The 135,132-nt window shown below is 43.9% G+C and overlaps 1 protein-coding gene across 1 annotated transcript; it reads left to right on the top strand.

The window, feature by feature from the left end:
* The first annotated feature begins 15,121 nt into the window (after positions 1 to 15,121).
* LOC143940744 (V-type proton ATPase subunit S1-like protein) lies at positions 15,122 to 112,363 on the top strand. Its single transcript, XM_077462448.1, has 7 exons — positions 15,122 to 15,306; positions 70,060 to 70,106; positions 82,420 to 82,481; positions 82,677 to 82,918; positions 86,333 to 86,383; positions 99,562 to 99,805; positions 111,754 to 112,363. The coding sequence occupies exons 1-7, from the start codon at positions 15,215 to 15,217 to the stop codon at positions 112,078 to 112,080; spliced, it is 1,065 nt and encodes a 354-aa protein (XP_077318574.1). The 5' UTR covers positions 15,122 to 15,214; the 3' UTR covers positions 112,081 to 112,363.
* Positions 112,364 to 135,132: the final 22,769 nt, after the last annotated feature.

Genomic DNA, 135,132 nt, shown 5'->3' with positions numbered 1-135,132 from the left:
GTTGCCAGGGCGGAAGCGGTGTGCGGGCGCAAGGGGGGTAAAAAACGCCCCCTCCCCCCACTGTCTTCTGGGGAAATCTCTGATTCAGACTCAGGTCCCGCTGTGGCAGGCGGCCCCTGTTCTGACGTTTCAGAGGATGTGCGCCAGGACCGTTCAGACAGTGAGGATGACTCCATGTCCGGGTCAGTGCAGGAAAAAGCTCTAGTAGGATCACTTATCACAGTGGTGCGGGATACCCTAAAGATAGAGGATATGGCGGGGGCATCTGCAGAGGTGTCGGTCCCCTTTGGGTCCCACAAGCCGGCCCGCACTGCTAAGGTGTTTCCCTACCTAACTTATTTTGATACGTTTATTTACAAGGAGTGGGGAAGCCCGCAGTGGGCCTTTTCAGTCCCCAGACGGATGGCGGTGCGTTACCCCTTTGAGGAGAGTTTCCTGAAAAAATGGACATCTCCTCCGGTCATTAACCCCCCGGTATCCAGGTTAAATAAGGTAACTACGATTCCGGTGGAAGGGACTCCTGCTTTCAAGGACCCTGCCCACAGAAGGGTCAAGGCGGTTGCCTGATCCATGTTTACGGTGGTGGGGTCAGCATTGCAGCCAGCGTTAGCCACGGCCCTGGTGTCACAGACGCCTACAGAATGGGTTAAGTTGTTGCACCGCGAGTTGGAGAAGCAACACGTTTCCCCGGTCTGCATGAAACTGGCAGGCCAGTTGGTGCAGAGCCTGAAGTATGTCTGTAATGCGGCTCCCTTACTTTCTAGAGCCTCAGTATGAGCTGTGGTGCTACGTCGCCTGATTTGGCTTAAATGCTGGTCTATGGACCAGGCTTCAAAGAAAGTACAGGCGGATTTGCCCTTCCAGGGGGAGAGGCTATTTGGAGCCTCGCTGGATGACATTATTAAGAATGTTACTGAGGGGAAGAGTACTTTGCTCCCACAGTCCAGAAAGGGTAAGGAGCCACGTCGTTGGCAGGGGCCCTCCTTTTTCGTCCGCCCGGGTCGGCAGGTAAGCGTTCCCAGTTCGACAAGGTGCCTACTGAGGGACAAAAGTGTCCCTGGTTTCGCAAGACTGCAAGAAAAACTGTTGCAGCATGAAGGTTTGCCCCTGCCTGACTCTTGGGTGGGGGGTCGCCTTCGGGAGTTTACAGCCTGGTGGACCTCCCTCCTTTCCGACCAGTGGGTCTGCAAACTGGTTTCATCAGGCTACAAGATAGAGTTTATTTTTTGCCTGCCAAACAGATTTTTTTCCCTCTAACCTTCATCTTCCGGCTTGTCGGGAGACCCTGTTCGGGGCAGTACAGGACCTGCTGCTGCGCGGGGTGATAGTACCTGTGCCGGAAAGGTTTCAGGGATTCTACACCAATCTGTTTGTAGTCCCAAAGAAGGAAGGGGTCTGTCTGGTCCTGGATCTCAAGGCCCTCAACGGTTTTGTGAAAGTACAAAGGTTCAGGATGGAATCAGTTCACTCTGTGGTTGAGGCACTCCATCAGGGGGATTTCTTGGCATCCTTGGAGATCAAGGACGCATACTTGCATGTCCCCATATGCGTCAGGCATCAGAGGTTTCTACGATTTGCGGTCGAGGAGGAGCACTATCAATTATCAACTATCACAATCACTATCTTCTCTCCCCACAATGCACCTTCCAGGTACTTCCCACACCTCCCTCTCTTTCCCCCTGCTTTTTCAAAAGGCACTGCATTCGTCTTTTCTTTTCAGTTTGTCTGAGGGTCGCAGTTATTTATTGACCTCCTGGACCAGTGTCACGCTTTCTGGATGACTTTTCTGCATGGCTACCCTATTTTCTCTCATCTGAAGTGCCTGCCATCATCCTAGGTGACTTTAACATTCCAGTCAATGTTAATACTGCTACCACTTCTAAACTACTAAACCTAACCTCCTCTTTTAGCCTAACACAATGGACACAAACCACCACTCACTCCAACGGTAACACTCTCGACCTCGTATTCTCCCATCGCTACATTCCCTGCAATCTCTCGAACACACCCTTTCCTCTCTCTGATCACAACCTTACCAGTTTCACTCTCCTTGTCTCCTACATCCCATGCTGCCAATCCACAAACCATTACACGCAGAAACCTTCGCAACCTCAACCCTTCCCTTCTTCACTCTGCTACAGATGGCCTTTATGAGAAAATCGCACCCCTATCCTGCCCAGACCTAACCACTTCCATCTACAACAACACGTTTTCATCCTCCCTAGACGTACTTTCTCCTCTTTCTACACGCAGAACCAGGCCCCATCTGCCACAACCCTGGCAAACAGACGACACCAGAAGTCTCATGAGACACAGCCATGCTCTTGAGCGAGCGTGGCATAAATCTAAGTCCCTGCAAGATTTACCCTCTACAAATCTGCCCTTCTCAAATACAACTCCTGCCTCCACACTGCCAAACAAACCTATTACAACACTCTCATCAAAACCCTCTCCAAACCTCGTCAATTCTTTTCTACCCTTAATTCCTTACTTCACCCCCCACTGCCCCCACCCACCAACTTGCTTACCGCTCAACAGATTGCCAACCATTTCAAATCGACACAATTCGCAAGGAGATATCCAGTATATCATTTCCTCCCCTACCCAACATAACAGGTCCAACACCACACTCAATACTCTCCTCTTTTTGCCCAGTTACCACAGATGTTAATAAACTCCTCTCCATGGCCCACCTCCCTACCAGTTCCCTGGACCCTGTCCCCTCACAAATACTGCGACCACCTTCCCACTCTATCCTCAACTTTCTAACCCACATCTTCAACCTCTCCCTCTCCTCTGGCACCTTTCCTTCCCCGCTCAAACATGCACTGGTTACCCCATACTCAAAAAACCCTCACTAGACCCCACCTGTTTGAACAATTTAAGACCCATCTCCCTGCTCAAGCTCATCGAACGCCTTGTCCATGACCAAATGAGTTGCTACCTCCTGGACAACAACCTTCTCGACCCCCTACAGTCTGGCTTCTGCCCACAGCATTCTACTGAAACTGCCCTACTAAAACTCACCAATGGCCCGCTAAAACTAACGGCCACTACTCCATACTGATACTTTTAGACCTCTCTGCTGCCTTTGACACAGTTGACCACCTGCTCCTCCTCAGCAAATTACACTCCCTTGGCCTCCACTATTCTGCTTTATCCTGGTTCTCCTTCTACCTATCTCAGTGCACTTTCAGTGTCACTTACAACTCCATCTCCTCCGCTCCCCTTTCTCTTTCTGTTGGGGTACCCCAAGGTTCTGTCCTTGGGCCCCTCTTATTCTCGCTCTATACCTATTCCCTGGGCCAGTTGATAACCTCCCATGGTTTCCAATACCACCTCTATGCCACTCCTCAACTCACCCCCTCGACCTCCTCACAGATCTCACACTTACTGAATGACATTTCAATATGTCACACCACTTCCTCCAACTCAATCTTTCTAAAACTGAGCTTGTTATATGTCCTCCTTCACGATTCCCCCCCCCCCCCCCCGTGACTTCACCATTAATATCAACAAAACAACCAACAACCATTGGTCCCTCCACACATGTCAGGGTCCTGGGTGTAATCCTTGACTCTGACCTCTCCTTCAGCCCCCATATCCAATCACTGGCTAAATCCTGCCACCTTTACCTCCACAATATCTCCAGAATTCGACCCTTCCTGACTAATGACACCACGAAGCAACTCGTTCACTCCTTGATTATTTCCCGCCTTGACTACTGCAACTCTCTCCTTAATGGCCTACCTTTAAGCAGGCTATCCCCCCTTCAGTCTATTATGAATGCTGCTGCTAGACTAATATACCTCATTAATCGATCCGTGACTGCCGCCCCTCTCTGCCAATCCCTTCAATGGCTTCCCCTACCCCACCGTGTAAAATTCATCTACATCACCAAACTTATCTGCAGATATCGCCCAAATCGTCCCCTCCGCTCCTCCCAGGACCTCCTGCTCTCTAGCTCCCTTGTTACCTCCTCTCATGCTCGCCTTCAAGACTTCTCTAGAGCCTCTCCCATCCTCTGGAACTCCCTGCCCCAGTCTGTCCGATCAGCACCTACCCTGTCCACCTTTAGGAAATCCCTGAAAACTCATTTATTCAGGGAAGCCTATCCCACACCCACCTAACAACTGTCCCCGAGCCACCCCCACATCAAATCATTCTCTGCAGCTATTACCTTTTGTACCACCACCCCCTCCCTTTAGATAGTAAGCTCTATGAGCAGGGCCATCCTGTACCTTTTGTATTGAACTGGACTGTAATTGTGTTGTCCCCTCCCTATACATTGTAAAGCACTGCTTAAACTGTTGGCGCTATATAAATCATGTATAATAATAATAATCAATTTGTAGCTCTACCTTTTGGCCTAGCGACAGCGCCAATGGTCTTCACCAAGGTGCTAGCCCCAATTCTGGCATTGCTAAGACAACGAGGGATCAAAATCATGGGTTACCTGGACGACCTTCTCCTGAGAGCAGCTTCCACCTCAGAATTAAGGGAGGATGTAGAGATCACCATACAGACTCTCCGGGAGTTTGTTTGGGTGTTGAACCTCCAGAATTCGGTGTTGGTGCCGACTCAGCGCCTGGAGTACCTGGGATTGATTCTGGACTCCTCAGAGTCGAGAGTCTTTCTCCCTTCACACAAGCTGTAGACTCTTCAAGCTGTGGTGAATTATTGGTGTCCCGCAGGTGGTCGTCGATGCGCTTTTGCATATGAGTTCTGGGTCTCATGGTAACCAAGTTTGAGGTGGTACCCTATGCTCAATTCCACACTCGAGTCTTGTAGAAAGAGATCCTGTCCAAATGGGACAAATTTCCGACATCCCTGGATTGTCAAATTCGGGTGAGCCAGCTAGTCAAGGATTCCCTTTTCTGGTGGCTAAGGTCTGCGGCCCTTCGGTCCGGGAAGTTGTTCCTTCCTCTTCATTGGACAGTGATCCCAACGGACACCAGCCTGACCGGATGGGGGGGTTTGGGGCGTAGAGTTGGCCCAGGGTCGATGGACGCAAGAAGAATCCCGCCTGCTGATCAATGTGCTGGAGCTTCGGGTGATCAGGCGGTGCCTCTCCACATGGTCACAGAGGCTGCAGGGGCATCCGGTCAGGATCCAGTCGGAGAACGCCACAGCGGTGGGTATGTCAACCATCAAGGAGGGACAAGGAGCTTGGCTGCAGCACTGGAGGTCGCTCACATCCTGCAGTGGGCAGAGTGGCACGTGCCAGCTCTGTCGGCCGTATACATTCTGGGCATAGAAAACTGGCAGGTGGACTACCTAAGTCATCAGCTGCTGGACCAGGGGGAAGGGTCGCTGAATCCGGATGTATTTCAGCTCATTTGCCTAAGGTGGGGCACACCAGATGTGGATCTCTTGGCCTCTTGACTCAAATCGGAAGGTACAGAGGTTTGTGGCCAGGTCAAGAGACCTCTGGGCGGATGCGTCAGCCCCCTTGGTGGCTCCATGGGGGCATTATCGGCTGATTTATGCCTTCCCCCGCTCAGGCTCCTACCCCCTACCCCGCAGAGTGGAGGCCCAGGGGATTCCGGTGATTCTGATTACATCAGATTGACCTCGATGTCCTTGGTACGCCGACATAGAATGGTGGTGGATGTTCCTTGGCGGCTGCGGGAAGACCTTCTGTCGCAAGGTCCAATACTTCATCCTGCTTTACCGTTGGTTTTAACGGCATGGCTGTTGAAAGCCAGATCCTAAGGGACCGAGGACTGTCGGATTCGTTAATCTCCACTATGCTGAGTGCATGGAAGTCCTCTTCTCGGGAAGATTTATGATTGTACGTGGAAGGCCTACATCTCCATGTGTGAGGAGATGGGTTGGCGTCCGCATACATATTCAGTTTCCAGGATCCTGCTGTTCTTGCAGCGAGGAGTGGATCAGAAACTTGCATTAAGTACCATTAAGGGGCAGTTATCAGCTTTGGCTGTCTTTTTTTCAGTGACCTTTGGCGACTCATTCATTGGTGAGTACGTTTGTTCAGGGGGTTCGACATGTGGCCCCTCCAGTTTGACCACCGATGCCTCCGTGGGATTTGAATCTGGTGCTCTCGGTGCTTCAGAAACCGCCGTTTGAGAACAGGGAGATTCCCTTATTGACACTCACTCAGAAAGTAGTCTTTCTAGTGGCTATTACAACTGCAAAACAGGTTTCTGAGTTGGCGGCCTTGTCAGGCAAGTATCCCTACTTGGTCCTCCACAAGGATAAGGCGGTGCTCCGCCTGTAGCCTTCGTTTCTTCCATAGGTTGTTTTCGGCTTTTCATCTAAATGAGGACATTGTGCTTCCGTCCTTATGTACTCGGCCGTCACATCCCAAAGAGGTTGCTTTGCATTCTTTGTATGTGGTCCGGGCTCTGGGGGTGTATCTGTCTGCTACAGCTCCTTTTCTATGCATGAAGGTAAAAATCTTCTGGGTGCAGCAGCCCTGAGCTCCATCTTGATCCAGCGATGTGCATGAGAGCATCAACTCTCCAGGGACCCTTCCTCGTCCTTGGCTGAAACCATTGGCTCCCGCTACTGTCAATCACAGCCAGTAAGCCAATAAGGAGAAAGAGGGGGTGGGGCCGAGCTGCAGCTCCATGTCTGAATGGACACTCAGAGCAGCGGTTTGGGAGTGAGCCTGCTTGGGTGCCCCTATTGCAAACCACTTGCTGGGGGGGGGGGGGGGGGGGGGCACTTGACAGGAGGGAGGAGCCAGAGTGCCGTCTGGGGACAGAGAAGAGGAGGATCTGGGCTGCTCTGTGCAAAACCACTACACAAAGCAGGTAAGTATAACATGTTTGTTATTTTTTTTTATAAATTTTGCCTTTATACTGGAGCTCTACACAAATGGGGAAGCTCTGCTTGTCTGAATTCCTCCTCCACTGCCACATTTGGCACTGGTTTTGACAGGTATCCACTCCCAAGCGCAGTGTGATTCGTACATGCACAGTAGGAAACCGGCTGTGAAGCCACAAGGCCTTAGAAAAGATGGAGGTGACAGTACCCGGAGAGGTGATTCAAGAATCAGCTTGGGTTACACCGCAGGATCCCTAGACAGGCGTATTTATTAAGCAGTGAACTACTCATTCACCAGAAATTAACTGCATGTATTTTAAATGACAGTGATTGATTCACTACTTGTAAATGTTTGGTGAAAGTCATATTTCATGTCTGCTCCCTCTCTGACCGTCACCTGTAGCATGTCTGCACCCTCTCTGACCATCACCTGTAGCATGTCCGCACCCTCTCTGACCGTCGCCTGTAGCATGTCCACACCCTATATGACTCACTTGTAGAATGTCCGCACCCTCTCTGACTGTCACCTGTAGCATGTCCGCAGCCTCTCTGACTGTCTACTGTATAATTTCTGCACCCTCTCTGATTGTCTCCTGTAGCATGTCTGCACCCTCTCTGACTGTCACCTGTAGCATGTCCGCACCCTCTCTGACCGTCACCTGTAGCATTTCCGCACACTCTCTGACCGTCACCTGTAGCATGTCTGCACCCTCTATGACCGTCACCTGTAGCATGTCTGCGCCCTCTCTGACCGTCACCTGTAGCATGTCTGCACCCTCTCTGACTGTCACCTGTAGCATGTCCGCACACTCTCTGATTGTCACCTGTAGCATGTCTGCACCCTCTCTGACTGTAACCTGTAGCACGTCTGCACCCTCTCTGACTATCTCCTGTATCATGTGCACCCTCTCTGACATCACCTGTAGCATGTCTGCACCCTCTCTGACCGTCACCTGTAGCATGTATGCACCCTCTCTGACTGTCACCTGTAGCATGTCCGCACACTCTCTGACTGTCTCCTGTACCACGTCCTCACACTCTCTGACCGTCTCTTGTATCTGTTTAATGGGATCTGCCTGGGGGGATTGTGCTTGGAGTATCTTTATGTGCTGATTGTTAAAGTTTCTGGAATACAGATATTGCTATTGTGGTGTAGGATCTGGGCCTGCTGTCCCTCTATCCCTCTTTCTTTCCTTCCTTCTTCTCCCAATCTTTTCTTTCTTTCTTTCTTTCTTTCTTTCTTTCTTTCTTTCTTTCTTTCTTTCTTTCTTTCTTTCTTTCTTTCTTTCTTTCTTTCTTTCTTTCTTTCTTTCTTTCTTTCTCTCTTTCTTTCTTTCTTTCTCTCTCCCTTTCTTTCTCTCTCTCTCCCTTTCTTTCTCTCTCTCTCCCTTTCTTTCTCTCTCTCTCCCTTTCTTTCTCTCTCTCTCCCTTTCTTTCTCCCTCCATCCTTCTCTTCTTTCTCCCTCCATCCCTCTTTTTGGGCTGGAGCAGTAGCTGGCACTTCTACAAATTACTGCTATTTTCTAACGTTTGGCTATGTATTCAAGTCATGCTGAGTAGAACATATTACCTGACAATAAAATGTAGCACCCTCTACATAGGTAGGTGCTAGACTAGGTTTTTTGATGAGTGTAGGAAAATGTAGGCAGGCCTGGCTAGCAGCCAGACCTGTTTGTTTTGGTCTGTGTGGGCTGGGAGTGGCTCAGTGTTAGCAGCTGGTGACTCATAGGCAGGGTCACTGAGACCTCTCTCTATCTTCCAGAGGATTCTAGAAGGAGAGGAGGTGGGGTGGGGGGTGTGGGAGTGGTGACCCAGATGCAGGACGAAACCCTTCAGAAAAGCCTGAAGTTTCTGGACAGAAGGAGCAAGAGAGGACAGCAGGAGTTAGTACTGCTGGGCAAGTCTTCAGGAGGGAACGATTGGTTGCAGCCAGGAGAGCTGGTGAGTGACATGTGCAGACAGGAGGACTGGGGAGAAAATCCTGAGAGTACTGGAAGCATGCAGTCAGAGATGGGTGCAGAGCCAGTAGTGAGGACTGCAATTTCATGGGCAGTGGAGTCACGAAGCTGCAGCCAGGAGGGCTGGCAGGGCCTGAAGAGGGGTGACTTGGAACAGTAGTCCATTAGTAGGACAGCTAGCACTAAAGACTTTTCACTCCTTGCTACACCATAGGGGCCTGAGGTCCCTTCCTGCAAAAAGGCCTAAATTTAAATGTGCTAGTTGCTCCTGAGCTTCGAGTTCGAGTCGAACTCATGTTCGACTCGAACATTGCCTGTTCGCCTGTTCAGCGAACAGTGAACAATTTGGGCTGTTTGCGGCAAATTCGAAAAGCCGGAACACCCTATACAAGTCTATGGGAGAAATCTAAAGTGCTAATTTTAAAGGGTAATATGCAGCTTACTGTCCTAAAAAGTGTTTGGGGACCCGGGTCCTGCCCCAGGGGACATGGATCAATGCAAAAAAAAAGTTTTAAAAACAGCCGTTTTTTCAGGAGCAGTGATTTTAATAATGATTAAAGTGAAACAATAAAAGTGTAATATTCCTTTAAATTTCGTAGCTGGGCCCCTTAACAATCCCTGTGTGCTTATTGGGGTTGGTGGAGGAGGTAGTCCCGTCCAGGGCTATGCGCACAATGCTAAATGTGTTATTATTCTATGGCAGGAAAGCCATACTGCTGCACTGGAAGAAAGTCAGGGCTCCTGAGGTTTCCTTCTGGAAGGGTTTGATCAACTCGATGCTGCCCTATTACAAGGCCACCTATGAAGCTAGGGGGTGCATGAAGAAATTTGACAAAGTATGGCACACGTGGTTCAACTCTGAATCAACAGTGGGATGAGAGGGCCTGGACTCACATGGTGGCTCGGGCGCTGGGCGTGTTACTGTTGAAGTAGCCGGGTGGTGCTTTCGTGACTTCTGTATCACATCTAAGTGAGTATGACAACTGAGGTTATGATACTGGGGGTACCTTGCTAGGGTGATATCAGACAACGGATAAATCCGTCAGACGATCGAGCTGTGACCAGGGGGGGAGGGGGGGGTGGGGGGGTTTTGGGGGGATAGCTAGTTGTGTGATGTTAGTTAACGGCGGCCGGCCGGATGGATGCCTCCAGTTGAGGTGTTCACTGTTTATATTGTACTGTTTTATGACAAAATAATAAACAGAATTTTATAAAAAAAAAAATCGTAGCTGGGGGGTATCTATAGTATGCCTGTGAAGGGGCGCATGTTTCTGGTGCTTAGAACTGTCCCTGCACAAAGTGTCATTTGTGCAGGAAAAAAAGTCTTTTAAAATCACTTGCGGCTATATTGTCGGCTCCCCGTAATACAGAGAACACTCAATGAGTGTTCTCTGTATTAGCCGACAATTCATTCATTCATTGATAAAAAAAAAAGCGTGGGGGTTCCCCTAAATTCAATTACTAGGCCCTTCAGGTCTGACATGGATATTAAGGGGAACCCTGCATCAAATAAAAAAAAAAATTGACGTGGGGGTCCCCCTAAAAACCCATACCAGACCCTTTATCCGAGCACGCAACCTGGCATGCCGCAGGAAAAGAGGGGGGGACGAGAGAGCGGCCCCCCCTCCCTCCTGAACCGTACCAGGCCACATACCCTCAACATTGGGAGGATGCTTTGGGGGTCTGTGACCCCTCAAAGCACCTTGTCCCCATGTTGATGAGGACAAGGGCCTCATCCTCACAACCCTGGCCGGTGGTTGTGAGGGTCTGCGGGCTGGGGGCTTATCAGAATCTGGAAGCCCCCTTTAACAAGGGGACCCCCAGATCCCGCCCCCCCTGTTTGAAATGATAAGGGGGTACAAAAGTACCCCTACCATTTCACGAAGAAAGTGTAAAAATGGTTAAATAAGACAAACACACTTTTGAAAAATTCCTTTATTAAAAATAAAAAAAAGATTCCAGCAGTGCTAATCCACTCTTGCTATCCACCGACGGATCTCCGGGGTCCAGCGATGGATGATCATATCCAGCGATGGGGATCTCTCAGTCCAGCGCTGTCCATACATCCGTCTTCTGTCTCCACTGCGGAGACACTGCGGAGATCCCAGCGCTGACGTTTCTTATATTAGGAGGGCGGGGCCACCCGTCACCTGACCCCGCCCCTCTGACGCTGGTGAGGGAAGCCAGGGGTTCCCCAGTGACGTATGGGTGACCCCGCCCCCTCTGATGTAACGGAAACCTGCCTTACATCAGAGGGGCGGGGTCACCCATACGTCACTGGGGAACCCCTGGCTTCCCTCACCAGCGTCAGAGGGGCGGGTTCAGGTGACGGGTGGCCCCGCCCTCCTAATATAAGAAACGCCAGCGCTGGAATCTCCGCAGTGTCTCCGCAGTGGAGACAGAAGACGGGTGTATGGACAGCGCTGGACTGAGAGATCCCCGTCGCTGGATATGATCATCCATCGATGGACCCCGGAGATTCGTCGCTGGATAGCAAGAGTGGATTAGCACTGCTGGAATCTTTTTTTTATTTTTTTTATTTTTAATAAAGGAATTTTTCAAAAGTGTGTTTGTCTTATTTAACCATTTTTACACTTTCTTTGTGAAATGGTAGGGGTACTTTTGTACCCCCTTACCATTTCAAACAGGGGGGGGCCGGGATCTGGGGGTCCCCTTGTTAAAGGGGGCTTCCAGATTCTGATAAGCCCCCCGCCCGCAGACCCTCACAACCACCGGCCAGGGTTGTGAGGATGAGGCCCTTGTCCTCATCAACATGGGGACAAGGTGCTTTGAGGGGTCACAGACCCCCAAAGCATCCTCCCAATGTTGAGGGTATGTGGCCTGGTACGGTTCAGGAGGGAGGGGGGGCGCTCTCTCGTCCCCCTCTTTTCCTGCGGCCTGCCAGGTTGCGTGCTCGGATAAAGGGTCTGGTATGGGTTTTTAGGGGGACCCCCACGTCAATTTTTTTTTTTATTTGACACGGGGTTTCCCTTAATATCCATGTCAGACCTGAAGGGCCTAGTAATTGAATTTAGGGGAACCCCCACGCTTTTTTTTTTATCAATGAATGAATGAATTTTCGGCTAATACAGAGAACACTCATTGAGTGTTCTCTGTATTATGGGGAGCCGACAATATAGCCGCAAGTGATTTTAAAAGACTTTTTTTCCTGCACAAATGACACTTTGTGCAGGGACAGTTCTAAGCACGGGAAACAGGCATACTATAGATACCCCCCCAGGTACCACATTTAAAGGAATATTACACTTTTATTGTTTCACTTCAATCATTATTAAAATCACTGCTCCTGAAGAAACATCCGTTTTTAAAACTTTTTTTTGCATTGATCCATGTCCCCTGGGGCAGGACCCAGGTCCCCAAACACTTTTTAGGGCAGTAACTTGCATATTACCCTTTAAAATGAGCACTTTAGATTGTGAACGTTCGAGTCCCATAGACTTTAATAGGGTTCTAAAGTTCACACGAAGTTTAGGTCTGTTCGCAGGTTCTGGTGCGAACCGAACAGGGGGGTGTTCGGCTCATCCCTACTCCTGGGCATTAAGAATTGTGCAGAAGGAAGGAAGAAGAATAGTCTGCAAGCAAGGAAAGTGCTGGAGGAGACTAAAGTTGTAACGTGTACATAGTTGTCCCAATTGATTGATATACAATCAACCGATTGATTGATATACAATTTATCGGGCATATTATAAGTAAGGTAGTTGCATGCTACTATACTAAAAAGACTAACATAGGGTTGCTGCTGCTGTCACCTCTGTGCTCCCACAAAGAACAAGATATAAAGTATACACATGAGACAGTGCTGCATAAATAATAAAACATTGTGTACAATATAAGTAAAACTAACTAAAAAAAGTACAATAATAATTATTTATAAGTTATATTTTTTCCACTGGTATGCAGGAAAATGTGACGTTTTTTTCTTGCTTCAAACAACCTCCATATCCATAGTGCTCCCATCGCCACATGCAATTCTTGTTCACCTCCTTGAAAGACCATGCAAGGGGTCAAAACACGTCTTGCACACAGTGCAACTCTCCCTTCAGGAATAATCCTCACTGGCCCTTAGCAATCTCTGTTGGACTCTCAAAGGATAGGTAGTAATCTATATCAGATGTAGATTCCTTCCACTATGCTGCTTCAAACTTGAATCCACATTGGCTGCCGGTAACTGTAGAAAAGTTTAGTCCAGAGTAGAGGTTTGGCTGAGGGCAATGAAATTCACTGGTATAAGCAATCATAATGTGTGTGGAAAAAAAAAACATAAAGAAAAATCCTGATCACTTCTCCAGAATAGTACAGGGTTACTATGGTAACACTGTATTGCTCTGGTCACAGGGGGTTGAAAGAAAAAACGTAAAAAAGGAAAAAACGTAATAAAAACAAAAATATTAAAGTTTTTTATTTATTTTTTACATGTTGTCACCAGTCAGTGTCCCTGATCGCTGCCACACCAGTTATATGATGATGCTGTAGTTTGCTGGTGACAGTATGTAAAAAAAAAAAAAAAGATTTGTGAAATTCTCTTTTCTTAATTTTGCCAACAAATTGTGGCAAAAACATTACAACTTTAGAAAACTTGTCATGCCTCTTATTAAAGACATTGGACTGTCTACTTTCCAATAAGGGGTCATTTAAGGGATATTTGTACTGTTCTGGCATTTTCAGGCCTCAAGAAATTAGATTGGCGTCATTACATGAGGATTTATGAATTTTCAGATATATATACCACTAATATTCCAGTTTGTGGACCTTATAACTCTCCTATAGACTAAATAATAAACACTGATTTGAGTTTTTCACAAAAAAATAAAATGTAGCGGAATACAGTTTGACCTACATTCATGAAGAAAGATTATTTATTTACAACATTTTATAACAGAAACTAAGAATACCATGTTTAATTTTCAAAATGTTTGGTCTTTTTACATTTATTTAGCAAAAAAATAAAAAAACCTAGTGGTGAATAAAGTGTTTAAGTCTAAAATATTATTCACTGCCAGCCCCTCTATTAGAGGCTGGCATACCACACTATCCAAGTCCTTTGTAAAAACGAGCGCTCTAAATACCTCTTTACCGAGACATTGCAGTGATCTCCCTGTCACATCAGCTGGGGAGATCACATGACTTCCCGCAGAAGCAATGTCTCGGAGCTGTAAAGTGGCAGCGAGTCACGTAACTGGCCTAAAGACAGCTCTAAAGAGGTATTTAGAGCACTCGTTTTTACAAAGGACTTGGATAGAGTGGTAATGCCAGCCTCTAATAGAGGGTCTGGCAGTGACAATTTTAGTTTTTTTTTATATAAATAATAGCGGCGGGGGGGAGACAGAGACACAGAGAAGATGCTGACCTGCAGGAAGGAGGGGGGGAGAGGGATAGAGGAGAGCAGAGAGGACAGCTACATTTGACGGAGGAATGCACTTTGACCACGGTGATCTGAGCTGAGTAGCCCTGGTTATCGTGGTCAGTTTAGAGAGGGGCATACAGGAAGTGGCAGATTCAGGGAGGTTTTTTAGACAGTTTAGAGGGGGGCAGATTGCACAGCACAAGCACTGTGCTGTGTAATCTGCTTTAAGGGACCAGAATCTGATTTTTTTTTTGTGGGGTTAGCAAACACTTTAAATACCACCAAAAGAATGCTCTTTTTGTGTGAAAAAAAAAATGATAAATATGTGTACAGTGTTGCATGACTGTGCAATTGTCAATCAAAGTGCGTTTGCGCCGAAAGCTGAAAATTGGCCTGGGCAGGAAGATGTTGAAAATGCACGGTATTGAGGTGGTTAGAGGTAACTAAGCTGGCCCAGCCTAATTTCATGAATTTTTTTTTCATCCGGAGGTCTGCTTTATGCATGCATGTGTGTCCTTATTTCAACTACAGACCAAAGTCAACTACAGACCAAAGTCTAGACTCAGTAGGTAATTGACTATTTGTCTGGATAAAAAAACAGCTATTGTCGATCTCTCACTAATTTTCTTTGTGTCAATTAATAAATAATGAGCACTTCTGATGCTTGCACTGCATATTTCCATTTTAGTTTTAAAACTCTTATTACCTGATCATTTTAAGTGATGGTTCACTTACAAATCCTGATAAAGCATGGGCAACCTAAGCAAGACATGTAACAGATATAGAATAAAAAAATAAATTGCCACGTTTTCCTCTGTCTGAGAAGAGCAATTAATTCCGTAAAGATAATTAAAGATTAACACAAGGATAATAGCAGAAGAGAAGTGGGACTGAAAAGTGCTAAGTGAATTCAGCATAGCTGGGAGGAAGTATGGGGGTAGCACTAATGAGGATAAGAAGTTCCATGTCATAGTCCTCCTGTCACACACTGCCTCCTATTGGTGTGTATTCTGTCACACGTGATGGGAAGGTCACTTGTTTCATTCTGCGACCACAGATTAACAAATGTACGAGATCTGACAAGATCAGCTCTTCTTCAATGGAAAGGAATAGTCTCTGTTTTATTGTAGCTATTATCGGGATGGGAATTTTCCGCTCCATTGCATGGGTATCCGCAGGCCTGGAGGACAGGTGAGCAACAGAATTCATCTTGTGATCATGTGTCCTGCACTGAGGCGATGGAAGATATTAGATTTTTAATAAGAGAAGAGTGTAAAGACTTGTGAACGTGCCTATGTGAACTGTTTTACTGCAGCTAGCAGAGATATTAGATCTTCGTCAATGCCTGCCAGTAGTTTCATTTAATTAAAATAGAACTGTATGATCTGGGATTAAAGGACAGAGCTGTTCCCGAATCATTGAATATTTTATAAGTTTTGTACAGGTTTGCTTCATTTGTAACAGTTTCTGAATGTAGCACCAACTGATATATGTAATGGTTCTTATTACTGCATTAGCTTAGGTCTCATCCTTTCCTTCTTTGTGCAAGGTTATAGGAATATGTGATCATAGATAAATACACCGCAGAGAGTCAGAGCTCTGCATATAGGGCAGAGTGGACATGTGGTGATTTGTTTAATCTTCTATTAAGACGACTTTGGGTCAATAACGGATAAAAGCTTTAGTATGTTTGCCACTGCATATCCAGCACAGTTTTAATTAGCAGTTGTTTAAACCTTCTTAATAGACATGTGAGAGCAAGAAAGCGTGGAGAGCTTGTGGCATCCATTCAGTTGTTTAATGCTGACATTGGGGTTGATTTACTAAAACCGGAGCACACAGAACCTGGTGCAGCCGCGCATGGTAGCCAATCAGCTTCTAACTTCAGCTTGTTCAGTTAAGCTTTGATAATAAAACCTGGAAGCCGATTGGTTTGTATGCAGAGTTGCACCAGATTTCACACTCTCCAGTTTTAGTAACTCTCCCCCATTGTAGATTTGAATTAAATAGTGCACCAGTAATGTAAACGCAGATACATTATATCCTGGTGTTTCATACATGGTTATCTGTCATCTGTGAAATAGTGATGGTATACAGTGCCTTGAAAAGGTATTTATACCCCTTGAAATGTTCCACATTTTGTCATTTTACAACCAAAAACAAATGTATTTTATTGGGATTTTATGTGATAGACCAACACAAAGTGGCACATAATTGGGAAGTGGAAGGGAAATGATAAATGGTTTTCAATGTTTTTTTACAAATAAATATTTGAAAAGTGTGGCGAGCATTTGTATTCAGCCCCCTTTACTCTGATACCCCTAACTAAAATCTAGTCAGAGAAGCAGCCAAGAGGTCCATGGGAGACCCTGTCCACAGGACCACTTTTAGTCGTGCACTCCACAAATATGGCTTTTATGGAAAAGTAGCAAGAAATTAGCCATTGTAAAAAAAAAACATATTATACTTAGCTCCTCTGTGCAGTTGGTTTTGCACAGAGCAGCCTGGATCCTCCTCTTCTCGGGTGCCTCTTTGATGCTCCTGGCCCCTACCTTTGAGTGTCCTTCAGCCAGCAGCTTGCTACAGGTTGTCACCCAAGCTGGGTCATAGCTCTGTGTATCCATTCTGACACAGAGCTCCAACCTTGCTCTGCCCCCTTTCTCCCCTGATTGGCTAACTGACTTTGACAGCCGCGGGAGCCAATGGCACCGCTGCTCTGTCTCAGCCAATCAGGAGGAGTGTACTGGATGGCTGAGGGGATTGTGGACATTGCTGGAAAGAGAAGGAGCTCAGGTAGGTAATTGGGGGGTGCTGGGGAGGCTGCTACACACATAAGGTTTCTTATCTTAATGCATAGAATGCATTAAGATAAAGAAACGTCTACCTTTACAACTCCTTTAAGAAAAGCCATAAGAAGTCCCATTTGCAGTTTGTGAGAAGCCATGTGGGGGACACAGCAAACATGTGGAAGAAGGTGCTCTGGTCTGATGAGACCAAAATTAAACTCTTTGGCCTAATAACAAAACGCTATGTATGGCGGAAAACTAATACTGCACATCACCCTGAACACACCATCTCCACCATGAAACATGGTGGGGGGAGAGCAGTCCATAGAAACTACACATTTGAACGCCTTAAGCCTCATACACACGATCGGACTTTATACAAACTTTCCCGTGGATTTTTGAACAAAGGGTGTCGGCCGTGAACTTGTATTGCATACACACGGCAGGACTTTTTCAGCCAACTTTCACCAAATCACGTGGTTTTTCTGCTCTTTACCGCCAACTTTGGTCAACTTCTGTATTGTTGTCTGATCTTTTGCATTGGTTCTGAGCATGCTTTTTTGTACTTTGTACAAAAGTCCTATGGTTTTCTGTACACACGATCAGACTTTGCTCTATCGGACTTCTGTTGCCGGAAAGTTTGTCCATTCGCACAGCCAACAAAACTCTGAGGAAAACCAAAAACGTTTGTCTGATGGAGTGTACACACAGTCGGGTGTTGCCTTAAAACCGCTAATTTGCATGTTTGTTGTCAAAAAGTCAGATCGTGTGTATGGGCCTTAATAGCCATTAATTCTATACAATTGCACCTCTTTGACAAACAAAGGTCCATATGGCCTAAAAAGTACTAACAAACAAGGATGTTTTCTTGAATCATATGACTATGCACCCTTCAGCTTATTTTTTTCTGATTAGATTTTACTACGTTACTACAAAACGAGCTCAACGTTGTATTCAAATGTATTTGTTGTATATTGATTGCTTTACACAACCTGTATTACCTTTTCTGTTCTAAATGAAATACTCAATAAAAAATATTGAAACCAAAAAAGAAAAAACATGGTGGTGGCAGCATCATGTTGTGGGGACGCAAACGACTTGACTGGGACAGAGGTTCACCTTCCAAAAGGACAACAACTCTAAACATACAGCCAGAGCTACAATGGAACGGTTTAGATCAAAGCATATTCATGTGTTAGGATGGCCCAGTCAAAGTCCAGACCTAAATCCAATTTAGAATCTGTGGCAAGACTTGAAAATTGCTGTTCACGGACCCTCTCCATCCAATCTGACAGAGCTTGAGCTATTTTACAAAGAAGAATGGGCAAAAATATCACACTCTAGATGTGCAAAGCTGGTAGAGACGTCCCCAAAAAGACTTGCAGCTGTAATTGCAGTGAAAGGAGGTTCTACAAAGTATTGACTCAGGGGGGCTGAATACAAATGCACCCCACACTTTTCACATATTTATTTGCAAACGATTTAGCATTTTTATTCCACCTCACAATTATGTGCCACTTTGTGTTGGTCTATCACATAAAATCCCAATAAAATATATTTACATTTTTCGTGGTAACATGACAAAATGTGCAAAATTTCAAGGGTTATGAATACTTTTTCAAGGCACTGTACTTCTGTAACTTATAGCATCACACTAGTGTTGTGAATACTGTAAAATATAACACTTAAAAAGTGTTCCATGATGGACTTCACATGTAATAAAAGAATATATATATAAGAGGTATATATAATATACCTCTTTGGCATAGGCATCAATACAGAGAGCCAATGATCCTGGTTGCAGATGAATACCTATTTATAGAAAGGAATCCTTCTGTTGTAGGCTAAGCAAATGTTAGAGGTTACGTCTGAATTCCCTGATCACATAGAAGCATGATGCTGGGACTTCTAAGGTGATTATCCTAAAGGAAAGCCTCTTACATGAGTACATCACAGTATAGATCAGTCCAACATCCCCATGTGTACAGTATGTAGCCAAAGTTTTCCGATATCAGCCAGGCACACTGCCATGTTGGATCTCACAACCAATCACATTTCAATAATCCTTTTCTGCCTAGCTGCCCCACTGCTGCTTGGAAGGGGTAGGGCATGTAGATGGTGAGGGATTAAGTATTTGGGGAGTGATGGATGTAGTGCTGGTGGCCAACAATTCTCATTTATTTTATAGGTTAACTTATTTTGTTTATATTATATATACCAACACATGGTAATGGTATCATGTCATAGTAATATCACTCTTGGTTGTGTTTACTTCTTGACTGTTGTGGCGATGATGATCTTCATTTATTAGTGGTTGTTTCCTGGCTGTAGTGGTGGTTTTTCCTTGGCTCTAGAAGTGGTCTAGCGGCAGTGGTCACCCATGCAGTGGTCATTCACGGTAAATAACTTTCCGGTCTCAGGGAACCTCTGCTAAAAATTACTATATCTACAACTCATGATACATTAGTGTGATGGTCAGTGGGAAGAATGCTCCTTACACTTGTGGTCATTGGGAGGGATTTCTCCCTTACAGATTGCTAAAACATCAATGGTATCAGTGGGAAGTTAATTTGCATTCATTGCTCAGGGAAACCCTAGCAACTTTTGGAGGAACCCTAGGGCAGGGAATAAGTAGATTCTGTTCACTTTCTAGTAATGATAGCAAAGATACCAGAAAATGTTTTAGACATGCAAGATACGTGTAGCACTCCCACACCCACAGGCCACACTCCCAGGTGCTCAGGGAGCTAACATTGAAAACCTTGGGGCAGGATCCTTGGCTTATAGTGTGGTAAAAATATTTGGGCACAACTAATTTTATGAAATTTAAAGTGATTCTAAAGGTTACAATTAACCACTTAAGGAGCGGGCCTATTTTACAAACTTGTTGTTTACAAGTTAAAATAATTGTTTTTTGCTAGAAAATTTCTTATAACCTTATAACCCTTATAACATTATATATATTTTTTTCTAGCACCCTAGAGAATAAAATGGCAGTTGTTGCAATACTTTTTGTCACATCGTACAAGCGCACTTTTTTGGGAAAAATACACTTTTTTGAATGAAAAAATAAGACAACAGTAAAGTTAGCCCATTTTATTTTGTGAAAGATGATATTACGCAGTGTAAATTGATACCCAACATGTCACACTTCAAAATTGCGCCCGCTCATGGAATGACAACAAACTTTTACCCTTAAAAATCTCCATAGGCGACATTTAAAAAATTCTACAGGTTGCATGTTTTGCGTTACAGAGGAGGTCTGGGGCTAGGTTTTTTGCTCTCGCTCTAACGATCGTGGTGATGCCTCACATATGTGATTTTAACACAGTTTTCATATGTGGACATAACTCACATATGTGTTCACTTCTGCTTGGCGGGACGGGGCACATTACATTTTTAATTTTTTTCTTATTTATTTGACTTTTTCTTTTTAGACTGTTCTTTAAAAAAAAAAATGGTGTCACTTTTATTCCTATTACAAGAATATAAACATCCCTTGTAATAGGAATAGGAAAAGCAAATAAATGTCCCTTTAAGAGCTATGGACGGAAGTGACGTTTTGATGTTGCTTCCGCCCTGCGATGGTATGAAGCCAGGTGGGGGCCATCTGCCCCTCACTCAGCTCCATACCACAGACCCGATCGCCTCCGCCACTGGCTCCGGTAAGCGGCAGAGGGCACCGGAGTGCTTTGGGAGGGGGCCCCCCCTCGCACCACCGATAAAAGTGATCTTGCGGCGAATCCGCTGCAGAAACCACTGTTATCTGAAAGCGGACTGTCCGCTGAAAAAGAGGATACCAGTTTTATGGCAGTTAGCTTCTGCCATAACTACGATATCCCTCTTCCAAGTGCCATCGTATAATGACGGCGGGTGGTCCATCATGTCGCGTACACAAGATCAGACTATCCAGCGGACTTAGTCCAGTGGACAATCCGCCTGAATTTGCAGCGGAGGCCCGTCGGACTTTCCGAATGAGCGGACTTGCCCACACACGACCGGACTTTTCCGGCGGACAATCCGCCGGACTATGGCGGGGGTCTGCCAGACTTGCCCACACACAGAGTAAAGTCCATTCATTTTGAACGTGGCTCCAGGTAGACGGGACTAGCAAAGGAAGTCAATGTTGTCGCCTCCATCGGCGAGATTGACACCGTCGCCTGGTATGGATTTAAAGGGGATCCCCTACGCCGAAAAAACAGCGTGGGGGGTCCCCCCAAAGTCCATACCAGACCCTTATTCGAGCACGCAGCCCGACCGGTCAGGAAAGAGGGTGGGGACGAGCGAGTGCCCACCTCCTGAGCCGTTCCAGGCCGCGTGCCCTCAACATGGTGGGTGCTTTGGGGAAGTGGGGACCTGGGCCCCCCATCCCAAAGCACCTTGTCCCAATGTTGAGGAGGACAAGGGCCTCTTCTCGATAACCCTGGCCATTGGTTGTTGGGGTCTGCGGGCGGGGGGGCTTATCGGAACCGGGAGCCGCCTTTAATAAGGGAGCCCCCAGATTCCGGCCCCCCAACCTATGTGAATGAGTACGATGTACCCCTACCCATTCACCTGGGGGAAAAAAGTGTTAATAAAAAAACAACACAGGTTTTTAAAGTACCTTATTAGACAGCTCCGGGGGTCTTCTTCCATCTTCGGGGGTCTTCTCGTTGAGCTCCTCCGCTATCTTCTGCTCTTTTGTCGCTCTTTTGCTAGCGGAGGAGCCCGCTTTTTTCTTTGTCATCGTCGCCACCGTCCAGGGGTCTTCTTCCGACTTCGGAGGTCTTTGGTTCTTCTTGCCGGGCCTCCGCTATCTTCTTACAGCTCTTTTACAGCTCTTTTACTAGCATTGGCCTGGTCTTGTCGCTGTCGCCTTCTTCTTCTTCCTTCTCTGCCGGAGCCCACACACGGCGGACCAAGCCCGCCAGATTTTCCGATCGTGCGTACCCCGCATCAGTGATTCAAAAAATACTTACCTGCTCTGTGCAATAGTTTTGCAAAGAGCAGCCCAATCCTCATCTTTTTGGGGCCCCCCATCGGCAGTCCTTTTCCTCCCCCATCAAGCGCCCCCAATAACATGCCTTTTAGGGACCCTCAAGCAGGCTCAATCCAGAGCAGAGCTCTTTTGAATGGACATTGTCCATTCACACACAGAGCTTGGCTCGGCCCCACCCCCTGCTCCCTCTTCATTGGCTCACTGGCTGTGATTGACAGCTGTGTGACACAATGAGGAGAGAGAGACTTAGGAAAGCCCCTGCTCTCATCGTTAGATTGAGAGGTAAGTATAACGGAGGGCTGGGGGGAGCTTCACCCATCAAATGCATTAAGGTAAAAAAAACTTTTGCCTCTAGAACCAGTTTAACACAGTTTAAAGACACAAGATGCTTAAGGGTAAAAGCATAGGATACTTGAAAACAACCCAAAAAAAAATCAAAGTTTCCCAGGATACACTTCAGTAGCAAAGTCTTCACCCCTGTCCAGGCTACTCCAGTCTAGAAATACCTTCCTACACCAAAAAAATGCCTATGTAGGTAAGTGAGGTCTGTAGATAAATACAAACTTGGCAGCTCTGACCAAAGTTAAATAATGCCATTCCTCCCAACATTTTGAGATGGGAATGAGGGACACCTACTAACAAATGTATATAGGCATAGGACGCGCCCCCTGCCACACCCCTTTAAAGGAGAATTAACCCCAAAAAAAAACAGGGACTTTTTTTTACTACTACTATTCCTTTATATTGGCTTTTAAAATGTACAAATGCAGCAATTTTGAATTTGGATGAAAGGTTGAGCACTGGGAAACACTTTTTGAAAGATAAAAAGTGCATTTTATATACACCTATATAGATCAGACCAAAATGAGGGACAAATGAGGTGGAATGAGGGACAGAGGGACATTGCTCCAAATCAGGGACAGTCCTTTCAAATCAGGGACAGTCCTTTCAAATCAGGGACAGTTGGGAGCTATGTAATGCCCTTGCTATAGGTATAGGACATTACATGCCTACTGAAGCTTGACTGAGAACTCCCAGAGATGACATCCTTTTGTCCTGCCTTTTTGCTAGGACATTGCTGAGACACTCCCAGTCATTACAATTCACCTCCACTATCACAGGAGCGAGGCTATCTGCATAGGTAGTTTTTTGATAAAGATGAACTATGCCCTTAAATTAAAATCCAGGCAAACAGCTAAATATACCTCTGAAATAAATCTATAGCAGCTGCTTTCTCTGCAAAAGGGTATGCATTTTTGTCCATCCATTCCTGAGACTTATACAGTTTTGGCATATAGCACATTCCTGCCTGGCCGGAGACCTGATTCTTCACTCCTACCAATTACAGCGCTCCTTCAGTGTTACCTATAACTGTGTCTCCTTCTCTCCACTTCCTCTTTCTGTAGGGATCCCCTAAAGTTCTGTCCTCTGACCCATTCTCTTCTCTATCTACACCTCCTCCCTTGGTCACTTGATAAAATCCCATGGCTTTAAAGAGGAGCTCCAGGCTCCTTCAGAAAAAAATTAAAAGCCTGCAGCTACAAGTACTGGAGCTGCTGACTTTTAATATTAGGACACTTACCTGTCCAGGAATCCAGTGGTGTCCTCACCCGAGCCGATCCAATCGGCTATCAGTTTCTGCCAGCTCATCTCCACTAAGGGAAACTGTCAGTGAAGCCTTGCTGCTTCTCAGCCGGTTCTCTGAGAAGCACCAAGGCTTTACTGAAGCCCACTGGATTCAGTGAATAGGCCGGCTGCAGGGAAGGAGGGGGGGGGGCTGAACTTCCGTCTGAGTCTGCCATAGCAAACTCAGCTGGAAGTGGGAGTGGGTACCTCTCAAAACCAGGTACCTGTTTCCCCCAAAACGTGCCAAATGTGGCAGCGGAGGGGGGGGGGGGTGGAGGCAGACAAGCGGAGCTTTCCCTTTTGGGTGGAGCTCCGCTTTAAGTAGCATCTCTATGCTGATGACACCCAAATCTATCTCTCTACTCCTCACATCACTCCTTCAGTCTCCTTTTGCATTACTAACTGACATATCAGCACAGATGTCACACCACTTCCTCAAACTCAATCTTTCTAAAACTGAGCTCATAATATTCCCTCCTGCCTGTGCTCAATCCCCTGACTTCTCCATCAAAATAAAGCAGTCCCTCCCCTCATACCGGGGTGCTAGGTGTAATCCTGGACTCTGACCTGTCCTTTCACCTCCAAATCTAATCACTGTTCAAATCTTGTAGACTTCACTTCCATAACATCTCCAAAATACACCCCTTTTTAACTGTTGAAACCACTAAACAACTTATTTACTCCCTTGTTATCTCTCACCTTAACTTTTGTAACTCCCTCCTCATAGGCCTACCTCTCCATAGACTATTCCCTCTTCAGTCTATCTTGAATGCTGTTGCCAGACTCATCCACCTTACCAACCATTTAGTGTCCACCACTCCTCTCTGCCAACCCCTCCACTGGCTTCCCATTGCCCAACAAATAAGATTCAAAACACTAACAATAACATACAAAGCCATTTACAACTCTGCCCCAAGCTACATCACCAATCTTATCTCAAAATATCACCCAAAAATGTCCTCCCTGCTCCTCCCAAGACCTCCTGCTCTCTAGCTCCCTTGTCTCCTTCTCCCATGCCCATCTCCAGGATTTTTCTAGAGCTTCTGCCATCCTCTGGAACTGCCTACCCCGATCATTCCAGCTATCTCCTACTCTGTCCACTTTTAGCCGATCCCTGAAGACTCATCTCTTCAGGAAAGCCTATCCTGCCTTCAGTTAATAACCAAATCTTCTATTTCTCCCATCAGTTCATCCCTCACAGTTATTAACTTTTGTTCCACCAGCCCCTCCCTACAAGATTGTAAGCTCCCAAGGGCAGTGCCCTCCTATCCCTCTCTTTTTGTGTCTCTTTTATTGTAAAGCTCTGCGCAAACACTTGGTGCTATATAAATCCTGTATAATAATAATAATAATAGTGCAAAAATAATCCATTAACATCCACCAAGTAAAAGAAATTGTAAACCCTCACCTTGTAAAACAACTCATTCTGTTTAAAATAGAAATGAATGGCAAAACATTTGTGTATACATATAAAAAAACATTATAAATAAACTGTGATCACATTCCCTTTGTTCTCATCTGCATAAGAGCTGGGTGGGAAGCAGCAGAACACTGATTCTCCCAGTGAATGGCTATGCAAGGGGGGGGGGGGGGGGTTGTCAAGACAAGTCTGATCACTGGAGAGCAGCCTGAGTTCCCAGCACAGCTAGAGAACTGACCAACTGAGCACAGTATGTTCTCATGCTTAGTGTGGTCAGTTTTTATTAAACCTTCCAAAAGGTATAAATTAAGCCATAAAGTCAAAAACCTTATGTATAACAAAACAGATGACGATGTCCTCCACCAACATAAATATCAGTTCATTTCATGTATACCTTTGGAAGTAGACTTTTTTCATCTATTTTATTTGTGTGCGTTAAAATTCACTGTATATTGTGTGCATGTAAATATTTGCACTGAAACCATGTTGACCATATTTATGGATATTTATTGCTATTTAAATAGTTATGTTTGTATAGACACTAGCTTTAAATGGGTAGAGCAACACTTTGTATTTATTACTTTTCTTTACTTGCAGGGACTTAAAGTGGAGGGCCACCCTGAAAAACAAAAATACATTACAAATTTGCAAAAAATCAGTAAAAAAAACATACTAGAAAAATGCATAGGTATGAACCAGGCCTTACCTTACCTTACCATTATCATTGGAAGAAAATCACAAATTTTGAGGTATCTACAGAAAAGAAATAGAGGGCAAATCTTCCAATGGGGACACTAGTTTTGGTGACCTGGGGGTCCCCAAAGAATTCCCTTAATTTGCAGGGATTTTTTTTCTCACTTCCTGTTTGGCTATGGGACAGGAAATCTCTGCAATGGGACACAGATGGCAGAAAAAAAAAATCTGAAAGGGGTTATAACCCTCCCTTACTCTATCCAAGTTTAAAAAAAAAAGTTTTGCACTCACAATAAATTTCTCAGGATCTGGCATCCATGGATCACATACAACCAACCTTCCAGATTCAATACTACCCTTCTTTCGATTTAGTGGTCTTCCGGTGCTCCCCCAACACCCCCCCCCCCCCCCATGGGACTCCTTCCCTCCTTTCTCCCTTTTCTTTTCTCTCTTTTTTCTCTCTTATTACTCAGCTTCTGTTCAAACACTTTTCCTTTTCATGTAAGAATGTTTTTACATCACACCTGGCTGCCAGGTATGGGTTTGGTGAAGATGGTTGCAGTGATTGACATTTGGTAGCTTGTATACAGTTCATTCGTGTACATATGAACTACCCCCCCCCTTTTTTTGGTCACTCTGGGCCTTCAGGTTTTAGTCCAACATATGGAACAGTTTGGAGTATTTAGTGCTCCTCATCATGGACTCAAGACATGGGCGTCCGCAGAACTTTATCCAAGGGGGGGCATAATTTTAAGAGGCCACTCATGCTCTGCCCAGTGGCGGCTGGTGAAGTTTTTGGATGGGGGGGCGCCAGACCCCGCCCATCATTTTGGCCCCTCCCACTTCTCATAAAACACACCCCTTATGTAATCTGAAAAAAAAATTGGCGTGGGTTCCCCCCTCCGAGGGCATACCAGGCCCTTAGGTCTGGTATGGATTCCAAGGGGAACCCCCTACGCCGAAAAAACGGCGTGGGGGTCCCCCCAGATCCACACCAGACCCTTATCCGAGCACGCTACCCGGCCGGCCAGGAAAGGGGGTGGGGACGAGCGGGCGCCCCCCCCTCCTGAGCCGTACCAGGCCGCGTGCCCTCAACATGGGGGGGTGCCTTGGGGGAGGGGGGGTGCCTTGGGGGAGGGGGGCGTGCGGCCCCCCCACCCCAAAGCACCTTGTCCCCATGTTGATGAGGACAAGGGCCTCTTCCCGACAACCCTGGCCGTTGGTTGTCGGGGTCTGCGGGCGGGGGGCTTATCGGAATCCGGGAGCCCGGCCCCCCACCCTATGTGAATGAGTATGGGGTACAATGTACCCCTACCCATTCACCTGTGAAAAAAAAGTACAAAAAAACACAACACAGGGTTAAAATATTTTATTGCACAGCTCCGGGGGTCTTCCGTCTTCGGGGGTCTTCTCGCCGGACTCCTCCGCTATCTTCTTGTAGCTCTTTTGCTAGCGGACGAGCCCGGCTTTCTTCCTCGCCGCCGGCCTCTTCTCCCGACTTCGGGGGTCTTGTCCCCCTCTTCGGTTCTTCTGCCGGGCTGTGTTCCATGCCCATATAGCCTAGAGAGTGCAATCTTTTTACATTGCAATACATCTGTTGTGGCCATATTTTGATCTCATACTGTCACTGTATAGGCTGTTTTCATCAAGATAAAAATATGACAACAACAGATGTATTGCAATGTAAAAAGATGTACATTCTCTAGACTATATGGGCATGGTATGCAGCCACCTGAGTAACCTTGTGGATGGCCATGCTTTCAAAAACCAGCCCTGGAAAAAGTTTCATACCAGCCTCACAGCATTATTATACCAGCCCAACAGCATAACATCATTATTTTCTTGTTCATGAAAGGGAAAACCATACATTTTAAAGCATATTTGATGAAGAGAGTATTAGATATAGATATGAAATCACATATATCACATCAAATCACATATATTCAAATTCCAGTTAATAGCGGTAAGTGATCAATCATAAAGGGGGGCCCCAGAAACTCAGAACGTGGGGGGTGGGAAAGGAGGAAAAAAAAAGAAAAAAAAGTTTTACCCATAGTTCTGCTTTAAGAATAACTTGGTTTATTTACTAAATGACACTTACTAATTGGGCAATACAAACATTGCACATTTTGCTAATTTATGGAATCTACGAACTGCAGAATGTGCAGCCATTTCAGACTACATCACTGCTGTGCAGATGCAGGAGATAACGAAAGACAAACCAAATCCGAACATTAGTTTATATTGTGCTTTCATTCGCTGCTTAAAGTGTATATTAAGTTTACGTTTCTATTTACTGTCTTATCCATTAGTATTATAATAATACATGTTAATAAAATAAATCCTCTCTTTCTTAAGGGGTTTCTAGTTCAGGAATAAGATAAGCTACAAAACCAACCTGCTTAATGGATAACACAGCCTATTAAGGAGGACTTGACACTAAATAGCACTAATAAGCCTTCCTAACCAGATTCGGTGTAGCGATTAGGGTGATTTGGATAAGACCCACACTTTTGTTCAGCTGTTGCATATTGTGTTTCTGTTGCACCATCTGCTGGTAGACTAGGTATACAAATATATAAAACACCGTTCTCCTGTGTTTAATTTATTGCTATTTATTACGTGTGGGATAGTGCATAAGCTATTTGCCAGTAAGCAAATACTGTGTCTTGAAAAAGTATTCATACCCCTTGAAATGTTACACATTTTGTCATGTTACAACCAAAAACGTAAATGTATTTTATTGGGATTTTAGGTGATAGATCAACACAAAGTGGCACATAATTATGAAGCGGAGGGAAAATGATAAATGATTTTCAAAATGCTTTATGAATAAATATCTGAAAAGTGTGGCATGCATTTGTATTCAGCACCCCTGAGTCAATACTTTATAGAACCACCTTTTGCTGCAATTACAGCTGCAAGTCGTTTTGGGGATGTCTCTACCAGCTTTGCACATCTAGAGAGTGAAGTTTTCGCCCATTCTTCCTTGCAAAATAGCTCAAGCCCTGTCATATTGGATGGAGAGCATCTGTCAACAGAAATTTTCAAGTCTTACCACAGATTCTCAATTGGATTTAGGTCTGGACTTTGCCTGGGTGATTCTAACACATGAATATGCTCTGATCTAAACTATTCCATTGTAGCTCTGATTGTATGTTTAGGGTCGTTGCCCTGCTGGAAGGTGAACCTCTGCCCCAGTCTGAAGTCTTTTGCAGACTGTAATGCCGCATACAGACGACCGGACTTTCCGTCAAAATAAACTTTAACTTCTTTCCGACGGAGTTCCGACTGAATAGACTTGCCTAAACACGATCACACCAAAGTCTGTTCCCTTAGAATGCGATGACGTACGACGGGACTAGAAAAGGAAGTTCAATAGCCAGTAGCCAATAGATGCCCTTGCGTCTTATTTGGTCCATCAGACTAGCATACAGACAAATGGTTTTCCCGATAGGAATTGATTCCATCGGAAAGATTTAAGACATATTCTATTTGTAGGTCCATCAGACTTTTTGGAAAAAAAAAGTCTGCTGAAGACCACACACGATCGGAATATCAGATGAAATGATTCCGTCTGACCTTTTCTGACGGAAAGTCCAGTCGCGTGTATGCGGCATAACAGGTTTTCTTCTAAGATTGCCCTGTATTTGGCTCCATCGAACTTCCCATCAATTCTGACTAGCTTCTGTGTCCCTGCTGAAGAAAAGCATCCCCACAACATGATGGTGTGTTCATGGTGATGTGCAGTGTTAGTTTTCTGCCACACATAGCGTTGTGCTTTTAGACCAAAAGTAAAATTTTGGTCTCATCTGACCAGAGCACCTTCTTCCACATGTTTGCCCCACATGGCCAGGGCCGATGCTACCACTAGTCAGATTAGGCAACCGCCTAGGGTGCGCTGCCACCTAGGGCACCCGGCCGCTGGCTATTTTACTCTCGCACTGTCCTCTACAGAGCCATGTCAAGCAGCACCCCCGCCCTGGCTCTTCGCTATAATGTGTTTCCAGTCCAGACAGTAATCCCCCCTCTCTGCCCTTCTATCATGATATCAGCCAGTGAGTGTCACATGTCCAGCAACCCCCAGGGCGCTCTCTGCTGTGTGAATTTGGGTAAGTGTGGGTGGCCGGGCATCTATTGCTACATGGCAGTGAACAGCAAGGGGCCGGCTGAGGGCAGATAAGCCAGAGAGCCCAGGACCCAGGAGAAGAGCTCCACCGTGGCACCGCCTCCTCCTCCTTGACCTCACCCCCTGACCCCACCTCTCCAGGAGGCAAGTAGGCACAGCGTACCCCATGCTTCCAGAGCATGGACTGCTCCAAGTTCCTTTCCGTGCTCTGATGTGAGGCCAGATGCTGGAGGACAGGCTCACCGCTCACTGGGGGCACAGAGCTGTCACAGAGGATGGGCAGGAGGCACAGGCTACTGTGGGAGCTGCTGGAATTGGACTGATCGAAGAAGGAGACTGGCATCATGGTATGGAAGGTACTGTCAGTCATCATACACTCCTGCAGACAGAGACTGGGACAGAGGTGGGACTGCAGGAACAGGGCTAGGGGTCTCCCAGCCCCCCACATCTCTCCTCCCCCCAAGCCCCCTTCCCTCCTCTCTCAGCCCTCCCCCTCTCTCCAAGCCCCCTCCCTCCTCTCAGCCCCCCCCCCCAAGCACCCCTACCTCCTCTCAGCCCCCCTCCCTCCTCTCTCAGCCCTCCCCCTCTCTCCAAGGCCCCCTCCCTCCTCTCTCAGCCCTCTCCCATCTCTCCAAGCCTCCCTCCCTCCTCTCAGCCCTCCCCCTCCCCTCCTCTCTCCAAGCCCTCCCTCCTCCCCCTCAGCCCTCCCTCCCCTCTCCAAGCCCCCCTCCCTCCCCCCTCTCAACTCCCCCTCCCTCCAAGCACCCCTCCCTCTCTCAGCCCTCCCCCCTCTCTCCAAGCCCTCCCTCCTCTCTCCAAGCCCCCCCCTCAATCAGCTCTCCCTCAATCCTTAGCCAGCCCTCCCTCAGCCCCCACTCTCAACCCCCCCTCGCAGCCCTCCCTCCTACCCCCCTCTGTCCCCTCTCCCCCCCAATTAGCTGGTCTTGCCTAGGGCATAAAATAGGCTAGCATGTGTATGTGTCAGGTAGGTCAGTGTATATGTCAAGTCCCATGTGTTACGGGGGCAAAGGGGATGGAGTCGGGGCAGAGCCAAAGAGGGGGGGCAGGCAAATAAGGTTTTCGCCTAGGGTGTCAAAAATTCTTGCACCAGCCCTGCACATAGCTTCTTGCAAACTGCAAACAGGACTTTTTATGGCTTTCAACAATGGCTTTCTTCTTTCCACTCTTCCATAAAGGCCAGATTTGTGGAGTGCACAACTAATAGTTATCCTGTGGACAGATTCTCCCACCTGAGCTGTGGATCTCTGTAGCTCCTCCAGAGTTACCATGGACCTCTTGGCTGCTTCTCTGATGAATGCTCTCCTTGCCCAGGCTGTCAGTTTTGGTGGACAGCCATGTCTTGGTAGGTTTGCAGTTGTGACATACTCTTTCCATTTTTGCCTGATGGATTGAACAGTGCTCTGTGAGATGTTCAAAGCTTGGGATATTTTTTCATAACTTAACCCTACTTTAAACTTTTCCACAACTTTATCCCTGACCTGCCTTTGTGATGTTTTTTGTTCCATAAGGTTCTCTACCAAACTTCTGAGGGCTTCACAGAACAGCTGTATTTATACTGAGAATAAATTACACACACGTGAACTCTACTAATTTACTAATTAGATGACTTCTGAAGGCAATTGGTTCCACTAGATTTTAGTTAGGGGTATCAGAGTAAAGGGGGCTGAATACAAATGCACGCCACACTTTTCAGTTATTTATTTGTAAAAACTTTGGAAAACCAATTATCATTTTCCTTCCACCTCCCGATTATGTGACACTTTGTGTTGGTCTATCACAAAAAAAAACACAATAAAATACATTTACGCTTTTGGTTGTAACGTGACAAATGTGGAAAATTTTAAGGGGTATGAATGCTTTTTCAAGGCACTGTATACAGAAATTCAATATGCTACTTACGTGACTGAAAATACAAACTCTCTGGCTGTCAAACTAACCCTCTGGTACATTACTTTTTGAATCACTGACTTAGAACAGACTTCACTTGCTGCCTACTTGATCCAGGTCAGTGACACAGATACGAAAGACAGTCAACAAATAGTCTTTTCTGAACAATGTAAACGTAACAACCTAGGTGTTCCTGTCATGACAGGTTTTCATTATTTTACTCTTTTTACTAAATACATTTTTCTTCTTTTATTAGGTCCATTATCAAGTAAGTGTCTGGAAACCTAATTAGTCAGTTCTGGGTATATACTTTTTTGCATTAACTGGTGGTTCATAAGCGCTAGTTACCCTATGTCCTCATATTTGGCTCAAATTGATGGCAAGTCATGCTAATACTCTTTCGTTGCATTTTTTTCCAAATATGTCTGAATAATCCAGCTGAAAATGGTGATACCACTGATCAGTAAGCTAAATAATATGTGGCATGTTAAGGGATTTTAGGTTGAAGATTTCTCTGCAATCCCAGTTTAGTTTTTCTAAAGCCATCAAGTTATTGCATATACCACCATCAAACCAAAACTGCTAAATCTCAATTTTGTTTGGACATACCCTTAAAAATTTTGAGTTGGCATGGGACAAAGCATCTGCTCTAGCCCTATGTAAGGCACTGGAAATAAGCAATGCCAACCCACTCTAACCAAGGTTTTTTTTAACTGATCCATACACTTTTTCTGGCACCTTATTAGCTCTGTGAACAGCTTTCATTATATGATATACCTCAATCTGTGAAACAGAGTTCTCCACACATCTCGGAGATTGGATTCAACCAATTCAGTTAGTCCACTTTGGCATAATGCAATAATTTTTTTGTCACACAAACTAAAATACATTTTAAAGTCTTCTCTAGATGTAAATGAATATATGATAATATTTGGGTTATTTCAAATCGTTTTTGTCATTGGTCATCTTTTGAGAGACATTTTGTTTAGTTTTCAAGCGTTATTAGGTTATTTTTTACTTTGTTCGATAACCTTGTCACAAGGGTTTACTCCCTGGTTAGGTTCCATTTCTTATAATGTTGAGAAGACGCTTCAAGAATGTCCCCAAAAAGCAGTAGGCTTATACTGCATGCTGTTCCATAATGAAGCTAAAAGTCAACAGACAGGCTAACGTTTCTGCTGGCATTCAGGCAGTTTATTGGCATTCAGCTAATTGCCAACCATCTGAAGAAGCTTTTTATCAGTTGAACTTTCTCCAATCTAAGGAACTCTACCAACATTTTAACAATACATGGGTATTAATCTGCTAATAACAGAATATCAAGTCTCCTAGGTAATCTGCAACTACCCAGAACATTCTGAAAACAAGTTAAACTATAGCCATTAACAAAATGGCCTATTCACGTGTCCATGTGGATGCAGACCAGTAAATCGCTGAGATCCAAGCCAGACCAGGACTTTATGATCTCAAATCTCCAGTTTATTCAAACAAGTTTGTAAAAGACCACCTCTGGGAAGATGTGTGCAATGCTGTCTTCAAGAACTGGGACAGACTGGACAGCGATAATAAAGCTGACAGAAGGTATGTAAACTTTACATTGCTTAGATTCGCTAACCACTGTTTAGCCTTCTGTATCGGGACCTGTAAAGTACAGAATTTCTAGTTACATTTAAAGTAAAAATATAAAAGAACAAAAGAGGATGTTACTGTCACCAGCTCCAAAAACTAGGCAGCTCCAGATGCCTGCATGTCATTCTTTATGGTACTATCAGATTTTTAGTTGCTTGCTATTCCAAATTTTTAAAGACCATATTTAATATATACATTTATAATTTCTCCTTCTCATGGCTATGTGTAGACTGCCCCTCTTTTTACCATGTTTGGGTGGATCGGGCAGCAAGTATGTTGAGAAGCAGACCATTTAGTTTACTGGCTGTCTGACAAGTCTGCTGTAGCCTCACAAAGCAAGACAGTTTCCCACCATTCTGATTAGACCATATATATATATTGTACAATATCTCACAAAAGTGAGTACAACTCTCAAATTTTTGTACATATTTTATTATATCTTTTCATGTGACAACACTGAAGAAATTACACTTTGCTATAATGTAAAGTAGTGAGTGTACAGCTAAGTGTAACTTTGCTGTCCCCTCAAAATAACTCAACACACAACTATTAATGTCTAAACCACTGGCATCAAAAAAAGTGAGTACACCCCTAAGTGAAAATGTCAAAATTGGGCCCAAAGCGTCAATATTTTGTTTGGCCACCATTATTTTTATTATCACTGCCTTAACCCTCTTGGGCATGGAGTTAACAGAGATTCACAGGTTTCCACTGGAGTCCTCTCCCACTCCTCCATGACGACATCATGGAGCTGGTGGATGTTAGAGACCTTGCGCTCCTCCAACTTCCATTTGAGAATGCCTCACAGATGCTCAATAGGGTTTAGGTCTGGAGACATGCTTGACCAGTCAATCACCTTTACCCTCAGCTTCTTTAACAAGTCAGTGGTTGTCTTGGAGGTGTGTTTGGGGCCGTTATCATGTTGGAATACTGCCCTGCGACCCCGTCTCTGCAGGGAGGGGATCATGCTCTGCTTCAGTGTGTCACAGTACATGTTGGCAATCATGGTTCTCTCAATGAACTGTAGCTCCCCAGTGCTAGCAGCACTCATGCAGCCCCAGACCATGACACTCCCACCACCATGCTTGACTATAGGCAAGGCACACTTGTCTTTGTACTCCTCACCTGGTTGCCACCACACATGCTTGACACCATCTGAACCACATAAGTTTATCTTGGTCTCATCAGACCACAGGACATGGTTCCAGTAATCAATGTCCTTAGTTTGCTTGTCTTCAGCAAACTGCAGGCTTTCTTGTGCATCACCTTTAGAAGAGGCCTCCTTCTGGGATGACAGCCATGCAGACCAATTTGATGCAGTGTGCGGCGTATGGTCTGGGCACTGACAGGCTGAGCCCCCCCCCCACCCCTTCAACCTCTGCAGCAATGCTAGCAGCACTCATACATCTATTTCCCATATTCCCTATTTTTATAGCCTAGGCCATCTTTATGTAGAGCAACAGTTCTTTTTTTCAGATCTTCAGAGAGTTCTTTGCCATGAGGTGCCATGTTGAACTTCCTGTGACCAGTATGAGAGCGTGAGAGGGATAACATCAAATTTAACACACTTGCTCCCCATTCACACCTGAGACCTTGTAACACTAACAGGTCACATGACATCGGGGAGGGAAAATGGGCCCGATTTGGACATTTTCACTTAGTGGTGTACTCACTTTTGTTGCCAGCAGTTTAGACATTAATGACTGTGTGTTGAGTTATATTGAGGGGACAGCAAATTTAGACTGTTATACAAGCTGTACACTCACTACTTTACAATGAAGCAAAGTGTAATTTCTTCAGTGTTGTCACATGAAAGGGTATAATAAAATATTTACAAAAATGTGATGGGTGTACTCATTTTTGTGAGATACTCTACATTGCAGAATGACTCCCATCACAGACTGGCCCCATCACAGACTGGCCCCATCACAGACTGACCAACCATCACAGACTGCCCCCCCTATTGCAGACTGATCCCTTATTACAGACTGACCCCCCCCATTGCAGACTGTCCCCCATCTTAGACTGGCCCTTATCACAGACTGACCCCATCACAGACTGGCCCCCATCACAGACTGACCCCCATCACAGACTGACCCCCCCTTCACAGACTGGCCCCATCACAGGAATGACCCCCCATCACAGACTGACCCCCATCACAGATTGGCCCTCCATCACAGACTGACCCCCGCATTGCGGACTGACCCTCCATCACAGGACTGCCCCCCATCACAGACTGGCCCCATCACAGACTGGCCCCCTATCACAGACTGGACCCCATCACAGACTGACCCCCCATCACAGACTTTCCCCCATCACAGGACTGACTCCCCATCACAGACCCCCCTCGATAGTAGACTCCTGTCCTGCACAGCACTCCCCCTTCCCCACAGAGCCATACCTTATTCACACAAACAAAAAGCACAGCAGTCCTAGAGAATGGATGGGACTTTTCACATTAAAGGTGAGTGATTGATTGCTGGGACCACCCCACTGCGAAGCAACCAATTACCCACTTCTTAACTTGAAAAGTCCACCCTTTGTCTAGAGCGGCCGTGCTTCTCATCTTGTGTGAATAAGACAGGCAGTGTGAAGAGAGGGCAGTGCAGCGACCCAATCGAAAGGACAGACCTGTGCGCGGCACGCATGTCATGCTGTGAAAATAGCAGCACAAGGCAGGTGAGCAGGCGGTGGGGAGAGGACACACAGGCAATTTGGTGAGCCTGCTGTCTGGGTAGTATGGCTACTGGGGAATGAACTGGGCCGTGGTCCGCCATGTAGTGATGCCTGATCTATGCAATTAAATGCCCATGTAGACTTTGTTTTGTAGGGGAGGCAACTCAGCAAGTTGAAGCTGTAATAAACTCCACTTCTTATCTAATAAGGCTTACCTGTAGATACAGTGAATATCTCCTAAACCTGCACCGCTTCCAAGATATTTACATGCGCAGCAGCCAGTGATGTCACCGGCTCATGCACACTGCGCTCTCAATGATCTATGATCGTGGCAGTGACATCACCATTTCTCAGTCATTCAAGTGGCCAGAGCCATGAACCTGGAAGGAAGACCAGGTGAAGATGGAATCCATGTCAGTGGTGACAGCACGCCGCTGGAAGGATCTGTTCTTCAGGTAAGTCTGTTATAATGTGGTGCATTTTTAGCACATTATGACATGAGCCAGCATGGGGGCAGTATGTTTTTCTTTTCTTTTTTGGTCACAGTTTACCACCGCTTTAAAAAGAAAATTGCAAGGCACAAATATGCGATTAGGAATAAACGAGTGGAAGAGCCTTTGGCACAGCATTTTGTTGAACTGGGACACTCAGTTAGCTAGCCATATAGTTATTCTGGTTGAAAAAAGACACAAGTCCATCCAGTTCAACCAACATGGAAAAAACACACACACAAATAGAAAACCTCCATATACACTATTCTTTGCCCACAGTTGATCCAGTGTCAGTGTCCCAATTAAAATATACTGTTATTTATTCAGTGCCCAAGCTTAAAAGTGCAGGTGACAGGGAATTGCTTCTTTAAAAAGAAGGAAGTCTTCTGGATTCACTAATTCAATAAATTGCATCCTACAAAGCTCCTATATAACATGAAAGTACAGGCTATGAAAATGGGGGTTAGATCTACGGTATATAATTGCATATCAATTTTTGCATTGGGCTTTAAATTTTGAATTGAATATCCCAAACTAAAAATAAAATCTGCTTTTGACTTTAAGCGATTTAAGCATATCTTTGTGTTTCTTCAACCCCTTTGTGACCGGAGGGTATTGATGTCTGCATACACTGATCAAATTTATCAGCGTCAGTGTGGATTGATTAACTTGACATTAACTCTGACTAATTTGCATACCTAAATATTATACATCTCAATTTTTTTTACAGAAACTCCTGGAATAACTTTCTCTGTGCTTCTCCTGCTGTTAGGATCTGGCGCATGTGCTGAGTTGAGAGTGGGTATTGGTCATATAGAAGTGAGTCCTTGTCATCACATAGGTGCATGGGCATTTTTTTGTGTCAATGTCTTTAGATTGAGGTGTGTGCTGGGCTTTAAAATGGAAGAAACCTGCAATGAATGAGTTAGCACTGTAGAACGCAGGCAGTGGAAAATTACATTTCTTCTGACACAAGTTGGAAGGTCCCTGTTTATTCCAAAATGGTTAACTTTTCCTGACAGTCTCTCTTTGCCCAAACAAAATTAGCTGCAAAAAAAACAAAAAACCCACAAATGAAGATGTTTAACCACTTCAGATCCGCGCTATTGCCAAATGACGGCATTAGCGCGGACCTACATTTTCAGGACTACGTCTATTGACGTCGTCCTGGTTACGAGCGGCCTGCGCGCCCCCTGAGGGGCGCGCGCGGCGCGCTCTGTGATCGGCGAGTCCGTGAGACTCGCCTGATCACCGATCCGTGTAAGGGGTCGATCCCGACCCCTTATCACGTGATCAGCTGTCAGCCAATGACAGCTGATCATGTGATAGAACGGAGCCGGTAATCGGCTATTAAAAAAAAAGCCGATCACCGGCGGCCGTGATCGGGACATCAGTCCCGATCACGGCCATCAATACAAGGGACCACCTGCCACCTGCCTGTGCCCACCTGCCTCCCGCAGTGCCATCCTGAAGTAAAATAAAAGAAAAAGTAAGTGCCCCCCGTCAGTGCCCCCTGTCAGTGCCCATAGTGCCCACAGTGCCACCCACAGTGCCACCCACAGTGCCACCCACAGTGCCACCCCACAGTGCCACCCACAGTGCCACCCAATCTGCCTCAAAGGTGCTGCACCCCAGTGCCGCCCATCAGTGCCCAGCAGTGCCGCCCATCAGTGCCCAGCAGTGCCACCTATCAGAGCCACCTATCAGTGCCACCTATCAGTGCCCATCAGTCCCATCTATCTGTGGTACCTATCAGTGCCCATCCGTGCCACCCATCCGTGCCACTTATCCGTGCCACCCATCCTTGCCATCTTATCTGTGCCCATCTTTGCCCATCAGTGCCGCCTTATCTGTGCCCATCGGTGCCGCCTTATCTGTGCCTATTAGTGCCGCCTTAACTATGCCTATCAGTGCCCACCAGTGCAGCCCATCAGTGCCCACCAATGCAGCCCATCAGTGCCCACCAATGCAGCCCATCAGTGCCCACCAATGCAGCCTATCAGTGCCGCCTAATCAGCGCACTTCAATGAAGGAGAAAAATGACCCGTTTGCAAAATTTTATAACAAACTATTAAAACATGATTTTTTTATTTTTTTTTTGCATCTTTTTTTGTTTGTTTAGCAAAAAATAAAACTCCGAGCTGTAACTAAATACCACCAAAAGAAAGCTCTATTTGTGGGAAAAAAATGATAAAAATTTCATTTGGGTACAGTGTTGTATGCCCGCGCAATTGTCACTCAAAGTGCATCAGCGCTGAAAGCTGAAAATTGGTCTGGGACTGAGGGGGGTTTAAGTGCCCAGTAAGCAAGTGGTTAAAAAAATAAAAACATACTAACCTCGGTGCCAGCTTCTGGGGAGCTACCCCATCACCACTGCCTCCTGGCACTCTTAATCCTTTGAGAATGCACTCCTGCAATGGGCTGGTGTCTCTGGTATCCCCCAGAAGCGCTAGAAATTGGGACCGAATTAAGTATTTTTTTCCTTTGTTTTTTTTTTTAACATTTATATTTTTAAAGATTTTTTTCTCATCTAATTTATATGAATGGTGGAGGGCTAACAGAGAATCAGGCACACAAGCATTTTTCATGAAAGATACACTTTAGAAACCTTAGTAGGATTGTTCATTAAAGCGGTACTAAACTCAACATACGTTTTTTTACATTGTGCCCCTAATGTGCTAGTATGCACCACGTACTAGTACAGTATGACATCCCTCCAGTGCTCCATTGTCACTGGTACTGGTGTTATCATCTTTGCCCAGTCTCCCTTCTGTGTTTTCGCTCTCCAGCTATTTGAATGGCTGGGCCACGGTAATACCTTTCCTGCGCATGCTCCAGCATGGTGCTCTCTGCATTCATAGCACACTTGGTGTGCCCTGAATGCAGAGAACACTGTGCACTTGCAGTGACTTCAGCTAGAGCCTATGTGAATATCTCCTCAATGGCGCAAGTTTCGAAGATATTCATCGTACCTACAGATTAGATTATAAGCTTACCTATAGGTATGAGTTAAAAATTAGAATTTACTAACACTTAAAGGGAAATCAACTTAATATTAAATCGCAGTAAAATGAATTATCACAGGGGAAAATAGAACAATACTGATAAACTGCAATAGAATTGTTTAATAGAGGGCAATAACACATTAATAAGCAGTAATATAACTGTTAATAAAAGGTAAAGTACCTCAATATTATTAAACAATAATAGGATTGTAAATAAAGAGTAATGTGCCTCAAGATTATTTATCAGTAATAGAATTGTTAATAAAGGGGAAGGCTTCTCGATTTTTTTTTTTACAAAGTAATCAGTTTGTTAATAAAGGGGAAAGTAGCTCAATAGTAATAATCTGTAATATGATTGTTAATGAAGAAGAAGGTAACAGAATAGTAATAAACAGGAATATGATTGTTAATAACGGGTAAAGTTGCTGAATAGTAATAAACAGTAATGGGATTTTTAATAAAGAGGGAAGTATTAGATAAATAAATATTTCTGCAGTAACAAGGTGTTTATTGTGCTGTTTATCAATTTTCCAGCAGTAAAATTAGCAAAAGCGCAGAACTCCTGAAATAATAAGAAATGTCCCATCCGAATGAAAGTGGAATTTATCAGGACTGACTTTGAAAATAGGCTGTAGCATAATACCAAGGAAAATGAAAGACCAAACATGCTTAATAATTGGGAAGCAATGAACAAATTAGGAGAATGTTTGTTAAGCATTTAAAATAATAATCATAATCTTTGTCCAATTCCACCAATAGAAAATATCATTTGATACCATTTGAACATTGATGCTTGTTCTCAAGATGACCGCCATTATGAATTATAATTTTGTTTTGGCCAACAAGAATCGCCCGAAAGATAAACTGGTATAATATGCAGCAATCTCTTGATTCTTGCTTAACTAAGTGCTAAAAGTTAATTAATTGATTATAAATATGTGGGGAAGGTTATGCTGATTGAAATACTTTTCCTCTCTGTATCTCAATGTTGGTGCTCACTACATACTTTTGGAATCAAATTAATCAATATGACTTTAAGTAGATGCTACTTTTTAGCATACCCAAACATAAAGAGTAATTGTACACTGGGTTCGGCCCCATCCTCTGTACCAGATTTGTAAATGGTTATGCATGTCACAAAAAGACAGAAATTGCAGTTTACACTGCCCAGCCTTCTATACCACCTAACTTTCTAAGATAATACCTTTTAGCACATGTTATGTAGGCAAAGGACCACTAAGAACTAATATACTGAAAATGTGTGGTTAAACCCATAATGCTCCGTACACACGATCGGACTATCCGGCGGACTTGGTCCGGCAGACCAGAGTCCGCTGGACAATCCGCCCTTGTGTGGGCTCCGGCGGACTTTTTTCCCCAAAAGTCCGGCGGACTTAGAAAGAAGTTTTGACTCAAAATTGTCCGCCGGACTCGGCAGTCCGGCAGACAATCCGCCCATCTGTGCTCTAGTCCATCGGACTTTTGAAATGAACGGACTTGCCCACACACGGAGAAAAGTCAGTTTATTTTGAACATGGCTCCAGGTAGACGAGACTAGCGAAGGAAGTCAATGCCGCTGCCTCCATCGGCGAGATTGACACCTCGCCAGCCCTGTCACCTGGTATGGGCTTAAAGGGGAAGCCCTACACTGAAAAAACGGTGTGGGGGTCCCCCCAAAGTTCATATCAGACCCTTATCTGAGCACGTAGCCTGGCCGGTCAGGAAAGGGGATGGGGACGAGCGAGCGCCCCCCCCCCCTCCTGAGCCGTACCAGGCCGCGTGCCCTCAACATGGGGGGTGCTTTGGGGAAGTAGGGGCCCTCCGGGACTGTGACATCATAAGGGGGTGGGGTCACCATGTGACATCACACGGTGACCCCATCCCTTAAGTTGCTGCATAAAGCGTCCCTGTCATTGCGGCCAGAGAGAGCGTCGAGTCAACATCTCAAGGAAGAAGAGAAGGCGGCGGCGACAGAAGACCGGGCCACTGCTAGTAAAAGAGCTATAAGAAGATAGCGGAGGCCCGGCAAGAAGAACTGAAGAAGGGGATAAGACCCCCCGAAGTCGGAAGAAGAGAAGGTGATGGCGGCGACAGAAGACCAGGCCACCGTTAGTAAAAGAGCTATAAGAAGATAGCGGAGGCCCGGCAAGAGGAACCAAAGAGGGGGACAAGACCCCCGAAGAGGGGGATAAAACCCCCGAAGAACAGAAGAAGGTGGTGGCGAAAGAAGACCGGGACACTGCTAGTAAAAGAGCAATAAGAAAATAGCGGAGGCCCAGCAAGAAGAACCGAAGAGGGGGACAAGACCCCCGAAGTTGGAAAAAGAGAAGAAGGTGGCGGCGACAGAAGACCGGGCCACCGCTAGTAAAAGAGCTATAAGAAGATAGTGGAGGCCCGGCAAGAAGAACCGAAAAGGGGGACAAGACCCCCGAAGAGGGGGACAAGACCCCCAAAGTCGGAAGAAGACCCCCGGACGGCATGTTGTGTTTTTTTATTTACACTTTTTTCCCCAGGTGAATGGGTAGGGGTTCATGGTACCCCATACTCATTCACATAGGGTGGGGGGCTGGTATCTGGGGGCCCCCTTATTAAAGGGCCCCCCTTCCAAAAATCACCCCCCATGTTGAGGGCATGCTGCCTGGTACGGTTCAGGGGGTGCGCTCGCTCATCCCCACCCCCTTTCCTGACCGGCCAGGCTACGTGCTCGGATAAGGGTCTGATATGGACTTGGGGGGGGACCCCCACGCCGTTTTTTCAGCGTAGGGCTTCCCCTTTAAGTACATACCAGGTGACAGGGTTAGCGAGGTGTCAATCTCGCCGATGGAGGCGGCGGCATTGACTTCCTGCGCTAGTCCCGGCTACCTGGAGCTGCGTTCAAAATGAACAGACTTTTCTCCATGTGTGGGCAAGTACGTTCATTTCAAAAGTCTGGCGGTCCTCCGCTGCAAAGTCTGATCGTGTGTATGCGGCATTAGTGTCCCTCTCTACATTACCTTAGAGGGACAGTTCCTCCAATTGAGGTATAGTTAGGAGCTATACAGAACAGTGTTTTTCACCTCTAATTCTCTGTTTCCTATGAATTCCCTTGTATGCTCCAGGCTTGGTAGAGTATCATTATACCTGTCTGGCTCGATGTATGGCCATTTTTCTCTGTAGCAGCAAAGGATGAGAAAAGTGCTGTGCTAGCTTTGGGCAAGCCAGGCATTGTAGTAATTTCTGATTTGCGGTGTGCAAAAGCCTTTTTTAAAGTTTGGTATAAGGATCGGATAGAATTCAGGGTGTGTAAAGCTGCACTTGCATTCATTTACATTTATTTATTTATTTATTTGTTTTTTAATAGAAATCAAAAATGTTCACAATTTTATATACTAGAATACATATTTTTGTACTTTTTTTTCATTAGTATAGTGGCTAAATAGACGTTGGAAGTCTCAGAAGGACTCATTTAGAAAAGAACTGCAAGCACAAAGAGAAGAAGCTAGGAGTGGGGCAGGATCACCAACGAGACGCAGATACATGTACTGGGAGCAGCTCCAATTTCTTCTTCCTATGATGGAAAATCAATATGCAATAAATATTTGAGATTTGCGCCTCCTTGTGTGATTCCCTCCTATATGGCCAATTTGATGCTTACTCACTTATAAATAATCACTCTGTGCTCTCAATGAAAAATCATTACATAAAAAAATGACATCCTAATGAGTCAAAAAAATCCTACATATTGTGAACCATTAAATAACATTAAATCATAGTCCTTGTAATGCAACAATAATTTCAATCAGGTCCCGCTGTCTCAATTCAATTCCCGTGTCTCTTCTGGTGAATACTCCACACGTGTCACCAAAGAAAAACAAACTCGTGCCACCACCACCATAAAGAATGGCCACTGACCAGACTTTACCATATAATGGGCCTTCGGTTCATTCAACGGATAACCAATCCTCAATCATCTCTCCTGTTAGCAATTCCTCAATTTCCGTAAGATCATACAAAGGCAAATGAAACCGACATAGTGTAAAACCGTTTCACTTTTAATTAAGAAAATCTTTTAAAATTTGCACTCACATTTCAGTGTGTCTATATGCCGACACCAAGCTTATCCAGCCATAGAAACAGCATGAAATTGGGAAAGCCAAAGATCTTCCGCAGGTGGTACTCTCCTCCCTTCACTCGGCCAACCTGTTTCTGGCTATTCCTTTCAGGAATAAATGTCTCCCACAGCTTCTACGCGTTTCGCAGTATTACGTTGTCAGGGAGCTTCCTGACGATGCAATACTGAAAAACGCGTAGAAGCTGTGGGAGACATTTATTCCTGAAAGGAATAGCCAGAAACAGGTTGGCCGAGTGAAGGGAGGAGAGTACCACCTGCGGAAGATCTTTGGCTTGCCCAATTTCATGCTGTTTCTATGGCTGGATAAGCTTGGTGTCGGCATATAGACACACTGAAATGTGAGTGCAAATTTTAAAAGATTTTCTTAATTAAAAGTAAAATGGTTTTACACTATGTCGGTTTCATTTGCCTTTGTATGATCTTACGGAAATTGAGGAATTGCTGACAGGAGAGTTGATTGAGGATTGGTTATCCGTTGAATGAACCGAAGGCCCATTATATGGTAAAGTCTGGTGAGTGGCCATTCTTTATGGTGGTGGTGGCACGAGTTTGTTTTTCTTTGGTGACGTGTGGAGTATTCACCAGAAGAGACAAAGGAATTTAATTGAGACAGCGGGACCTGATTGAAATTATCGTTGCATTACAAAGACTATGATTTAATGTTATTTAATGGTTCACAATATGTAGGATTTTTTTGACTCATTAGGATGTCATTTCATGTGGTGATTTTTCATTGAGAGCACAGAGTGATTATTTATAAGTGAGTAAGCATCAAATTGGCCATATAGGAGGGAATCACACAAGGAGGCGCAAACCTCAAATATTTATTGCATATTGATTTCTAGCCCACAGGGTGGGGAGGTTCATCTGGGTTTGCAGCGCACCTAATAAATAAAACAGGGGGTATAAAAGTTAAAAGCGATAAGTCTGAGCGCCATTACAATTGTAGCAAATTATGATGGAAAATCGTCTGTAAGTAGACTTTTGTTCTAATATCTCTCTTGAAACAGGGGAAGATACCTAATTATTCAGAAGCTGGTGTAAGGAACACTCTCCCCAGTCTCAAAATGCTGGTTCAGATTCAGAGATATCTTCTCTACTTTAGGGTCCATGCACATTAGGCTTTAAAAAATAAAATAAAAACTTCTACAGGTGTTTTTTTTTTTCTGTAAAAGCAGCTCAATGTTATCCTATGTGTCCATGCACATTAGGGCATTTAGAGGCATATTTTAAACTCAATGTTTTTAGAACCAGAAGAAAAAATCCTTCTAGTTTGTGTTTTTGAAAGGAGTTTTTTTGGTAGAAAAAACCTCCAAACGCTCCTAAACGCCTGTACTAAAATGCCCTATATAAAGTTTTTTGCTGCCAAAACTGACTTATTTTTTTTTTTATATACCCAGTGTGCATCGACCCTAAACTGTTACTAAACCCAGGACCCTGCATTCACTATATCTGGTTTCCCACAGTACAAAGAACATAGAAATGCAATTATTTTAGTGAAAATAAACTGAAAAATACCCTTTCTCATCAGTAGTTAGAGCAGTCATGTGATTTATATCAGTGTCTGGTTAAAGTTTGTAGAAGGAGATTTCATTCTCCCCTGATTGTCCTAGGAGGCTGCAGGACCCCTGACCCTCTGTCTGGACTCTGCTGATTGGCCCTGTGTTGATCACATGTACTCTCCCAAGAAAGAAAAACATCTCTATAGCAGTACACACCAAACTGCGCACTTGCAGCTTGCCCCCAAGGCTCTGTTCTATCAGCAGATAGATTGGGGACTGTGGGAGAAGGGGAGGATCAGAGAAGACAGGATCAAACAACCTTTCTACACAATGCCCAGGATTAACCACTTAGGTTCCACAGTGAGTATAACAAGCATGCTTTATACCCACTGATTTTACTGTTGTGGGTTTAGTAACACTTTAAAATGTCAGCTTCCTTCTCTTTATATTTGTTATCTAACTCACCACTGTGCATTATGCTCATCTCTGCTTTTTCCATTAGTCATAACAAGCTTATAACTCTGGTTATAACATGCTTAGATATTACTCTAAATCCGAAAACAAAACATTGTTGAGACTAATGTGTGCTCATTCCCCCATTTATGATGCGTTCCTCTAACTTACATATGTCAGAGCACTACTTGTGAGCAAAATTATAAATGCAACACTTTTGTGTTTGCCCCTATTTATCATGAGCACTTCTCTTTTGCCAAGATAATCCACACACCTCACAGGTGTGGCATATCAAGATGCTGATTAGGCAGCATGATTATTGCGCAGGTGTGTCTTAGGCTGGCCACAATAAAGGGCCTCTCTAAAATGTGCAGTTTTATCACACAGCACAATGCCACAGATGTCGCAAGTTATGAGGGAGCATGCAATTGGCATGCTGACTGCAGGAAAGGGATGTCCACCTGAGCTGTTGCCCTTGAATTGATTATTATTTCTCTACCATAAGCCATCTCCAAAGGTGTTTCAGAGAATTTGGCAGTACATCCAACCGGCCTCACAACCGCAGACCACGTGTAACCCCACCAGCCCAGGACTTCCACATCCAGCATCTTCACCTCCAAGATCATCTGAGACCAACCACCCGGAACAGCTACTGCAACAATTGGTTTGCATAACCAAAGAATTTCTGCACAAACTGGCAGAAACTGTCTCAGGGAAGCTCATCTGCATGCTGTTCGTCCTCATCGGGGTCTCGACCTGACTGCAGTTCTTCGTCGTAACCAACTTGAGTGGGCAAATGCTCACATTTGATGGCAACTGGCACTTTGGAGAGGTGTTCTCTTCACGGATGAATCCCGGTTTTCACTGTCAAGGGCAGATGGCAGACAGCGTGTATGGCGTTGTGTGGGTGAGCGGTTTGCTGATGTCAATGCTGTGGATTGAGTGGCCCATGGTGGTGGTGGGGTTATGGTATGGGCAGGCGTATGCTCTGGACAATGAACACAGGTGCATTTTATTTCTGCCATTTTGAATGCACAGAGATTCCGTGACAGGATCCTGAGGCCCATTGTTGTGCCATTCATCCATGACCATCACCTCATGTTGCAGCATGATAATAAACGGCCCCATGTTGCAAGGATTTGTACAAAATTCCTGGAAGCTGAAAACATCCCAGTTCATGCTTGGCCAACATACTCACCGGACATGTTACCCATTGAGCATGTTTGGAATGCTCTGGATCGGCATATACAACAACGTGTTCCAGTTCCTGCCAATATCCAGCAACTTCGCACAGCCATTGAAGAGGAATGGACCAACACTTCACAGACCACAATCAACAACCTGATCAACTCTATGTGAAAGAGATGTGCTGCACTGCATGAGGCAAATTGTGGTCACACTAGATACTGACTGGTTTTCGGAACCCCCCGACCCCTCAACACAGTAAAACTGCACGTTTTAGGCTGCTTTCACACTGGGGCGGGAGCAGCGTCGGCGGTAAAGCGCCGCTAAAACCGTTTACCGTCGTTTTAGCGGCGGTGTGCGGGCGCTAGCGGGGTGGTTTTAACCCCCGATAGCGGCCGAAAAGGGGTTAAACCCGCCCGCAAAGCGCCGCTGCAGCGGCGCTTTGCCGGCGGTATTGCCGCGGTGTCCCTTTGATTTCAATGGGTAGGAGCGGTATAGGAGCGGTGAATACACCGCTCCTTCACCGCTGCAAAGATGCGGCTAGCAGGACTTTTTTCACCGTCCTGCCAGCGCATCGCTCCAGTGTGAAAGCCCTCCGGCTTTCACACTGGAGTTAAAGGGGCCGGTTTTTTCAGGCGTTACACAGGCGCTATTTTTAGCGCTGTAACGCCTGAATACCGCCCCAGTGTGAAAGCAGCCTTAGGCCGCGTACACACGCGGGGACTGTTCGCTCAACTTTGTCTGCTGAACAGTGTTTCGGCGGACAGTCCGCTCGTGTGTGGGCTTTCAGCGGACAGTTTCAGCGCACAGTCTGCTGAACAAAGTTTTTCGGAAATTCCGAAAAACTGTCCGCTGAAACTTTGTTTCAGCGAACAGTCCCCTCGTGTGTAGGCTTGTTCATCAAACTAAGTTCCGCGCATGCTCAGAAAGGATTTACACGCCGAAGTTTGCATTGCAGTGTATAGGACGTCGTATTTTTCGTCCCGTCGTACGTGCCGTTCACGTCATCGCGCACGGTTTCAGCGGACTGTTCGTTCGTCGTGTGTGGGCAAGTCCGTCCATGCTAATTTTGAGCGGACTGTCCGCTGAAACTGTTTGACGGACAAAGTTGAGCGAACAGTCCCCGCGTGTGTACGCGGCCTTAGAGTGGCCTTTTATTGAGGCCAGCCTAAGGCACACCTCTGCAAAAATCATGCTGTCTAATCAGCATCTTGATATGCCACACTTGTGATATGCCACACCTGCAAAGGAGAAGTGCTCACTAGCATAGACTTAGATTTGTGAACAATATTTGAGAGAAATAGGCCTTTTGTGTACGTAGAAAAAGTCATAGATCTTTAAGCTCAGCTCATGATAAATAGGGGCAAACACAAAAGTGTTGCGTTTATAATTTTGCTCAGTGTATAAGGATCACAAAATTTATCAAAGGTAAACTTTATTCCAAAATGCACAAAAAACTAAATGTGAATTTTGGAATAAAGTTTACCTTTGATAAATAGTGTGGTATCTCTGCCATCCTTATATATAACTTTCCTTTGAGTGGTCTTTCCCACAAGTAGTGCTTAGCTAGTACTACAACCTTATTGAAGAGGAGTCACTTTACCTGGAAGGAAAGCAAACTACAGAAACATAAGCCAGAGAGTATTTAACAACTTCAATACAACACTCCCTTCCTGCCCAGGCCAACTTTCAGCGCTGTCACATTTTGAAGGATAATTGTGCGTTTGTTCAGTGCTGTACCCAAATGAATTTTTTTGAGACAGATCAGATAGAGCTTTCTTTTCATGGTATTTAATCACCACTGGGTGAAAATTTTGAAAAAAAAGTATTTTTTAGTTTCTGTTAGACAATTTTGTAAATCAGTGACTGTTCCTCCTTCACCGATATGCGCTGATGAGGCTGCACTGATGGGCACCGATGAGACGGCACTGAACGGCACTGATGAGGTAGCACTGATGAGGAGGCACTAATATGCAGCAATGATGGGCATTGATAGGTGACACTGATATGCAGCACTGATAGACAGCACTGATGGGTACTGATAGATGGCACTGATAGGCGGAACGGATAGGTGGCACTGATGGGCAGTTACTGATGGACACTGAAAGGCAGCACTGAGTGTCATCACTAATGGGTACTGATTGATATCACTGATGGACACTGACTGACATCACTTCTTGGCACTGTTGCGTCTGCACTGATAATCAGTGCCCTGATTATCTGTGCAGATCTCCCCTGTGAGGAAATGCCACTGTTCGGCTCTCCTCTCCTCACATTCTGTCAGTGTGAGCAGAGGAATTCTGATAACAGGCATTTCCTTGTTTACATGTGATCAGCTGTGATTGGACACAGCTGATCACATGGTTAAAGAGCCTTGTCATCGGATCTTTACTGAGATCGGGGGGTGCGGCATGTCCCAGGGAAACAGCACGCAATATGACGACGTCCAAGAATGAGAGAGCCACCCTGCGCCAATCATTTTACTATATGGCAGGTGAAAGGTGGTTAAAAACAGGATTGGGTAGGTAAAGAGTGTTTATCTTGAAAATATTGATGCCATTGTGCTTAACTGATGAGCCTCGTACACACGATCCGATTGTTGGCAGTCTGTCTGTTGACAGACCTTTGTCCTCAAATCAGACCGTTAGTACGCTTCTTCAGACAATTGTTGTCCAACTTTCGGCCAACAAATGTTGGATGGCAGGCTAGTAAATTTTTGGCGGACAACGATCTGTTGTCTGATTTTCGTATCATCTGCACACAAGTCCATCACACAAAAGTCAAAAGTACAAACACACATGATCGGAAGCAAGAAACAAGCCAGAAGTGGTCGTTCTTGTAAACTAGCGTTCATAATAGAGAATTAACATTCGTGACGTGACAAATTATGAAATGTTGAAATGCAGCGCACATTCTCTTCTTTAATGGGATAAAAGAGCTGCTTTGCTGGTGATACTGATAGAGTTATGCCAAACATATTTTAAAAGGCATTTGTTTTCTGGTGATATCAAGAATAATTATTATGCTTGTTGTTTTATTTTTTGGGCAAGTTACCACAACACCATTATCCCTGAGTTTTTAAGATCAAAGATTCAACTATGTTGGTGTCCCTTATTTTACATTGTATTTTTTAAAATGTAACTGCCTACTTCCAAACTGTCATTTTAAGTAAAACACATAGTCAAGTATGGTTCTACACAATTTTTTTATTGTGCATAAATTTAATTAAAAAATGCTATCTGTTATCCAAATACAAAGAAGTTAACCAAAAAGTGCATTCTATGCATACAAAAATATAGAAAATATAACAATAAAATCATTATAACAAAAAAAAAAAGAAAAAATAGGAAATTATTAAGTGGTGAAGAGGTGAAAATCCCCAGTCTAGCAGGCTTGCTGGGGGTCTTGTGGCTGGTATTGCCACTGACCAACATGCTGCTGTGGTGGGTGGGGTGGCTGTGTTGTGTGGGGTGGCTGTGGAGGTGGTGGATGTGGGGCCACAAAATCACACAGGTGTTGGTCTCCCTTAACTTATTGGCCGTCACCACGGCAAATCCCTCAGCCTCATCTGGGTCTGTCCGGAGGGCAGTAGTGGCCTGGCTGAGCAAGGCAGATGTGGCCTGCTCTAGATTCCTGCTCTTCCTGGCCCTTTTAGCAGAAGGGCATAGGGGAGGGATCTGCGACTCCATCTGACTGCTGACCGCTGGCTCCTCCAGACTGACACTTGTCTGTGTATGAAAATGGGACATAATTAGACTATTTTTTAGGGTTTGGTCATCAATCACACATAATTTTGATCTCCTCACTGTTGCAAATTGAATGTGGACAAATATAAAGGCCTATCATTCTGACCCCAGCATTTTTAATTCTTCTTCAAATCATTTTTGGTCTCTACTGTCTATTTAAATGGAAACCACTTTGTTAAGGCAGACATATTTTAACAATAACATCTAGTTATAATCATTGTATTTTTAGATACAAATATGTTCAACAATGCTATACCTGGGTCAAGTTGGGCTCCTCCACATCTTCTTCCTGTGCAGCAGGACCTGGATGGACCTCAGGAGCTGTGGCCTCAGCAGATGTTGAAAGGAGTGTAGACAGTGATGGCCTGGATTCTGTCTGGTCAGTCAAAAACCACAGGCTGTTGTAATACCACAGCCTGGGGACATATATGTAATCTGCTGCTGCTCCAGATCTCTCTGAGTCCATGACCTTGTTGAGCTCCCTTTTAAAAGTACTCCTCAGGTTTGATATTTTTGTCTTGACATAGTTGATGTCTGCCCTGGGGTACACTGGTTTCATCAACTCAAGCAGTTTCTACAAAGCTGCCTTCCTCAATATTTTATTGGAGTAGTAGTCGCTACTCTTGACCTTCCAGAGACAGGTCAGCTCCCGGTACAGGTCAATGAATTGGGGTAGAAAATCAGGCGCAGTAAATTTATCCGTCATGATAAATGATATGATGCCTGCAAGACATAACGCAAGACAAACCATAATGTCTGGCTTAACTCATAAGCTGGTCCCAATATAGGCCTTAATCTAAGAAGTATATGCGGCTAACCACCTATTTCCAAATTTCCAATTGTACCTTTGTTTTATGGCTCCTTTCTTGCGTTAGCGATTGTTCATCCTCCACTCCAAGATCATACCTACGGCTGTTCCATTGACCGTGAGTTCTGGCTTTATATATACTGCGCATGTGTGAAACTCCACTCTCAGTACGTCATGCCGCTGGGGTATGACCATCTCTCTTCCGCATGCGACACACATGGTGGAACAATCAGGAGGTACAACATGGCGGATTTTGCAGATTCATGGCAGCACCACAGTGGTGGAGCTCATAGGAGGCAGCAACCCCCATGAGCAAAGATGAGATGGTGGAGATGGTGCCCATCCTAGAGAAGCACAATTACAACTGCAAGCTGCGCAATTATAAAAGGCCCAACAGCTGAAAGGACATCATTTTGGAGAAGGTCATTGCCGTTTTGTAGAGTGAATTTTTGGTGGAATGATCAAAAGGCCAAAATCCAAAAAAGATGGTCTGATCTCAAACTCCACAAACAAGTCCAGATGCAGTACATACATCCGATCATAAAAAAAAGTAAGCAATATTTGGATCTAACCAATATGTATATGTGTAAATTAGCTGTCTGTATATGTTCTTTCTCCAAGAAGCGCTAGAGATTTCTATATAAGGTTTTCTAAAATCTTTGTATGACTTGGTATTCTAAAGATGAAGGTAAATATAAAGCAGATATGAAGGTTCTTATTTGGTCATGCTTTTGGACATTTCTTTATTTTTGGAACTCATTTTTTTCTCTTCTTTCAACAGGGAGGCACCAAATAAGGAGGCTCCAGCCAAGACACCACAAGGGATGAAGTGAGGCTTCCCTTGCTTGGGCCCCAACAGGGGAGACAACAAGGCCATCTTCCCCCAAAAAACTTAAATGACGACTTTAAACACGCTCATTTAGCCACTGACAGGGGTGTTTCTAGGTGGGCCAAAGGCTATGGGCTTAGGGCAGAACTTAAGGGGTAAAGAACACTTTCTGGTTTCTGCCTGGCTCATCAGTGCCCAATAATGCAGCCTTGCCAGTGTAGACATGGGTAGAGGAGAGGCCCCCGAGGCTCCCAGTCACACAGAGTCATGCCTGCTAGGATGATCATCATAAATCCCCTATCCCATAGGAGACAAGAGGCGTGAGGGGCAACTGCTGGACTTTAAATGTTGGCACTTGTCCAGTGTTTGCCCTCTGTAAAATGACATCACCTTCCCTTTTCTATGCATTTTTCACGGAAAAACAACCAGATTGCAGCATGGTGGACTCCACTAGTCAGGAACAAACATCGACATCAGACCAAGTGCAAGGTTGGTCAACCAATGTAGCAAAATGGATGCTAGAAACAGATGGGACTTGAGGTGACTTAATGAATTGTGTATTGTTAATTTTGAGAGGAAAGTGAGTGTGGTGAGCTCACCCAGGATGTTTGTTTGGAGCCATGGGATCTGACTCCTGGACCCAGCACAGACCTTGCCATTGTGGACATCAAGTCCCCTGACACTAGTCACACTGAGGGCCAAAGCGACCCAGAAGTGGAAGAAAGTATTCAGAAGCCTCTTGTTTGTACAAGTAAGTATTCTTGGAATCTGGCTTCAAATGTGTATACATGTGGAGTGTTTAGATGTTGAAACAAAACACCCACTCCACACATTAGCAAAGTATGTAGTGCATTAAGATTAGCATGGTGAAGAAAGGAGCTGGCAGTGTTGCTAGGTACCCGAGTTTTGGAGACCCAGGCACCAGGGTCAACATTACAGAGTAGTTGCAATGTATACATTCCTAGTAGTGTAGGTGTCTGAAGGGCAAGTAGGTTACAAGCAGATATAGACTGGGTACTGGGTAAGTATTTCCTGAATTTGTCTAGTATCATGACCATAACTCACTATGTAGGGCCTCAGTCACTTGACCATCATTCCCTTAATACTCTTTACTCTTCTTACTAGGTTATGATCTTGCACTATGCACTATTGGCAAAATGAGTGCACATATGTTGCATTGTTTGAAGGATCTGGAGCAAATCAAGGAGGCTGCCACTGCTTTACAGCGAAGAATCAGAGACTTTGTGGGCATGCTTGCCAAATTTTAATTTCCTCTTGCCTGTTCTGAAGTTTTTTGTTCCGCTTGTTGTCTCCTGTTTACCCTTTTGATATTCACCATGTTTTTGGGACTTTGAAATGTGAAAGTTTGGGAACACTCCTCTACCACCAGGTCATGTTTTCTGTATTTTCCTCAGTCTAAAAACGATTGTGCGAATTACTAACAGTGAACATGACAACATCGCCTGTGCCAAATTCTACAAGTATAGAAAACATGACCTGGGTTTGCATTTAAAGAACAAGAGTTGGGAAACACTGCCCTAACTAATGTAAATTGTAATGTTTCTGTGTTTTTAATAATATATTGTACAAATTGTGCCCTAACATTCTTATTTCCCTCATGATCCCATGCCTAAAATGTGTGTATTTCCATACATCTAGTTTGCAAGAAGTCTCAAAACACACAGTGTGTCAACTTGTGCTATCTACCTTCACTGGGCATCAATGTATGTTTTGGGGGTGCAACCCCTTCTTCATAATTAAGTAGCTCAGAGGAAGTGGTTGCACCCCTGAAACACGTCCATTGATATCCTATGATGGGAAATAGAACATGTTAACACACTGTGTGTTTTGTGGGTTTAGAAAAAAAGATGTTGGTAACTACACACATTTGTGGCATGGGATCATAAGGGAAATTGAAATATTATGCTTCTACGGGTATGTGGCTTAAATTTTTGGCTTTTAGAGGAGTGAGATCACCCCATACGAGGAAGGCAACATCCACACAGTCTTGGGATACTAATGTCTCATTTGGCCTTTACTTTACCAAAATCAAACTTTGTAAGTTCCTGAGTTTTGAATGTGTATCTAATGTTTTAGAACATGCCTGTTTAGCCCCAGAAAATGAGAAATAATGCAAAAAATACATGTTATACACCAAGATGTTGGTTTATTTTAAAAACTTAAAATGCACATGTGAATGTGCTTTGAGTAAAATGTTTTTTAATAAAATATGTGTGGCTTATTGCTTCAATGCTCCAGTGTATTTATTAAGTTGTTGTTGTTGTTACAGTGACAATGTGCTCTTAAATGTGCCCAACTCCTGCAATTGTTAGTCCTCAAAAAAATTATAAGAGTTGGAAAGGCATAATGTTTTTGAACTTCATGCATTAGATCCATTAAGAACAAAAACATTGTGTGTATAGCAGATCCACAGCACACCATAATAGTTAGCTGAAGAAGATATTGTTATCTCATGTGGCAAATAAGGTACATTTACACTATTGGAGTAAGTGGAAAAAATAATGCCCATTTGTGAACAAATTAGACAGATAAGAAACACAGACAACAGTAGTTCCAATGAAATATGAGTTTATGATCTCAAAATAATCCTAGGCATGATCAGCTACAATTTGCTGCCAAGCCACTGCCCCTCTACCCACAAAATAATTAAGGTATTTCTGCCATAAATCTCTAGTAGTTTGTGAGGGCAATCCAACAGGGGCATTTTCAATAGGCATAAGCTTGCCCACAGACAGCCGAGCTGCAGCCTCTTCAGCTGGGCCTGCCACTGCAGGGTTCATGTCACTTGGCAGTGAGGCAAGGTAGCTTGTAGCTTTCCTACTTAAAACAATTATGTAAAATACAACAGCACGGGACCACATGGTTGATCTTGTAAGGTGCCAGGTTAATCTGAATCAAAAACAGCCTGAAACCACTCGATATGTAATTGAATATTCTCTTCTCTGGGTTTAGGTTCCTCATAGGAAATGGCTTCATCAGATGTTCCCCTATAGCAAAGGCCTCATCTGCAACAAAAACAAAATTGAGGCCCTCAACATTCTCATCAGCAGGTGGCAAGATTAAGGTGCCATTCTGGAGACACTTGTAGAACTCTGTCTACATAATCACTCCTCCATTACAATTGCGGCTGTTCTTCACAACATCCAGATACAAAAACACATAGTTGGCAGACACTACAGCTAGCATGACTATGCTGCAAAAGCCCTTATAATTAAAATAATATGAGCCAGAGTTGGGTGGTGGGACAATCCGGACATTCTTGCCATCAATAGCACCACCACAGTTGGGAAAATCCCTCTGATGGTGGAACTGGGGATTAAAAAAATAAAAAATAAATGACTACTTCTGCACATAACATTGCAAGCAGATTTGACACAAACATGCTTAGCCAACATAAGGATAAAACTTAAATGAGTGTTTAAAGACAAAAGTGTAAGGTCAACTTATCTGATTCATCACCCCCCTCTGGTGGCCCATTAGCAAAATTTTAGGGTGGGGGAGGGGGGAGGTAATGGGTAGATGTTTTGGACAGGTAACCCTCTCCACTTCCATGAGAACTGTTTGCATAAATAATCTGTGATACTTTGGCCAGCCCCTCCTTACTTACACTATTGGCAGCCCAGTGGACAGGTAAGAAGTGTCATAATCTAAAAACCTGGATACACACTGTCCAAATTGCAGCAAATTTTGACATTCTGAAAAAACCTATCAATGTAATAGGAGTCAAAAACTTTCTATGTTACAATTTGTAGGTAATCAGGCAGGCCCTTGTTTGGTGAATTTATACAGAAATATGAACACAAAAGAGGGATAGTGTGTATGGGTTTTGCAAAATCAGCAGATAGATTATTTGTACCTGTTGACTTAGCATTTTTGGGGGGATGAAGGGTTCCAAATGAGTTTGGGCCCAGAAAAAATGGTCTCTTGCACCCTGCTTGAATTTGTGGACAACAATAACATTTGTACACATTTTAGTTTTTTTTTAGGGTAAGCCCCAAAATGTAGCTGACAAAAAGCATTGTTAAGTTACTAGGCTAGGTGTGTATGGGCCCAGGATAGCATGCTGGGGAGGTTAGTTATGGAAAATATGCATGTAGGCCAAAAAACAGCAGGAAACGCTTACAGCATGCACGAGGACAAAGCGGACATTCACAGCATATTACAATATTGATAAATATGTAATCAACAAATTAATATAATACATTAGCAAAAATTAATATATAGAATGTGATCTTAAAGGTAAATGCTTACCCTAATATAGTTCTTCTGCAGGACTTGAATAATGGCTGAGCAGGTCTCTGGAATAATGAGTCCCAGAGCCTGGGGGAGATCCCAATGGTAAATTTGAGGTCCTGGAGACTTCTCCCCATCTCCAAGTACCGCAAGGTGGCTATGAGCCTTTGCTCTGGAGTGATGGCAAGCCCCATGCATGCATCATGCTTCTTAATATAGGGGGGTCACCAATGCTAAGAGTTGGTGAAAGCAGGGGTCCATCATCCGGAGATGATTCCAAAAATCATCCGGATTATCCTCCTGGAGCTTCCGCAGCAATGGCACATGACATAATTGGTCACGATTAAACAACCAATTTTTAGTCCAAGTACTCCTCCTGTTCCTGGACTGGACTTGGGTCAAAGCAATAACTCCAAGCCCAATAATAGCACATTCTCTTCGATTACGCAACATGGCTGGTTGAGGAACAGCTGTTCAAAAACGAACTGAAAAGTGCGAATCAACATTCACCAAACACCTACTAACACGAAATTAGCAGAAGGAGCCCAAATGGTGGCACTTGAGAAATTAACTTCCTCTTTATAGTATCGTCTAGTACATCACTACGTTCGTGTTTTTTGGTCGACAATTGTGTACCGTTAGTATGCAAGACAAGTTCCTGGCACACGTCCTTTGGACAGAAATCAAACACTCAGTTGGCCAACAATCAGATCGTGTGTACGAGGCTTTAGTGTGAGTTTTGGGTACAGGAACAGTTGGATTGGCATGTTCCAGTTGTGCTGTGTGCATATTTTAGTAAATCAGATAGAAATCTGCCGTGGTCACTATGCTTTAGAATTATTGCTTGTTTTTAGTTTTTTTATGTTTTAAAGCTTGCTTGGTTCTTTTCATCAGGGAAATGTAGGAATATTTTTTTATGTATTGGGTTCATTCCTGTGCACTGAAATGTTTTAATTAGACATTACTATGAAAGAACTAGTGGCTAGTATGTTCTAGTAGATAAGGCACCTCATCCCAGTAGTTGAGTATGATGGAGAGCAAGGGAAAAGGGGATTATTATGGTGCTAACGACAACTAAACCCAATAGATATTTAGAAAAATAGTAAACGTTATTACAAGGAATAAAACCAATAATACAAAATGTTAAACAACAATGTGGAAAAGGAGCACTATACAAATATTCTGTTGACCAAAAGAGATGATGGTAAGTTGTAACAGAAGGTAAATTCTTCCCTACTAGTTTCGCCAAAACATTGGCTTCATCAGGGGAATATAACAGAAAACAAATGTGACTCCTGGCAGCCCCACGGGGCAAGATCAATGCAGTCCAGCGTCAAAGAGCAACAGCCTCAAACCACCAAGTAGTTGGCTGCAGAGGGCCTATAAAGGAAGCCTCATATAAACAAGAACATGAAAATTGAGTATAAAGTAGAAAGGGATGCTGATGATGTCAATTTATGCAGTTAAACCATCTAACGTGGATATATTAATTCGTTGACCGATGATTGGCCAGGAATGAATACACTCCAGGGCATCAATATGCTCTGAACGATGATATGTGTCAGAGAACAGCAGTATTGGAACACAAAGCCACACAAAGAGGCCAAAGATGTCCATGCAATCAATATGCATAGACCTTGCATAAGGCTATGCAGCACAGCAGTGCCCCAATAAGATGTTGACTTAAACCGTTTAGCCAATGTGCATGAGATCCTGGCATTTTTATGGAAGGCACAGGAGCACCATCTAGCCCCACTAGTCAGGTAGCCAGTACAACTCTATAAAAGAAAGTGACATCTGCTGTTGCTGGACGGTGCACTGAGTGGTACTAACATTTGGGGCTGAAAACAAAACAATGGCCTGAGTGCAGACTTCTTGCGTTTCAGGCAGATCACTTCTGAAAATCTGTAATTATATGGTGCAAACCACTACTCTTTAGACAGTTCTCAGACCTGGTGACTTGGCCCCTGTAGTAATATGCATTGCATGGTGGGGGCAGCAGGAGCTGGTATGAATGCTTTATATCTTAAAGTGGAGTTCCAAAAGTGGAAACTCAGCTTATCAGCCCCCCCTCCGGTGCCATATTTGGCACCTTTTGAGGGGAGGGGGGAGTGGGTACCTGTTTTTGACGGGTACCTGTTTTTGACAGGTACCTGTTTCCATTTCCAAGAGACCACACAGTGGCACGATCACTTTGAAGTTTGCCCCCCTCCTTCCACTGGGTCATTCAGAAAGCGCAGCGCTCATGTGCAGTAGGGAACTGGCTGTGAAGCGGAAAGACTTCACTGCCGGGTTTCCTCACTACGAATGGCAGCGGGAGCACCTGAGAGCCGATGGAAACATTGGCTGAGGTGCCGACAGCGCTGGATTCCAGGACAGGTAAGTGTCCTAATATTAAAAGCCAGCAGCTATAGTATGTGTAGCTGCTGACTTAAATTTTTTTGCTGGGGGGCCGGAACTCCCCTTTAAAATAACAGCTTTCATGTGTGACAACAGTGCAAATTGGGACCATAGGAAAGGAGCAATACAATTTTTTAAACTTAATTTATAATGTTAGGTTTGCATTACAGGGAATCTGTCACTAATATGAAGGTGCTTGTGTATGCAAAAATCCACTTATTATATCCAGCAACATAACATTACCTACTGTCAGGCCACAAAAGATTTCCCTCTTGCTGTGAAAATATAAAATATAAAAAGTTAAACTCATTTTCACATTGTTTTAATTACCTCTATAATATTGTGTTATGCATCATATGTGATTAGTTGCTTAAACCGTGTATATTAATTGCACTAACAATAAAAATGTTTATAAAATCAGAATTTAAATGTGAACTAACAAAGCAATCATTTTGTAGGGTCACTTCTTCTGTTGGGGCTAGTTCAGATGAAGATATCATCCTTACACAAGAGAATGAAGCATTAATCATGACAATATCTCAAGTCCAGCAATAGTGGTTAAAAAAGCCAAAGAAAAAGGAAACAGAAGAAAAGGAAAGCGTCCATATAGATTTAAAAGACTTGTTAATCAAAATTTGTGCGAAAAGTCCTCCCCCTATTCAAGATGAAGAACAAATGTTTTTCAATTCCTTACTTCCTAATCTGAAGGCTGTCCGTCTACCCATTCTACAGAAATAAACTGAAGATTGATATTCTTAATTGCTTTGAGAAATATATCAATTTACAACCATTTAGTAATCTTCAATCCTCAAGTCAAACCCCTCCTTGAACACTGGTCTAGGCTTGTGATAGTAATCACATTATGATTACATGTCAGATTCCAAGCTGTAAATTATTCCACAGGCCACAGCTTATACCATTTGTCTTCCCCCGTCTGCCACCCACAGGAACTCCAGCAGTGTCAGCTTATAAATAAACTTTTTTTCAGAAATGTTTTTGGTCTTTATCTTTTCTAATACATGTTAAAAAGAAAAAAAAAAACACATTACCAGTTATCCGATTTAGTATGCTTATTTTAGTAATATTAATGTGATTATTGTCATTGTATAAAAGGCCGTTCTGTTTTGCATTTTTTGGTTCTGAGGTTTAGGAAGAGGTTAGAGAAGCAAGTATTTATGAGTAACTTGTACTGACACACAAATGAGAAACCAGTGTTTTCACTGGAGATCCACTGTAAGGAGACATGGAATACCTTCAATTTAATTTTCAGGGCCTCTGATGTCATGAAGACAAGTGCAGAGCTTATAGACCTACATTGCTGGGTGCCAAGGATCAGTTCAGTACTGGAGTGTAGGGGAGCGAGGTGAGTTCCAGGGAAAAGAAAATTTTCTTCCTGGAGTTGAGCTTCAAAATGAGTATGGGCTTGGCACATGTAGGTGCAAAACAACAGCTTAATTTCAAAGCTCCCTTCCCCAGCATCATGTACTCAACTGCTCTTTACCCCAACCACATTGCTCTACTCAGTTTCCAGAACTGCTAGAAGCAGCGATGTGTGGGCCCGCGTATGCTTTGTGGCTTTCACAGTTGACGCTTACATAGGACTAAGGCTTGCCATACATTATACAATTTTCTTATTCAATTTCCTTTAGATTTACCAAAACCATATAATATGAGGTCAAACCTAAATACTTTCAATTTATATGCAATCAGGCAGGCCCTTGCGTTACATAATTGAAGGTAAATATAAAGGAAATTGAATAAGAAAATTGTATAATGTATGGCTAGCTTTAGGACTCATCCCATACCCACACGTGACAGCATTGGAATACTCAGAGTTCACTATGCAAGCCGTAGCTCACCCATTCATAAAATTCAAGCCATGGTGACTTTGACAGGTCAGGACTTTTTTTTTTCTCAGAACTTTCACTCAGTTCTGTTGTGATACACTTATTTAAGAGATCCAAAGCTGAGAGAAATCAGAGCACATTTGTGAAGGCTCATGTTGAAGGCTATTTTACTGCATTTGAAACGCAAATTTATTTGAGAAGTACTTATGGCAGTTCGGAGGCTGCATTTATCCTGCTTTTTTTGGTGTTTTTTTTGACACGGTGGGGTTGATTTACTAATACTGGAGAGTGCAAAAATTAGTGCAGCTGTGCATAGTAGCCAATCAGCTTCTATATTTGGCTTGTTCAATTAAGCTCTGACAACAAAACTTGGAAGCTGTTTGGTTTCTATGCAAAGCTGCACCAGATTTTGCACTCTCCAGTATTACTAAATCAACCCCACTATGTCCTTTTGAGATGTGTTTGAACTGCAGGCAATACAGGCCAAATGAAGCCTCTGTCAAACACTGACTTTGAAAAGAACACCCATTAACATAAGCCCTAAGGCTCATAACTATGCTTTATAAATGTTCCTGTTTGCAATTTTTTTTCTTACGGAGATTTTTACATGTTATATGCCTGCTGTGCAATACCGATGCATCTCAAAAAATTTGAATGTCATCAAAAAATGTATTTATGTCAGTAACTCAATTCAAAAAGTGAAATTTTGTATAGATTCATTACACACAGAGTGATATATTTCAAGCATTTCTTTCTTTTCATTTTTATGATTATAGCTTACAGCTAGTGAAAACCCCAAATTCTGTATCTCAGAAAATTAGAATGATACATAAGGCCAATAAAAAAAAGGATTTTTAATACATAAATGTTGGCTTACTAAAAAGTATATGTACAGTACATTATGCACTCAATACTCCGTCAGGGCTCCTTTTCCATTAGTTACTGCATCAATGTGGCGTGGCATGGAGGTGATCAGCCGGTGACACTGCTATGGTGTTATGGAAGCCCAGGTTGCTTTAATAGCAGCCTTCAGCTTGTCTGCATTGTTGGGTCTGGTGTCTCTCATCTTCCTCTTGACAATACCCCACAGATTCTCTATGGGTTTATGTCAGGCAAGTTTGCTGACCAATCAAGCACAGTGATACCATGATCATTAAAACAGGTATTGGTACGTGTGGCAGTTTGGGCAGCTGCCAACTCCTGCTGGAAAATGAATGCAACATCTACGTAAAGCTGGTCAGCAGAAGGAAGCATGAAGTGCTGACTGTGCTGACTGTGGAAACTTCACACTGCATCTCATGTAACTTGGATTCTGTGCCTCTGCACTCTTCCTCCAGACTCTGGAAATCCTTGGTTTCCAAATGAAATACAAAATTTACTTTCATCCGAAAGAGGACTTTGGACCACTGAGCAACAGTGCAGTCCTTTTTCTCCTTAGCCCAGGTAAGACGCTTCTGATGTTGTCTCTGGTTCAGGAGTGGCTTGACACAAGGAATGCAACAGTTGTAGCCCATGACCTGGATACATCTGTGTGTGGTGGCTCTTGAAGCACTGACACCAACCGTATTTAATGCCTTGTGAATCTCTACCAAATTTTTGAATGGTCTTTGCTTCACAATCCTCTAAAGGCTGCGGTTATCCTTGTTGCTTGTGAACCTTTTTCTAACACACTTTTTCCTTCCACTCCATTTCCCATTAATATGCTTGGATACGGCACTCTGTGAATAGTCAGTTTCTTTAGCATTAAACTTGTGACTTACCCTCCTTGTGGAGGGTGTCAATGACTACTTAGACACCTGTCTTCTAGACAATGGTCAAGTCAGCAGTCTTCCCAATGATTGTGTAACCTACTGAACCAAACTGAGAGGAAACATTTACAGGTGTTTTAAATTAATTAGCTGATTAGAGTGTGACACCATGAGTCTACAATATTAAACTTTTTCACAATATTCACATTTTCTGACATACTGAATTTTGGGTTTTCACTAGCTGTAAGCCATAATCATCATATTTAAAATAAAGAAATGCTTGAAATATATCACTCCGTGTGTAATGAATCTATATAATATGAGTTTCAATTTTTTAACTGAATTACTGAAGTAAATTAACTTTTTGATGACATTCAAATTTTTTGAGATGCACCTGTATATGTATGATTATTTTATAGACTGATAAGTAAATCCCCCCCCCCCCCCCCCATTATTTGTTGGACCGGATTCTCTCTCTGGCATCTACTTTTATATTGTTGAACGAATGTTAGGAGGAAAGGAGCTATAGCATTAGAATATACAGTATGTAAGCTTATAGAAGATCCATCTTTGTTGTAACACATGCGTATATTTCTAATTTAGCTAATTTAAAAGTAAGCTATTTATTAAATCTGCACTCTGAAGTCATTTCCTGTCATGTGAGCTGCATTTGGTTGTGGAATGCTGCTGTCAAGCTGTTTGAAAACCCTAACAATGGACATTTCCTATTTGATCCCTTTTGGTCTGTGGTATACAATACAGTAAAACCATTTTGTTATATCTGTACATTTTGTGGATGATAACTTCCTCTGCACTCTGCCTCTGCTGTGCTGCACTTGTTTTAGTTAGCATTGTTCTCAGCTATCACCGTGGGCTACAAAATACCTCCCCATTTATCTTATGTAGAAGGAGGAGTTTCTGTAGTCCTGCCCTGGGGTGATAGCTCCTTAGATACATTACAATGAGGGAGCATTTTTACCCTCAACACAGTGTTAGAGGCAGGATCAATCAGACTGTGTGCACAGCTGTCAAGCTGGGTCCAGAGACTTGTGCCCGTGCAGCCACTGGGTCCCAATAGACATGATTGGGACTGCCTGCACGCGGATGCACGGAACACCTTTGCACGGGTGTACAGATAGGTATGCCTATGTGAATGAGGCCATAGAGAAATTATAATGACTCATCTACCTTCCCTCTGAACTTTATATTTTTAATATGAGACAAGTGTATTCTTATTTGAATTTTGGTGTCTTTGTGTATTTCTTCCAGATGTGTGCAGCATTCCAGTCTAAGTCGTTTCCTCTCTGCGGCTACATATTTAATATAATCAGATTATTTTTATATTGAGACTTAAAGGGCAATTGCAACATTGTTTTAAAATTATTATTATTGTAATGAGCTTAGGATACTTATTAAATCATCAATAAAACACTATATTACCAAAAGTATTGGGACACCTGCCTTTACACGCACATGAACTTTAATGGCATCCCAGTCTTAAGCCCCATACACACTATTAGATTTTCTGCAGATTTTTGTCTTCAGATTTACCAAAACCATATAATATGAGGTCAAACCCTAAGGGCACTTTCACACGGAGGCGAGGGGGTGTCGGCGGTAAAGCGCCGCTAGTTTTATCTTTACCGTAGTTTTAGAGATGCTTTTCAGGCGCTAGCAGCTGAATAAAGGGTTAAAAGAGCCCGCAAAGCGCTACTGCCACAGGTGCTTGGGCGGCAGTGCCCATTGATTTCAATGGGCAGGGGTACTTTTGGAGCAGTGTAGATGCACCTCACAGATGCAGCTTGCAGGTCTTTTTTTAACATCCCGCAAGTGCACCACTCCAGTGTGAAAACCATCAGGCTTTCACACTGGAGTGTCAGGAGAGACACTTTACAAGCACTTTGCAGGCACTATTTTTAGCACTATAGAGTCTGTAAAGAGCCTCAGTGTGAAAGTGGCTATAGTGTGTATGGGGATACACACTATTAGTTTTTCTGCAGATTTTGGTCTTCAGATTTACCAAAACCATATAATATCAGGTCAAACCTTACGAGTTTTCAATTTGTATGCAATCAAACAGACTCTTGCACTACAAGGGTTTGGTAAATCTGAAGACAAAAATCTGAAGAAAATCTAATAGTGTGTATGGGGTCTTAGTCCATAGGGTTCAATATTGAGTTGGCCCACCCTTTGCCGCTATAACAGCTTCAACTCTTCTGGGAAGGCTTTCCACAAGGTTTAGGATTGTGTGTATTGGGATGTTTGACCATTCTTCCAGAAGTGAGGTCAGGCACTGATGTTGGACGAGAAGGCCTGGCTTGCAGTCTCTGCTCTAATTCATCCCAAAGGTGTATCGGGTTGAGGTCTGGCCAGTCAAGTTCCTTCACCCAAAACTCGCTCATCCATGTCCTCCACAAAGTTGTACTGAAGTTGATCAACAGAGAGAGAAACATTCTAAAAGTGGCACATCATGCGCCAAATCGAAGTACAATTTCTGGACAGGTATATGAATTTGGTGCATGCTTCGCCACTTTTAGAATGCCTGAGATACACTTTGGCAAAAATCTGTCTGTGCCCGTCTTGATAAACTGCAGGGAATGTGTTTGTTGTTTCAGCAGTTTGCTTTAGGAGGGAAAATAGATTTATGTTGAAGAGATGTCATATTTGTAAGGCTGAGTAATACATTTTGCATGTTTTCTCAGTTTATGTTACTGCTGGTGTTTTATAAATTTTTTCAACTGCGAAAAGTCCACTAAAGCGGAGATCCACCCTAAAGTGGACCTTCCGCTCATCGGAACCCTCCCCCCCTCAGGTGCCACAATCGGCACCTTTCGGGGGGAGGGGGGTGCAGTTACCTGGATAATCCAGGTAACTGCACCCACTTCCGGGACAGCTCTCTGCGGAAAGGGGCTTAACTTACGCCCCTTTCCGCAAGTGCCCGCCCCTTCCCGCAAGTGCCCCGCTGCCTGCTGGGAAACACACAGCTCCCAGAGGCAGCGGGGAGCGTCCTTATTGCGCAGCGCAATTCGCGCATGCGCAGTAGGGAACCGGGAAATGAAGCCGAAAGGCTCCATTTCCTGATTCCCATACCCAAGATGGCGGCGGCAGGACCCGACAGACGACCTAGCGATCGGCTTCGGGTGCCGACATCGCGGGCGCGCTGGACAGGTAAGTGTCACTATTTAAAAGTCAGCAGCTGCAGTATTTGTAGCTGCTGGCTTTTAAAAAAAAAATAAAACGCGGAGTCCCGGTGGAATCCCGCTTAAGAACAACACATTCTCGTGTCATAACAATGTTGCAATTAAAGATGTAATACGGGGGGGGGGGATTTACTAAAACTGACAGAATCAGGTGCAGCTGTCCATAGTAACCAATCAGCTTCTAACCTCAACTTGTTCAATTAAGCTTTGACAATAAGCCTTGGTTCATATTGATGCAATTTTACATGTCAAATCGCATGCCAAACCGGCAATTGCCTGCAATGACAGCATCCGTAATCAAAGCTGTATTTGCAGTGCAACATCGATTCCCAAAAGTAGTTTCTGTACTACTTTTGCCGATTTTGGGGTGCTATTTCCATTGCCATCTGTGCAGATGTCTTTGAAATCGCAGGACTGACACGCGGGTATGAAATTATGCAAGCTTGCGCAATTTAATTTCCACAGTCATTGTGAACCTAGGCTCAGGCGCCTTTCATACAGGCTTTCCAATCAGGTCCGCCTGTCTGTTTTTCAGGCGGACCTGATCGGATGCTCTATTTAATCCTATGGTGCGGTGACATATCCGCTGACACCTGCTGCTATCCGATCCTGTTCGTGAAATCCAGATATGGAGACCATATTTTCCATCCATCTGGCAGATTGAATGGGATCGGATGAAAACGGGCAGGCGGTCCATTTTCAATCAATCTCCCCATAGAGGAGAGCGAGGCTCTGACAGGTCTGTTTAAGTGCAGTGAACGGAGACGGACCTGTCATCTGTCTGCTCAGCAGGGATCAGTGCAACGATCCCCCACTGAGCAAAGCAGAGGCCACCGGGCAAACTGCCGTGTGAAAGGACCCTAAAACCTGGAAGCTGATTGGTTACTATGCACAGCTGCACCAGATTCTGTGTGCCCCAGTTTTAGTAAGGCTACTTTCACAATGGAAGAGCCCAGCGTCACACCACTAGTCTTAGTGGCACCTTACCGTCATTTTATCAGCGTTTTCGACTGCTAGCAGGGTACTTTTAACCCCCACTAGCGGCCACAGAAAGGGTTAAAAGTGCCCATGTTGCAAGGGTAGGGGCAGTTTAGGAGTGCTGTGTACATCGCTCCCAAACTGCCCCAAAGATGCTGCTTGCAGGACTTTTTCTAAAGTCCCGCAAGTTCACCGCCCCAGTGTGAAAGCACTCAGCTTTCACACTGGGGAAGCATGGGGGGCGTTTTTCAGGCACTATTTTGAGTGCTAAAACGCCTGAAAAAGCACTTCAGTGTGAAAGTAACCTCCCCTCATGTGTTGAAAATGGCCCATCCTTTCTGTTCAGAATACTATTTCATAGTCTGTCTGTTTTTTTAAGAACTATACATTTACAATCCTGTTACTAGTCCAGAATTTAGAAACTTTACCAAATTTACAAAGCTTGTTCACAGTTGGTGTCTGCTTCCATGCTAGTTGTTGAGAATATTGGTGTCAGTACTGGGCTCATCTCAGACAGTGGGGTCGATTTACTAAAAGTTGCAGAGTGCACAATCTGGTACAGCTGTGCATGGTAGCCAATCAGTTTCTAACTTCAGCTTGTATAATTAAGATTTGATTAAAAAAAAAAAAAAACTGGAAGCTGATTGCTCTCTATGCAGAGCTGCACCAGATTTTGCACTCGCAACTTTTAGTAAAGCAACCCCAATGCCCTTACTTTAGGAGGTTTTCAGCATCATCAAGTAATCAATTAAAGGAGTGCTATCCCAATTAAAGGTAAATAAGCACACAAGTAAAAAAATCTATGGTACACCACAATGGTGTGCTACAGCCAAAAGCGCTATTTGTCAGAAAAAAAAGAAAGGTGCACAACTGGTGGCCCGCAGAGCCCCCCAATGTGGCTCGTGACCCCCTGCTCTGGGATCGCTAACCCCCATCCCAGAGCACCAGAGTGAATGGAGCTGGTAGCGGGGGAAGCCAGCGGCTGTGGAGGGAGCAGGAGGGATAAGCCAATGCTTCCTCTATCACTCTGAGCCTGGGACGTTGTTAGCAGAAGCTGAAAGATAAAAGGTCAGTATATTAAACATCACAGTTTAACAATGGGCATATATATGTATTAAACATCAAAGTTTTGCAATGGGCAAATATTAGTATAGCATGAGGTACGTGTAAACAGTATCAGTATGAAAGCAGCCTTATAGGGGGTTCAGGACAGTTAGGGCTTACTTATATTTGCGGTTTGGAGGGAGGTAAAACCCCATAGTTGAGATGTGTTTTTCCCACCCCACCCCTCCAACCACTGGCATAGTGCCAGAGGTCACAATGGTGACCCGCCCCATGCTCCAGTTTTACACTTCGACAGGAGGGCGGTGGAGGCTGATCCTTTCCATTTTCCGCTTGCAACAGCTAAAATCCGACTTCTCTCCCTCTCTCTCCTGCTGGCATACAGCAGCTGCAGGAGCAAAATGTTTATTATGCTATACAAAATTTAAAATTCCGAACCATTTTAATTCATTATGGCCTGTGACTGATTACCAAATTACTTAAGTGGCCTTCTCTCTTCAAAAGGTTGAGCACTCCTGGTGTACACATCGTTAGCCGATTCCAAAAGGTTTGGTAAACCATTAGGTGATATGTAGGTGTGATAGAGTTAATGTTGAGCTGATGCTGCTCCCTTTACCTAAATATTGCAAGATTTTACATATGTTTCTTTGGGGATGACAACTCTTTCCAGACCTCATTGTAAGTCTCAGCTTTCTACGGGCCTTTATCATAGGTGTGCGAAGCTTATTTGATTAGGGTGTGCACCCCAAAGCGTAAACACATATGCGTGTGTGTGTGTGTGTGTGTGTGTGTGTATATATATATATATATATATATATATATATATATATATATATATATATATATATATATATATATATATATATACACACACAGACGCACACACTATTATAAATAAATGGAAACGTATTAAAACATGGATGGTGTCAGTAGACCAGTGGAGATGTCAGTAGAGCAGAGGTTGGTGTTAGTGGGGCCGTGGATGGTGTCAGTCAGTAGGGCAGAGGACGGGTTTAGAAGTGCAGTGGATGGTGTCAGTAGGGCAGTGTACAGTGTCAGCAGTTTTTTATTTTATCATTTTTTTTTTTACAATTTTAGTTCTTAATTATTTTTCACAATATTATTTTACAATTGTTTTAGGAACCCCGCTGGGGGGCTTTGGTGAAATAACAGGGGTCTAAATAGATCCCTGATGTCTCACTTTTGAGACAGAGAAAGGGACTAAGGACAGAGATTCCCCAGTCCCATTCTCTTCAGCCTCAACTGCACCAGCTCCTTCCTGAAACATCCCCCGCAGCAGCTGGCAGAAGAGGAGGGATGCCGACATTGCTGTGGCACAGGGGGGACGGGAGACTGAGGGGGGGCAGGTATCAGGGGGAATCTGCACCACGCAGTATAATTAGGATGTGCCCAGGCCCACCCAGCACACCCTATGTGCATGCCTATGGCCAGGGCCGTCTTTAATATTGATTGGACCCTGGGCAAAACTTTTCTTGGGGGCCCCTTCCCCATGCAGTTTCGCTCTCAACCTGCTCTGAGACATACAATAAATAGCAGCTAGACTCAAAATCAGTTTACTGAATCAGATCAGGCAGCTATTGCGATTGGTTGCCAGAGGTTTCAGTGTATCATTACAGATCACTGACTGGTTGCTAGAGGTTACAGAACACATTACAGCTCACTGGTTAGTTGCTAGACGTTACAGCACATGATTTCTGATTGTTGATTGGTTGCTAGAGATTACTGTGGATATGACCTCAGGGGAGCATGATATACATATCAATGCTGCCGGCCACCTCTATTTACCTATGAATGCCAGTAATTTACATGTAAACACAGGGTCTCCAGGTGAGTCATCTGGGACACAGCACAGGACTAAAACCTCAAGGGACGAGGAAATTTAAACTAGCATAGTTGGCAAGTATGAAGCAGCTGCTTTGGGCCCCACAACAATGACAGGGCCCAGGGCAGCTGCCCCTTTTGCCCTGCCTTAAAAACGGCCCTGCCTATGGCCTTTATATATGTGAGCTGGCTGATGCTCAGAGCTCTTCCTCTCACTCTCAGCTGTTGGTGCCTGCTGCTATGTAAAAAGGCTGAGTACTGACAGAACACAGAAAAGCCACATGTGCTGCCTATTTGTTAGTTGCTGGCTTATATAAGCATATGTCATGTTTGTTTTATGCTATGGACTTGGTATGCAAATCCCACTTTCATTAAAATGGTATTTCCTGTAAAAGTAAAAAAGCATGGTTTACAGCTACCAATACCGGTTCAGCCAGTCCCCATTACATTTGTAAGAATGTGTGTTTTAAACAATAGTGTCTTTGAAATCAGGGTTTATTAGAACAAAGTAAAAAAAAAACACGTGGAGGGGGCTGAAGATCAGAAGCTGAAGCTTCTGCATACCCTGATTACTCATTAGGTAGCACATAATATATGCCATATATTTGTGATTGTATTCTTCTATGTTTTTTTGACAGGTATAATTTACAGTCAACTTCAGGTAACGAATTATCTTGGAGTTATGGTAAGTGTAATATGTAGAGATATCCAATAAATTCAGACTAGCCTAGTGTTTTGTTTGTAAACTATTTTGGCAAATGCTTCATAATATGAGTGTATGTAGCCTACCCTAAAGTGTAATTCATTTTATTGAGGAAAAAACTATCCCCACCATATGAACTTCATACATTGCAAGGATTTTAGCAAACCTTCATTATCACTAGTGAGGATCTATAGCGTGTTCAGACTAGGATCAAAAACCTTGTGTGCTTGCCCATCAGGTAGCTGTGATTTGTGCAGGCCAATCATCTGTGGCCAGGACATTCCCCATCCAGTACCTGCACTTATACAACAGGCGTGCCTACTTTTGGCTGCAGAGCTGGGAATTCCTTGGCTTCTTATGATTGGTCCAGTACAGTGACAGCTTCCTGGCGGGCTCTCTCAGGTGGGTGTGGACTAGGATCTGACCATGCCTGAGCTCATCTCTAATTATAAAAATAATAAAAAAACTGCAGTGCCTTCAATCTTTAAATAAGAACGTTTCCCACCAACCTTCTAATTCAGGGGTGCCTTTAAGGTAACGTTTGGTTCATGTTGATGGACAATCTAGTCAAATGGTGCATATACCTTTTAGAATGCATGCAGCTGTTTTCAAATGGAAAATATAACCCTTGATAAGAATTGCTATATTTGGCCTGCTTTGCCTCTATTTCAGGCACACCTTAACCACTTGCTTACTGGGCACTTAAACACCCTTCCTGACCAGACCAATTTTCAGCTTTTGGTGCTCTCACACTTTGAATGACAATTACTCAGTCATGCAACACTGTACCCAAATGAATTTTTGTCCTTTTTTTTCCCCACAAATAGAGCTTTCTTTTGGTGGTATTCTGGGGTTTTTATTTTTTGCGCTATAAATGAAAAAAGACCGAAAATTTTGAAAAAAAACGCATATTTCTTTGTTTCTGTGATAAAATTTTGCAAATTATAATTTTTTTTTCATAAATTTTGGCCACAATTTATACGGCTACATGTAAATTTAAGCCAAAATGTTTTCTGCTACATGTTTTTGGTAAAAAAAATTCCGTTAAGTGTATAATAATTGGTTTGTGTGATCACGAACATATGTACGCAAATGATCATGTACAGATGTGTGCAGGTGATCACGGACATATGTGTGCAGATAATCATCGGGACATGTGATTTTAGTGGGACATATGTGGGGGACATGTGTTTTTATTATTTGGGGACATGTGTGTTTTGGGGACATGTGTGGGGACATGTGTGTTTTACACTAGACTGGTGATCAGTGAGTAAAAAGCTGTGCTTGTTTTTGTCACCGCTCCTGCTGCTGAATTTCCACACAGCTGCTCTATGGACCCCAGTATATTAAGTTCCATCTTGGTCCTTTTAGCGCCATACTTTTTTTGTAAAGCTAATAAAGGGACTAGACTGGATCTCAGCTATGGGAAAAGACTCTAAGCATTGAACCGATTCCCTCTGGAGAGAAGATGCTTGAGAGGGGATATGATAGCGATACACAAATACCTTGCTGGTGACCCTACCAAGGGGGAGAGTTTAAAAAAGGCACACGACCATTCACTGAAATTGTAAGAGAAGCAGTTTAACCCTAAAGTAGAAGGATCTTTACTATTAGAGCTGTAAGGATGTGGAATTCTCTTCCACCAGCAGTGGTATCAGCAGGGAGCGTCAATAGTTTAAAAAAAAAGATTACATGGTCACCTTAACGATCTCAACATACAGAAAAATGCGATTTACTATTGACATACACACACGCATACACACCAAAGGTTAGACTGGATGGACTGGTGTCTTTATTCAACATTACCGACTAAGTACGGTAACTTTTTTTTTACTGAAAGTGGAACTTAAATATGTTTTATAATGAATAACATATTGCTGCTTCCTTATAAAAAAACTATTATAAAAAATGCACATGTATAATGTTTACAGTATGTATTATCTGAACAGTATAAAACAAAGAGTAGGGGTCAACACAGCCAGCAGGAGATGAACATGCTGGGTGCTGCAAGTGACAGATTGCTGTGAGGGAGGGGTGTCTATTTTTTCATTTATAGGAGTGATAGAGCATCAACAAGTCACTTCTATGGTTTCCCAAACAAGAAAGACAGATTGTTGCAGCTGAGAGATTGCCTTAACCCCCATGAGAACCAGCTTCAAATGATAGAGCTTTAAGGACGCAGCCATTTGCATAATTCCTTTTTTAACCAGTTGCCGACCGCCGCACGCCGATGTACGTCGGTAGAATGGCACGGGCAGGCATAAGGACTTACATGTACGTCCCTTGCCTCCCGCGGGTCGGTGCCTGCGGCGGTCGGTTTTCGTCCGGGAGCGATCCGGGACGAGGGGGCGGCCATTCATTCATGGCCACCCCCTCGCGATCGCTCCCGACGAATAGAAATCCCCGGTGACATCACTTCCTCTCCTGTAATGTAAACACAGGAGAGGAAGTGATGTATTCTCTCCTCCGTGTCGGTATTTTTCGTTCCGACACGGAGGAGAGCGGATCGGTGAGTTGCACCAACACTCTACACACACAGTAGAACATGCCAGGCACACTCACACCCCCCCTTTACCCCCCGATCACCCCCCCAATTACCCCTGCCCCCCAGTCACAGTGACACCAATGTCCTTTTTTTATATTTTTTTTGCATTGGTGTCATTTGTGACTGTAATAACTGTTAGGGCAGTTAGAGTTAGCCCCCTTTAGTTCTAATGTACCCCCCTAACCCCCCCAATAAAGGTTTAACCCCGTGATCACCCCCCGTCGCCAGTGTCACTAAGGCTGGGTTCACATTGCAGCGGTTTATGAGAACGAATGTGATTCGCACCGCACTGCAGTGCAAATCACATCCGATCTCTGTGTGATTCGAGTTCAGCCATTCGCCGCACCCGCCGCACCCGCCACACCCGCCGCACCCGCCGCTAATTCGCACGGGACCCTTTTTTTGGCCCGCAGCAGAATCGGATCGCATGGGTGTTCACACGCACTGCGATATGCGAACTGATCTGGGGGTGTCAGTAACATTTCACTGACACTCCCAGCAGTTCGCATAGGGCAGTGTGAACTGCCGCCGGGAGGCATGCGATGCGGGAACCCGCCGCGGATTTGCGGCGTTTCCGCATCGCTCCAGTGTGAACCCAGCCTAATAAGCGATCATTTTTCTGATCGCCGTATTAGTGTCACAGGTGACGTTAGTTAGGCAGGTAGGTATTTAGGTTCGCCGCAGCTTTTTATAGCGCCAGGGACCCCCATATACTACCGCATAAAGCCCCCTGATTGCCCCCTAGTTAACCCTTTCACCAGTGATCACCATATAACTGTTACAGGTGACGCTGGTTGGTTAGTTATTTTTTTATAGTTTCAGGGCACCCGCCATTTATTACCTAATAAAGGTTTAACCCCCTGATCACCCGGCGGGTGTCATTTGTGACTAATAACTGTTAGGGCAGTTAGGGTTAGCCCCCTTTAGTTCTAAGGTACCCCCCTAACCCCCCCAATAAAGGTTTAACCCCGTGATCACCCCCCGTCGCCAGTGTCACTAAGGCTGGGTTCACATTGCAGCGGTTTATGAGAACGGATGTGATTCGCACCGCACTGCAGTGCAAATCACATCCGATCTCTGTGCGATTCGAGTTCAGCCATTCGCTGCACCCGCCGCAAATTCGCACGGGACCCTTTTTTTGTCCCGCAGCAGAATCGGATCGCATGGGTGTTCACACCATGCGATCCGAGTTTGCAGATCGCACTGCGATATGCGAACTGATCTGGGGGTGTCAGTAACATTTCACTGACACTCCCAGCAGTTCGCATAGGGCAGTGTGAACTGCCGCCGGGAGGCATGCGATGCGGGAACCCGCCGCGCATTCGTGGCGTTCCCGCATCGCTCCAGTGTGAACCCAGCCTAATAAGCGATCGTTTTTCTGATCACTGTATTAGTGTCACAGGTGACGCTAGTTAGGCAGGTAGGTATTTAGGTTCGCTGCAGCTTTTTATAGCGCCAGGGACCCCCATATACTACCGCATAAAGCACCTAATTGCCCCCTAGTTAACCCTTTCACCAGTGATCACCATATAACTGTTACAGGTGACGCTGGTTGGTTAGTTATTTTTTTATAGTTTCAGGGCACCCGCCATTTATTACCTAGTCTCACTAGTGTACCCCTAAATTTAGGGGTGTCTACTTTCCAAAATGGGGTCATTTGGGGGGGGTTTGTGCCATCTTGGCATTTTATGGCCTTCAAAACTGTAACGCCCTTAGAAAGCCTGAAGGCGGTGCTTGGTTTTCGGGGCCCCGTACGCGGCTAGGCTCCCAAAAAGTCCCACATATGTGGTATCCCCGTACTCAGGAGAAGCAGCAGAATTTATTTTGGGGTGTCATTTCACATATGCCCATGGCATGCGTGAGCAATATATCATTTAGTGACAACTTTGTGAAAAAAAAAAAAAAAAAAAAAAGTTTGTAATTTTCCCGCAACTTGTGGCAAAATATAAAATATTCCATGGACTCAACATGCCTCTCAGCAAATAGCTTGGGGTGTCTACTTTCTAAAATGGGGTCATTTGTGGGGGTTTTGTGCCATCTTGGCATTTTATGGCCTTCAAAACTGTAATAGGTAGTGAGAAGTGAACTCAAAAATTTACGCCCTTAGAAAGCCTGAAGGCGGTGCTTGGTTTTCGGGGCCCCGTACGCGGCTAGGCTCCCAAAAAGTCCCACATATGTGGTATCCCCGTACTCAGGAGAAGCAGCAGAATTTATTTTGGGGTGTCATTTCACATATGCCCATGGCATGCATGAGCAATATATCATTTAGTGACAACTTTGTTAAAAAAAAAAAAAAAAAAGTTTGTAATTTTCCCGCAACTTGTGGCAAAATATAAAATATTCCATGAACTCAACATGCCTCTCAGCAAATAGCTTGGGGTGTCTACTTTCTAAAATGGGGTCATTTGTGGGGGTTTTGTGCCATCTTGAAATTTTATGGCCTTCAAAACTGTAATAGGTAGTGAGAAGTGAACTCAAAAATTTACGCCCTTAGAAAGCCTGAAGGCGGTGCTTGGTTTTCGGGGACCCGTACGCGGCTAGGCTCCCAAAAAGTCCCACATATGTGGTATCCCCGTACTCAGGAGAAGCAGCTGAATTTATTTTGGGGTGTCATTTCACATACGCCCATAGCATGTGTGAGCAATATATCATTTAGTGACAACTTTGTGTAAAAAAAAAAAAAATTTTTTTTTTTTGTCATTATTCAATCGCTTGAGGCAAAAAAATAAAATATTCAATGGGCTCAACATGCCTCTTATCAATTTCCTTAGGGGGTCTACTTTCCAAAATGGGGTCATTTGGGGGGGTTTTGTACTGCCCTGCCATTTTAGCACCTCAAGAAATGAGATAGGCAGTCGTAAACTAAAAGCTGCGTAAATTCCAGAAAACGTACCTTAGTTTGTAGATGTGACAACTTTTGCGCAAACCAATAAATATACAATTATTGACTTTTTTTTTACCAAAGACATGTGGCTGAATACATTTTGGCCTAAATGTATGACTAAAATTGAGTTTATTGGATTTTTCTAATAACAAAAAGTAGAAAATATCATTTTTTTTCAAAATTTGCGGTCTTTTTACGTTTATATCGCAAAAAATAAAAATCGCAGAGGCAATCAAATACCATCAAAAGAAAGCTCTATTTGTGGGAAGAAAAGGACGCAAATTTTGTTTGGGTACAACATTGCATGACCGCGCAATTACCAGTTAAAGCAGCGCAGTGCCAAAGTGTAAAAAGACCTCTGGTCATTTACCAGCAAAATGGTCCGGTCTGAAAGTGGTTAAAGGGCTTTTCTTGTCCAATTTTATTAAAAGAAAGTTCAACAAAACAAAATCAATACATGGATTTCCCTCACAGGGGTTTTTAAGTATGTCTCTTCCATCTAAAGAAATACTCATTCAGCCTCTTGGCTTACACATGCAGTGTTGCTGCTCTGGCCTCTTGCAGACAGTCTTCAAACCAACTTTGTCCGTACCTTGCAGCCCTTTGCTGCTCTGGCTCCCACCTGTTTCCTAGGTGGAGCCCTTCTAAATCCTAGGCAGAGACCTCCTGTCAGGACCTGGATCATCTGCTGGTGTCACTATGGTTCCCAGAGCTGAAGGGGGCAGTTCTGATGGCCCCCCAGTGGGTCTCTTTGAGCAGCCAGCAGATCCCAGTAATTAGGCCCCACCTGTTGCTGGCTGCTGGGAAGGTATCTAACCCCTCCCTTGACTTTTCATCACTGTTTTGCCACGTACACACAACTGGACTTTCTGGCAGAATAGGTCCGACGGAAACATTCTGTCGGATAGTCCGATCGTGTGTGGGATAATCTGATCGTTTTTCTTAAAAAAATTCTGACGGACCTAGAAATAGAACATGTTTCAAATCTGTCCGACGGACTCAATTCCTATCAGGAAAACCATTTGTCTGTATGCTGGTCCGATGGACCAAATACAAAGCAAGGGAAGCTATTGGCTACTGGCTATTGAACTTCCTTTTCTAATCCCGTCGTACATCATCATGTTCAAAACGAACGGACTTTAGTATACCCCGAACCAAAATAAAAAAAGAAAATACGTGAGGGTCCCCAAAAATCCATACCAGACCCTTATCTGAGCATGCAACCTGGTAGGCCGCAGGAAAAGAGGGGGGGATGAGAGAGCGCCCCCCTCCTGAACCCGTACCAGGCCCCATGCCCTCAACATTGGCAGGGTGCTTTGGAGTAGTGCCCCCCCAAAGCACCTTGTCCCCATGTTGATGGGGAGAAGGGCCTCATCCCCACAACCCTTACCCGGTGGTTGTGGGGGTCTGCGGGCACGGAGAACTTTGTGTGTTGGAAATTCCGACAGAAAAAGTCTGATAGAGCCCACACACGATCGAAATTTCTGACAACACAATCCGATCGCACATTTTCCGCCGGTAAGTCTGACTGTGTATACAGGGCATTAGACCGTAAATGTTCTTTTGAAGTTTACACATGAGGTTGTCTCCTTGTGCAAACCCTGGTGGTTGCCCCATGTAGAGATCTACCTTAATGTCTCCATATAGAAAAGCAGTTTTAACGTCTAGGTGTTTCACTCGCATGCACTTCCTAGCTGCAACGCTAAGAAGCGCTCTGATGGTAGAGTGTTTTACGGCAGGAGCAAATGTTTCATCGTAATCTTCACCGAAATTCTGGGAGTAACCCTTGGCAACTAGTCTGGCTTTGTATTTGTGGATATTCCCTTTTGTGTCTGACTTTACTTTAAAAGTCCACTTACTTCCTATAATTTTGCGGTTAGGAGGGAGCTCTGTGAGTGCCCAGGTTTTATTTTCTTGAAGTGGCTTTAATTCTTATGCTGCTGCTTTTCTTCATTTATTGGCTTCACATTTTGTCAGTTTTTCTCTTCCTTCCCAGGATGTTGGTTCAATATGCTGTGTGTTTTTAAAGTGTATGATTGCTTTCATGGTGGTATCCCATTGTAGTTTGAGTAGATCTTCTGGCTTCAGGCAGTTCAGATCTGGTGGGGAACTTGATTTAGGCATTGTGAGTTCCACCTCTTGTTCTGACTCCTGCACAGGTTCGTTTTGGTTGACGTTTTCTTCTGGTTTGCTGGATATATTCACTTCACAGCTTTCAGTGATTGGTGTTTCTGGCGATGGGCTCTCATTAAAATAAACACTATGGCTTATCATCACTTTGTAAGTCTTTGGGTGTAGGATACTGTGGGGTTTATTTACTAAAGTCAAATCCACTTTGCACTACAAGTGCACTTGGAAGTGCAGTAACTGTAGATCTGAGGGGGACATGCAAGGAAAATAAAAAACAGCATTTTTGCTTGTACGTGACTGGATGATAAAATTAGCAGAGCTTCTCCTCATTTCAGATCTTCCCCTCAGATCTAAAGCGACTGCACTTTCAAGTGCACTTGTAGTGCAAAGTGAATTTGCCTTTAGTAAATCAAGCCCTGTAACCCTTAGTTTGCTCACTGTAGCCAACTAGAATGCCCTCTATGTCTCAGTTCTCCAGCTTGGATTGCTTCTCACTTGGAATATAGGCATAAGCTTTACATCCAAACACTCTGATGTGCCTAGGCTTTGATCCATGCCACATTTCGAATGAAATGCTTTTAATAGCTCTTGAGGGTAGTCTTTTCTGTAGATAGGTTGCAGTCATAACTGCTTCTTCCCAGTACTTGTGAGGTAAGTTGGCATCTGACAATATGCATCTGGCCATTTCTATAAGAGTGCGATTTTTCCTTTCTGCTACACCGTTTTGTTCAGGAGTGTATTGTGCGCTTGTAGTATTTCTTGTCTCTTCAGATATGAGGCCACTTCTTTGCTTATGTATGCTCCATTGTCAGTACGTATTATTCCTGGTTTCTGTTGGAATTTGTTGCTAGACTTGTAACGAACTCTTGAAGTTTCTCTGATGTTTCATTCTTGTTTTTCATCAGATAAGTAGTTGTGTACCTGGAATAATCATTGATAAAAGTCAGTAGATATCTGTTACCGCCTGACATGGGAGTTTTCCTTGGACTGCATACGTCACTGTGTATGAGCTGTAGGGGGTAGTTTTTCTTTGAGACGCCTATGGAAGGGGAGCACGTGTGGCTTTTGCTTCTATGCAGCACTTGCATTTCATGAGCACTTTGCAAGGTGCTATTGTCAAATCTTCTGGTAAACCTCTCTTTATAATATCCTGTATAGCTTCTGGACTTCTGTGCCCAAGCCACCTGTGCCATAAGTAAATACATTTTTTGTGTAGGTCATTAGAGACTATATTGGCTTGCTGGTGTGTGGGGATGAGCTTGTATAAGTGATCATTCAGTTTTCACTTTTTATTGTGAATTGTGCATTGATCACCCTGGAATTTAACTGTAAGGGCGTTGTTTGCAAGACTTTTTACTGATAGAAGGCTGCCTAGTTCTGGAACATACAGCACTTTCTTTACAAGGATACTCTGCTTGCCTCCTTGTGGTGTAATGCAGTTCAGGAAGCCCTGGCTTTTACCTTCTGAAGTCATGCTTTTCCTGTTTGCTAGGAAAACTTTGTCTTTTGCACTGTAATCAATGTTTACAAAGAAGGTCTCATCGCTAGTCATGTGGCTTGTTGCTCCTGAGTCTATGCACCAGCCACGTGGCTTGCCGCTCTGTGTCACTTTAAAGGTGCCACTCCAAGGTGTGTCTGACATTTCCTTTGTGATTGCTTTGACTCTTTCTTTTGTGGACAGCTCTAGCTTTTGCTGCTCGGCTTTCCAGATAGGACAGTGCTTTTTTAAGTGGCTGGTCCTTTTACAATGAAAACAGGCTCTTCTTTTTTTGTTGTACTTTGTGCTTTTGTACATAAGAGCTTTGTCATCATGGTGCGTATTTTCTTTCTTTCTGTCATATTCATCGAATAATTTCCCTTTGACATATTCCAGTGTCAGCTCCTGCTTGGGTCTGGTTTCTAAAGCGCTGAGAGCAGTATATGTCTCTGGAAGGCTGCAGAGGAGCAGGACAACAATATGTTTATTTTTGTTGTCCTCTCCAATAGAACGCAGCTGCTCTATGATTTATAGCATAGCTTTCACATGGTTGCACACTTTCTGGCCTCTACTAGTCTAATCTTAAACAATTTTCTTAGAAAAAACTGTTTGCTGTTAAGACTTGAACGCTCATGCAGCTTTTCTAATGAAGTTCACATACCTTTGGCCATTTTCTCTGTTCTTATGTGGATAAGCTGGTCATCTTCCACTAGTAAGCTTATAATTGCTTTTGCTTGTCTATCCTTCCTATCCCATTCCTCTGCCTCTCTGTCTGTGGGTCTGTCTGTCTGTATTCAGCACTTGCCACAAGTCATCCTTGGTGAGAAACACTTCTAGTTTAAATTTCCACAGCTGGTAATTGGCATTGTTCAGCTTTGCAATTGCAAACATCAACTCTGAACCGCTTGCCATGCTTCAGTAGCTTGTATACAGTACTCACTGACTTGCTGTACTCACTAAGTATTCTTTCCAGTGCCTCTGGGTGCTGCTGAGTTTGCTGGGTGCCTGGAATATCCTCTCCAATGCCTGGGTGCCTGGGCCCATAACCTATTAGCTGAGTATATAAATCATGGTTTGGAAGCTTCTTGGATAAAGCAAACGGCTTTACTTTTATGGAGAAATATATTACATGCCTTTTATTATCATAGAGACAGACAGGACGAGAACTCAAACCAGTGCATTGAGCATAGATAGACAATAAATCCTTTTATATCATAGAATATAAGAATTATACACTATAATACCACAGCGCCACCTGTTGCATAGATAGGTATAATGCATACAGTATTGTCAGTTTATATAACTTGCTGTTGCTTTTCCAACATTCCCTGTATCCTTCTACATCATTTCTACTCCCTTTGATTTGTTGATGTTGGATTGGTGTTTTGTGCATTAATAAACTTTATTTTAATCTTACTCAGTCTGATTCCAGTTTCCTAAATGCAGCTTCACTAAACACTTGGTATTCCTTACACTTCCTCTGTCTGCTGGGCTGGAGCCCAGAACCATAGTCAGGTCTCCACTAAAAGCCTAGCACACATGTCCAATGAGTGTGCTGTTTGCCTGAAAAACCTGGTCCCAGGATTGAAGACTTCATCAAACCCAAGTCTCTACAAAGTCTCTGAACTTCAGGTCCCAAACCAGGTTTTACCAGTTGGTAGAGAAATTGAAAAAAAACATTTTCCTTTGTGTGAGACAAGCACCTGGGAGTCCATCAAACAAACTTGATGAAAATCCTGGGTGATACAAAACCCTTTTAATACCGTGGCAGGGCACAGAACTGTTACATCCCATTTGATTGTCATGATGTTTAGTATACATCATTGGACAACTAAGAGAAGAACAATCATGATTTTTAGAATACCTCCTTGGCTGCAATGGAATAAACCTAAAATCTGTACACACTAAAAGTCCTAAGGAGGCTTTGTAAAGTTACACCTAATTTTGCAAGGCCATTTTCTCTTAAAGAAAAATTACAGTTACTGTATTTTATATATATAGTAGTTACATTGCTCCATTGTATGTATTGTATATTGTATATACCATATAGTTTGATCCTTTAGAAACTGAAAATCACTGTAGTAGGACCGCTAGTAATCTAGCTTCCGAATCCCATGCCGAGGAGCTGCCCTGCTGCATTTTGAACACAAGATGTTGAACGCTTGGCACAGGCACCATTCAAGCATTGAAAATTTAAATGGTTAAAGTTGCAGAGGGTCTATTGGCAACAACATTGAACTAACAAAATTTTCTGAAAGCTGAAATTAAACAAATGAAATGTGTTATTACATGCATTGCTGTAAATACCTGAATTTGACTTGGAATTCTTTGTACAGCAGCACTTAAATACGAAGAGGGATGGCACAACACAAAGGGCCAATCAGATGTGCTTCATTCACATGTGCAGACAGGAGAGAGCAAAAAAGATGATCCTATTGTTTTTTTCCTACTTCTACACCCTTTAATTACAGGTGTGGGGGGGGGGGGAGGGGGGGCATGTGTGTGTGTGTGTGTAAGGGAGTTGACTCTGCTGTGAAAATCTCTGAATCGCATGGAAAGGAATACAAATCCTTTGGATGGTAAAGAAGTTCCCATATACGTATGTATTTTAATGGTGTATGTAGATGTTTGCCCGGAGGCAAACAAACTGTGTTGCTTAACTGCAGCAGAAAAACATGCAGGTCACCAGGCTGGCTGTGTTATGTAGCAGGGTTGTGTAAATCTTAGAACTGGATGAAAATAAATACATTTTTACCTACAGGTAAGCCTATAAAAAGTGAATGAATATATCCTAAGCCGTGCAATTCACTTTGCATGCAGCCTCTGACACATGCGCTGTGAAGGTCCAGCTGAAGGTCTGGCAGGAGCTGCCAGACCTTGCCGGGATGAAGACTCCAGCGCGCATGCGCAGGAGTGACTTTATCGCGGCTCCAGCCATTCACACCGCGAACCCGAAAGAAACGCTGAGGGAACATGTCAGCTCCCTCGGCGTTGACCGGGATCAGATGCCGACGCCTTGCTTGTTCTAAGGTGAGTATTTCATAATGAGCTAGTATGCATGCACACTGCATACTAGCTCATTATGCCTTTGCATTGCAAGTTTATTTGTCTTTAAAAAAATATAAAAAATTCTGTGCGTGTATACAACCGCTTTAATGGTGTATGTAGATGTGTGTCTGGAGTTTAGTTTTAAATAAGTTGTGTCAAATTGTCAAATTGATTAAGCTCTGTTTTAAAGTATCCTCTGTTGTCTTTTCAGGGTATCCTGACATCCACAACACGGAACAAGATTTACAGTTCCACCATGCAGGGCTGCAAAAGGTGGGCTAGTATAGTATATTTATAAATAGATTGACTCATTTACAACACCCATATCCTTTTTACATGTTTGGAGTGACATATTTTTGCTAGTGGATCAGATTTTTTTATTTTTTGGGTCGGGCTGTAATTGGTGATGTGGGGATCTGCCCATATATTTGACCCCTTGCTAGTAATAAATATTCTTTTATAATGCAGGAATTCTATTACAACATAATAAAAAAGGAGACAATGACCAAAGGAGTGAACCATGAAAATAATGTGCAGGCCAGGAACACTGTCAATGTCACCATAGACGGCACAACTTGTGTTCTTTTTGGATTTAAGAGAATAATAATCAGATTTAAGAAACAGACTCAACTGGATTTGACAAATACAAACTTAAGCTTGTACGATTCTGTGGACATGGAGGACTCGAGCTGTAATGAAGAAAATACCACGTAAGCAAGTATGAATTGTCCTGGAACTGATAACGCATTTAAATTGTACTTATTTTACTGAAATGCTACTACTATAAATTAAACATTCACTGCACATTCACTAGTTTGATTGTTCACAGCCATCACATTCACCAAGGTTTAAACATGGTAAATGTTACCAGTAGCGATGGTAAATTTCAGGGAGCCCATCATAGTAAATGCACTTGTATTCAATAGATGTCTATAACCATGCTTCTGAAACTTAGTTAAAACTTTGTGATTAGAATTAGAACAATCATGTTGGCACAAAGTGTTCCTAGCCAAAAAGCATATAGTTTTATTCATATGTTCATGATATTATTGGAATATGGTATGTAAATATAAAATGATGTATTCATGTACCATAGAGCAATAATAATGCAAATTCACTATGACAATTTTATAATATATATTATATTTTATTGAAAATTGCAACAATGGGGCAGATAATATAGTATACCGTGTGTGATATTCAATTAATAACATTTTATATGACCTTTTTGGTACTTTTGTAAATGCCACCTTCAGATTGCATTGTTGAAAGGTATTGAAAACCTTAGCACATAAATGGTTAACAAAGTACTTAACTCATACAAAATCATTTTTTTTTAAATATACAATGAGGGAAATCCGTGGAAGCTGTGTATGGCAAACAATTGGCTTCTATTTTTAGCTTGTTTAGTTCAGTTCTAAAAATGAAAGATAGACGCTGATTGGTTACTGCAGCAGCATGGCAGCAATTTCTCTTTGGGATTTATAAAGTATTCTGGTTTTGACAGCTACTCCATATTTGAAAAATTCCCCAATGTATTCTGCTTTTACATGAACATACCTCTTTGTGTGTTATAGCAAACTCTCTGCCTATAGAAGCTGGTTGACAGCATAGTACCAGCTGTGTCATGCCTAAGGAGTGTTTTGCAGAATATATTTCCTTCCAGTGTCACGTGATTACATCACATGTTCCTAATTTGGGCTTCTGCAGTGATCCTTCCGCCTAGGCTTCAGCATTTTAATCATTTAGAAGCAAACCAGCCAGATTGTGTGATATGACTTTAGAAAACAATTTTATGATTCTTTCAAAAATAATTTTTTTTTAATTAAGGTTTTCATTGCATGTACAGGAGGGTTTCTCCCAGAGTTATATCCAATAGCCACGGCTTTTATTCTAGTGCCCTAACTTTCACTTTCACCTGGCTCAAGGGACACAACCTGCCCGCTGAGCTCCTTTAATTTTCATATTGATAATTGCCATTTCTATTTATATGTCTCAGATTAAATATTAATTCAGTATGTTGGATAACTTTAACACAGTCAAAATATGTCACGGATAGCATTGGCAGTCACTGATTGATTTTATCTTTTGCCTTGAGCGGCCTTTTAAATAATTAACCTTCTAGGATCTAATGCTGGCTACACAAGTAACAATTTTCAGGTCGTTTAAACCATATTTTAATTGCTATGGCAAGTGATTGAAAGAATGTAAGCAGCTTACCATTCATTCTATGATATAGATTTGTTAAATGCTATAATGTTATAAAACTCTGCTATTTAGAGTGAGTCTCTAATTGGCTGCACTTCACTGTGCTCTAGCATACTTTTTTGTGTGTTTTTAGCATAGCAACATAAAAGTCAAACATGTATCAAATGCATAAAAACAGACCAAGTCTGTAGTCGGGGTCTTACTGGTTTTCTTCCATGTACCCCCATTTGGTACAATAGGTCCTACAGGAAGCTAAATAGTTATGACAACTTTTTGTGGGACAGGGTGTGAAATCCGTTGACCAAATATGTATAGAGTTCCTCTTGCTTCAGAATAGATACTACTTGTACATGCAACTGCGTCATGCCCTCAGGGTACAGAGTAGAACCTCTATGTTACAGGTTGAAGAATTTACATTCCTTCATGATATTTTCTCCACTTCTGGTAATAGAGGGATTATCTTTAGGATATATACCTTTTTATTTGTCTTGTATTCAAGCCCCCAATTTGTTACCTTGTAGAGAAAAGTGGGAGATAGACGTGGGTCCTTTTAGATGGGGGCACCTGGGAACAAATCTTGGTGAATGTCTTCATAGTATCAGTGTCCGCAGCACATGAACTATCTCACTTGCTTATCCTTCATCATGCATACCCAACGCCGGTCCAACTACATAAGTGGGGTAGACGGGATTCTCCCTTATGCTCGAAGTGCCAAATACATCAAGGTACGGAGATGCCCCAAAGTGGTGAGATATTGGAAAGACGTGATTCAAATGATTAACAACATACTGTATATCAGGTTCAACTTAACTTCAACCCAGTTACGTGTATTTTAGGTGGACTGGTGGAAGACCTATACCCCCATCCACTTATGTAGCATGTCTCAGACTGCTGAACTTAGATAGGAAACTGATAGCGAGATACTGGTTATCTCCGCACACACCTACCTGCAGGTAATAGATACAACAGGTAAGTCATAATTTAGTACGGGAAAAAAATATGTACCTTCACAGGAATGTGCCTCGGAAATTTCAAAACATATGGCAAGAGTGGCTGGACACACCTGCGGTTGATCCCTCTCAGCTTGTACTTACCATGCTACTTCATACTTTAGAAGGTCCTATACTGCTATGCAGAGTTAGGAGAAGGCAGAGGGCAGACTTAGGATTTATACCTTTGTAGGGATGGGATGTGTACAGTACAAGAGTTTTGACTTTGAGTAATCCTTTTTATTTTCTTAATTTTGTTTATCTTGTTTGTGTGAGGTTTTTTTTTTTTTTTAAATATACTATTCCTAGAGAGGAATTTACCACAGTTTGAAAAGTGTTTGCAAACAAGCTCATACTTCATGTAGAGTAAAACGTATCTCTAAATATCCAATAATTACACATGAAGTCTATACTTGAATGTTTGTAATCTATATTTTCTTGTACAATAAAATAGACCAAGTCAAGCTAAAATAAAAGTACAGCAAACTACGATAAAATGTGCATTAGGGAAACAAACTATAGTACAGTGATTTTATAACCCTGTAGTGTGTTCAGCCTCACTGTGGTATGTTATGTAAAAGGGACATCAGTTTCCATTGCACGGCTGTAAATGCTTTGTATTTACTTGGGATATGATGTCAGCCACAAAAAATGATAATGGTTTTTGTTACTTATCAGCATAACATAATTTTATTGTTAAACACAGTTGCTTGGGCCAACACATTGGGTATGTTTATGAAGGAGATTCCATTATAACGATTTGTACCATGGACTACATGAACGACAGATGTTCTCTGACTCGCTGAATATCTTAACACAGTTACAGTCTTGTCTTTCGGGGGTTTGCGAAAGTAAAAAAAAAAAAAAAAACTGATGGTTGCCATGAATAGGCTATGTATCAAAAATTCATGTTTTTTCTGTTTCTAGACTTTCATTGACATTTCATAAGGCTGCACGTATGAGAGGACTCACTTTAAGGTAGGTTTTCCAACACAATTTTAAATAGGACAGGTAAAGAACAAAAGTATTATTGCTAATAATAATAATAATAATATGTATGCTAGTGTTAATATTGGTATAATACTTTAGATATTCAATTGTTATGAATTATGAAAAATACATTGCTAATTATGCTAACAATAATAATTATTATGATTATTTACAATTTATGATACTTTTGTTGTAATTTATCTGATATTCAATGTAAGATTCTTGTGTAAGAAATACCTTATGGGGTGACATAAATTGGGGTTCTCCTTTTGCTCCCTTCCCCAATTGTTTATGCCTTTTTTTTTAATGGAACACTAGGGTTGTAGAATCAAAAATCACCAATTGTTTATCTATCGATTATAGTAGAGATGGGCTGAACACCTCCATGTTCGGTTCATACCAGAACTCCTGCACAGAGAAAAAGTTCTGACCTGAACTGTGAACCCTATTTTAGTCTATGGGGCCCGAACATGTAAGTAATTGCCCATTAAGAGGGTATGGGGGCCCGGGTACTGCCCTGGAGGACATGTATCAATGTTTGCTCTTTTAAATGTATTACCCAATGGGATGCATTGGCTAATGCCCTTATTTAATATGCTCTTAAAGCAAACCCCTCTCTCCTCCGTGTTCTTTGTTCCTAAAATTTTATGCCAATTTATGCCTTCTAGCAAGGTTCGTAGTTTAGGGAAGTTGGCTCTTTTGAAATTCATTGTCTTTGTATTTCCTGTATGTTTCCTATTTGTGTGATTTATACGGAAGCCAATTGACCTGTGATCACTGTTTTCCTCTGTATTTCCACATCCGTGATCAGGTCTGTATTGTTGGTAATCAGTAGATCTAGTAACGCTTTATTTCTAGTTGGTGCGTCTACCATCTGACCCATGTAATTGTCCTGCAAGACATTTAGGAACTGGCGAGCCTTAGACAAGCAGTGATTTTAATGATGCTTCAAGTGCTACAATAAAAATGAAAAATTCATTTTAATATAGTGCCACGGGGTCACCTTAGTCTGCCTGGAAGAGTCACATCTGTACTGTGGATAGAACTTGCTGCGGTAACACTGACATTTGGAAAGAAAAAAAATGAATGAAATTACATTTACGTTTGTCAGCAATACAATACCATTGCAGGCAATAGAAAAATGTTTAAAAACAAAACGCCATGGGGGTCCCCCCTTCTGGTCTGGATTTTAAGGGGATCCCCATGCCAAAATAAAAAAAACGTCCTTGGGCCCCAAAATCAATAACAGCCCCCTATCCGATCATGCTGCCTGACAGGTCAAGAAAGGGGGGGGGGCACTCGCTTGTCCTGAACCATACCAGGCCACATGCTCCCAACATGGGGGGGGGGGGGTGGGTTGATGGGGTCTATGGGGTCTGCTGGTAGGGGGCTTATCAGTATCAGTCACCGCTTCAGGACTGTTTCGGGTGCAACACTGCTCCCCTCCTATCCTGGTCTCACAGGAGACACTGTGGTCAAACTCCTATAATGAGGGAGCCGGGGGGGGGGGGGGCTTACTGCACTGTGTGTGTATGTACCTGGCTTGCTAAAAGGACAACCAGAGGAGGGAGGAGCAGTCAGTGCCATGGGGTTACACTGCCAGAAGAGTACGTAAGGGACCTTTCTGTGCAAAATCATCACACTGGCCAGGTAAATATAAGATCATTTTTATTTTAACCCCAAAAAAGTTATGCTTTAGTATCACTTCAAATCTGAAATCTAGACAAAGAGCTAACAAATGAAATACATGCAATACTGTGCAAAAGTATTGAACACCAATCTCTGCTCCTAGACAGTCCCACCCCCCTACAGTTAGAATCACTCCTTAGAGGACACAGTTAACCCCTTGATCGCCCCCTAGTGTTGACCCCTTCCCTGCCAGTGACATTTATACAGTAATTAGTCAATTTTTATAGCACTGATCGCAGTATAATTGTCAATGGGCCAAAAAATTTGTCAAAAGTGTCCGATTTGTCCGCTGCAATATCACAGTCCCGATAAAAATCACAAATTGTCGCTTTTACTAGTAAAAATAAAATGATGATAAAAATGCCATAAATCTATCCCCTATTTTGTAGATGCTATAACTCTTGCGCAAACCAATCAATATGTGCTTATTGCAATTTTGTTTTACCAAAAATATGTAGAAGAATACATATTGGCCTAAACTGAGGAAACAAAAAGTAAAAGATATTGTATTTTTTTTCAAAATTGTATCTTTTGTTACATAGTTACTAATGTTGAATAAAGACAGCAGTCCATCCAGTTCAACCTGGAGTGTCTACAATTGTCCCTATCCTTGTACATTGCACACTCACATTGGTCCCTGCCCTCAAGGAGCCCATGATCCAAGGTCCCCATTCATATAGCAGGGCCAATTTTGGACAGAGGCCAATTGGCCTACCTGCATGTCTTTGGGGTGTGGGAGGAAGCTGGAGTGCCTGGAGGAAGCCCATGCAGGCACAGGGAGAACATGCAAAAACGCAGAGGCGATCAAATACCACCAAAAGAAAGTTCTATTTGTGGTAAGAAAAACCGCACAATTATCAGTTAGAGCGACGCAGTGCCGTATAGCAAAAAATGGCCTGGTCATTGAGCAGCCAAATCCTCTGGCACTGAAATGGTTAAGAATGCTTTCAGAAATAGAAGTGTTAATAGTGTATTGTTATCAATTAACAACATGGAAAATAAATAAATAGAAGAGAGATCCAAATCAATATTTGGTGTGACCACCCTTTTACTTCAAAACAGCATTCAATTCTTCTAGGTACACTTGCACAGTTTTTGAAGGAACTTGGCAGATAGGGTGTTCCAAACATCTTGGAGAACTAACCACTGTGCATTTAGGCTGCCTCAAATCTTGATGTTTCTTCATGTAATCCCAGACAGACTCGATGTTGAGATCAGGGCTCTGTGTGGCCAAACCATCACTTCCAGGACTTCTTGTTCTTCTTTACACTGAAGATAGTTCTTAATGACATTGGCTGTATGTTTGGGGTCATTGTCCTGCTGCAGAATACATTTGGGACCTGTCACACTCCTCCCTGATGGTATGGCATGATGGAGAAGTATCTACCTGTAATTTTTTTTAGCATTGAGGACACCATTGATCCTGACCAAATGTCCAACTCCATTTGCAGAAATGCAGTCCCAAACTTGCAAGGTGGCTCCACCATGCTTCACTGTTGCCTGCAGACATTCATTATTATGCTGCTCTTCAGCTCTTCGCCAAACAAACTGCCTTTTGCTACAGCCAAATATTTCAACTTTTGATTCATCAGTCCAGAGCACCTGTTGTCATTTTCTGCACCCCATTTCCAATGTTTTCGTGCATAGTTGAGTTGCTTAGCCTTAGTCCCATATCCTGTGCACAAAAACATAAGAACTGGGGTGAATAAAAAATGTAGGCAACAGTGAAGCATGGTGGAGGTTCTTTGCATACAGGTCCTTCTGCTAGTCCCCTTGGTTTAGTGCAGGAACAGTATCAGACATCATCGGGCCAAATCTATGATACCATCACCATCCCTTAAGCGGATTAAGAGCTTTTGCACTTATTTCTATATATTGGGATGCATTTTCAATTCAGCATGCTACGAAAGTAGCAGCTCAGTCCCATGGGAATGGGAAAGGTTGAAACCCTTGCTCCAATGGTAGCAAGTAACTGAGTACAAATTCTGCCTCAGCAACAGAAGAAACAGAAATTTAACAGAAGCTTGAGGATTTGTTTTTGATCTATACGCTAGCAATATATATATATTTATTTTACTAGAGAAGAATTCTAGGCAATATTCATCATATACGTTCTTGACATTTTCCTTCAAGTGATTTCAGTTGTAGCACAGCAAGCTTTAATGAGCAGCTAACTGACAGTTTTGTTTTGCATGGTTCTGAGGCTGCAATATTATTATTGGACTCGACAATACCGTTTCTGGCAATCTTATAATAACTCAATATTTAATTACTTTGATATAAATTTAAATTAGTATTTCTTGAGCTTTATTGCTGGAAAAGCTTGCTATGACATTTTACTGCCAACTAATGTTAACTGGCCCAATTTTGTTTTATATTGTGACTCTTTTTCCCACGTGTAAAGCTGTCTTCTTACATTTTTATTCAACAATTTCTTATTTCATGATAAGCCCATCTTAGGATACAACATTTTGCTTCATTGCAGACCTTTCTGTTTTCATAAGTAGATCTCAAGGTATAAAGTGGTATTAAACCCAAAACCAATTATGGAATATAATATACCAATCATGTAATGTGGTGGCTGCATTCATTTTCTTTTTTATCGCTGTTTTCACCTGGTGAACTGGCCAGTAGCACACCCCCTGTATTACAGTGCCCCCACTCTGGATAAGAGGCACAGGGGGCACAGCAAACAGCAGCAGTGTCAGTCTAGGGGAGTTGGGAGTGTTAGATGGACAAGCAGACTAAAGCTTTGTACACAGGGGCCGAATGCCGGGCTACTTTGGCCGGTTCAATAAAAACAGTCTGATATTCGGCTCGTGTTTAAGGCAGCCGGTCCGTCAGAAGCCGTCTGTTTGGCCGGCTTCTCTTGGACGAGCTTGCTGGAAAACCAGCAGCCGACTCGCTCTTGATCAACGCTTTCAGCCAATGGCTGAGAGCACTAACCAGAGTGTTTTCGCGGGGGTAGAACACGACAGCTCAGCGGGGAAGATCGCTGCACTAACCCCGGATTGTTAGTACAGTGGCTCTGACCGGAGCTGACAGTTTTTCTTCATTCAACCCAAAAAAACTCATAGTGTGTACCAGGATTTAGATGCACTAACAAACTAAAGGCGAACTTCAGCTAACAGTTTATAAGCAGTTACAGCAAACTGTTTTTTTCCTTTTGAGATAAAGATTTTACATAAATAAATAAAAGCTGGTTATTGTAATCTCCCCTGTCAGTCGTAAAATGGTTTGTCTCATCTCTGTAACTCATACATCTGGAAGAGAGCTTGTTTATTTACAAAACAACAGACTTCATGACTGGATCACCAGGTGAAAACAGAAGAAAGCCTAAAATAGAAAATGGATGCAGCCATCGCATCTAGGAATTGGTAATCTGCAAAATAATAAATGTTTGCTTTTGGGCTTAATATCGCTTTATACCCAATCCTTTTTTTTAAATTGTTTTTTTTTAGAGTGAGAAATGGTTATAGCTCTTGAGGGGTCCATCTCTCACCGATGGGGGAGATTCCCTTTTATTCCCATCTTGTAGGCACAACAGGAAATGAGCTCTCTGGAGTGAGCTTGTCACTGAAATAAGTGTCCCCATTGAAAGATTTCCTCTCTGTCCCTGTTCTTGTGAGAGTTCAAAATATTGGATTTTCCATTATTTCCAGTTTTGATTAAAGTCATCATTGGGACAAATAGAAAGGTTATATTGTGATTAGGGATGAGCCAAACACCCCCCAGTTCAGTTTGCAGTGGAACATGCGAACAGGCAAAAAAAATTTTCAAACACGCAAACACCGTTAAAGTCTATGGGACACTGACATGAATAATCAATCACAACCTTTTCGGTCCGTCAGAGCGAGAGAAGAAGGTGAATGGACTTTGTGGGACGTATTTATTTTTTAATAAAGGACTTGTCTCAAGCCGTGTCTTGTCATTTTTACCCTTTTGACAATTTTTGTGAAATGGTAGGGGTACATTTGTACCCCATTACCATTTCACACAGGGGGAGGACAGGATCTGGGGTCCCCTTGTTAAAAGGGGCTTACAGATTCCGATAAGCCCCACGCCCGCAGACCCCCACAACCACTGGGCAAAGGCTGTAGGGATGAGGCCCATAAACATTGGGACAAGGTGCTTTGGAGGGCTACCCCAAAGCACCTTCCCCATGTTGTTGAGGGCATGTGGCCTGGTATGGTTCAGGATGGGGGACGGTCTCTTGTCCCCCGCTCTTTTCCTGTGGCCTTCCAGGTTGCGTGCTTGGATAAGGGTCTGGTATGGATTTTTGGGGGGCCCCCACTCCTTTTTTGTTTTTGTTTTTTTGTTTTTTTTTAGTGCAGGTTCCCCTTAAAATCCATACCAAACCTGAAGGGCCAGGTATGGAATTTGGGGAGACCCCCACACAATTTTTTTTATTTTGGTTTGGGGTATCCCTTAATATTCATACCAGACCCAAAGGGCCTGGTAATAGACTGTGGGGGAATCCCATGCCCGTTGTTTTTCAATGACTTTAAGTGTATTGCCGGGACCTACAATTCATTATAGTCATGAGTACTTTTAAACGACTTTTTTTCCTTTTAGAAATGTCATTTTGTGCAGGGACTGTTGTAAACATGGGAAACATGTGCCACTCTACAGGCATACTATAGACACCCCCCAGGTATGGAATTTGAAGGAATATTTCACTTTTATTGTTTCAATTTAAGTATTATTAAAATCACTGCTCCCGAAAAAACGTCTGTTTTTAACCACTTGCTTACTGGGCACTTAAACCCCCCTCAGTCCCAGACCAATTTTCAGCTTTCAGCGCTGATGCACTTTGAGTGACAATTGCGCGGGCATACAACACTGTACCCAAATGAAATTTTTATCATTTTTTTCCCACAAATAGAGCTTTCTTTTGGTGGTATTTAGTTACAGCTCGGAGTTTTATTTTTTGCTAAACAAACAAAAAAAGATGCAAAAAAAAAAAAAAATAAAAATCATGTTTTAATAGTTTGTTATAAAATTTTGCAAACGGGTCATTTTTCTCCTTCATTGAAGTGCGCTGATTAGGCGGCACTGATAGGCTGCATTGGTGGGCACTGATGGGCTGCATTGGTGGGCACTGATGGGCTGCATTGGTGGGCACTGATGGGCTGCACTGGTGGGCACTGATAGGCATAGTTAAGGCGGCACTAATAGGCACAGATAAGGCGGCACCGATGGGCACAGATAAGGCGGCACTGATGGGCAAAGATGGGCACAGATAAGATGGCACGGATGGGTGGCACGGATAAGTGGCACGGATGGGTGGCACGGATGGGCACTGATAGGTACCACAGATAGATGGGACTGATGGGCACTGATAGGTGGCACTGATAGGTGGCTCTGATAGGTGGCACTGCTGGGCACTGATGGGCGGCACTGCTGGGCACTGATGGGCGGCACTGCTGGGCACTGATGGGCGGCACTGGGGTGCAGCACCTTTGAGGCAGATTGGGTGGCACTGTGGGTGGCACTGTGGGGTGGCACTGTGGGTGGCACTGTGGGTGGCACTGTGGGTGGCACTGTGGGTGGCACTGTGGGCACTATGGGCACTGACAGGGGGCACTGACGGGGGGCACTTACTTTTTCTTTTATTTTACTTCAGGATGGCACTGCGGGAGGCAGGTGGGCACAGGCAGGTGGCAGGTGGTCCCTTGTATTGATGGCCGTGATCGGGACTGATGTCCCGATCACGGCCGCCGGTGATCGGCTTTTTTTTTCTCTCCTCGCGCTGTCAGCGCGAGGAGGAATAATAGCCGATTACCGGCTCCGTTCTATCACATGATCAGCTGTCATTGGCTGACAGCTGATCACGTGATAAGGGGTCGGGATCGACCCCTTACACGGATCGGTGATCAGGCGAGTCTCACGGACTCGCCGATCACAGAGCGCGCCGCGCGCCCCTCAGGGGGCGCGCAGGCCGCTCGTAACCAGGACGACGTCAATAGACGTAGTCCTGAAAATGTAGGTCCGCGCTAATGCCGTCATTTGGCAATAGCGCGGACCTGAAGTGGTTAAAAAGATTTTTTGCATTGATACATGTCCCCTGGGGCAGGACTCAGGTCCCTACACACTATTTATGACAATAACTTGCATATAAACCTTTAAAATTATCACTTTTTATTTGTCTGACAAAACCCCAATCTGTGTGGAGAGAATGGGGGAGTAGTACTGGATGCTGTTCCTGTCTCCTTAGTCACAAGTCAGTTGGCATAGTTAGCATGCAGAGACATCATGAACAGTACTTATCTGAGGCAATTTGCTCTACTACCCATCGGGGCCCCACCAGTGCCTGCCCTACCATGGGTCCCAGTGGGTCCATTGGACCCAGGCAGCACTTTGAGAGAGGCTGCAAATACCTATACTGCCCTAGCCTGTCCATATCCTACACTAGCCTTTCCATTTCCTGCCCTAGCCTGTCCATATCCTACACTAGCCTTTCCATTTCCTACCCTAACCTGTCCATATCCTACCTTAGCCTGTCTATATACTACCATAGCCAGCCTCATGAAATTGAACATAATGGTATGTCATATTATTTTTCATATAGACAAGGTGATGTTGCATGTAAACCTGACCAGGCAGCACAATGTTTTGGGCCAGCCCTTCTACCCACGTGTTGTGGATAAACCCACTATCCTCTTGTGCTAATAAACGCCCTTCAACCATAATGGTATAATGCACCTTTAAATAACCCATGTCTCCCCCTTTCCTCAGTAAACAGACATTACCACATTCTTACGTCCTGATATTAGCATCACTGCCACCGAGCAGTTCACTGCTTCTTTTGTTCACACACAAACAGGAAGCCACAAACTGGAAGGCCTGCCTCCAACAGCCAATTGCCTCCTACACTGGATGTGACCTCACAGGATATGACCAAATAACGATATGACAACACATGATGTGACAACACAGGATATGACCAAATAAGGATGTGACCTCACACAATATGACCAAATAAGGATGTAACAACACAGGATGTGAATGTCAACACAGGAAAAATTAATTTATACAACAACCAATACAAAACAATGACTACCGTTCCTGCTGATGGAAGCTTATCTGCAGGTGCATGTCATGGCACCTCAAATATGTTGATCAGGCATACCGGGGTGACACAAGCTCACATCCGCTAAAACGATAATGTGTGAACATATCCCCCCAGACGATCGTTCTGTGCATTGCACAGGGGCCCTTCGCTGGTGGGCATATCCCCACTCCGCAAACACCTCTCTCCAAACAACAGGAATTTTTACACTACCTAAGACAGGTCTTTAGAGCAGGTTACAGGAGAACTAGCATTGGGAGACACTGTGACAATACATATAAAAATACATCTTCCTAAATTTTCCACAACAGTTCCTCCTCTTGTCATATGCTCCCATGTGTCCCTCGATGAATTTTGATTTTCTTCTTACACCTGGAAATGAATCAGTCCTTACAGTCCATATGAGTCCATAAAAAGGAAAACATGGCTTGACATGTAGAATCTTCAGGAGGGATGACTTAGAAGAGGACATGAAAGCTGGTCGGTCTGGGATCCTCTGTGTCTTGTACTTGGGTTGGGCTTCAGGGTGTCGTCATCTGCTTGGGCTCTGTTCACTTGTCCAATCAGGCAACAGTAGCATCTCATCATGGCATATAGAAGGAATAGAAACAAACATAACATGAGTATATATACTTCCTTCAACTATGATCCGCTGCAAAATAAAAAATGAAATCCCCAAAGATTCCCAGACCCTTAAAAGGACTTCAACCTTCACTAGCTATAGCTCTGGCTTTGCCTTGTAGGCATCTGAACCTTATCCATATGGGCCTGAACTTTGTCACTAGTATCCCCGATTCAGATATAACAATCTTTACTTATGAATTCCTAGAAACCTCCCATGGAATGTGGGAACTTCCTTGTGGCTTCAACAGTTACATGAAAACACCCTATCCTCAATGGATGACAAATTGTTCAATCATCTCATAAGCTCAAGCCACCACCATGTAAAAGCAATTCCCTTCCAGCTGTCTCTGCCATTCTTACCTTCTCTCACGCCATCAGATCCTCATGACCGGCCATGACATAAGATGCTCGGACGAGTTTCACCAGCACACATGAACCTCTTGCATTAAGGGAATTACCTTATAAGCTGTAGATCCACATTCATACCATACTAAAGTTGAAACACACTTGTGGGCTACCTAGTCATCCCGATACCAAAGCTGGCAAAATTATAATCAATTTTACCCTCTAGAAATGTATTGTTAAATTCTATTGACAAGTGTTTATTTGGATTTTACTAGTTTGTCAAAACTCCTCATACCAATATGAACATCCTATATATCATATACCGCTGTCATCGCTGGGGTACTAGAGCTTGGTGGAGATTCAGAGCAGACCCAACAATGTGTCCTGTTCACTTTCTTAGCTAGTTGAAAAATACACTTTAAAAATATAAATAAACAAAGATACTCTTCATCCTTTGGTGTAGTTGAGCAGCTTCTTGCAGTGGCTGGCGTGGATCCAGTTGTCCCGTCCCTCAAGCTTCTTTAAAATGGCCCAGTCACCTGTCACAAACTTGGCTAGAATTAGAGCGGTTGGTATTATTGGTTTGAAAATCTAATTCTCACCATTATCATTTCACCTTTTTCTCCTCATTACAAACTGGAGGAAGACATGCAGGGTTCAGAATAAACAATGATACAGTGAAAAAACCTATGATACTTTTACCTTCTTATACACCTGCTTTCTATGTGCATTCTATGTACATACACTTTCAGAATCTCCTTCCCCAAAACTAGACTTCATGCACTGTGCAACCGTCTGACTGTGGGAAGCCTTGCATTCCTTCCCTTGCACGGACTGCCATTCGAATTGACTTATCGTCTTACCCCTGCATCCAGGGAAACCATTGCACCCATTTAGGAGAGCACCACCCGGTGCCTTCTTTTACAGTGGATTGACGGACTACAACCACTATGATCCAGTCCACCAACTAGAAACCCTAACTGAGGCATCAACTATATGGCTTGTTGTCCCAACACTTTTGCCACAGAACTACAGAGTACCACTCTTTTAACAACCAACTATTATCTATACCAAATGATTCGTCAACAACCACAGATCAACCTCCGAGTTATGTCTCTACCCCTCTCAGTGTATGCATACACAAGTGCATTGCGCTGTACGACCATACACTGCGTCGCCAGACTAAACTGCACAGAGCTCTTAAGGCCGCTTTCTCTACAGAAATCTCTGTACCTAGATATTACAACAATAACAAGGATGCCTCCTGTTTACTCTCTACCCAAAACTGTATTACAGTATAAAACTTAGAAAAAACAACTGGAAGTAATTAAAATTAGTAAAAAACTCATACAAATGTATGAGCCCCGTGCCCCACATTCAAACTAGGAGGCGGCGCCCCTGTGCCCCAAATGGACTGGCCGCTCCTGTTGGTGGCTTAGGAAGAATCTATATAAAAGTCCCTCAGACCATAACCACAAAGCTATTTTTATATATTGTACGTTCAATTGCTACAACCTGAGCTATTATTATAACACTTGCAATATACTGGACACTGGACTTTAGACACATGACTCTGAACTCAGGATAAGAACTCTGACCAATGACCACTGTACTTAGGTCAATGGACATTGGACACAAGACTCAGGACACCCGACTCATGGCACTGGACTTCTGAACACAAGACACTGGAATTTGGACTCAGGATTCTGGGCTTAGGATTGAAGACTTTGCACTCAGGACCCAGGACTGTAGATATAAGACATGCGATGAATGCAGGGCCGTGGACTCTGCCTCAAGACACAGGACACTGGACTATAGACACAAGACCCTGGGCTCAGGATAAAGGACTCTGGAAACAATACTCTTACTTTTTATGGACTCTTTCATGGGCCTTTTGATTGCTAAATAGTGGGGTTAGAGTACTTTTGCACTTTGTTTTATCTTGCACATTTATATGTTGATATTTAATCAGCACTGACATTTATGTACTTTAATTGATTTAATTATCAATGTATTTATTTTACTTTTCTGTATGAGTTACACATGCACTGCACTCTTTTTAATATATGTGTATAGACTGGGTGCAGGTTCACTTTACACTAAAAAGGTGAATTTATATTTTAATTTACCGTAGTCCAAAAATACAATACTTACCTGTGTGTCTGTCTCTTACTATACACTAGTGGGTTGTTCTAGCATCAGAGTTGAAGGTATTGAGGATCAGAAGAAGAGGATACTGTTCTTCATACACAAAGCCTCTATTAGTAACAAATACCAAGAGATATCTTGGTACAGAACACAGTCCATACTGGTTAAACTTTTTCTGTGCACAGTGATAGCTTCCTGGTAGGGATAGGTTCGGGAATGTTTGGCTTGTAGTCCCAACCCACTTGAGCAATCCTGCCAGGGAGCCATCACTGCACACTGCCAATCACCAGCAGCCTAATCAGGGCACGTGTATGTGCAGCTGCGGGCCAGGAAATGCCTCACTGCCTATGGTTGATGGTGTGCCATGACAGCTTCCTGGCGGGATTGTTCAGGGGGGTTGATACTAGGATCTGAACACGCCTACACCCATCCCTACTTCCTGGTAGGATAGCTCAGGCAGGTTCGGACCAGTATTTGAATTTGCCTAAGCTCATCCCTGATAGCCAATACACTTGGTTACAAGAATAAATATGTGAGAAAGGGGTATGAGAAGTGGGTGTGAGATAATTATACCCCTATTAAGGTACCATCCCAAAAAAAAAGTATACAAAACTAGGACAGGATTGAGTGGGACTTTGCAAGTACCTTGTAGGGTTAAATTAATCCACAAATCAAGGAGATTAAAAGGAAAATGAACATTTTTTTTTATTCTACACATAAAATGCGATAAAAACATTCAAGAAAGAATTGGTTTAAAAACACCATTTCAGTTGTGTTGTCCAGGGTGTTGTAATCCTGGCTAGAAAATCTGAATGGTTGGCCCACGCATTTCGTGGGATGACCCGCTTCATCAGGGCCTCGGATTGTGGTATAATCTATATATACACTGTAATGATAGTAGATACACATGTTATTAGAAACAACATTTTTAGTTAGAAAATGTTGTTGCTAATACCATGTCTATGTACTATCATTACAGTGTGTGTATGTATGTGTGTATGTGTGTATATGTATGTATATATATATATATATATATATATATATAATATATCATACCATAATCCGAAGTCCTGATTAAGCGGATCATCCGCGTAGGCCAACCATTCAGATTTTCTAGCCAGGACTACAACACCATGGACAAAACAACTGAAATAGTGTTTTTTTGACCAATTCTTTCTCAATTGTTTGTTTTTCAAAAGACTGAGATGACCAATATAATATGGTACCTTTTTATATTTTATTTGATCCCGTTATTCAATCATTTTGTTTTCTATTATTATCTTTTAAGACTTTTACTGGTGAAAAATTACTACAAACTTACAGTCCAAAATTGGTATCAATTGCAAAGCATTCAGATCCTCTTCAACCATAGTGTGCAAGCGACATTCAACAGCATCAAAATCTTTGCTCCAATCAGCTATTCCTACCACTGTCAGCATGTGAGCAGTCTACAGAAATACGATTCTCTGTTATTTCCCAGCTCTGAAGACAACAGCTCGGCACTCTGGGATGTCACCTTCTTGGATTTCCAGGTAATAAAAGATGGGTTAGCTTTACAGACATACAGTATAAGAATTATTTTAACCATTGCACCAGTGTATTCAGAATGAGAGGAAAAGAACTAAAGAACAGCTTGGGGTATTATGTTGTACTTTCTTGTACAAGCTAAAAGCTTTGGGGGATTCAGATTGATCATGTTACAAATAGCAGACGTTTCTGCTACAGCTTTCAAGTCTTTTAGTACCTTAAATACTGCTGCAGTATTCTTCAGGCGGTGACATGACCTTTGATGATTGCCAATCTGAAAGCTGCATTCCGTTATACTGCACAATTGTACATATTGTATGTGTAAATTAGTTATACCTGTAGCTGATTTGCAAAAATAGGGAAATGGCTCATCAGGGCAATTGCCTATAGCAGTGATGGCAAACCTTGGCACCCCAGATGTTTTGGAACTTAATTTCCCTTGCTTTTGATGAAGGCCTAAGGCCAAAACGTGTCAGTATTTTTGGATGATGTTATAATTGTAGTGCTAAAATAAATATTTTCTATCTAGAAGCTGTCGAGTTGCCGGCTTGTACTTTCTATGGATCATTTCCCATGATGCTCATGCACTCTGCATTGTAGTTGAGCATCATGGTAAATGTAGTTCCAAAACATCTGGGTTGCCAAGGTTCACCATCACTCGCCTATAGCAATCAAACTCATAGTAGCCGTCATTTTGTAGCCTACATTGGAAAATGGACAGCTGGAGGGTAATCTGCTCAGTATGACTATTTACAGACATAAGACTGAGGTCAGACGTTCAGGTTCAGTCTGCCCACTGAAATATTTTTCAGAAAACACACATATTGAATGCTCTTGGTGGTCAGGTTTTTGGTTTGAAGAAGGAAGGATGAAAGCAGAAAGACATCCATTAGTTCAAGAGAAAGCTGGGAAAATTTAGCTCAGCTGATTGATTCTTCCCACAAGTAATAGTTTTCTAGGTGAAGTCTGGAGAGGTCAGTGAGTGTCCACATACATGCAGTCATTTACAGCAAGCTTAGATGATCGGAATCCACTGTGCCTGTAGGCATCTTAACCCTCAGGATTATGAATATTTTGTACATTTGTTTTGAGAGTGATTCCAGTCAAAGATTTTAGTGCAGCCCTTTCAGGTCATCTATATACATGGCAAGACTTTTAGCAGCATTTATTGCAAATCCTTACCTGCTTTTTCCTGGCGATATTGATATAATACCTAACAGAGCATTTATTTAAACCTAAACTCCAGGAAGATAAAACAAAAAAAAAATGTGCAAGTATGTGTTCATTAAAAAAATCCGTAATGGGGGTATAAACCTTGAATCTCATTTTCAGTATGTGTGGCATCATGCTTCACTGTATAAAGTTTTCATATGCAAATAATTTTTTTGTGAAACTGCTGCAGAATGTTGGAAATCCTGCCATTAACAACAATTGACAGCAGTGTTGTCAGCCTATCGTGCTTCTTCAGTTGGTCATTAAGTGGCCTGTACACATGTGTGGTTTGTTTCATTCCGAATCAAAATTCGCACAAAAATTTTGTTATTTGGAAAAACGGATGTATGCGAATTTCTGAATACAAAAGTAACAAATTTTAACAAATCCGAAATAAATATTAACAAAATAACAAAATTCATTTGCTTCATTCGGATACTTCAAACATCCAAACGAAGCAAATTTATTTTGTTAATATTTATTTCGGATTCGTTAAAATGTGTTCCTTTTGTACAAATGATTCAAATTCATTTGATAAGAGCTCGATAACAAGGGGCCCCCATGTGTGAAGTAATATGTGCAAATGAGTGTACTATACACGTGTGAATGAGTGTACTCATTCCCCAAAGTGTCAAAAATAAATAAAAAAAAAACACAAAAAAAAAAAACAAGAATAATTTCCCCCAAAGTAAATCCAGAGTTAATAACGGTAAACGGCGACCCCCCCAAAAAAAACAACTGGTCCGCACCCGCTGCTTGCCTCCCGGCATCTGACATGTCCGTTCCCACTAAACAAAAGGGCAGAGTCACTGGTAACAGCAGGTGGCCCCGCCCCTTCGTTTATTTAGCGTCTCTAGGTGCCGCCAACTGACAGCTCCGATTCCCAGTGCCGACTGTAAATAAACAAAGTGGCAGGGTCCCCTGTCATCGGTTTGCGGATAATTCTGCAGGTTGAAAATTTGTGGTCCCTGCTAATTTTTGTGAAGATTTACAATTGAAAATAATGGCCTTTTGTTTTAGGGGTTGTCTTCTGGTGTTTTGATTTCATTTGTGGATTTGTTTAATTTCAATATAATGCCTTTTTTTTATTATGTTATGGTATATCTTATCCCAGCAGTATTTGGCCTTTTAGCAGCAGCCTCAAAAATGAACTGATAAAAAGGGGACATCCAAGTAGATCTGTGGCACTGTGGGGTTGATTTACTAAAATTGGAGCACTCAGAATCTGGTGTAGCTGTGCATGGTAGCCAATAAGCTTCTAACCTCATCTTGTTAAATTAGGCTTTTGAAATAAAACCTGGAAGCTGATTGGTTTCTATGCTGAAGCCTGACTTTCCAGCACTCTCCAGCTTTAGTAAATCAACCCCTATGAGAAGTCACAGTGCTTCTGTAGCACCTCCTGTAGTCTAAACTTCAACACCCAAAGCTACAGGTGAAAGGTTCTACTCACAATGTACAGGTGGCAGCTTCTGTGCAGCTCCCCTGCAACACTCTTAAGCCTCCAGCACATAGCACCTGGTGAGGCCTAGCGGTAGCTTCTCTGGAACATACATGTCTCCTTCCAGGGGAAGCCCCTGGTAGAGAGAGACTCTGATAAGCTACCCCAAATATTTATCTTCTCCCCACCCAGAGATAGGCTAAGGTCAGAAAAACATTGATAACTCCAATGGTTGACTCTCCCACACTAAGGTCCCTTTGACACTGGGGCAGTAGATGCGCTTTACCGCCAATTTTGCAGGGCTATTCGCAGAGAAAGGGTTAAAAACACCCTGAAGCAGCGCTTTGCCGGTGGTATAGCCATGCTGCCCATTGATTTCAATGGGCAGGAGCGGTGGAGAAGCGGTATACACACTGCTCCTTCACTGCTCCAAAGATGCTGCTAGCAGGACTTTTTTTTAGCATCCTGCCAGTGCACTGCTCCAGTTTGAAAGCCCTCGGAGCTTTCACATTGGAGACACAGGAGCAGCTCTTTCAGGGCGCTTTGCAGGTGCTCTTTTTAGAGATGTAGCGCCTGCAAAGCCCCCCAATGTGAAAGGGATCTAATGCTGGATCATTCTCCTAGCAGCATCAACCATCAGCTTTAGGGAGAACCTGATAAGACCTAAAAGATAAATTGCAGCTCATTCATAATTTAGCCAGCCTAGGGCAGGGGTGCTACACAAGTTTGGGGTGCTCAAAGGGATATATTAGCTTGTTGCTGACCAATGGATCCTTAAAGTGGTATTAAACCCAAAATTAACAGTGTAACATATTGCAGCTTACCAGTCCTTAGATGTGGTGGCTGCATTTGTTTTCTTTTCTTAGGCTTTTTTCCCCCTGTTTTCACCTCGTGGTCTGGCCAGTAAAACACCTCCTGTATTAGCATGCTGCCACTCTGGATGAATAAGAACAGGGGCACAGCAGATAGCAGCATTACTAATCGGGGGAAGGAGAGTGTTAAATGTACTACCTGATTTACATACACTAACATACTGAAGTCAAATTCTAGCTCACATTGCAGTTTTTTTTTTCTTTTTGGATAATTATTTTACATGAATAAAAAAAGCTGACAGTTGTAAGCAGTCCTGTCAGTGGTAAATGGTTTGTCCCAAAACGCCTAACTGGTACATTTTCAAGAGTACCTTGTTCTGTTCAAAAACACTGGATGGATCACCAGAAAATAAAAGAAAAAAGAAAACTGATACAGCCCTCACATCTAAGATTTGGTAAGCTGCACTATAATAAATGTTTGCTTTTGAGTTTAATACCACTACCACAATGCCCTTTGTTCCCAGCTTACCACTGCATCATTTTAAAGGACAATAAAAAAACAAGTGCAAGAAGAATGTGCATCTAAAGCTCCTGGAATTATATTAGACACAACAATAAAAGAAAGGTTAGGCATAAACCAGATAGGCCTATTATCACTGATTAAAACTGTCCTGCTGCTGAGAAATTCTACACAGCTGCATACCTCCCAAATTTCATAGATGGGAATGAGGAGCACCTGTTAGTAAAAGTATGAAGGCATAGGACACACCCCCTGTCATGCCCCCTTAACCACTTGACCACTGGGCACTTAAATCCCCTTCCTAACCAGACCAATTTCCAGCTTTCTGTGCTCTCACACTTTGAATGACAATTACTCAGTCATGCAGCACTGTACCCATTTGAAATGTGTGTCCTTTTTTCACACAAATAGCGCTTTCTTTTGGTGGTATTTAATCACCGCTGGGTTTTTTATTTTTTGCGCTATAAATCAAAAAAGACTGAAAATTCGGTTAAAAAAAAAATTCTTTGTTTCTAAAATTTATTGCAGAATACTGGCCGAGAATTGGCGAGTATTGGCAGAGTATTGCATAGTATGGGCAGAGTACTGCAGAATATTGCCACGTGATGGCTCTGTCAAATGACGGAGCAATCACTTGTAAACAAACCGGCGTCATGTCATGACGCCGGTTCCTCCCTCCCCTCTCTGTACCGCTCGGTACAGTGCGAGGGGAGAGATTGCAGCAGCACTGTGGGCTGGATGTGTAGTGCCCACAGCGCTGCTGCAATCTCTCCTCTTGCACTGTACCGAGCGGTACAGAGAGGGGAGGGAGGAACCGGCATCATGACATGACGTTGGTTTGTTTACAAATGATCGCTCCATCATTTGACAGAGCGATCACATGGTAAACTGCCGCTACCAGCCCCCCCAGGGGGCACGCGAGAGCAGGATTCTGGGAGGACATCCATGGACGCCCTCCCAGAAAAACACGACCGCGCTGTAGCCGTCTTTCAGCTATGGCCCAGTCGGCAAGTGATTAAAGGAGAATTCTACAAAAGAATGATTGGTTAAACTCACAAGTGATTTTTTTAACACTACTATTCCTTAATACTAGCTTTTGAAATTTACAAATGCACTCATTTTTAAATTGGATGAAAAGTTTAGCACTGGGAAACACTTTTTGAAAGATAAAAAGTGCATTTTATATACAACTATATAGATCAGACCAAAATGAGGGACAAATGTGGAGGAAAAAGGGACAGATTGACTTTGTTTCGAATGAGGGACAGTCCCTCAAAATCAGGGACAGTTGGGAGATATGCTGCTGTATCGTCTGTAGGCTTTATCACAACCCCATCTGGCTGCCAATGCAGCTGAAGGGCAGTAATTGGGGGTGGTAAAACCATGGATCATCTGCATATCTTTTTACTTGCCCCAGGCCACAAGCGTGAATTAGTCCTTAAGTATTAATAAAGCCAAATAATCTGCATTCAGCGTCAAAACTACAAATTAATATGTCATATTGTGTGGTATAACTCTCAACTGATACTCTAGTAGGCTATATATTTATGCCCCAATCTTCCATTAAATTGAACTAGCAGTCTGTAGGCAGGTGCAGTCTATTTCTGCTGCTGCAGGGGGTGCTCAATCACAGCGGCACTGTAGAGAGAGAGGAAGTTAAGAGGAATGTGGTTCCTCTACAGTTTCTTGGGTCATTGGGGCGATCCAGTTGGATGCTGACAGCCCATGTGACTCTGGTGGCCATCTTGGGTCAGGCAGAGAATTTTTTTTTCAGACCTTCAAGGGAAAAGGCATAATGAGATAGTATGCACAGCATACTAGCTCATTATGGAGTACTTACCTTACCTTAGAACAAGGCCCCAACATGTCGCCCGATACACGCAGAGGGAGCTGACATGTCTTCCGGGTATCGCGGCTCCGGCGCTGTGAGTGGCCCGGAGCACCGATATCGTCACTTCCGCGCATGCGTGCGGGAGATTTCTTTCCGGCAGGGTCTGGCATCTGCCGGGCTTCCAGCTGAGAATTCCTTGTGCTCATGCGCCGCTGCAGTCAGCGGCTCATTTCGATGGGAATATCTCCAAAACCATACAGGTTTAGGAATTTTTTTTTTTTTTTTACCTACAGGTAAGCCTTATTATAAGCTTACCTGTAGGTAAAAGTAAAAAAAAAAAAAAAAGACTATACATCCGTTTTAACACCCTGGCTCCTGAGATTAGTGTTTTTCTTTTAGCATGTGGGTAGTGTAGGGACAGGTCACCCTTCTGTCAGAGACAGTAATAGCCGCCGGGAAGGGTTCCTGTTGAGAAGGGAAAGCCTAGGGATCCGCCACTCTTCCAGGGAATCTCCCCACTTGGGTAGGCTAGGCTGCATTGCGCCCCTCAAGGCAGACACTGTCAATTTGAGACCTGCTCTGCTACAATCAGCTGTTTATCTGTGAGTGTTGCTGGTCAGACTGCATTCCCACCGGACTTGTTGTGAACTGTTCTACTTTGACTACAAGTTCTTTATATTTACATAGAGTGCCAAAAATAAAATGGTAAAAAAATAGGGGTACCCTCATCCTATATCAATATAGAAGCCATTAGTTATGAAGCTGAAGTGAATTTTAATGGTACCATAATACTTGGGATACACACATATTGATAAAACAAGATACATTTTATTGCGTTTTACAACTTGTTTAAAACATACAATTTTAAAAACTGTCAAATCTGAAAAAAGGGGATACAACTGAGAAGAGTAGTGATACTAGTTCACCCTGTAGCAATCATATTAGCATTTTCGACATTTTTCGCGGACAGTACTCTGCTTCTTCAGGAGCTTTGTTTGCATGTATATCACGTTTATAGGAGAGAGATCATTTATAATACTACAAAATAGAAGAAGAAAAACATATTTAAGCATAATAACAAGCAAAAAACAAGGCCATTGAAATGGCTAAATAGCCATAAGCCCTGGTTCACATTGGCACGATTTGACATGCGATGTCAAATTGCATCTCAAATCGGTGGCAATTGCCAGCAATGGCACTGTCCTAATCGGTGCGGCGCTGCAATTGCGGCATTGCGCCGATTTCAAAAAGTCGTTTCTGTACTACTTTTTGGGATTTCGGGCTGAGATTTACATTGATGTCTGCACAGATGTCTCTGAAATCGTGGCCATAATCGGGACTGACATGCGGGAGTGAAATCATGCAAGTTCAGCTGAACTCGCACGGCTTCATTGCCGCAGCTCAGTGTGAACTTGGGCTAAGATACATTTAGTATGTTCAGCGTTACCCCCCACATAAAATGCAGACCTTATGCTAAGCAAAAACATGTACCGCAGTCTAAAAGGAGGGGGTCTGCCCTGGTGGGCATGGGAGCCCCCACAGACACAAAAAGGAGGTGATGAAATATTCTGGTAAAAAGCATAATAGACAACATTGTATACCATGCAGTATTTGGAAAAGCATGAAAAACTAGTAGGAATATGACTACCCTAATGATAGATAAATAAAATTATCTACAAAGGGGAAACATACCAAAGTTGAAACTTTATAGGCATTTAGAAGATCTTAAGCGTCAGTAGCCAATATATGTGTATACATATGTAGCGGCGGGCTCCTGAAGAGCCCGCGCTATGCGTTTTTCAAAATTAAACTTTGCCTAAACTTCAGTTTGGTTTGGGTTTATTTGTCTAAATTTGACTTCTGTATCAGTCTGACTGGACTGTGAGATGTTCAGCCTGGCCACAGGGGGCACTGTCTCTGGTGGCAGACGTGGAACTATGGTCTGGTCAGGCGCTTAAGTTACTCTCTTTCGGAGCCAGGTCAGTGGGAGTGGCCCTCTCGCTGTGCCCTCTGGGAGAGGGTATTTAAGATGCGGACGTCACGTGGTTTGGGGTTCCGGTCCAGTATGATGTGCTGATTACATGGTCCTGGTCCTCCTGACCAGCCCCCAGGAAGGCTATGGCCTGGGGTGCGGATCCACCCGACTTTAATGCCTCAGGGCTGGCTAGCCCAAGGCAGGGAAACTAAAGGAGGATTCTGAGGTGGATGGGTGCCGTCTCTGGGTTCGTGAGAGACCCAGTGTGCTTCAAGCATTCCAGGGGAGGACTCTTCAGAAGAACACCACGTATGGGTTAGTTTTCTTAACAAGAGCCTGGAAGGGCTGAAGTTGCCAAGAGAATCCAGTCTTGTGGATATCGCTAAGCAGGCTGAAAGATCCAGGTATCCCACACGTGTTCTATAGCTTAGTTTCCCTACGTGTTCTGCAACAACGTCTGTGACAAAAACTTTGTTCCTGAGTAAATACCTTGTTGGCTGCTAGGCCTTGTGAGAGAGGGATTGTTCAATCTGAGTGTTCATCCAGCTGCGAATGGCTATTCTCTGGATGCAGCCAAAGTAAGCAAGTTCTTTAACGTTTTTGGACTTTGACACTAAGGCCGCGTACACACGGGCGGACTGTCCGCCCAACTAGGTTCGTCAAACAGTTTGACAAACAGTCCGTTCAAAATTTGCATGAGCGGACTTGACCACACACGACGAACGAACAGTCCGCTGAAAACTTGCGCGATGACGTGAACGGCACGTACGACGGGACGAGAGATTCAAAGTCCTATACACTGCAATGCAACCTTCGGCGTGTAAATCCTTTCTGAGCATGCGCGGAACTTAGTTTGACGAACAAGCCTACACATGAGCGGACTGTCCGCTCAAACCAAGTTTCAGCGGACAGTCTTACGGAAATTCCGAAAAACTTTGTTCGTCAGACTGTCCGCTGAAACTGTCCGCTGAAGCCCACACACGAGCGGACTGTCCGCTGAAACACTGTTGGACGAACAGTCCACCCGTGTGTACGCGGCCTAAGAGTACCTGAACTTCCTTTCCAACCCTCTGATCCCAAGTTGAAAGACTGTTCAATGGTTTGAGTTTTTGCAAATAAAATCCATTCAAGTGGATCTATTGTCAGTCTCAAGTTACTGGGTCATCTACCACGGGACATCCCCTAGACGTGCAACAAGGAGAACGGAAGGTAACGGTAAGCCCCAAAATAACCAGCAGCTCCTTCGGGGGTTAGTGCTACACATAAACACATCAAATTAGTAAGTATCTTCAGCTGGGCCTGTCACTCAGCTTTTGAGACTTTTATTTCCCCTGTCTCTTATGACTCGGGGTCTATTTCGTGATGTCTGCCAGCCACCCACGATCATTAACTAGAGAGGCAGAACAGCAATCTGCCTATGTAAACAAGGCAGATTGATGTTCTGACAGGGGAGAAAACAGATCAGTGTTCTCCCAGTCAGAGCAATCACCACACAGTTAGAAAGCACCCCCTAAGGACACACTTAACCCTTTGCTCGCCCCTGGTGTTAACCCCACCCTGCCAGTGTCATTAGTACAGTAACAGTGCATATTTTTAGCACTGATCACTGTATCACTGGTCACTGGTCCTACAAAAATTTTCAAAAGCGTCAGTTGGGTGTCCGATTTTGTCCGCCACAATATCACAGTCCCGCTAAAAATCACTGATCGCTGCCATTACTAGTCAAATAAATAAAAATCCCATAAAAATATCCCATCATTTATAGACACTATAACTTTTGCGCTAACCAATCAATATACACTTATTGGGATTTTTTTTTTACCAAAAGTATGTAGCAGAATACACATTGGCCTAAATTGATGAAGAAATTCGATATTTTTCAATTTTTTTATTGAATATTTATTATAGCAGAAAGTAAAAAAAACATTTTTTTTTTCAAAATTGACGCTCTTTTTTTGTTTTATAGCGCAAAAAATTAAAACCGCAGAGGTGATCAAATACCACCAAAAGATAGCTCATGGGGGGAATAAAAGGACATACATTTAATTTGTGTTCAGCGTCACACGACCGCGAAATTGTCAGTTAAAGTAATGCAGTGCTGTATCACAAAAAATGTCTGGGTCATGAAGGGGGTAAAACCTTCTGGGACTGAAGTGGTTAAGGGGGTGTGGCAGGGAGGTGTGTTCTATGCCTACATACATTTGCTAATAGGTGTCCCTCTTTCCCATCTCAAAAAGTTGAGAGGTATGGAAACTGCTAGCCTACTGTATGCTGTTTCTTCCTAATTTATATGTGCTTAGGTGTGGCATATAGAGAAGATGTGACCGCATACAGCAGGGATATGCAATTAGTGGACCTCCAGCTGTTGCAAAACTACTAAAAGTCCCATCATGCCTCTGCCTTTGGGTGTTATACTTGTGGCTGTCAGAGTCTTGCTATAACTCATGCATACCTACCAACATTTTGAGATGGGAATGAGGGTCACCTACTAGCAAACGTATGTAGGCATAGGACATGCCCCCTTCCGCACCCCCTTAAAGGGGAAACAGTAAAAAAAAGGTTAATTAAATCCACAAGTGCTTTTTTTTTTATTTATTTTTTTACCACTACTGTTCCTTTATATTGGCTTTTAAAATTGACAAATGCAGCAATTTAGAATTTGGATAAAAGATTTAACACTGGGAAACACTTTTTGAAAGATAAAAAGTGAATTTTATATACAACTATATAGATCAGACCAAAATGAGGGACAAATAAGGAGGAATGAGGGACAGAGGGACATTGCTCCAATTCAGGGACAGTCCCTCCAAATCAGGGACAGTCAGGCATGTACTGGCCATTGGGACCACCGGGAGTTTCCCGGTGGGCCGATGGCTCAGTGGGCCAGTCAGGTGCAGTCCTGGAGCCGCTCCTCACTTATAGGAATGATCGCTATTTCATTCCTATTACCAAGGAGCAGCTGCCGACACTTGCTGGAGTGAGGATTAGGCTTTCTGCTCCCTTCAACCTGGGGAGATAGACAGCCCGCAGGCTTTCCTTCCTCTCTCCCCTTGTCACTTATCACATGACTGGAGAGAGGAAGAGAAGCTGCCTTCATTCTGGAGAGCTGTAAGTACACGTGGGATGGGAAGAAGAGGGGTGATGCCTGATGTAAGAGGACACTGATGGGGGCCACTTTGATGTAAGCGGGTGCTGATGGGGACTACTCTGATGTAATGGGGTGCTGATGGGGACCACTCTGATGTGAAGGGGGTGCTGATGGGGCCACTCTGATGTAAGGGGGTGCTGATAGGGATCACTCTGATGTAAGGGGGTGCTGATAGGGATCACTCTGATGTAAGGGGGTGCTGATAGGGATCACTCTGATGTAAGGGGGTGCTGATAGGGATCACTCTGATGTAAGGGGGTGCTGATGGGGACCACTCTGATGTAAGGGGGTGCTGATGGGGACCACTCTGATGTGAAGGGGGTGCTGATGGGGACCACTCTGATGTGAAGGGGGTGCTGATGGGGACCACTCTTATGTAAGGGTGTGCTGATGGGGACCACTCTGATGTGAAGGGGGTGCTGATGGGGCCACTCTGATGTAAGGGGGTGCTGATGGGGGACCACTCTGATGTGAAGGGGGTGCTGATGAGGCCACTCTGATGTAAGGGGTGCTGATAGGGATCACTCTGATGTAAGGGGGTGCTGATGGGGACCACTCTGATGTAAGGGGGTGCTGATGGGGACCACTCTGATGTAAGGGGGTGCTGATGGGGACCACTCTGATGTAAGTGGGTGCTGATGGGGACCACTCTGATGTAAGGGTGTGCTGATGGAGACCACTCTGATGTAAGGGAGATGCTGTTGGGGACCACTCTGATGTAAGTTGGGTGCTGATGGGGACACTCAAAATTAAACTGGGCCGATTTGGATGAAGTCCAGGGCCAAATTTTTGTCCCAGTCCAGCCCTGGGGACAGTTGGGAGGTATGCTCATGGGACTTGTAGTTCTGCAACAGCTGGAGGTCTGCTAATTGCATATCCCTGACATACAGGAACAAAAACTTAGATTTTGCATGTATACATAGCAGCAGACACCCTAAAATCATCAATTTACTGTAAGATGATTTGTGACTAATGCATGTATGAATATATGAGTTTGATGCATATTTTGTATTGCAGATACAAGGATTTAACATTGAAGAAGGAGAGTTCTCCTATGCCAAAGACTGTACAACTTACTTTTCTCCAGCTATTCTTATGGGCCTAGTCATGTCACTCATTCTTCTATTAGTCCTGGCCTATGCTCTCCACATGCTGATCCATCTAAAATCTATGGACAGACATTACCAGAGGAAATGTTCTGCCACCTATTTCCCTAAAACAAAAGACAATTATATGGAAGACGAGAGGGAGCCCCTCAGAGGCCGTGGACAAGAGTTCTATGAACTAAGACAGCCGGAGTACTGTAGACTAAGCATTCAGCAGTGTGCATCTGTTTCTCATTAGCTCTATAATTGACCATTGTTTCCCTTTGTGTATTTCTGTTATTTTGATTTCACATTAAACACAGTTTCCAAGAAATGACTCCCCCCCCCCCCCCCCGATAAAGGCATTATAAAATAAACTCTTGTGCAACAAAGTCACTCCAGAGACCCGCGACCCCAGAGCACTCTTGTGAAACTGCAGAGCGTTCTGTCACTAAAACATGTTGAATAATTGTTGGCCAATGTATGTAGTGGATGTGTTAGGCTGTGAGTCATTAACAGTAAAGGTAGTCAAGTCTGACAAAGACCTCATGTTTTTTGTTTCAGTTAATTTCAATATTCACATTTAAATTGTGTTCCAATTAAAGCTGGCTATAGACACTACAGTACCGTCAGACCTACAGTCATGATTCAACATTGTCTGTGTCTTTGTCCCTAAACATGACCCATTTCATTTCCCATGGTTAGCCTCAGCTGGTGGTCCCTGAAAGTAGCTTTAGAATGTTGCTTAGGTTGATTGAAAATAGACATATTGGGGACCTTAAAGGAGAATCCCACCTCGTGTCCTGATTGGATAGATTCATAGCTGCTGAGCCATTGGCTCCCGCTAATGTCACTCAAATCCAATGACGCGTGTCCGGGGGGGGGGGGGGCAGAGCCAAATCCGTCTGTCGTTGTCTATGGACGCAGCAGCAGGACAGGGGAGTGCACCCGCACTGCTGTCCACGAAAGAGAGCGCTTCTCCGACTGGGCACTCAAGAAGAGGAGGAGCCAGGAGCGCCGTGGAGGGACCCCAGAAAAGGAGGATTGGGGCCACTCTGTGCAAAACTAACTGCACAGCGGAGGTAAGTATGACATGTTTGTTATTTTATTTTTTTTAAACCGAACCTTAAAGCTGTGTGAGGCAATCATCTGACCCAAGGAGGAGGTGTAGATTCAAAATAAGAGAGGTCCAAGAACAGAACCTTGTGGGACCGCGACAGAGAAGGGAAGAGGAGAGGGGAGGTAGATTTGTAAGTGACACTGAAGGTGCGTTGGGATGGGTAGGATGAGAACCACTGAAGAGCACAGTCACGGAGACCGAGGGAGTACATTTTTTTTTTGAGGAGGGGGTGGTCAACTGTATCAAAGGCAGCCAAAAGGTCTAGAAATAGGAGTGCAGAATAGTATCCATTGGTTTTTGCAGTTGGTAATTTGTGGGCTTTAGAAGAGCAGGTGCTGTGGAGCATTGAGGGCGAAATCCAGACTGAAGGGGATCAAGAAGGATCCTCTTTATGAGGTGGTCGCTCAATTGGTTGTAGATCAGGCATTCAAGAAATCTAGAGGAAAAGGGGAGCAAGGAGATATGGTGTAGATCGTTAAGATTGGTAGGGTCCAAGGATGGCTTTTTAAATATGGGAGGCAACCAGTGCATGTTTTAGAGCCTTGGGGAAGATGCCAGAAGCAGAGATTGAAGATTTGGGTTAGAGAGTGTAGGATAGAGTCAGAGGGTGACTGTAGTATTTAAGAGGGAATGGGTCCAGGGGACAGGTGGTTAGGTGGGCATTACAAACGAGTTTAGCAACTTTATCTATAGTAGCAGGTTTGAATAAAGGAAGTGTCAATTGTACCTGTTGACATGGGGTGTCAACTGGGGGAGATACCTGTAGAGTGGAGATTTCATCACAAATTGTATAAATCTTTGGGGGGCGATCACGTGTGTCACGCCGCATCTCTGATTGGGATAAGAAGTCTCTTTTTATCACAAGGCTTCTTACCACATGATCAGCTGTGACCAATCACAGCTGATCATCGCGAGAACCAGGAAGTGGCGGTAAACAGCATTCCTCGGTTTGTGCTGACAGTGAGAGCCGATCGGTAGCTCTCCCTGTCAGGGGGGGGGGGGGGGGTCTGTGCTGATAATCAGCAAATTGATTATATACACAGCCCCATCAGATGTGTCAATCAACTGCCAATCAGTGCCCATCAGTGCCCCAATAATAAAGTCTGCCAGTGCCCACCACAGTGCCAATCAGAGCCCACCACAGTGCCAATCAGTGCCCAGCATTAATTCCTGTCATTACCTGCCGAATCAGAGCTGCCCATCAGTGATATCTATTAGTGTCCATCAGTGTCACCTATCATTGCCAAGCAGTGCTGCCGGTCAGTGCCCATCAATGCTGCCTGTCAGTGTCCATCAGTGCCACCTGTCAGTGCTCATCAGTGCCGCCTGCCGATGTCCATCGATGCCGTCTGTCAGTGCCCATCAGTGCCGCCTGTCAGTGCCCATCAGTGCTCCATATCAGTGCCACCTATCGGTGCCCATCAGTGCTGCATATCAGTGCCACCTATCAGTGCCCATCAATTCTATATATCAGTGCCTCCTCATCAGTGCCCATCAGTGCCACCTTATCAGCGCCCATTGGTGTCGACTCATCAGTGCCAACTTATCAGTGCCCATCAGTGAAGGAGAAAACACAATTTTATAACAGAAACTAAGAAAAACTATTTTTTTTTCAAAAATGTCAGTTTTTTTTAATTTGTTTAGCAAAAAATAAAAACCACAGAGTTGATCAAATACCACCAAAAGAAAGCTCTATTTGTGGGAAGAAAATGATACAAATTTGGTTTGGGTACAGTGTTGTATGAACGCGCAATTGTCATTCAAAGTGCGACAGCACTGAAAGCTCAAAATTGTCCTGTGCAGGAAGGGGCGAAAGTGCCTGGTATTGAAGTGGTTAATTAAAGGAGCAGTAAACACAAAAATATATGTATATTTCAGCTACAGGTAGACCCTAAAGGGCTGAATCATATACTGTTTTCTTATGGTCCCATGGATTATGGCAAGATGTCTCTCTCCACCTTTTTTGACTGCCACTTCCTTGCAACGAGCCTTTCTTCACTAACAGGAGTCTCACTTCTGCTGCAGCAAAACCCTCAATAGTGAAAAATAAATTATAAATCCAGCATGTAGATTAAGACTATAAGATTTATTGTATACAATTCTTACTAATATGTAGATTTAGTGTTATCAGTTATTCTTATTAAATCAGAACTCCAGCCAAAAAAAGATAATAATGAATAGCCTATTAAAAGATAAAATAGCAAAAACAGGTTTTGCCACAGTATTAACTTTCTATACAGAGATTTTCTTTACAATACTCTTTTTCTGTCACTAGATGTCCCATGTCTGATGACTAGCATCATTCACCCCACATCCTCTGAGCCCAAGTCTTCATAGACTCTCCCCAGCCAGTTACTGCACAGTGAAAGGAGAAGCAGCACAGTGATGAGCTCTTCTGTCTGTCACTCTTTCTCCTCCTATCAGCATGCTTTCTGCCAGCACATAAACTGATTGGCTCCATTTACTGCTTCTTGCTCTCCCACCCCAGCTCTGCTGTAGAGGGTCTGTAAGAGGCTGATACCAGGTCAAATTCAAATACTCACACTGCTTGTATGTAACCACTTGCCACCAAATCACGCACATGTATGTGATGGATAGGGATGAGCCGAACACCCCCCAGTTCGGTTTGCACCAGAACCTACGAACGGACTGAAAGTTCGCACGAACGTTAGAACCCTATTAATTACAATGGACGCAAATGTTTGAAATCTAAAGTGCTAATTATAACGGCCAATATGCATTTTATTGTCCTAAAAATGGTTTGGGGACCTGGGTCCTGCCCCAGGGGACATCAATGCAAAAAGAAGTTTTAAAAACTGATGTTTTTTCTGGAGCAGTCATTTTAATGATGCATAAAGTGAAAAAAAAGTGAAATATTCCTTTAAATTTCGTACCTGGGGGGTGTCTAAAGTATGCCTGTGAAGTGGCATGTGTTTCCCATGTTTAGAACAGTCCCTGCACAAAATGACATTTGTAAAGGAAAAAAAGCCATTTAAAACTGCTTGCGGCTTTAATGTAATGTCTTGTCCTGGCAATATGGATAAAAATCTTTGAGAAAAATGGCATTGCTACCCCATCACCCCCCCTACCCCAGCCCATTACCAGCCCCTTTGGGTCTTGTATGGATATTAAGAGGAACCCCGCACCCAAAATATGTTATGTTAATGTTAGGCAGATGCCTGTGTTGCACAAATGAACTACACAACACCAGCAACGAGGGGGTAGATTCAGGTGTATGCTGTGCAGGAGGCACACTACACTGACTGAATATTAGGCAGATGCCTGTGTTGCACAAATCAACTACACAACACCAGCAACCAGCAATGGGGGGGGGGGGTAGATTCAGGTGTATGTTGTGCAGGAGGCACACTACACCCACTGTAACAGCGCTAGGTTAGGAAGCAGAGCAAAGCTGACACTGTCCCTGCCTATCCTGCTCTCTCCCTGATCACTACACTCACTGTAACAGCACTATCTAAAGAAGTAAAGCACAGCTGACACTGTCCCTGCCTATCCTTCTCTCTATGAATGCCGCAACACACTACACAAGGCTGCCGCGCTGGCGGCCTTATATAGTGTGGGGCTTGTACTAAACCCCCTGAGCTATAATTGGCCATAGGCATCCAACCTGTGGCCAATTATGGCTCTCCTCGCTGCCGGCACTGTGATTGGCCAAGCATGCGGGGTCACAGTGCATGCTTGGCCAATCATCAGTCAGCAATGCACTGCGACTGGCGCAGTGCATTGTGGGCCGTTTGTATCACACGAATTTGATGCGAACGGTCCACAAAGTTCTGGTTTCGACGAACGGACGAACGGCCGATGTTCGATTCGAACATGGGTTTGAATCGAACACCGGGCTCATCCCTAGTGATGGACTTCAAGTGGTTGTAGCTGCAGTAGCTGTATGATGCCCGTATGATGCCTGTAGCTGCATTGTGCCCCTAATGAGCTCTATGGTATAGGAAAGTGGAAGTGACAAGCATTTTCATCACAGAAAGCGAGATATGTTAGGTATCTATTTACTCTGCATAAATCTATCTTTGTGGCTTCACTTCCCAGTTCCCTACTGTGCATGCGCGAGTCACGCAGCTCAATGGCAATGGTCCGCGCTGTCTCTGGGACCCGTGTGTGTCCTAGCAGACAGTGCGCCGGGACAGGAAACAGCATAGATTCCCGTGGGAGTCTATGCCTGGAAGTGGGTGTAAATACCTGTCTTAGACAGGTATCTGCACCCCCCTCCCCCCTGAAAGGTGCCAACTGTGGCACCAGAGGGGGGGAGGGTTACCTATGAGCGTAAGTTATACTTTAGGGTGGAACCCTGCCTTAAGTAAAGTAAAGTGTCTGCCACAGAATTGAATGTAGAACACTTGAACAAAGTCTCTGCCACAGACTTGGATGTAGAACACTTGTGAAAAGTCTCTGCCACAGACTTGGATGTAACTGAGGGACTTAAGTGAATTTAGAGAGCTATCATATGGTACCAGTATCTTGCAGCCGGTCCGGTGATACTGTATGGGTGTAGATCCACTTAGTGTCCTTCAACTGAGCCCCCAGTCTTCTTCTGAGAAGCCAGCCTTATGCATGGCCTTCTCCCGAAGAGTCCTCCCCTGGGTGCTTCTCCAGTTGCTGGGCCTCTCTACAGATGAGACGGCACCGGACCACCTTTGAATCCTCCTCTCAGTTACTTTGCCTCAGGCTATCCAGCCCAGAGACTCGGAATTGGATGGATCCGTACCCCAGGCCATGAGGGCCATGGGGGCTGGTCAAGAGGACCAGGACCAAACAGACAGAAAGATCTTCTGGACCAGAACCCAGAAGCACGTGATCTCAGTATCTTAAATACCCTTTCCCACAATGCATGGCAGGATGACACACCCACTGGACTGGTTCCGAGAAAGAATGGCACTCAATACACCTAGCTAAACTGCTTTCTCACACTTGCCAGCAGTGACAGCGACACCTGTGGCCAAGGAGAACCCAGTGCAATCCAGGTACTGAAACCATAATTTGACATTATTAACCCTAAAACCCAACTGTAGTTTTAGGAACATTAAATTGAAAAAAACACATAGCGCGCGCTCGTCAGGAGCCGACGCTACAATAATATAATGACATTTCAGATGGTTTTGCTTTGCAGTGTGCACTTTTTATAGGGACACCACAAGATGGCAGTAGCATGCAAGTGATAGAACTTTCTTTCCATTTCAGATGCACTGACATTGTTGAATTGGTCTTTCTCATTTTATAGCGAAAGCTAAAACTCTTTTATTGCCAAGAAATGGATTCAAGTACTGTGTTTGGAAAAAAAAAAAAAAAACGGGGACATGCACAAAAGTAAAGTAGAAAGTGAATGGATATAAAACTGAGTCATTTATATAGAGAGTTGAGATGATGCTCGAGGCCACAAAACACCACTTTTATACAGATTTTGTCAATGAAACATAGCGATCGTAGCAATTTTATGGTGGGTAGTTGGGATAGAAGAAATTTGCATGTTTGCAGTGCCTCACTGATATTCTAGTTATTTTAACTTTTTTAATGGTTTAATAGGTGATAATTGAAACGGTATTAAACCCAAAATTAAAAATGTAAAATATTGCAGCTTACCAATACATAACACAAATACATTTAACTTTTTTCCCAAACCAGTTCCATTCAAGACATGCAATGAATGATAACTATCACAATTGCTTATGCTGCCAACCTTTATTTTAACCTGGGAATCTGGCCATTAACACACTTTCTGTCCTCGGGTGTCTCCACTCTAGATGGAGGAGCAATGGAGACACCTTTGGACAGCAGCATTGTCATCCTGTCATCCTGGGAGAGTGTAATGTTAGACCTCTTTCACACCGAGCCGCACCAGGCGCCAGCGGGAAAGCGGCGCTATTTTTAGCGCCACTTTACCGTTGTTTTAGCGGTTTCGGTTTTAACCTCCCGCTAGCGGCCGAAAAGAGATTAAATCCGCCCACAAAACACAGTCGGAGCGGCGTTTTCGCAGAGCTGCCCCATTGATTTCAATGGGGAGCAGCGGTGGAAGAGCGGTGAGTTCACTGCTCCTTCACCGCTCCAAAGAAGCTGCTAGCAGGACTTTTTCTGACGCTCCCTGCCAGCGCACCACTCCAGCAGGCATGTACTGGCCATTGGGACTACAGGGAGTTTCCCGGTGGGCCGATGGCTCAGTGGGCCACTCTGATGCAAGGGGGCTAGTGATGGCACACTCTGATGTAAGGGGGCTGCTGATGGGACACTCGGATGTAAGGGGCTGCTCATGGGACACTCTGATGTAAGGGGGTGCTGATGGGACACTGATGTAAGGGGGCTGGTAATGCGACACTCTGTTGTAAGTGGCTGGTGATGGGACACTCAAAATGTAAGTGGGCCGGTCTGGATGAAGTCCAGGGCCAAATTTCTGTCCCAGTCCAGCCCTGCACTCCAGTGTGAAAGCCCTCAGGCTTTCACCCTGGAGTGCATGGAGCAGCTGTTTTGGGGCGGTTTGCAGGTGCTATTTTTAATGCTTTAGCGCATTACCGCATTTAGCGCCAGTGTGAAAGGGGTCTTAGACTTGCAGATTTAGATTACAAAAAAATTGAAGCTGAACTGCTAACACTTTTTAAGCAGTTACACCATTCATTTTCTTTCCTCTTTGATTTTACGTAAATTAATAAAAACTGACCATTGTAAGCACCCCTGTCGGTGGTAAAGGCTTTATCTCAGCCCCCCCCCCCCCCCCCCCCCAACTGCCACAGGACAGTTTTGTCTTTTAAGGGAAGTTGAAAAATAATAGACCTAATGGGTCTATCAGGATCACTAGGTGAAAATAAAGAAAAAAATAACGCCGCCATCATATCTGAGAATTGGTAAGCTGCAATATGTTACAATATGTAACAATATGCAATATGTTACAATATGTAACAATATGCAATATGTTACATTTTTTGGGGGCTTCAATACTGCTTTAAGGGTTTGTATTCCATTTCTCCTCCTGCTTATCTTTATGGCATTCTCCTCTCCTTTCTCCGGGATCTCCTTCAGGGATGTTGCTAGGATTGTGAAAGACCTGGGGCATCCCAAGGAGAGGAACGAGACAGCACAAGTAGCGCAGAGTGTAAAATGGTCGTTGTGGCCCATTTGCACCAAAAAGGGAATGGCTTCATCAGAAGAAGAAAGTTTTGGAATGGCCCTACCAGAGCCCAGACCTGAATCCCATTGAAAATCGGTGGGGTGATCTGAAGAGGACTGTGCACAGGAGATGCCCTCACAATCTGACAGATTTGGAGTGTTTTTGCAAAGAAGAGTGGGCAAATATTGCCAGGTCAAGATGTGCCATGCTGAGCGACTCATACCCAAAAAGACTGAGTGCTGTAATAAAATCAATAGGCATGTCAACAAAGAATTAGAGGGTGTGCACACTTATGCCACCATATTATTTTAGTTTTTCATTTTTACTTCCCTCCACCTTAAAGATTTTTTTACATCACAGAAAAATTTTACATTTAACTGGGTGTGTAGAATTTTTATATCCACTGTATAAGAAGCACAGTGACTTAGTGGTTAGTACTTCTGCCTAGCAGCACTAGTAGGGTTGCCACATTTTCTTCAAGCCAAACCCAAACACTTTAGCAGCATGGGAGCTTGGGTGCCCAAAGGCAAGTAGTAATGCAGTGTGCATAGTGTGCTGCAGCAAAATGTGGGTGTGGCTAAATTGCTCTTGCTGACATTATCACCCCTTCCTCTGGGTACCTCTGGTTTCAGCCCATACTCCAAAGACATGCTGGTAGGTTAACTGCAGGGCTCGAGTCCTGCGGGAACGCGTGGGAACGGCGTCCCCGCACTTTTTTCACAGCAGGAACGCCGTTCCCTTTGCAGGACCAGAGCCGCCCGAGGCTCTAGCACAGTCTGCTAGCTGTGTTGTCTTCACAGAGCTGACATCGGAAGAGCAGCACAGTGATGCACGGAGGGCAGGGGCTGGCTCAGTTAACTGATTGGTTAATAGAACTGCTCTGCATTCTATCAACCAATCAGTTAACTGGGGCAGGTCCCGCCCTCTGTCCATCCCTTTGCTGCACTTCCGATGTCATTTGCTGTGTCCTGTGTAAGGTAAGACAGGGAAGAGGGGGCTGTTATGAAGGAGGGAGGGGGAAAGTATCAGAAACTGAAAGGAATGGAATGAGGAGAGGTGATATAAAAGGGAGGCAGGGCAGGAATGTGAAGGGGGGTTCTACAAAGGGGGTGAGGACAGGAATGTAAAGGAAGTGCCATAAAGGGGCTGAGGACAGGTTTAAATTTTAAAACTGGCTACTTGGTCATCTTCCGTACTATGTCGCATTCGCAGTCTGATCATCTCCTGTAGTATGTCGCATTCACAGTCTGGTCATCTCCTGTAGTATGTCGCATTCGCAGTCTGATCATCTCCTGTAGTCGCATTCACAGTCTGATCATCTCCTGTAGTCGCATTCGGAGTCTGGTCATCTCCTGTAGTATTTCGCATTCACAGTCTGGTCATCTCCTGTAGTCACATTCGCAGTCTGGTCATCTCCTGTAGTCGCATTCGCAGTCTGGTCATCTCCTGTAGTCGCATTTGCAGTCTGATCATCTCCTGTAGTCGCATTCGCAGTCTGATCATCTCCTGTAGTCGCATTCGCAGTCTGATCATCTCCTGTAGTCGCATTCGCAGTCTGATCATCTCCTGTAGTCGCATTCGCAGTCTGGTCATCTCCTGTAGTCGCATTCGCAGTCTGGTCATCTCCTGTAGTCGCATTCGCAGTCTGGTCATCTCCTGTAGTCGCATTCGCACTCTGGTCATCTCCTGTAGTCGCATTCGCAGTCTGATCATCTCCTGTAGTCGCATTCGCGGTCTGGTCATCTCCTGTAGTCTCATTTCCGGTCTGGTCATCTCCTGTACTATGTCGCATTCGCAGTCTGGTCATCTCCTGTAGTCGCATTCGCAGTCTGGTCATCTCCTGTAGTCGCATTCGCAGTCTGGTCATCTCCTGTAGTCGCATTCGCAGTCTGATCATCTCCTGTAGTCGCATTCGCAGTCTGGTCATCTCCTGTAGTCTCATTCCCGGTCTGGTCATCTCCTGTAGTCGCATTCGCAGTCTGGTCATCTCCTGTAGTCACATTCACAGTCTGGTCATCTCTTGTAGCATGTCGCATTTGCAGTCACTGTATTTTATGTGAAATATATATATATATATGCATATGAGCGTATCTTTTTTTTTTTTTTTTTTTTTTTGGTGGGGGAGTGGATCTTGGGTGGGAGTTCCCACACTTTTTTCCCCAGGACTTGACCCCTGGTTAACTGGATGCTATCTAAATTAGCCCCAGTATGTATGAATGTGAATTAGGGACCTTAGATTGTAAGCTCCTTGAGGGCAGGTACTGATGTGAATGTGTAATATATGTGAAGAGCTGCATAAATTGAAAGCACTCTATAAGTACCTGTAATAAATAAATAATAATTATATAAAAAGACAAAAAAAAAATGGTGGCCTATCAGTAAATGATCATTATCTCTTCAGTGATCAGGGATGGATGCTGTCAAACTTCTTTATTTAAAATAACAACACCATCTTGTATTGAGTAGGCTTCATTGGCTACATCTCTCCACCATAATATTTGGCACAACAGATGAAGACATGTGTATTTAAATTTCAACTCTAGGCAGATATCAAAGACATAAAATAATGCAGCTTTATATTCATGCATACATTATTAAATGTATTTTTTAATGCAATCAGTGCTAGTACCTGAATTTGACCTTATAACCTCATGTATCCCCTGTACAGCAGAACACAGACTGTGAGAGGAAAAAACAGAACAAGGTACACATTAATTCATATGCTGACAAGGAGTCACATAGAAAGATAGAAAAGTGTCAGCAGAAAACGACACAGCAGTCCATCGAGTCCGCCCATTTTTATTTTTTTGGTTTCTAATTTGTTTATTTGTTGTTTTTTGTTTCATTAAAGCGTAACTCTAGTTTTGATGAGAAAAAAACATTCCCCTCTGGCTGATCTATGTACATTGCAAGGATTATAACAAACTTTGTTGCAGCTTCCTACCTTTTGTTATTCTGAATAACTCCTCTTGTTTGTCTGTGCCTTTGTGGAAAAGTGAGTCTAATGGGAGTGGTTTCATAATTATCAATCAGCTGTGCACCTGCAGAGCACTAATGAGGAAAGCTGCTGGGCCTGCATCCCTTTTTAGCGTGATTTCCCAATGCGAGTATCTCGCCAAAAATGAAATTTTTGTTGTAGGGGACTCCTGAAATTTGACTTGTATCTTAGGCAGACTTCTGGGAAAATCAGTGAGCCAATCACACAAGCAGGAAATTATGTTTCTGGGGGGGAAGGGGGGGGGGGGGGGCGTTCAGTACACACTCTGTATACAGAACATTTTCAGGTAGCCATATTGCATTGCGTTTTCAGAAAATTACAGAGCTGCAGATTGAAAAAGAAAGGTAATTTTTAATAACCTTCAATTACAAAATGACTTGTGTCACAACTGTATATGCTATATAATTTTTTCTTTATTTGCTATTTTTTCCCCACAAAAGTGGCGTTACCCTTTAACTTTTTTGTCTGGGTATAGATCTCTGTTTGTCCCAAGCATGTTTGAGGCTGGGTTCAACTAGCGTGAATTGGATGTGGATTTCCTCGCATCCAATTCTCATGTCAGGAGATTGTGACCGGCTCTCTATGGACCCGGTCCAGACATCTCAGGAGCGGCTCTGGAGCGAATTGCACAGGAGTCCTGTACATATTCTGGTCTGTTTCAGGTCTGAATTCAGCCCAAAATTCGGACTGAAATCAGATCTGAAACGGTGAGCTGGGATGCACTGGACCATATGCTGCAGTGTGAACCGAGCATGAACATTTACTGTTGACTGTCTCATTACCTCTACTGGTTGTTTATTCCAAGCATCAACTACACTTTCAGTAAAATAATACTTGCTAATGCCCCGTACACACGATCAGACTTTCCGACAACAAAACCATGGATTTTTGTTCGAAGGTTGTTGGCACCAACTTGTCTTGCATACACACGGTCACACAAATGTTGGCCAACAATTACGAATGTGGGAACGTGGTGACGTACAAGATATATGACGAGCCAATAAAAAGGAAGCTCAATAGTCATGTGATATCTCCATTACGAACGCTAATTTTACAAGACCGAGCGCTTCCAGCTCATGCTTGTTCCGAGCATGCGGGAACTTTTGTGCGACGGACTTGTGTACACACAATCGGAAAGTCTGACAACGTTTTGTTGGAGGAAAATTTGAGAACCTGTTAGCCCTAATTTGTTGGCGGAAAGGCCGCCAACAAATGTTCGACGGAGCATACACATGGTCGGACTTTCAGCCAACATGCTCACATCCAACATTCCCGTCGGAAAGTCCGATCGAGTGTACGGGGCATAAGATTCGTTTTGAACTTTTCCTTACTTAGTTTGAGGTCGTGTCCACGTGTTCTTGATTTTGGTTCATGTTAAAAAAAATGCCCTCCTGAACCTTATTCAGTCCCTTGATGTATTTATAGGTTTCAATCATGTCTCCCCTTTGCCTTCTTTCCTCCAGACTGTACATATTAAGTTCCTGAAGTCTTTCCTAACATGTTTTCTCCCCCAAAACTTTCACCATTTTTGTTACCTGTCTCTGGACTCGTATTATTTTATCAATATATTTGTGTAAGTGAGGTCTCCCCAACTGGTCACAGTATTCTAAATGAGATCTCACTAAAGATCTATAATGGGGAATCAGGACCTCCTTCCTCCTTCTGGTGATCCCTCTAGTGATGCACCCTAGAATTATATTTGCTTTTCCCACTGCCTGGTCACACTGTTTTCTCATTTTGCAATCATCTGAAATAAGTACCCCCAAATCTTTTTCCTCTGTAGTGCTGGCTAACATTGCACCCCCGATGTGTACTCTCTCAGGGGATTCTTTTTCCGTAGGTACATTATTCTGCTGATAGTTGGAGAAAGTAGTGTGATAGAGAGCTGAACTCAGTACTGTGCTGCTTTATTATCCAATCATAATGTGGGGGAGGGACTATGACAACCTGGGTTAAGAGAAATTGGGTTGTATGCTGCAGACTGTTATGCAATCAAGAAGACTGAGGCCATCTATTGGCAGAAATCAGCAATGGTTCCCCCCATGTAAGGGAGTACTTGACAATGGCTGTGAAAGCCTGGAGTCATATAGAAGAAGAAAACGAGGCCTAGTTCAGGCCTTTGGCTGTTTCCACTGTAAAAAAGAAGGGAGGGCGCGTCGACCTTGTGCATTACCAAAAGTATTTTAATAAAAGTAATACAGCAATGGTTATACTCACATAGAAACATGTTACACCAATAGTTTCCCTCTTTGTAAGAACTCTCCCTTTAAGATAAATTTTACAGTTCTACTGTAGAGTTGGAATACATAGAGACTTGATAACCATCTAATACTTATGATTTGTCTATGTGTCTTGGAATTTTGCATAAAAAATCTGTTGATCTGTGTTCGATGTGTGCATTGTTCTATGCAATCTCAATAAAAATCTTTATGGAAAAAAAAAAAAAAGAAACGTGTTATACAAGCACATCAAGGCAACAGCAATTGCCAATGGTATCTCTTGGATCTATAGTTGAAACCAAAGATGTTGGAGGACCAGACCGTACTGCAGGATAGCTAACGTATTTCGAGGGAGGACCCCTCTTCCTCAGAGCCAAAGCGTTGAGTGACTGGCCTCTTCTAACTGTCTGTATATATATATATATATATATATATATATATATATATATATATATATATATATATACACACACACACACATATGCACCTATAAAGATGCCCACATGATGGCAGGTCCTGCCATGCCCATCCACATAGACACCACCTCCCCTATGGACAGAAGGAAGGTGTGTACCACTGACAGGCATTACAGGCCCACCTTTCTCATAATGACAGTTTCTGTGTAAGAATATAGCATTATACCCTCATAATACGTGTAAGCCCTTGTACACACGGTCGGACATTCTGACATCCAAATCCGTTGGATTTTGTCCGACGGATTTTGTCCGAAACTGTTGCATACACATGGTCGGACAAAGTTGTCGGAAAATCCAATCGTTCAGAACGTGATGACGTCATTTTCGTTACGATGGGACTACGTTCAGGCTAGTAGCTTTGGTCTAGGAATTTGATCTGAGTATGCGTGGCACTTTGTACAATCGGAATTCTCTACACACAACCCGACAAAGTCCGATCGGATCATGTTGTCGGAAAATTTTATAGCCCAGCTGGAAAACTTGGTCCGTCGGATACTCCGACGTAAACAGTCCGATGGAGCCCACACATGGTCGGATTATCCGACAACACGTCCTATCGGACATTGTCCATCGGAATATCCAACCGTGTGTACAAGGGCTAAAAAGCAATATAAAATTCAAAACCGTGTAGACAGAGCTTTACAATGTAATGTGTATTTAACGATCCCAGTGGTGACTCTAACCTTTTGCTATGGGGAAGTGTGTATCTTCTGATGTGTCTCTCTGGCATCGATCTATGGTAAATGGCTTTGATCTGGAGTCCTGGAGTCATAACATCTTGTATAAACTTTCATGGTCCACCCATTGTTGGTGCTCCCTACTTTCCCCTGTAGCAGCTTTTATCTGACACAGGGCAGCCAACGCTGCTGAATCATGTGACTGGAAAGGACAGGATTAAAAAAAGGAAAGTACACAGATTTTTTTTTTTCCTTTTACAGTAGGGTGACCAGACATCCCCGGTTTCTGGGGACAGTCCCCAGATTGAGGACTGTCCCTGGACCAAGTCTGTCCCCGGTTTTGTCCCCTGATTGGATTTGAACAGGCGCTTGCACAATTTCAAAGACAGTCAGTGCAGAATAAAAAAAAAAAATTCTGAATAACACCCCCCCGCGCGCTCCACCGCACCTACTAGCTTAGGGGGTGCATTTTTTCCATTATCTCTGCCCCTATTTGTATTTGATGATCTTATAGTGGTCAGAATGGAGGGACCATTTCTTCAGTTTGGTAGCCAATCAGCAGGTCCGGCAGACTCGATTTCCACCAGTTTCCCCCGATCGTTATGTACATAGACAGAACGGTGGTCTGTCAGTATGGAAGACATTGATCTTGTGTTCCTGCAAAGCAGGTACAGGAATCTATGCCTTCCCTTTAGTAAAAGCACCTCACCCACAGTAAGAAAACACTTGTTAGGCACACATTTAACCCTTTGATTGCCCTAGATGTTATCCCCTTCCCAGCCAGTGTCATTAGTACAGTGACAGTGCATATTTTTAGCAATGATCACTGTATTAGTGTCACTGGTTCCCAAAAAGTGTCACTTAGGGTCCAATTTGTCCACCACAATACCACAGTCCAGCTATGAGTCACAGATTTCCGCCATTACTAGTAGAAAAAAAAATGTCCCCGGATTTGATTTTAAAAATGTGGCCACCTTATTTTACAGGGTATGCAGGATAGGTAATAAGAAGGGGTTGGCATGTTTTTAAGATCAGTTGTAGTTAGACTTGTAGTTGTAGTTATCTTTAAGATCTCTCTTATGCTTCATCTTCTACTTTTATATTTACTAAATTATATTTTTGAGCTCTCATATTATCCGTTTTCTTATAGTATATGCACTGTAATGGGGCTGATACAGGCAAGACATACGCTGCATATACTGTAGATGCATACCGTTTTTGGGGCATTGATATAGAGTGGATAGCCATTGATTGGTGTATTGCTATAGGCAGGATATACATCCCAGCAGGTTACAGAGCTTTTAATATTAATAGAGTCATAATATACATTATATGGGGGATTGGCAATGGCTGGGAACACATACAATATTGTGGAATTTAAATCTGCAGCACATGTTTTTTTTTTTTTACTCTGATTATATTTGATATATGAATACACTGTACCATCAAGTACATTCTAGTGAAGCATAACATATTCCAATGTTTCCTTGCTGTCTTGTTTTTATAAATGTGGCTAATTCTATGTCAGCTGAAAGTTATTAGTAAGTCATTCTTTTACCAGGAATACACGATGGGAAAAGCCAAAGGCCTGAACTAGGCCTCTGGCCCTTAATCATTTGTTATTATCTATTCCATCTGATAGTGTCATCACATTGTAAATTCTTTGTTCCTATAAATTATTCTGTGCTCTGCAGTCTCCACTGTGAGAATCTCTAACATATTGTAAAATCTCCACTCTACAATATAGCGTATGATTAAAGCGGACCTTCAGTCATTTTTTTCACTTTTCCATCTTAATCTTCTGCCCTTGTTGTTTTAACTTTGGATAGTAAAACATTTTTTTTTCTGCCAGTAAATACTTTATACAGTCAACTTTCTGTTTCTTGTCTGGTGAATAGCCTAGGCTTATGACATCATACACAGCTCTCACTCTTGTGAGAGTTTGCCAGGAAGGGAGAGGGGTGAGTCAGAAGAGGGCCAATGAGAGCTGCAGAGCTGGAGGTGTGCCTCTACGTGTCTGTGTAAATCCAGGAAGTGAACGGGCAGCAACTTCAGCTGCCCACAGTTAAAATGGGTGGAGCCAGACTCAGTGGAGGGAGATTTCTGCAGCATATTTGGCAAGTTCAGAATCACGGTATATATATAAAATAATATGTAAAGGGGTTAGGGGGAAGCTTCAGAATGGCAAAGATGTTTTTATTACAAATTATGTAAGTAGACTGCAGTTAGGGTTGCAACCTGTCCAGGATTTACTCGGACAGTCCAGGTTTTGAATCATGTGTCCGGGTTTCAGGCGGATTGAAACCCGAACACATTAGTCAGATGGGGCAGTGGCTCCCCAAGTAACCAAGATAGTCACACACAAATCTGTTGCCACCCGGGAGCTGTGGATGGCTGTCTTCGGGCAGGTTTGTCATCACTGGGGGGCAGGGCAATGACATCTGCAAGAGCAATTTGGCCACACCCACTTTTCACTGCGGCACGCTATGCGTGCCACATTACTACTCTCCTTGGGGCACACAAAGTTTCCCAGGCCGCTAAAGTGTTCAGGTTTGGCTTGAAGAAAAGGTGGAGAGAGACTAAAGAGACTAAAACCCTAACTGCAGTTCCTCTTTAACCGGTTTCGCTCCAGCTGCTGCAGTTATACTGCGGCAGGTTGGCATGGCTATGCAAAGTGTCATAGCTATACGTTGCACGCACGCCCCCTCGGCAGCCGGAATGAGTGTATTCGATCCAGACCCGATCAATCCCCAGGCACAGGCCAATGGTATCTGGCATGGACCTGGTGATCGGTCCTGGAGAATGAGATACTTCCCCTGCATGTGTAAGTGTAAACACAGCAGGGTAAGTGATGTAATCTCTCTTCGTAGAAGTTTTTTTCATTCCAGAGAGAGGAGAAAAGACATCTCAGAGTAAGCACACCAACACTAAACTGACACCAGTTTACGTAGGTACGCTTGCCAGCCCCCGATCACCCCCCCCCACCCGCCTGTCACTCTGTCACCCATTACAGTGTTCATGTTCTTTTTTGATCACTGTACTGGTGTCATTAGTGACAAAAATCAGCGTTAGGGTACTTAGTGTAGGCCCAGATAGGTCTAGTGATCCCCCTAACAGCCCTTAATAAAGGTTTAACCCCTTGATCACCCCCTGTCACCAGTGATCCCTGTATAAGTCTCATGGATGACGCTGGTTAGCTAGTTTATTTTTTATAGCATCAGGGCACCCGCTGTATTTTACCTAAATAAAGGTTTAACTCCCCCCTGATCGCCCGTCAGTGATATAAGTTAGGTTTTAGGGTCAGATAGGGTCTGTGTCTCTGTTAGTACAGTACCGCTAACACCCATGCACGCAGCATACACCTCCCTTAGTGGTATAGTATCTGAATGGATCGATATCTGATCTGATCAGATCTTTACTAGCGTCCTCAGCAGTTTAGGGTTCCCAAAAACGCATTGTTAGCGGCATCAGCCCAGATACCTGCTAGCACCTGCGTTTAGCCCCTCTGCCCAGCCCAGCCCACCCAAGTACAGTATCAATCGATCACTGTCACTTACAAAACACAACACACATAACTGCAGCATTCACAGAGTCAGGCCTGATCCCTGCAAACACTAACAGTTTTTTTGTAGCGTTTGAAGCAGTCGCTGATAGGAGATTTTTTTACCATCTCACTACTGTACCAGTAAATTTAGAGACTAAAATGTCAAATTGAAGGTACAGTAGTGAAGAGGCCTACATGTTTCTGAGCATGACAGATAGGGAAGAGGAAGTCACTCATCTGTCAGATTCAGGCTTAGAATACGAACCGGTAGAAAGCAGCGGCACCTGATAGATAGCTCTGACGGTAGAGTTGTGGTCCCTGCTAAGGTCAGGCATACCTGACCCCGTTCTTCTGCTGTCATTGAGGTGCAAGAACTGCAGGGCTTTTGTATGGAGCAGAGAGCCAGTACTAGTGCCGCTCATCCTTCTGGTGAACTGGCAAGCACCAGCGGCCTAGTACATCCTGGTCGTACATCCAGCACTGCAGTAACACTTGGTGACGTGGCGAGTCCCATAAGTGCAGTTCCATCTGGCAAGGTGGCTAGCACAAGTAGCGTCCTGCTGCCACCAAGAAGAAGACAAACACAGGCCCCTCAAGCCCATAGTGCCCTTCCTGCTGCATTTGCCAATCCTAATTGGGAGCCACCACTTCTGCAGCACCCATACTTTCCCCATTCACTGGCCAACCCGGAATTCAGGTGGAAACAGTTACATTTACGTCACTTGATTTTTATTCTCTGTTTTTCATGGAAGATTTCTATAGAGCTATTGTGGACCAAAGCAATTTTTATGTTGGACAATTCATCCCCGCTAATCCTTAGTTGATCCTTGCCAGAGATTGGAGACCTATTACGGTCTCTGAATTTAAGACCTTCCTTGGCCTATCCCTACTCATTGGCATAACTAAAAAGAGTGAGTTTGTGTTCTCTGCCTCCGTGACCAGGACACAATACGAGCAGATCTTGTGGTTCATGCACTTCAATGATAATGAACTCTGTTGTCCTCCTTGTCTGATCCTGGATTTGATCTGCTCTACAAAATTCGTCCCCTCGTAAAACACTTCAACCAACAGTTTGCTTAGTCCCGATCAAGTTGTCTGTGTTGATGAGTCCCTGATGAAGTTTTCTGCCCGCTTGTCTATCAAACAGTATCTTCCCAGCAAGCGTGCCAGATACGGGGTCAAGATGTGAAAGCTCTGTGACAGGGCAACAGGCTATACATATAGTTTTATGGTTTACGAGGGAAAAGATAGTCATGTAGAGCCAGAGAACTGCCCTGACTATATAGGGAGCACTGGTAAGATTGTGTGGGACTTGGTGTCACCCTTATTCGGAAAGAGGTACCACTTGTATGTGGACAATTATTACACGAGCGTGACACTCTGTAGTCACTATTTTTATTATGGAATTGGCGCATGTGGCACCGTGCAAGCTAATCGCCAGGCTTTCTCCCAACGGTGTGTAGAATCCTGACTTAGATGGGGGAGAGAGCCTGCTTGAAGTGTAATAATTTGTTAGCGGTGAACTGGAGGGATTCACAGAATGTTTTCGTTCTGTCTTCCCTTCACGCAGATATGACAGTCCAAATTTCTACGATGACTGGTGTTGTGGAGAAACTCCTCTGTGTCCACGAATACAATCTTAATATGGGAGGGGTGGACCTCAATGACGGGTTTTTGGCGCTGTACCTAATTGCCCGTAAGGCCAGACGCTGGTACAAAAAAGTGTCTGTATATTTATTTCAATTGGCTCTGCTAAACGCTTTTGTGCTATACAAAACTTCATGATGGACTGGATCCTTTCTTAAATTCCAGGAAGAGATCGTCACAGCCTTTCTGTTTCCAGATGGTGCTATGGCCCACCTTCCCAATGCAAATGAGCCGGCTACATATTAGGCATTTTCTGTATGTCCTCCCTGGTACCCCTACCCAAAGAACACCCCAAAGAAGATGTTGTGTCTGAAGAAAACATGGATTTAGGCATGACACCTGCTTTTATTGTCCTTCCTGTCCTGATCAACCTGGTCTCTGCATCGGTGACTGTTTCAAACGCTACCACACACTAGTTGACACTAAGGCCGCGTACACACGCGCGGACTGTTTGCCCAACCTTGTTCGTCAAACAGTTTCGGCAAACAGTCCGCTCAAAATTTGCATGAGCGGACTTGCCCACACACGAGCGGACTGTTTGACGAACAAGGTTGGGCAAACAGTTCGCTCAACTTTTGAAATGAACGGACTCGCCCACGTAAGGAGGAGGCAAATCCGCCCATTTCGAGCGCGTGTACAGGTAGGCGGGGCCCGCGAAGGAGACGTCGCGGGCTCCGCCGCCTGGAATGGGCTTAAAGGGGAACCCCAACGCCGAAAAAAATCGGCGTGGGGGTTCCCCCCAAGTCCACACCAGACCCTTGTCCGAGCACGCTACCCGGCCGGCCAGGAAAGGGGGGCGAGCGAGCGCGCCCCCCCTCCTGAGCCGTACCAGGCCGCGTGCCCTCAACATGGGGGGTGCCTTGGGGAAGGGGGGGCCGCGCGGCCCCGCCACCCCAAAGCACCTTGTCCCCATGTTGATGAGGACAAGGGCCTCTTCCCGACAACCCTGGCGGGCCACCGCGCCTGGTCCGGTGGCCCGGTCTTCTGTCGCCGTCTTCCGTTCTTCTGTCGCCGCCTTCGGTTCTTCTGCCGGGCCACCGCGCCTTCTTGTAGCTCTTTTACAGGCGGTGGCCCGGTCTTCTGTCGCCGCTGTCGTCGTCGCCGCCGCCGCCGCCTTCCGTTCTTGTTCTTGTTCTTCTTCTTGTTGTTCTTCTTCTTCTCCTGGAGATGTTGACTCGACGAGCTCTCCGGCCGGAATGCCAGGGACACGCTCCGCTGCCACTTATATAGTGACAATGGGGCGGTGTCACATGGTATATGTCACATGGGTTGGTCACATGGGTTGATGTCACATGGGGACTATGACATCGTAAGGGGGCGGGGTCACCATGTGACCAACCCATGTGACATATACCATGTGACACCGCCCCATTGTCACTATATAAGTGGCAGCGGAGCGTGTCCCTGGCATTCCGGCCGGAGAGCTCGTCGAGTCAACATCTCCAGGAGAAGAAGAAGAAGAACAAGAAGAAGAACAAGAACAAGAATGGAAGGCGGCGGCGGCGGCGGCGGCGACGACGACAGCGGCGACAGAAGACCGGGCCACCGCCTGTAAAAGAGCTACAAGAAGGCGCGGTGGCCCGGCAGAAGAACCGAAGGCGGCGACAGAAGAACGGAAGACGGCGACAGAAGACCGGGCCACCGGACCAGGCGCGGTGGCCCGGCAGAAGAACCGAAGAGGGGGACAAGACCCCCGAAGTCGGGAGAAGAGGCCGGCGGCGGGGAGGAAGAAAGCCGGACTCCTCCGCTAGTAAAAGAGCTACACACAGATAGCGGAGGAGTCCGGCGAGAAGACCCCCGAAGACGGAAGACCCCCGGAGCTGTGCAATAAAATACTTTTTCCATGTGTTGTGTTTTTTTTGTACTTTATTTCACAGGTGAATGGGTAGGGGTACATTGTACCCCATACTCATTCACATAGGATGGGGGGCCGGTATCCGGGGGCCCCCTTCTTAAAGGGGGCTCCCGGATTCCGATAAGCCCCCCGCCCGCAGACCCCGACAACCAACGGCCAGGGTTGTCGGGAAGAGGCCCTTGTCCTCATCAACATGGGGACAAGGTGCTTTGGGGTGGCGGGGCCGCGCGGCCCCCCCTTCCCCAAGGCACCCCCCATGTTGAGGGCCCGCGGCCTGGTACGGCTCAGGAGGGGGGGCGCGCTCGCTCGCCCCCCTTTCCTGGCCGGCCGGGTAGCGTGCTCGGACAAGGGTCTGGTGTGGACTTGGGGGGAACCCCCACACCGATTTTTTTCGGCGTTGGGGTTCCCCTTTAAGCCCATTCCAGGCGGCGGAGCCCGCGACGTCTCCTTCGTGGGCCCCGCCTACCTGTACACGCGCTCGAAATGGGCGGACTTTCCGAGCGGGAACAGTCCGCTCATTTCGAAAGTACAGCGGACAGGCCCACACACGGGCGGACTGTTCGCTCAAACACAGTTTCAGCGGACAGTTTTTCGGAATTTCCGAAAGACTTTGTCCGTCCAACTGTCCGCTGAAACTGTCCGCTGAAAGCCCACACACGAGCGGACTGTCCGCCCAAACACTGTTCAGCGGACAAGGTTGGGCGAACAGTCCGCCCGTGTGTACGCGGCCTAAGGGCACACTAACACAGGGTCTCAAAAGATGTGATGGCCATCTCATTTTGAGAGACCCTAATCTGCAAGGTTCAGTTTACAGTTTTTATAAAAGTGAAAAAAAGTGAAAAAAAACACAAAAAAATCTAAAATAAAAAATCCAAAAATAGTTGTGGTTTTATTTTTCTTCTCTCTCATTATTGTTCTCTCTCTTATGTTCGCTCTATACTGTCCGCTCTATTGTTCGCTCACTATTGTTCTATATCTATTGTTCTCTCTCTGTTTTATTTTCACTATGTGTTATTGTATTTTCTTTACAGGTATGGGTGTAGGGCAGCCAGCTTGCTAAATCTCCTGAGCTGCTGAGGATTCTGAATGTGAGAGATGGTGGTCATTGAGATAAAAGTCAGTTGTGACATCTATTCACTAAAGAATATTTCTTACATTATGAACAACTTACTGCTGTAACGAATCCAATCTAATAAGCACCTGAGATTTAAAGAATGATTCATCCATGAATCAATGGCGTATGCGCAGATTGCCACTGGCACTGCCTACGTGTTATCTATATCTACATCTCGGCCCTGAGCAGCCAATAGGGTCCATTGACACTGGATGCATGTAAACATTACACATGAACAGTGCGCAAATGCCTCTGAATGCATGGCTATGAGTGCAGATGTTTCCAGTTTTGGTATACATAGCTAAATGATGATTCCCTGGTCAGCTGAGGCAGTTCTTGGCTGCACACTTAAGTCAAATCACAGTGGCACCAGGGCACTCCAGCAGGGGTGACTCCCACAGCTTCAGCTCCCGTGGCCCCCTTATGATGATGCTTTACTCCCTGGCACACGCACTCCCTCAGGAGGAAAATGGACCTAACTTTTCAGGCCAACATCTGTGCCATAAGGTCTTCGGGATAGGGCATCTGCATCTTG

This window comes from Lithobates pipiens, unplaced genomic scaffold (assembly GCF_037356315.1).
Source record: "Lithobates pipiens isolate NorthernLeopardFrog02 unplaced genomic scaffold, aLitPip1_a1.2 Scaffold_3, whole genome shotgun sequence".
NCBI lineage: Eukaryota > Metazoa > Chordata > Amphibia > Anura > Ranidae > Lithobates > Lithobates pipiens.
The sequence above is the reverse complement of the archived record's forward strand: the minus strand, read 5'-3'. Positions and strand labels throughout refer to the sequence as shown.

Coding starts and splice junctions, on each gene's coding strand:
- LOC143940744 (XM_077462448.1), top strand. CDS start 15,215: ATGGAAAGGAATAGTCTCTGTTTTATTGTAGCTATTATCGGGATGGGA. Junction 15,307..70,059: donor TCCGCAGGCCTGGAGGACAG/GTGAGCAACAGA, acceptor TTTTTTTGACAG/GTATAATTTACAGTCAACTT. Junction 82,919..86,332: donor TGTAATGAAGAAAATACCAC/GTAAGCAAGTAT, acceptor TTCTGTTTCTAG/ACTTTCATTGACATTTCATA.